This window comes from Glycine max, chromosome 11 (genome assembly GCF_000004515.6).
Source record: "Glycine max cultivar Williams 82 chromosome 11, Glycine_max_v4.0, whole genome shotgun sequence".
Classification (NCBI taxonomy): Eukaryota; Viridiplantae; Streptophyta; class Magnoliopsida; order Fabales; family Fabaceae; genus Glycine; species Glycine max.
The window spans coordinates 36,592,196-36,700,519 of record NC_038247.2 but is presented as its reverse complement, the minus strand read 5'-3'; the positions used below and the strand labels follow the sequence as shown (position 1 = coordinate 36,700,519).

At 31.5% G+C, this 108,324-nt stretch overlaps 12 protein-coding genes across 18 annotated transcripts; 3 read left to right on the top strand and 9 right to left on the bottom strand.

Moving 5' to 3' along the window:
* Positions 1 to 1,220: 1,220 nt before the first annotated feature.
* Positions 1,221 to 1,652, bottom strand: LOC102668516 (uncharacterized mitochondrial protein AtMg00810-like). Its single transcript, XM_006591729.1, has one exon. It carries the CDS (start codon positions 1,650 to 1,652, stop codon positions 1,221 to 1,223), a length of 432 nt encoding a protein of 143 aa, XP_006591792.1.
* Positions 1,653 to 11,896: 10,244 nt separating this feature from the next.
* On the bottom strand, positions 11,897 to 18,286 carry LOC100778841 (ultraviolet-B receptor UVR8). Of its 3 annotated transcripts, XM_003538381.5 has the most exons (11): positions 17,977 to 18,286; positions 16,749 to 16,822; positions 16,573 to 16,657; positions 16,207 to 16,338; positions 15,738 to 15,962; positions 15,329 to 15,568; positions 14,854 to 14,897; positions 13,810 to 13,992; positions 13,506 to 13,596; positions 12,700 to 12,743; positions 11,897 to 12,514 (listed from the first exon to the last, which is right to left on the bottom strand). In XM_003538381.5, exons 1-11 carry the CDS (start codon positions 18,176 to 18,178, stop codon positions 12,392 to 12,394), a joined length of 1,443 nt encoding a protein of 480 aa, XP_003538429.1. In that variant the 5' UTR covers positions 18,179 to 18,286; the 3' UTR covers positions 11,897 to 12,391. The 3 variants fall into 3 exon arrangements, with proteins under 3 accessions (XP_003538429.1, XP_014619710.1, XP_040862829.1); XM_014764224.3 differs by lacking the exon at positions 12,700 to 12,743; XM_041006895.1 differs by lacking the exons at positions 11,897 to 12,514; positions 12,700 to 12,743 and adding an exon at positions 12,754 to 13,351.
* A 4,221-nt stretch (positions 18,287 to 22,507) lies between these two features.
* Positions 22,508 to 28,016, bottom strand: LOC100778300 (BTB/POZ and MATH domain-containing protein 3). Of its 2 annotated transcripts, none has more exons than XM_006591293.4 (4): positions 27,219 to 28,016; positions 25,387 to 25,732; positions 24,550 to 24,826; positions 22,508 to 23,003 (listed from the first exon to the last, which is right to left on the bottom strand). In XM_006591293.4, exons 1-4 carry the CDS (start codon positions 27,626 to 27,628, stop codon positions 22,888 to 22,890), a joined length of 1,149 nt encoding a protein of 382 aa, XP_006591356.1. In that variant the 5' UTR covers positions 27,629 to 28,016; the 3' UTR covers positions 22,508 to 22,887. The 2 variants fall into 2 exon arrangements, with proteins under 2 accessions (XP_006591356.1, XP_003538428.1); XM_003538380.5 differs by having other exon boundaries at positions 22,508 to 22,978.
* A 10,258-nt stretch (positions 28,017 to 38,274) lies between these two features.
* On the top strand, positions 38,275 to 44,520 carry LOC100777765 (probable methyltransferase PMT11). The gene is made up of 9 exons (XM_003538379.5): positions 38,275 to 39,231; positions 39,818 to 39,967; positions 40,078 to 40,348; positions 40,543 to 40,653; positions 41,136 to 41,295; positions 42,330 to 42,587; positions 42,866 to 42,988; positions 43,151 to 43,228; positions 43,945 to 44,520. The coding sequence occupies exons 1-9, from the start codon at positions 38,578 to 38,580 to the stop codon at positions 44,150 to 44,152; spliced, it is 2,013 nt and encodes a 670-aa protein (XP_003538427.1). The 5' UTR covers positions 38,275 to 38,577; the 3' UTR covers positions 44,153 to 44,520.
* A 1,950-nt stretch (positions 44,521 to 46,470) lies between these two features.
* On the top strand, positions 46,471 to 52,937 carry LOC100791794 (protein HESO1). Of its 2 annotated transcripts, none has more exons than XM_006591291.4 (9): positions 46,471 to 46,633; positions 47,328 to 47,610; positions 48,341 to 48,505; positions 49,478 to 49,656; positions 49,735 to 49,830; positions 50,113 to 50,182; positions 51,452 to 51,582; positions 51,905 to 52,015; positions 52,211 to 52,937. In XM_006591291.4, exons 2-9 carry the CDS (start codon positions 47,472 to 47,474, stop codon positions 52,685 to 52,687), a joined length of 1,368 nt encoding a protein of 455 aa, XP_006591354.1. In that variant the 5' UTR covers positions 46,471 to 46,633; positions 47,328 to 47,471; the 3' UTR covers positions 52,688 to 52,937. The 2 variants fall into 2 exon arrangements, with proteins under 2 accessions (XP_006591354.1, XP_006591355.1); XM_006591292.4 differs by having other exon boundaries at positions 46,471 to 46,684.
* Positions 52,938 to 58,700: 5,763 nt separating this feature from the next.
* LOC100776356 (protein phosphatase 2C 37) lies at positions 58,701 to 60,823 on the bottom strand. Its single transcript, XM_003538377.5, has 4 exons — positions 60,153 to 60,823; positions 59,734 to 60,048; positions 59,555 to 59,660; positions 58,701 to 59,442 (listed from the first exon to the last, which is right to left on the bottom strand). Exons 1-4 carry the CDS (start codon positions 60,591 to 60,593, stop codon positions 59,099 to 59,101), a joined length of 1,206 nt encoding a protein of 401 aa, XP_003538425.1. The 5' UTR covers positions 60,594 to 60,823; the 3' UTR covers positions 58,701 to 59,098.
* Positions 60,824 to 70,282: 9,459 nt separating this feature from the next.
* On the bottom strand, positions 70,283 to 75,738 carry LOC100775806 (tropinone reductase homolog At5g06060). 2 transcript variants are annotated; one of them, XM_041006915.1, is made up of 5 exons: positions 75,439 to 75,722; positions 75,132 to 75,339; positions 74,493 to 74,709; positions 73,931 to 74,037; positions 70,283 to 70,583 (listed from the first exon to the last, which is right to left on the bottom strand). In XM_041006915.1, exons 1-5 carry the CDS (start codon positions 75,528 to 75,530, stop codon positions 70,539 to 70,541), a joined length of 669 nt encoding a protein of 222 aa, XP_040862849.1. In that variant the 5' UTR covers positions 75,531 to 75,722; the 3' UTR covers positions 70,283 to 70,538. The 2 variants fall into 2 exon arrangements, with proteins under 2 accessions (XP_040862849.1, XP_003538424.1); XM_003538376.5 differs by lacking the exon at positions 70,283 to 70,583 and adding an exon at positions 70,620 to 71,001 and having other exon boundaries at positions 75,439 to 75,738.
* Positions 75,739 to 76,355: 617 nt separating this feature from the next.
* LOC100791265 (tropinone reductase homolog At5g06060) lies at positions 76,356 to 82,717 on the bottom strand. Its single transcript, XM_003537420.5, has 5 exons — positions 82,268 to 82,717; positions 81,952 to 82,159; positions 77,724 to 77,940; positions 77,355 to 77,461; positions 76,356 to 76,700 (listed from the first exon to the last, which is right to left on the bottom strand). Exons 1-5 carry the CDS (start codon positions 82,372 to 82,374, stop codon positions 76,506 to 76,508), a joined length of 834 nt encoding a protein of 277 aa, XP_003537468.1. The 5' UTR covers positions 82,375 to 82,717; the 3' UTR covers positions 76,356 to 76,505.
* A 2,555-nt stretch (positions 82,718 to 85,272) lies between these two features.
* On the bottom strand, positions 85,273 to 88,781 carry LOC100527615 (tropinone reductase homolog At5g06060). Its single transcript, XM_003538375.4, has 5 exons — positions 88,581 to 88,781; positions 88,296 to 88,503; positions 86,913 to 87,129; positions 86,704 to 86,810; positions 85,273 to 85,643 (listed from the first exon to the last, which is right to left on the bottom strand). Exons 1-5 carry the CDS (start codon positions 88,664 to 88,666, stop codon positions 85,449 to 85,451), a joined length of 813 nt encoding a protein of 270 aa, XP_003538423.1. The 5' UTR covers positions 88,667 to 88,781; the 3' UTR covers positions 85,273 to 85,448.
* Positions 88,782 to 91,519: 2,738 nt separating this feature from the next.
* LOC100790736 (tropinone reductase homolog At5g06060) lies at positions 91,520 to 93,660 on the bottom strand. Its single transcript, XM_041006862.1, has 3 exons — positions 93,524 to 93,660; positions 93,132 to 93,435; positions 91,520 to 91,708 (listed from the first exon to the last, which is right to left on the bottom strand). The coding sequence occupies exons 1-3, from the start codon at positions 93,658 to 93,660 to the stop codon at positions 91,520 to 91,522; spliced, it is 630 nt and encodes a 209-aa protein (XP_040862796.1).
* On the top strand, positions 91,608 to 98,163 carry LOC100500352 (pentapeptide repeat-containing protein). 2 transcript variants are annotated; one of them, XM_041006384.1, is made up of 9 exons: positions 91,608 to 91,744; positions 94,689 to 94,909; positions 94,991 to 95,125; positions 95,236 to 95,331; positions 95,570 to 95,642; positions 95,756 to 95,817; positions 96,548 to 96,629; positions 97,742 to 97,802; positions 97,887 to 98,160. In XM_041006384.1, the coding sequence occupies exons 2-9, from the start codon at positions 94,796 to 94,798 to the stop codon at positions 97,936 to 97,938; spliced, it is 675 nt and encodes a 224-aa protein (XP_040862318.1). In that variant the 5' UTR covers positions 91,608 to 91,744; positions 94,689 to 94,795; the 3' UTR covers positions 97,939 to 98,160. The 2 variants fall into 2 exon arrangements, with proteins under 2 accessions (XP_040862318.1, NP_001236746.2); NM_001249817.2 differs by lacking the exon at positions 91,608 to 91,744 and having other exon boundaries at positions 94,741 to 94,909; positions 97,887 to 98,163.
* Positions 98,164 to 103,924: 5,761 nt separating this feature from the next.
* LOC100820179 (C2H2-type zinc finger protein AtSIZ1-like) lies at positions 103,925 to 108,085 on the bottom strand. The gene is made up of 2 exons (NM_001371111.1): positions 107,863 to 108,085; positions 103,925 to 105,439 (listed from the first exon to the last, which is right to left on the bottom strand). Exon 2 carries the CDS (start codon positions 105,365 to 105,367, stop codon positions 104,363 to 104,365), a length of 1,005 nt encoding a protein of 334 aa, NP_001358040.1. The 5' UTR covers positions 105,368 to 105,439; positions 107,863 to 108,085; the 3' UTR covers positions 103,925 to 104,362.
* Positions 108,086 to 108,324: the final 239 nt, after the last annotated feature.

Sequence of the window (108,324 nt, the reverse complement as noted above, 5' to 3'; positions counted from 1 at the left end):
GCTTCTATGTCAATGTTGAATTAAAAATAAAATCTTATAAATATTTTAATATTTTGTAATACTATAATAAAATATATATTTTAGGAAATCATATATTAATTTAATATGTTGTTATAAATATTTAATTTTAAATTTACAAAAATTTAATTATTATGAGATTAATTTCCATTTAAGAATCAATTAATTTTAGGGATAAAAAATAATAATTTTGAAGATTGACAATACTTAATAATGCAATACAATCAATTCTTAAGATTGATACGCTTAAAGATCAATATTAGCTATTCTATAAATAATTAAAATTAAAAAACTACAATTTAAATGATTTTTAGTCTAAAATTTGTCAAAATTTATGTCATTTGTTTTTTTTTTCTCACATGTCTTCCCCTTCCAAATAAATCATATTTATGGCATGGACAGATACTAAGTGTGAGCATACTTCTGATAGACCCAACCCATGCTTTGTTTGATTAACAATAAATTTAAAATTCGCTTATCAAATCAATAAATTTAAAAATGAACAATTTTATTGATATATATATATATATATTCAGATTGGTTTCTTTGGGTGAAAGCCATTGAATCTCCAAACCCAGTTAGAGTCGGCGATTCACAGGAAGATCCAGGTTAACAGAAAAGAACAAACATAATAAAATGAAATGATTGGAATAAATATTTGTATATTCAGCAAATCAATTATTACAACTTATATATGAAAGAATACAAAGAATGACCTAAAAGGATAAGATGGAATAACTAAAAGAGAAAGGGAGAGCATATTCTTGTACTATTTACCGCTCATATTCTTGTACTATTTACAGCTCATTGGTTCTAGAATGTATATCTTATACAATTGATAAAATAGAAAATAGAATTATGGTTAGTTACTGCATTATGCTATGCTTAGGCTAGAATCATGGTTTTCTTTTATTAGCCCCCCACAAGCTGGAGGTAGGTAGATATCAGCTAACTTTAGCTTGGATGAATTGACAGTGAAGAGGCGAGGTGGGAGGCCTTTTGTGAAAATGTCTGCCAATTGATTTGAAGAACGAATCGGAAGCAATTGCATAAGTCCTGCCTGAGATTTTTCTCTAACAAGGTGACAATCAATATCCAAGTGTTTCATCCGTTCATGAAAAACGGGGTTGGCAGCTATGTGTAAAGCGCTTTGATTATCACAATAGATAATAGATTGAATTGAGCGAGGAACCCGTAGGTCTCTAAGGAGATAAGTAAGCCATTGCAACGCAAGTGGTAGCTGCCAAAGCTCGATATTCGGCTTCAGAAGAGGATTGGGAGACGGTATTATGTTTCTTCGTTTTCCATGAAACAAGAAAATTACCAATGAAGAAGCAGTAGTCAGTTATAGAGCGTCTAGAATCCACACAAGTTGCCCAACCGGCATCACTAAAACCTCGAATTTGAGTGTTGCAATTTTTGCGAAAGACTAAGCCTTTTTTGGGACAACTTTTGAGATAACAGAGGACTTTTATTGCTGCATTGTGATGAGCTTTTGTGGGGTTGGACATGAATTGACTCAATTGTTGTGGGGCAAAAGCTATGTCAGGCCTAATGCTTGTAAGGTAAATTAAGCAACCAACCAGTCTTCGATATGGAAGTGGATCAGCATGAAGTCGAAGAGTACTATCCATGGGTGTAGAAGATGGTTTTCATACAAGCATGCCAAAATCCTTTAGAAGGTCAAGACAATACTTTCTTTGGCATAGAGAAATCCCTTGATTAGAATGTTTCACTTCAATTCCCAAAAAATATTTCAATGTCCCCAAATCCTTAATGTGAAAATTAGAGTGGAGGATCTATTTGACGCTACTGATTTCTCGGACAAAATTACCAGTTAAAACAATATCATCAACATAAATGATAAGAGCAGTAAATTCAACATAATTAGCCTTGATAAAAAGACTATGATCAGCATGGGCATGTCAATATCCATAGGTCAAGAGCAAATTAGACAATTTTTTATACCATTTGTGACTTGCATGTTTCAAACCGTAGAGAGATTTGTGAAGTTTGCAACTCTAAGAGGGACTGAATCCATGTAGTCCAGGAGGGATCACCATGTAAACATCTTCAGATAAGTCCCCACGGAGGAACGCATTGCTGACATCCAATTGTTGAAGAGTCCAACGATTGATGGAGGCAAGGGCAAGGACTACACGGATTGTTGACATTTTAACCACAGGGGAGAAGGTTTTGAAGTAGTCCACACCTTCAATTTGAGAAAATCCCTTTGCAACGAGACGGGCTTTGTACTGCTCAACATTATCATCGGGCAACCTCTTGATTTTGTAAACCCATTTGCACCCAATGGGACGAACATGAGGAGGAGTATGAACAACATCCCAGGTCCGGTCCATTATTAAAGCCTCAATTTCATGATTCATGGCTTCTCTCCAACAAGGGTGTTTGACGGTGTCGTCAAATCTGGTGGGTTCAGACTCAGAAGACAGAGACATAATGTAACGATGATGAAAGGGAGAAATTCAATCATATGTGAGGGAGGCTTGAATCGTATATGAGCAGGTAGAATATGATTGAACCGATTTGAGAGGAGGGAGATCACACTTGTACTCAGAAAGATAAGGTGGTGGTTGGCTAGGTCGACTTGATCGGTGAGGAGGAGGATTGATAGGTGGTGGCGAATTGGGTTGAGAAGATGAAGTCAAAGGAGAGGAAGGAGATGGATTTGAGAATTCTGGAGTTAAGGACAAAGGAGAGATATCGTTTGTTGGAGGTGGCATGGGAAGGTTAGTTTCAATGGATATGGTGGATCCGTCCAGGGGTTTAGAAGTAGTCTGGTCAAAAGATGTGGCTTGGCCTAAGGGTGGTGTAGGTAGGAAGTTTGTATCTGGGCCAATAGAGGTAGTGTGTGGGCTGGTTTTATCAAAGGGAAATTGCATTTCATGAAATAAGACATTTCTGGAAATAAAGATTTCTTTGTTGCTTGTATCAAGAATAACATACCCTTTTGTCCCATTTTCATAACCTAGAAAGGCCCCTTTCTGAGATCTAGCATCAAATTTGTGCTATGGGGTGTGTTTTGTAGCAAAGCATAAACAACCAAAAACTTCCAGCATTGAAAAATCAGGTTTTTGTTTGTATAAAAGCTCAAACGGGGTTTTATTTAAAATGATGGGAGAAGGAACACGATTAATTAAGAAAACAACATGCTTGATAGCATAAGACCAAAAATTGCTAGGAATTTTTGAATGAAACATTAGAGCCCTAGCAACATTAAGGATATGTTGATGTTTGCGTTCAACTCTCCCTTTTTGTTGTGGTGTGTAAACACAACTGGTTTGATGGATTATGCCCTTTGAAGAGAAAAAATCTTTTAACAAAAATTTGGGTCCATTATCGAAGCCGATACACTTTATGCTTGTTTCAAATTGATTTTTAACTAAAGAAAGAAAATTTTCTATATGTATTTTGACTTCAGCCTTAGACTTTAATAAAAACCACCCAAGTGTATCTACTATGATCATCCAAAATTGGTCAAGAAATATTTGTGACCATGGATAGAATTTTTAGAAAAAGGGCCCTAAATATCCATATGGATTAAGTCAAAGATTTTAGAACTTCGGTTAGTACTAAGAGAGTAAGGTAATTTTCTTTGTTTTGCTAGATGGCAAATATCACAAATTTCATTAAATTTGCTAGAAATAAAAGGGTACTCTTGATGTAAAGCATTGAGACGATTTCCAGATAAATGTCCTAGTCTAAAATGCCAAAGGGTAGAATCATTGGTATGGTTGATGCTTGCATTGATGATTGAAGGTAGTTGTGAGGATGATTCTCTCTCTTTAATTTCCAAGTGATATAATCCCTCCTTTAATTTAGTCGAACCAATCATCTTCAACGTGTTCATTTCCTAAATTCGACAAGAGTAATGAGAAAAGGTTATAAAATATTTAAGATTGGAAATTAACTTAGAAATGGACAGTAGATTGAATGTAAATTCAGGGAGATATAAGACATCATGGATGGCAAAAGTAGGTGAAAAATAAATTGTGTCGGAAATGTGAGCTTTAACAACATGTCCATTTGGTAAATTAATATTCACTGGTCTTATTTTAGAATGAGTGTGAAAATAATGTAAGAAACAAGTGATATTATCTGTGGCCCCTGAATCTATAATCCAGGGTGTGATGTATGATTTAGTTGTGCTAAGTGTGTGTGTGGTGTTGACATAAAAAATGAAAGAGGTACCAAACATATCAGAAAGAGCATTTGGGCTAGAGTGACTAAGGTTGGATCAAATGGGAATTTCACTTGTATTCGCACCACCAATTGAGGTCTTTTGGAGTAAAGCCATCAGTTGTTGAAATTAGGCCTGTGTAATGTTGGGATTGGGTGCTGGTACATACCCATCCTTGCGTTCTTCACCAAATAGATTTATGCTGCTTCCATCACTTGCAACGTTGTTGACAGTGCCACTGTTGTTACTGCTAAAATTCCCACTCTTGTTGGGAAGGCGAGGTCGACCCAAATATTTTGGGTGACCAAGTGGGTATCTGAATTTTGCGTAGCAGACATCCATCGTATGGCCAAAACATGTGCAATGCTCGCATTTAGGAACGACATTCCCTTGCTTCTGATAACAAATATCACTGGTGTGACCGAGGCAACCACAATGGTTACACTTTCGAGTTAAATAGGTTGATTTGCCAGAAACGACATTAGCAAATGGATTGGTGTCGAGGGAAGTCGAGGTGGTAACGGAATGTTGTCGTTCATGCTGAATAATCATCAAAAATATCCTATTTGCAGAAGGTAAGGGATTCAGGAGAAGGATCTATGAGCGTACCATGGTTGAAGCGCTCATTGAGGTGATAAATAATAAAGTAGTAAAAGAAAAATGATTAATTTTAAAAATTATGAGTAATTTGAAAGAATATTACAAATTATTGAAAAAATTAATAATATTATTTTAATTAATTAATTTTGTTAAAAGTGTGAATTAGAAGGAGAAAGTGCATGTCTTTTGAAAGACATATAATTTTATTTGAGTCCGATAATAAAGTTTCTCTTTTGTATATTTAATAAATTTATACAATTGGGACATTAAGTTGAATTGTGGATCAGTTTATTTGTGCACGAAATTTTTTTATAAGAGATTTGAAGTTTAAGTATATTTATAGTCTCTCAAATTTAAATTTAGTTTATTTTTAATTTCTTTAATTTAAAAGTGGTTATTTTTGTTTTTTATTTAAAAATAATTAACTTTTAGTCTTTATTTGAGACAAATTATTATAAATTAATAATCTTAAAGACTGAAAAATAGATTTTTTAGTCAAAATGAGTTTTTTTTTTAAATTAGGAAAATAATCAATTTATTAAAGAATAATTATTCAATCCAAGATCTTGTCAAATTTAATCCAAGAGGTTATAATAAAGGGAAGAGAGGATAAGATATTATTTTGTCAAATTGACTTTATAGGTATGTAAAATAATCTTTTTTTTCTATTATGCTATCAACTGTGTTTATCATTTACTAATACTGTTTCTTCAACTATTGTGATTAATTTGCACGGACTGTACAGTTATATTTTATTGGTGGGTTTAGATAAAATCTTTGTCAAAACAGTGCTCATCGTGTGTCATTTTAAGTTTGCTTTGTTGACTCATGTAAGTTGTTTTAGTTTATAATTGTATGAAATTTGTAATTTTTCTAAGAAACGCGTCGAATTCAAGCCTTACAAAAATGAATATATATATATATATATATATATATATATATATATATATATATATATATATATATATTAGAGTACATTCTAGTGTTAGAATTCTGATTGTTTAATAAAGAAACTGTAGTATGCCATATATTTTTTATATATAAGAAAATTTATTTTCTAATAATATAATTCTAAAAAATATATTAAATAAAATCTTTAAATTTATTTTTTTAACTTAGAGTTTTAGTTTATTGTAAAACAATAAAAACATAATAATTTCATATAATATATTTATGTTTTTAATAGTCTTTTCTAATGATAACATTATTTGTCTTCTTCGGCTAAAAAAGATTATTTGTCTTCAATTATTCGTTTCTCACTTTCTCTCTTTTAGATTAGTCTCTTCACTTTACTTTTTTCTTCAAAACTATTTTCTCCCTTTTCTTACATTTTTTATATGAAAAAATACATTATTTCTTTCTCTCTTTTTTCATCTTTGAATCTTCCTCTTCCCTTTTCCATTGTGGAGTCAAGAATGATAACAAAAAGGCAATATGGACAAGCATTTAATGACTATAAACTTAAATAATTATCTTAATTTAAATAATACTTCTGTTTAGTTTTTTTTTACTGCATTACTATTTGGTTAAACACTGAATCAATGAAAGACAGTGGAAGATAATAAAAAACTTTGAACAATTTGTGTGTGGTCGTGTGGACATAGAATGGTTGCATTACTTTATAAATGTTACCATATTATTTCTTCAACCATTGTTATTAATTGCCACAAACTGTACAAGCATATTTATTCGTGGTTCATTCTCAAAAACGGCTCAACATGTTATTTTAAAGTTTGTTTTGTTAGCGTAAGTTGTTTTAGTTTTGAATTTTTTTTATAACTTTTGAGGATTTTGTTATTATATATCATCTACATTTATTTTATATAATTTAAATAATTTCTTATCAAATAATATATAATTCTAAAAAAAATCAATAAATGAATTTCACAAATTACCTTATATCTTTAATTTTTTTTCTTTACTATAATAATTTGAGTAAGCTAATGATATTTTTTTTTGGGTAAGAAACTAATGATAATTAAGTTAACTTAATAAATTATTTATGAATCACTAATTAAAATATACAACATATTAAAACTGAATCAAACAGTCATTTTCGAACGTCAAATTGCTTCATTTGACAATTCAGCTCTTTACGGGGGAAAAAAAAATTATCTTTTCTAGATTATGTATAATATAATACTTTGGTTTGGTTTTGATTCTGAACCTGTCCATGTCTCGAACATGAGACACTAATATCGTGTTGCAATAAGCAAACTATTGAGGTTATGGATGTATTATATTATGATTTTAAAAGATTATTTTAATATAAAAAAGATTACGTAGGAATATTATGATTTATTATATTTATTTTAAATTTTTTTATGATAATTTGAATTTTAGTGAATTTATATCATAAAAATTTAAAAGATTTGAAATGATTCTGATAATTTTTGAAAATATATTTAAAATTATAAAAATTAATAAAATAATAATAAAAATGATAAAATTTAGATAAAAAAAAAGTAAAATCAATCTAATTTTTTTAATCTTTTAATAGTTAGATTGATTATAGTTTTATTTCTTCCTATATTAATCCTTCTTACAATAACATGTTTTCATTCTTACTTTTGGATTTGAACAATCAATTTAAAATTATGTTATTTTTCTATTTTTTTTTTAATTACTATAATTATTTCATGATAAAATTCAATGACATGTTTAAATGGGATGGAAGGAAGTGGAGAATATAAAAGATTTGTAGGATAATTACTCAGTTATGTGAATAATAAAATTAAGGGTGACAATCACGAAAATATTAAGTCGAGTGAATGATGAACCATGTGAGGAAAAATGGTTAGTCTTAACACATAAGACAAATATTAATTTAGAAAATAAACAGAAAAATGCAAATGAAACGATTATTTGACATTGTTTTATTTCAAAAGAATTGGAGAAACATATATGACATGCGCATCTTGAAGGATATTAAAAAGATAGGAAAGTATGTTTGATGGGAAAAAAAAATCTAGAAACCAATAGACAAAAAAAGAAAAAAAGTCCAGTAAAATCTCAAGTATTTGAATGAGATTGTTTGATAAATATTTTATACTGAAAAGTATTATGAAATTCATTGAAATTCTTCTTAAAAAAAATTCACCAAAATGTGTATATTTTTAAATTATAAAAAATCCTAATTAAATATTATAAAATTTTGTTGCTCTCACTAAATTTTTTTAAAAATCTTAATTAAATATCACAAGACTTATTTATATTATTTAAATTTTTTTATTGAATACCAATATATATATATATATATATATATATATATATATATATATATATATATATATATATATATATATTAAAACCCCTTTGAAATCTTTATCCAATACATACAATTGACGTAAGAATGAAGTATAGTGGCATTGCCGCAGAATTAGATACATTTAGTTATTTTTACTAGTAACATTTTAGGGATCAATATGGGATCGATATATTAAACCACTACTTTTTCTGAAATAATTTTCATATACAAATGTCTTGTTTCCCTTGAACACACCACCCGTTTTTCAAAATGAAAATGCTTCATAATCAGTTGCAATGAAGATCTGCCTACCTAAAATTGATTCTGTTGATTTTTTTTAAGCTCATTCTTTATTAGCTTGATGTTGACTTTGACTTTATGAATAAGAAAAGTCAACGTAAAAGTAATAGCTATAATCAGAAGAAAATAAAATACTTCAAACAGTTGCTCGAGAAGATGCAAAAAAATACCTAAAAAAAACTATTTAGAAATGTTAACATATTCATGTATGTTGTGACAAGATTAATAATAGAATAAAAATATATTTTCATGTAATAGTAATCTTCTAATATTAGGTTTCCTAATATTTCCTATAATTAATAAATAATTAAATGAATTTTTTATTGTTTTAAAAATATAAAAGAACTTTAATGGCTTTTAATCTAGTAAATAAGGGATTAGTAAAAAAGATACAGTAAATAAATAAAATATTAAATAACCGCGTTTAATATTTTCTTTATAAACTGTTATTTCAGTTTCTTTTTATCTATCACTTTTGGGAAAAACTGATTTTATGTATCTTATTTTAAAATTTCAAAATAACATTAATTATTATTTTCAAAAGTATACCCACATTAAAAAGTAGAGAGAGAAAATTCTGATATATAAAATTTGAAAATAATTAATAATAAAAATAAATGATATATTAAAAATACAAATAATGAAAATGTAAAAAAAAAGTTTAATTTGTTATAACCTTAAATAGTTTATGCAACAAAACGAAATGAATATTAAAAAATTAATGGAGAATAACATAATAAAATATCATTATTCTTTAAAATTATTCAAAGAGTTAATATACTAACACTGATCTTCCACCATCCATTGAGAGGAGAAAAAAATATGTAGAGTGCTTCTTGGTAAATTTTTACGTTAAGAAAAAAGATTTGAGTATTTGACAAAGAAATGTAAGGAGAGAAAAGGAAAGTACTTTGTACTTGGTAAATATCCTTAGAAAGATTTAAAATAATAATAATAATAAAGAAAAAGAAGTGATAAGCCTATACTATATGATACTATAATAATGTGAAAAATATTCTGATAAGAACGGCCCGCCAAGCATCTAGAACATTGGTTGACTAACCAATATAATAATGAACGTTAGAATCCAAATAATAATAATAAATAATGTTGAACACCCTTCCAACAACTAGTCATTAATTAGGGTTCTGAAAAGAAATTCAAAAAATCAAATCAAATAAGATTTTAAAAAACTAAATTATTTAAAATAATTTTTAAATTAAATTGATTTATTAAGTGTATTTGAATATAGTGTTCCATTTCTTTAACTGATTTTGGTGCATTAAAATAAACCAATCCATTTTATTCTTAAATTCTAAAACTAAAATTAGTATATAAAATTATTTTTAAATATAAATTATAAGAACAACAATTATCATACAATCAATTTTTAAAAAAATAGTAATTACTTAAAAAAATATTGGAAAGTTCTACACCTATTATTTTTCTATCTCTCTCTTTTTACTTAAAAACAATACATTTGCACGGAACCCATTCTTAGTTGAGAAATATTTCTTTGGAGTTATCATTAAAGAACGTTTGATAGAATGAAATGAAATTAAAATTTTGAATTAAAATTACAGTGTAAAAGTGTGAGTCTTGTCTCGTTATACTGTTCATTTTACCTTATTTTAGTTTTCTTTCACTGTAAACAGAGGAAAGGTTAGCCACTTCTTATACTCCAATGATTTTGGTGAAAGAATATACTAGAATGTGATATTATATTAATGATAGTATTACCCATAAAGATTGATCCCATTGATAAAAAATAAACTCATATATTAAAAGAATGTAAGTTTAATTCTCACTCTTAACATGAAGACCTTGTTAATAAATAATATAAAAATATATATGTAAGTATTTTTTGAACATTAAAGTTTGCTCGAATCCTAATAAACTCATGCAATTCAATTCATCTAAACTTTTTTTTCAAAAGACAAACATATTAATGATAGTGATTTGCTTCGTCAAGACTTTAGTACCTTAAAATAACACTTGCAAGTTTCTGCTTTATGGTGGAAGTCTAGCTTATTTTTTACTTTCTTTTTATTTGTAAATCAATGGATACTTGTAGGGGTGATCTCGTTCATATTCTTGGATCTTTGCAGAGTTAGGTGGATCAAGTAACATATATGATAAACTGTCTACTTAACTTCGTCCAATGATATTAGCTGGTTAAAAATTAAATTTGGAAAAATGATTTAAAGATTGGTTTTACAAGACAAAAAAAGTTTTGAAGCTCAAAATTGGTCTTTGAGCATCATGTATTAAAGAAGGACTATTTTAATTTTTTTTTAAATTTAAAGGATAAATCTGAACTTAAATAATATTGTCTCGTGCTACATCATCTAGTTCAATTTTCTCGATTGATGAATATCACACTTCTCTAATAACAATGATCATTTTTAATATTTTAAATAAGATAAAAGATCAAACTAATTTTTTAAAATAAGATATTAAACTGAATAAAATAAATAAGATAAATGATCAGAAGTAACATTTAATCATTTTTTTTATCTTTTTTTCTCTATCACATGTTACGTTTATATTTTTCTATTTTTCTCTCGTTAGATAGATGTCAAATAGATGACATGAAAGGTGTCCTTGAATAATTTTTTAATAGCTTATGATATTATGTTTTAAAAAATAAAATGAAAATTAAAAAACTCACCATATACATAGATTAACGAAGTCATGAATGAATCAATTATCCCAAAATAACGGTCATGAAAACTTTTTAAATGTCAATCTCCAAGAAAAATGCTTTCATAAAATTTTTAGCTGCGACCAAATTTAGTTTTTATACGTTTTTTAAAACAAAAAATAAAATGCAAAATAAAGCACCGTTCTTATAATTAAAAATTAATAGAGAAATGGCAAATAAAAAATTCATTTGAATAGTAGAGTCAGAAGTAAGAATAGAGACATCCTTGTTTTCACGTAAAGATAAAGTCTGAAAATATTTAAAAAATAAATCATAAAATTATAAATAAATTTTAAAAATTGATCTTATAAAAAAACTTGTATACATAGAAAAATGTTGTTAAACCTAGGCATGATTTGTGACAAGTTAGCTTTAAATTTATACCAAATCAATGCGGTCTACTATGTTAACACAATTAAACGAATAGTCCAACCCCCAAGTTTTGAGCCTTAATCATTAGAGTGGTCAAGAAAAAGATGTTTGTTTCTTCATATTCACGTGATAAGATCTTGCTTAATATGCTACTCCACCCTCCCTACGCTGTCACGAGAGAATATATATAACTTGGATGACAGCTATGGCCATGCCTAAAAACCGCGGAAAGCAGCTTCTGTTATTTGACTTTGAATTCATTGACAACGCAAGGGATTCCAGAAGAAATATATCTCTATCACGTCACATTTATATATAATCTGGAAAAAGCAACTGTTTCAAATCTGTGGGTAATTCATTTTCAAAGTTTGCGTCATACATGAACATTCCGATTTCCCAGAAATCATAATATTATGCGAAGCTTTTATTGTCGGTCGAAAACAGAATATTAGAATTGAGAAAAACTGGAGCTTGCATTTGAAAATAAAATTATCACTACCATACATATTTAAAATGGACCTCAAAGGCCAACTTGCATGGATATCTACTATAAACTAAAGCTAAAGAACCACCCCATAATACCCCCTACAACAACATGTCAGGGACAGTACCTAATAACTTCTAGGGTATCTATTACACTGGTTAGTTTATACAATTAAAAGAAAATATACACTATGAAGAATAATGTTACATAGATGAAAAGGACCCAATATTTTCCTTCCCATGCAAACCAGAAATCTCTATTGGATGTGTTGTTTAAATGCTAGAGCCAGTCATGACATGATGATTTGCAGCATGAAAGAATACAAGCATATATACATATGTCATATGTATACCACTACTGTATGTACATATACATATGCATATGGGCTTTCATATGATTTTTACCAAACAAAACAGCTAACTAACAAAATTGGGTCATGAGCCTCTCGAGAAAGGCCACATGACATCAAGTGGGTGGCTCGGCCAGAAGAAGAGTATGCCACCAGCCACATGCAACGTTTTTAGCTACACAACCTTCGATGGTAACTTCAGAAGGAATGTTACGGTCTATCACGTCCCCAAGGCCAAGCTGCCACATTCAGAAATTGAAATTTAGAATAGTATGATCAGTACCAAGAACGCCAACAATTCACAAAATGAGTATCACTTAAAATATGCATATGGTCAGATTGAAAATTCAGCAATATTGATCGTTTAAACTTTAAATGTGAAATTAAAAGGAGACACATGAAAATGGTAGTGCAATATAAGCACCTGTCCATACTTGTTCCATCCCCAGCAGAAGACTTTTCCATTATCTTGAAGAGGGAAAAAAAAGGAGAGCTAATAAGAATCTATTAATAATAGACATGCAAATTTCCATCTAATAAAAAATACAGCATCAATGTGCTCAACACAATGAGTAACTAGCCTCGTAAGTATCCAAGACGAATGCCAAAAAGATCTTTGTGACTTGTGAAAGAATAAAACAGTAATGCACAGTCTGAATTTGAAGTCCTGCTTTGCCATTTTATTCAGTTACATTATGGTAGAAATATTTTCATTCGGTGGGCTTGGTAAATAACATAGACTACATTTAACAATTTGCAGTCAATCCTCCCCAAAGATTATCCTGTTTCAATGTTACCACCTATGTCACTGGAATTCACAAGATTAAAGAATATTTCACCTATTAACACCATTTCACAGTAGCATCATCACCCATCATTTTTAAAGAGAAAAAATAAAACTACCTGTTCTTTTATTTTCTATCATTTCTATCAGTTGTACTGACATAAGATAATGCAACTAAAGGACAAGTAGCAGTCTCAAAACTTTGGTCAAAGATGCTAAAGAATAAATTTTGAAAGAAAAAGGTTAATGTTAAGTGCTCACTGTCTATTTGAACAACAGCACCTTCTAGATTCTGTTATAGAAAAGAGATGAAGTAGAGAAATCAAGCAGGCATTCAAGTCTAGCATTATTTAGATATGCATGAAAGTGACTTTTAGTCTTGGAAGGATAGCTTTGCCTACATGGTTATGGAAATGCCATAACCATTTCTGTGTGTTATAGTATACCTGTTATTAGAGCAGTGTGACGAGCCCCACAAGATATCCTTTTTACGTTCACATTTTCCAAGCTCGGACAATCCAAGAGCCTTGGTATAGTCTGTTTCAAAATTCAAGATAAAAATTAATATCACGGGACACAGAATGCTTCAATTCAACAAACTAAGAACATAACATGCATTATGGAGCTTTAGGTGACAGCAATAATGATATTGGTAGTCATAGTGCACTATAAATAATATAATCACATCATTTTGTTTCATTTAAGTTTTAATGACAAGAGAAGCAAATCTAAGGGATGGAAAGGGCATACCTCAGCTTGATCACCACCAGTTCCCAGCTGCCCAAACTGGTTTCCACCAAATGCATATACATCACCATCAGCAGATGTACACACAGTATGCCACAGTCCTGCAGCAACTCCCTCTATTCGAATACCCAATAAGGAAGATACGCAATTCGGGCTTAATTCATCATCTGTACTTCCTTGCCCACACTTTTCCAAAACAAGATGACATTAATATAGTATAAAAATTAACAAGCATTAGCATGCAGCAACAAAGAGAGTGAATAGAAAGATAAATATTGTAAAGTAACAGAACAGATTATCCCTTGTTAGAGTGAACTTCATCTTCAACATCTACATTGCTTTTGCTCATCATATTCTACTTTACCTACATGTTGATCCTAAAGAATGGTTAACAGTTGATGATATAGAAGATGAATATATTTCAACTGACCAAACTCTTAAGGCTTAAGTATAATTTAGTTAATTCTTATGCGATGAAGTTGCAAGCAATCTTACGCTGATCAGCTCACAGAGTCTTTGATCAGCTGCATTTTACTAATTCACAGTACCAGGGAAGTATTAGCTAGCAAAAATAAACATGTGGATAATCTGAAAAAATTAAGTGATAAAGCATACACCCAAAAGGAACTATCAAAGGGAAGGTCTAACTGCAGTGGATGATACATCTCATATCAAGAAAACACGTGTAGCCCATCTAAAAAAAATTTCATTTTATCTTTGTATCTTTTTTAGGCCCCCAGCAGCTGAACTTAATGGTCTCTCTCGAGACTGATTCAGCCAGAATATGCTTTCTAATATGAGGGCCCAAGCAAGCTAGCACAGATAAGAACACATAAGAGGAATTTATTTACAATTAATACTGATGAAATTTTCTGGGAAGGAAAAGCTCTACATGTGTAGCGTTGTTAACAGCATATGTAGTTAGGTAGCCGCAAAATAAAAGGGAATAAGCAGGTGGTAACGGGACAAAGTTTACATTGCCAAATAGGATATGCAATTTGAGTAGAGAAAAGGATCCAAAGATATCCCAATTTCACCTTAAATTACCTGTCCATAAAGTCCCCAACCAAACGTAAGCACAGCTCCAGCATCTGTCAGTTCAACAGGAAGATATTGGGATAACAGTATATATGAATTGTAAAATTCACCACAACTAGATGAGCAGAATTTTAGGAAATAATAAGCAATTATGGAAGTTGTTTCCAAATTTCTATAGTGTAAATTTTTTAACTACCTGACTCTTAATCTAGCATCTAAAAAGACACAGCACTCATTGATGTTTCTCATATTTATTAGGATATAGTTTCTCCCTTTCATCATCAAATCATGCAATTCCTGATCTAATTGTAACATATAATGTAGAACCATTTTCCCTCTTTATAAACACCAATACCAGTTAGGTAAATTGCATTACAAATGAACGTGGATATTCTCACTTTTGGTTCCCCAAAGAAACTAATGCAGACTGTCCAGAAATATATTAACTTGAGATACAGAATACAATAGACTGATACACATTTACCTGTGATTACTGCACTGTGTCGACCTCCGCAGGCAATTCCCTTTATATAACTTCCAGGAACTCTGAAATTTTGCCCATCTGAACTCATGCTTCCTCGAGCCAATGATGCTGATATATCTTTACCATAAGAAGAGGAATTAATACAAGGAACTAGATGAGGAGAGGACACCATTCGTATTCTAGAACCCAAACCAAGCTGCCCTTCACCACCATAGCCCCAACCCCACACCTGTCCTATATCTGAAACTTCCAGAAAATTACAATCAATGACATGTCTTCGAATGCATAACTGATCTTCCATAGCACAAAAAGTTATGCTTCAACCAAAAGATTATCATATTATATACGAAAATAGCATAGATAAAATTTTAGACCTAGGTTGACAAATAGCCCATAATAAAGTCAATACCTGACAATGCTAAGGTATGGCGACCACCAGCAGCTACACTTGCTATCCTTACACCTGGATTGAGTGTGACAAGACATGGCAATGCTGTCTGAGTATCATCACTAGATGATGAGGTTTCGGCTGTTTGCTTTGCTGAAGATACTCTTCTTCTCTTTGAACTTTCTTCTCCACTGGTACCAGAGGCAGTTCCTCCAGTAGATTTTGAGCCTTGAGAACGAGGGCTCACTGTTGCAAAACCACTCCACATCAGTTAGATAGATAAAGGCTAAGTATCTTTTTTTATCATCCATCATGAAGGGTAAAAAACTAAAAACTCCTTTTTTTTTCCTTTTAGGTTTTCAAACACACTATCCAATATCACAACAGTTCCTCTCTCACTCCTTTTAGTACACTTTGGCTACCTTAGATCACCTCCTGAGAGGGAGAGGTAGCTGTAGACAAATGGTCATTATAAAGAGGTCAAGCATACCTTGCTCAGTCAAGAATGAACTTTGCCTTCCTGGTACATCCTTTTCGGGGCTTACCCCAGTTAATGATTCACCAAACACCTTCCCAGAGGGTACACATTCCCTCCATCCCCATGTGTAAACTTCTCCACAATCTGCATAGGAACAACAAAACAGGTATGTAGGATGGCAGAAGTAAGAAAACACGATGGACATACAATCTCTTGAATCCATTTTGGATTAATTATTTGTGAAATTTAGCAAGTATTGGATAATTTATCCAGCAGAACAATACTGCCAATTCAATTTGATTTTATTATTTTATCCCTTCCCCTTTCAATCACACTATGTCCCTTCCTTTTCAAGCAAGATAAGTAAATGAACCTTACCTGTCACAGAAACACAATGTGCCCATCCAGCTGCAGCTTTTACAATAGTCACTTCAGTTGGAAGAGGGAAAGGCTCTGGAATTTCCTTTACAAATAAATTATAAAATGTTAGTTGAGTGAAAAAGAAATGAGAGAGAAAGCAGTACCCCTCTAAATGGTTATGCAATATGCATTACCCCATGTTTGCCAGATGTAACATAGCTTTGGCCTAAATCATCTGTTGAACCCCATGTTATGAGCTTTCCAGGCTCTGATCAAGGAAGAAAATATAAGTAATGACGATTCCTTTACGTTAGAAGAAAAGGGAAGAACAGAGAGATGTGCACTGGGATAACTCCCTTCAAAAGAAACTAAAATAAAAAGAACAAGGCTAACCTTAATTACTAATACAATATCATTTAATATAAAAAATTACACTCATACTGAAGACATTAAACAATAAACATAAATACCAGCATATTAGAAGAGCATACAATAAGAAGTTCCAACGAAGTGAGTGTGTAAAAGATTGATGAAAATAAATAAAACCACTTCCAAGAGTTATAAAGTTGACTTGGTGGTTGAAAGGAGTAGCCAAGTAGGGGAGAGGGAGAGTTCATGGGTTCAAATCTCTCTCACTAACATTCTAACAAAATACTAACAATTGACATCTGCCAATAAAAAAAAAGTAAACCACTTCAAAATAGTCATAATGAAAGCCTGACAAACTCCTAGCTACCTCTTCTTATATTTGACCAACTTAACAGATAAAAAGCATAAGAATAGCCTGTGGTGGAGCTGAGCATTTAACAACAAAAGCTCAAACGGAATAATTTAATCAAATAAAAAACTACGAGGCTATTAGGTAAAACACTAGAATCAATTTTTCCCACTGTAGCACAGGTTCCAAAGAAAAACCTACGGTTTAAATTGAATTGGACACATCTTATGGAGCAAAACAAAAATATTCATTTTTAAAAAGAAGTACAGCACCAGAACTTCCCAAGAGGTTATCAATCCTTATACAGTTATAGTACTCTCACCCAAACACACTTATTAGAAATTTATGAGGGGATTCGATTCAATGCATTATTGCTGATTCCGTTCAAAATCAACTTTAGCAGAACCAATCCCTAACTTCAAAATAAACGGGAAATTGTTTAGTCCCACAGAGAGACACACAGCTTCATCAAAAAAGGAAAAGGACTTTGTCCAAACAAAACCATACACACACACACACAAAGAACTATGCCGAGAACAACATCAGTATGCAGCTCCAGCTACTGAACTGAGTCCAGTGAGGTTAGATTCTTACTCCCAAGTTCTCATATCAAGCTTCTCATCAACATATAAAGAAGCAAAACAACACAAATTAAAAAGGAATAAGAAGAAATTTATTCCCTCAAATAAAAAAAAATTAGGTACCAGAGATAGCCATGGCGAATCCACAACCACCACCGCAAACATCCTTCCAAGAGTAACCAGAGGGCGGAACCCTAACGAGAACCGGCGTCAACAGTGGCGTCCTCTGCGGCAGAGCTCCGGGAAGGTAACCCCACATGTACACCAACCTCTCCTTCTCAATCTCCATCTCCACTTGCATTGCTTCACTCCCCTCGCCATTCATGGCGAGCGATTCCCACCAAAACCCAATGTAATAATAATAATAATAATAATAATAAAATCTCTTCTTAGTTCTTCCCTTATTTTCAGGTATTAAAAAATGCGGAAAGTGCCCCAATCTTTTTCACTGCTATAAAAAATAAAAAAAGGAGGGGCGTATCATTTTCGGCGTAGCGAGGGTGCCACGTCGGACGCTCACGTGGTTTTTCTGCCACGTGGCTCCTTTCTGGCCGCTATGTCTTGCGTCGATTTCTGGCCATTATTTTGGGCGGAACTTTCTGGAAGGTCTCTCAGCCTCTCTCCTAACGCCCCCGAGTCCCAGCTACCGTGTTCGCTCTCTCCGCGCGCCACGTGTTGCTCCCTCCTGTACCCTCCAATGATTGCGTATCGCCACGTTTCGTCCTCCCCTTCTGACACGTCATTAATGGGCCCCAGAAGAGAGTGATGTGATGGTGTCATTTCGATGCTCTTATATTTTCCGATTTCAGCCTATGGATTCCTCCTTTCTATTATTCTGAAAACTCTCTTTGGTATAAGATTTAATTAATAAAAGTATATGTGTTTGATTTTTATTCCATGTAAAAAAAATTAAATTAACAAGAATTATTTACCTCCAAACGGAATTAGTCTATGATTAAAAAATAAAAATGACTGAAGTTATTAGGTTTCTTTTGGGAGGCAGCAACAACTATGATGACTCTATGATCCCTCTAAATTATTAGTTATAATCTTTTTATGGCCAAGAAATCATGTGATGTTGGATTATGAACAATTAAAATTAATTTAATATAAATCTTGATCTAATTATACTAGAATAGTACATGAATGCTGTGTGTTTGTGCTAATCTAATCGATGTTGCTTGACCAAACGGAGAAAACAAGTGTGCTGATTTGATTGGTGTGTAGCTTACGTAGGTGAATACCACTCGTCCGACAAATTTGATTTTGAAAATTGGAGTTTACGTATCCGAATTTTGTTCAACGACTTCTTTATATTTTCTTGCTTTTCTACGTATATTTGTCAATAGCTAATAGTATTATATTTAATATTTAATATCCTTTATGATTATTGATAATATATATATATATATAGTATTGGTTTATGATTAAAGAAAAAATAAATAAAATTTGCCTCACTTTCATTTTACACAAAATATTTTCCTAAGAAAAACAGCAGACATACGTACTCTCTAAATCAAGCCAAATTTCTTTTTGTTCTTGGCGTTTTCCCCTTGTAAACGCATTGAGCTATTTTCAGCATATGTTTAGTTTTCTCACTTTCCCCCCTCTATTTTTTTTTTTTTTTTTGGTGCTCCACCAAGGCACTACGACCACTTACAACTTTAATGTGCATATAATTAAAATGCTGGTGAGTGGTGGGTCTGACTGTGATTTTCACTTTCGGGCTTCTACTGTGAGAGTTAACAATACCATAAAGAAAAGCATCATGTTTCGAAGGTTTTGGCAAAGATTTTCCAATGCCACATGGTATCAATTGTCAACGTACTGATGTGAATATGGCATAAAAATATTGGATGTATTTTATTAAACTTTTAAAAATATTTAAGAATTACATGAGCTTTTTTTTATGAAATAAATATTTTCTCTTTTACATGGGGTAATACTTACCCTGCTACAACTTGAGAGCTTATTAATAAATCTGACTCTAATTTCATTCGAATCAACATAACAATAATAAAATAATACAAAATTAAGTGATCACCATTTTCAAAACTTTTGGCCTATTCGTCCTCTGCGTGCAACGAAAATCCTAGACCCACCTGAGCATTACATTAACATCAACTTCAACAAACGTTTATTACTCACTTCCAAAGTCTAATAAAGTAGAATGACGAGAAGAAACACGTTCAGTGGAATTGGAAATTGTTAAAAGCAAAATACACAGAACCTCATAGGGGTGATGCTAGGCGGACCAGCTCTATTGTTTGTGCATCCAACATTTTTTGTTAATTTCAAAATTACCCTACATCGAAGGTACGCGAGTCCGTGGTTGATTCGTATGATTTGTACTGATGAACTTGATTTATAAGTATAATTTAAACACACGAATCAACTTGATCCGTATGACTCATATGGATCAACTTAAGTAAAGGACATTTTCGTTCATTCACTTAAAATGTTGAGTGCACCTAGTATCACCGACCTCATAGCCACAGGGTTTTTAATTGGATCCCTTTAGGCCCGGCCCAGTTAAAACGCATGAAGACACGTTGCCCCAAATCATCACACACTGCTCCTTCGCGCTAAATTATTTGTGGCACTGATAAGACCTCCCCTCACACTAATTTCAACACATGGGCGTTAACAAGCCACCTCGATGAGAAAATACCATGCCCAATAAAACTGTTTGTGAATTGGGCCCTCTTTTATGATGGGCCCACGATCGTGTGGCTACGAAGCCATCACCAATAACCATACGGACAGGGTTCTTAGGTTGAGAAATGTAATGTAATAATTGACTGTGGCTGGGCCCAGGGTAAGGTGGTGATGGGCAAGTGCTTCTTAATCGTCCATCAAGTTGTACAGACAAAAAGTTATATAGAAATAGAACCGTTGGATTTTTGTATGGACAAATAATGACAATCATTAGAGGTGTTTGATGTTGGTGTTATCTTATCATAGGTTGATAGTTAGTATCAATTATTTTGATTGTCCAAGTCTTTATCGTTACGAGGAAAATCGTGGCAGTCGAATTTGAGAGGGAACTCTCAACTGAGTAATTTATTTTTGTGCAGACTCTCAAGTGAGTAAAATAAAGAAGAACTCGACCTAAATATAATATACAAATTAGAACAATTGTTTTTAACGAAAGCATTGTTTAGGAACTATTTATCAAGATTTGGAATGTTGATATGCATGTAATTTAGCCGTGATATTTTCAAATTTGTGGTTTGAATTCTAAAATTGTGTGTCTATTTATATGCATGTAATTTAGCCATGATATTTTCAAACATGTTACTATTTATTTGCATTTGGAATTTAGTTTCCACACCCTATTACAATCAAAACATGCAATAAGAATTTTGTAGTGAGAGTAACATAACTGTTACATCTTTTCAATTTGTATTTTCTTATGTTAGATTTTTATACAATTTTATAATGTGAAAAATCTATATTTATCTCATTCTTAATAAATATTTACAAATTTTGATGAGGTTTGACTTATTATTATTAAGAAAAAATACAACATTTTCAAGAAGAAAGAAAAAAAAAAGGCAATAGAATAGACGGGTGGTGTAAAATAATTTTACATCTCCTAAAAAAAATTAGATTGTCATTCAATTCTAAATCAATGATAAATTTGTTAATTTTAACAAAGTTATCTTAAAATTCATATATATATGATTAGATAATCATTTACATCATCATCAATTAAATTTAATTTTAAAATGTAAAGATCCAACCTAATAAATGTATTCCAAACACTGTATTTTAATTTAATTGACTCCATAATAATGAATCAAAAAAAGACTATATGAATATAAAAAAAAAATGACTCCATAATATCATTTGTAAAAGAAATAAAGATTCTTGATAGCTTTTAATTGGTGTTCCTACTATACCAAGTTATCTTAATCATTGATTTTCTGGTGTATATTGAGTTTTCAAAGGTCCATTTCATTCAGCATTACAAAGTGGCTTCTAATTGGGTTTGGGACCTAAGATTAAAGGTTCATGTGGGAAAGTAGCCAACGAATAAAGAGCCATTATTTAACTTCAATTTCACGAAGGGTTTTTAGACTTTTAGTGTCGTGTGACAAACTGACAATCACAAAGCATCTTAGCGAAGAATGAGTGATGAAATATTTGTTATAATTTTTTAAATATTTTATGAAGAAAATATTATAAAAAAATAAAGTTAATATCTTACTGACACTTGTTTATTTAATAAGTATGAAGATTATTAAAATAGTGGTACTCTTAAAAATTTTGAAAAAAAATTAAAAGTTATCATAAACCAATTCAATTTAATAAAAAATTAAAAAATAATCCAAAAAACAAAAACTGAATAAATTGAAAACTAAAAAAAAAAAAAACTTAAAAGTTTATTAGATTTAATCGAGTATAAATTTGATTTTGAAAGTGCAGATAGACAAGGCTGTTTATCAGAAAATGACAAGATGGATTTGAAAGTTTTAGATATGGCGGGGAATACCAACAGATTGAATCATAAACCCAGTGGTTCAAGTTTGGAAATTGGAACCTTCATTGCAAATCCTGGCATTCGAGGATAAACCAAGTTCTATCATTCATCTATTTTTTTCACTTAAGAAAGTGTTTTCTTCCAAGACGACATTATAAAAAACAAATATATCAGGCTATTTACTTTTTTATTAACGTCATCAAACACGATATACCCTACATTAGAACTGTTCTAATGTCAAACTACCATTGAAAATGCTGTCCAAAGTAGCCCCTTGAGAAAAGGTGCGAAGGCCAGAAAACTTGACATAAAATCTCAGGGATCAGGTGGAAATGAAAATGGTGAATCACTTATATTAACAGGACTAGTGTGGGTTATCTATATCACACTTTCAACGGTTGCATATTCAGATTGTAAACTATGCTTATGTCCGCCTCCTTACTCGCCTGCCATTCGGATTAACTGATTCAGCAGCTGCCCCATCTGCTAAATCTTGACCATATATGCTACTGCCACTTCTCTTTCTGCTTAATGTCTGGCCTGAGTTATCATCCACTGATGCAAATGTCTCCAGCAATTCCAACAGCATTGAGGGGCAGCTCTCTTTCAAATGCACAAAAGCTTCCGACTGCATTACAGCTGCACAAGGTGTAATAATATATCACTGAAAAGTCAAAGGTTGAAATTTCAAGGACTGCAAAAGGCCCTAACAGTAAGGAAATAAATTCCCCAAGAGTATGATGTGAGCCAAATTTAAGCGACAAGTCACAAAAACCTGAAAAGTATTGAGCTTCTGAAAACAATACAATAAACATTTATTTCAAGTAGAGACCCACAGACATAAAGCCAGTGACTCACTGTTAAAATCTGGATAATTGACCCACCACCATTTCCTTTTATCCTAACATTAATTAACTAATAAAATAATTAATAGATAATAAAGAAGAAAAATGTAAGGGCATTTGATTAGTCATTGATAGTATACCATGTGAAAGAAAGTACAGCTAATAACAGTGGTTAAACAAATTACAAGTCAAGTGAATTAAAATTATGAACAAAACTACAATCAATTGAGTAAGTGACATGGTATAGAAATCATCCTTCTGTATGTAAGGGGGGGTACAAGTTTAAATTAAGTGTAAAAAGTAAATTGACAGAAGCTGCAAAAATTATAGGTACCAACAAATAAAAAAAATTACTTCCTCAAACTACAGAGTACAAGGGAGCACCAAAGGGTAAGAAATTTCTCTTGAACTTTGAATATATACACCCTACTAACTGAATAGGAGATGAAGAAACTTGTTATTTGAATGAGCAATGTAGTAATCTTGTTATGAGAAATACTCCGCTAATATCGTGTAACTAACACAGCACAGAAAATGGCTTCTTATGGCAATGTCATAAGCAGAACTAGATCTCTGGATGATTGTTATATGTCAAGTTACAAGTTTATGGCTTTATGCCACACTGGATGACAACATATATATATAATCCAAACACAGTTTTAGCTCAAGCAAGCTCAATGCATCAATAATGAGTGTTAGTTTATTCACAAAACTAGGCATAAAATTATTCATGCACGATACCTATAAATGTTGCATTTTATGTGCATGCACATGTGGGTGCGCACAGACACAGAGAACCACATCCTTCTCACAAAGTCATTATACTTAGGTTTACTTCTATTGTTCCCTTAAATCAATATCTGTCCATTTTCCCTCTTAAACAGAAATAACAAGGGAGCATGTGGGAAGAAACCTACTAAACAATGAACAGAAATAAAAATGAAATTTAAAACCAAGCTTACAGAAGGAAGGAATGGGGTTCAAAAGAATTTAAAGTTACAATTTATTTTGAATGCCATTGTATATATTATGAATAAGAAAGAAGAAAATTCACATTATACTACCAAAACACAGTAACAAACTCCTCGCATTATAATGAATTAGAAACACAACCTAAACCATAACCCACTCAAAAGTTCTAACAGATTACCGTCGCTCATAATGATATTTGGCCATATAGCATATCAAACATCTTACCCTCCTATCAACTTAAAGAGACTAAGAGAAACAAGAAAACATACTTAATAAGGAAAGTGTCAGGAAACATCAAGACTGTAATACATATTATGCTTATTTCCAAAAGAATCTTAAGTTGAAATGAAACAACCAAAAATTTTTACATTCATATTCTAAAACGATACGCACCTCCCAAGTTTGCAGGATTTGCAATAAATTTTAAACAGATTGCCTTAAGCTGTGGACAGTGGTGTTGCTCTGCCAGCGCAAGTGTTGTGGCCACATTGTCAGTATTGATTTCTTCACATAATTTTGATTCACAAAGCAGTTTGAGCCGATCAAGATTATAGAGATCAGCAGCAGCCAAGAGATGCTGCACCATGACAGTGTATGAGCACAGGGGCATCGAGTCCATAACCTCATATATGCCAGGAAGTTTGTCAGAGTAGATGAAGAGAAGCATTGCCTGGAAAAAACAGATGAAAGGATTTTCACTTAATCAATCTGATTACAAGATAATATGAAAGAATAATTACTTCAGTTGGAAATTGTCAGCAAGCATATAACATGATGAATACTACAGCTGCAGGAACTAACAATGTCTTAAAAAACCAACCACAATTCTCTAAGTATTGGAATGGAATGAGATTATAATTGACATAAACAGCTCTCATTAGTCATTACCCAACAAAATACTTATGCTTAGCCATTTTTTTCACATACAACATTCTCCAATCTAATTTGTTGCAATTTAACAAGGAAAACTGTTTATTAAACAACTTATTTTGTTCCATCACAAAAAACTATTTTGGCAAGATACACCTAGTTCCAACTGACTGCTTCAGAAACAAAAGCAAACACAAATAGGTCAGACTCTGAAACTAAGAATGCAGAGATAATTTAAAGTTTCACAGTTCATATATCACAAATGGAGTAATGACTATTTATCATGGTGTATTCATCATGATGAAAGAATGAGCTCAATTATTTCACTGTTCATGGGAGTTAATTGAAGTTGAAAGCTACCTTGAAGATAAAGGGCTCAATATCCTCTACCACTACTTCCTCTAAGGTAGGATCCCCAACAAGCCCAAAAAACTGCGCTCTAAACACAGGAGATCGGGCTGCAAGTATCAACTTATGAGCTTTGAAGCTTTCACTTTTGACCTTGAAAACTATGTCACAACCAACCTCAGATTCCAACAAGTCCTTAAAATCTCGGCCCATGTCTGACTGTGGCACGATAACACCCTGTTTAGATCCCTCAAAACGAGTTTTAACGACCCCAACAGTGCAATGCATGACAAGGCAATCATTTTTTAGATACAGTGAATTTTCCAGTAGTGATCTTCTGAAGAAGCGTTTGTAACCCCTGAAATGAGCAAAGAAAAGTTAATTGCAAGAAACACCCAAGACCAGAGACAACCACATTCTGTCCACCATCCCAAGAAAATTAAGTCAAATATAGATAAATAAAATTACAATCACTATTTTTAAATGCATTGCTCCTTTCTAACTTTATTCTCAATCAAACATATAGCACCCAATTCAAACCCCTAAATCCCATATAAGCCATTATTCCAAATTTACAAACACGTTAATGACAATAAAACAATAAGCAGAGAATGATGAAAAAATTTAAGGTACCACAAGCTGCCATTATACTTCAACACGTAAGGACCATTCTTAATTAGGTGATCAAAATGTTAATAACAAGAACCACCAAGACAAGAGATAAAAACCTTCTGCCCACCAGCCCAAAAAAAGCAACATACCAACCAAAATTGTAAAACTACATTTACGGGCAAATAACCTACTCAGTCCCTGGAATTACTATTCACCATTAATCTAGTCATGAATTTTGCTCATGTGAAAATCAGTCTTATTACTCGTACAATTTACTCCTTTTTAGGGATTAAAGTGAAACAAACAAAAAATGAGTCACACAATTCAAGCTCAAAAAATTCAGGAACACGCATAAACAAATTAAGAGACTAAGTTGCCCTGTCTCAGGATTTGACTCCTTCGAAGTGAGCAGCACACTTTAGATGATAAAGTACATCTATAACCATTGATTAAAAATTCAATAATTGAAAATTGAAATTACAATTAAAATCATGGTTCTAAATTGAGGTCAGCAACCGCAATTGAGGCCACAATGCAGCAGCCTGCAATTGCGGTGGGAATTTCAATCACACAAAATGCCACTATGCAGCCACAATGGAAGCAGAATGGAGCCAGAATGGAACTTCAACATCGTTTTACTCAATTTTTTTGTTAAAAAGACAAATACTCAAATTTCAATCTTCTACTCTCACTTCAAGGTGCCAATGGTCGAATGGGTGTGGCCGTATAGGATGTTGAGGGATACCAAATCTTAAAATGAATGAAAAGTTGTACTAACTTGAAAATAAAAGACATACCAATAATTGCTTTTACATTCAATGCACACATATACAATAATTTCATGCCGCGGCAATGGCCACAATGGTGGTAAAAGGAGAAGGGAGGGAGGGAAAGGTTGTGGGTTCGATTCCCCGCCAATAAAAAACTATCAATTAACAACTAACATTTGCCAATGAAAAAAATGTTTTTAAATTCAATGCAAATATTTCACGGGGGGCGGCGGCAATGACCACAATGACCGCAACCACAATTTAGAACTATGAATTAACTAAATATAATAATGCACATACATAACTAACAAATTATGAAGCTATTAAACTCTGATCACAAGTTGATATGCCATCACTCAATTCAAAAAAACCCTAAAGCCCAAAATTTCTCTATATCACCATTATTCCCCGCAGCCAACCCATTATTCCAAATTCAGAATTGAGGGAATCGATGGTACCAACCACATGCTGCCTTTATACTTCAAGGTATAAGGTCCACTCTCTAGAGGGCGATCGAAATGGCTATGAACTTTATCATTCCCCTTCTCACTCTGGTCCACCAGCGTCAACTTGAAGAGAGCCCTAACATCGGTTCCGTCGCTAGCGAGCGCAATAAAGACCGAAACGTACATGGAATTGTCCTCAGGGTTCTTCCCATCAGGGTAGAAGTAAATAGCCCAATCGTAACCACCAACGGTGAAAGTGTCGCTCATGATGTACTTTCCCGCGCCCATCCCTTTGGCCAAAGAGTAACCCTTTATTGTGAATTGGTGCGAGCCGTTCACGGTTTCGCTGATCGAACGCGAGCACGAAGAGCCCTCCGAGAAGGGCTTGAAATCCCCTCCCATCCGCTCCTCCTCCAATTCCGCCATCGAAGCAAACCCTAGCGACGATGGTGGTGGTGCATCGATGAATGAATGGGGCGAAACCCTAATTCCCCGAATTGGGGGTGAGGGGAATTGGAATTGGGTGCAGTGAGGGCAGAATTAGGGAACCGGAGAGAGGAGGGGAAGAAGGGAGAGACACGTTACGAAAGTTGTGTTGTGTTTTTGGTTTTGAGGTTTTAGAAAAAAGAAAGAAGAAACGAAGGAGTTGTTAAATTGCAGGTTAGAGAGAGGAAGGTAACAACATTATTTCATAACACAAAAACGCAACATAACGAAACGAAACCCCGTTGTTGTATTTATAGGATTCTACTACTGCCAGCCACCGTAAGGTAAGTTAACCTTGTAACACGCTACCTCACTTTCCTTTTCACACCTACACTGTGCTTGACTTGCCTTGGCTTGGCCTCGTGTTTAAAAACTGGTAAATAGTCAAACTGAGGAATAGAAACAACACCATTTTTTTTCTTTTATTAAGGATATCTTCCTATTAATAATAGTAAGAAGATACTCGATAATTTCTTTTGAGTTGTAGAGATTATCGAAATATATATTTCACCACTTCTAACAAAATATTTGTAATTTACATGGTTTACAATCAAATCTCGAATAACATGTTTAAGAAACTGTTATTTATTAAATATTGGACTTTGTTAGTGTAGGAACACACAATCTAATAAGAAGATACAAACTCTTTAGTAACACAAATTCACCTTATTAACTTTTAAAGTGTCTTTAGTTTCTTCCAAAGGAATTGACTCTAACTTTTGCTATTTTTAACGTTCAAATAGTGGATACAATGCATTATATAGAGCCTAAATAATAGAACTAGAGTGTATTTTGATTCTATGGTATTTGTTAACTTGATTTTCAAGGGGTGTGCTAGGACTCATCCCTTTTATGCTTTGGTGCTAGCAATTCATAATATTCTAGAGAAATATTCTTTGACGACTTTTGAAATCTGTCTGAATTATAGCTTATGAAAAAAATTAAAATATGCAAAATTCTGACAGCATGTTTATAAATATATGCAGTATATGTATAATAGTCCTCTTTTTGATTGTGTTACTTTGTTTGCATTCGTACTTGGTCATCAAAATTGATTTTTCTTGTTGTTTTTCAGCATGTCTCTTCAGATGTAGTAATTATGTTACTGTTGGAACAATGCAATTGTTTCTTTTTATGCATTCCTTAGAGTGTTTGGTTTGGTTGTTTTCTGTTTTCATTTTCACTAAAAAAAAATGATGATGAAAATGTATTTGGTTCGATTTTTGAAAACATTTTTAGTGAAAATGAAAACAGGAAACAAACAGAAAATGAAAACAATAAAATCTCGTTTTCAGTTTTTTCAGTTGAAAACAGGAACTTCATTTTGGGTAAAATAAAAACGCGGTGACAAGAAATGTAATTTTAAGCAAATTTACAAATACAAAAAAGACAAGAAATCAATAAATGATAAATTTTCAGTGTTTTTATTTCCTGAAAATAGAAAACAAGAAGTCAAACCAAGCATGTTTTCAAAATTCAAATCTTTTGAAAATGAAAACAGTTTTCAGAAAATGAAAACAGAAAATGAAAATGCAAACCAAACACACCCTTATTTTGTTTGCATCTTTTAATACAATTTCTAATTATAGGTAACTTATAATTTTTCTATCAATTGATTATATTTTGTTAATATTCTATCTTCTGATCATATTTATGTTCAATAGAAGTTCTGATGTCACTTCATTTTGATATTATGAAAGAATGTTAATTTTGAGATGTTTACCAAAGTTTGTCAATCTAATAATGTTATATGTAAATTTTGTCATTACATGCACTTACCAAAATCTAGAGCTAGGACAAGTTAAGGTGAACGTAACTAAAGTAGGTTCCTAAACTTCACACGTCGGCTTTGGAGATGACCTTTGTTGAAAGGAGAGAAGGGGGACCTGCAAAATAAATGATTCTAACACCCAAGTAAGTATATGAAGAGGAGAAATAAGCAAGTATAAGCGTATGAGAGCAAGTATGGGTAAGCTCGAGATGTGAGCAAATGTGTTGAGGGTTCGATGAAACCTGATATTTATAGGAGTGAAGCGTAATTGTGGATCCTTATATGTAAGGTCTGTTATAGTCTTTGCAGATGATTTCTGACTTATAGATAATAGCTAAGAGCTTGTAGATAATGTCTGAGATAAATCGTAGCTTATAGATAAAAGCTAGAAGAAGATAATTGTATCTTGTAAATAACGTGTGACTTTGTAGATAATTAACTATCTGTCAATAGATGGGGATTGAGTGTCCGTGCTCCTGTTATGGGATTGACATGGAGAGTTGACACGTGTCTCAGAGTGCCATGTAGAACACCACGTGTATTTTGTGGACTATGGACAGTACATAAATGATGACAACTTCTACCATGGGAGACTTTGTCGTTTCTTCCAACTTGGGAAACTTTTAGTAACCATTAAATGATTTTTTTTTAAATAGATGAATGAGATTTATTTACTTATTTATCTCTATAGTTTTTCATTTGTTGTAATTTTGGTACCGTCGTAGTATCAATGATGGTGGGTAATGCGGCTAGCAACAAACTTCAACGAGAAAAATAGAAGTGATAAATTTGGAAAACTGAGGAAAAAGAAAATAAAAAATTGAAAGAATATGAACCATTGATTTTAAAATAAACTGATCAAATGGCTAAAAAAAAGTTTCCCAAGTTGAAAGAAATGGCAAAGTCTCCCATGGTACAAGTTGTCATGTGAAAAATCTCAAGTTTATTTTATATTCTTGATGTTTTTTGTTGTAATGGTGTAATAACTCATTTTGAACACGGATTTTAAGTTTACAATTTACAAAATTTTAATTTTATATTATTATAATTTTTAATATATTTGCAATGTCTTAATGTCTTTTATTTTAAATGTATATTTATATATATGTCTTTATGTCTATGTGTGTGCATGAATGTGTGTATGTTTGCAAATATATTCATATAAATATATCCATTAAAAAAATTAAAACAAAAAATAAATTAAACTAAAAACAAACAAATTTGAAGGGTATTGTTATATTTAAACAAATACTTTTAAAACATATATTTATACTAAAAATAAATAATTTTAAATTTTTGTATTCATATTAAAATTATGTTAAAACAAATACTTTTATATTTTTGTATTCATATTTAAACAAATACTTTTAAAATGTATTGTTATATTTAAACAAATTCTTTTAAAACATATATTTATACTAAAAACATATTAAAATTTTTGTGTTAGTGTTTGTTTATTTTAAACCAAATAATTTGAGGGAAAATATATATTTTGGTCCCTCAACTATTAAGCATTTTTGTTTTTAGTCCCTCAAGTATTTGTTGATCGGTCTTGGTCCTCTAACAATATTTTTATTTTGTTTTTCATCCTCATACTTTGTGAACTCTGTTAAGTTACGAGTTGTTTGTCGAGTTGGCAAATTAGGTGATGCCAGGTGGCTATTCTAATTGATGTGGATTTTTCTCAACTTAAAAAAAGTATTTTTTTTTAAATATTTATATGTTTTTTTCTCTATAAGGGAATTCCATGTACACCAAGCTCACATTGGCGTGTGTGGGGAACGTGTCGTTTGATGGCATCTTAATGATGTGCTTCTTGTCGTCACACCCAGTGCTCTTCTCGACGATGTCGAGGGCGCCAAGGCAGTCCTTCACAATATTTCAATGTATGTGAAGTCACATGCCAATGGTTTTCGCTTGGATGATGTCTTTGGTGAAGAAAAAATAAGCCATATCTAGTCTCCCCTAAGGGTTGTACACAGTCAACAAGCGAATTTCAGTGAGGAAGAATCTATAATTGTGGTTGTAGGTGTGGGCGGTTTCCTCACCAAATTTCTTTGTGGTGGCATAGAGGCAAGAGAGTTGGCCAGTGCATCCGAGAAAGGGTTTTGGGTGTTAAGGTTGTAGATGAAGTTGGACGAAGCCCAAACCCTAGATGTTGTTGACGCCTTTCAAGGAAGGGTTGACTAGTAGTTGATTAAGACTTTAACTTGTCTTGGCCCAGGACATCATTGCAGTGTGTTTTTGAGAGCGACAAAACAATGAGTGCCAACAAAGCCAACGACGATAATGGTGAGGCCATTGGAAGCGACGTGAGGTGTTGGAGTGGCTTGCTTGCTTCTCCCAGGTGCTGAATGTAAAAGAGAGGAAGTGGGTGTGAACATGGCGGTGGGTAGTGTTGGCAAGAGGAGGGGAGTTGAAGGTGAAGAGGAAAATAAGGATGAGTGCGACAATAAAATAAATAAAAACTATTTATTATAAGACTCAACAAAAAACTATTTTTTTTTTCAAGTTGAGAAAAAACCACATCAATTAAAATGGCCACCAGGTAACCCCTAATTTTATTTTTAATTAAGACATGTAAATAAAATTACCCATGTGACACTACTTAATAGAGGAGATGGATGGTGAAGATAAAAATTGAAACGGACAAATTGTTAGAAGATTAAAACTGGTCAACAAATACTTAAGGGACTAAAAAAATAAGAGATAATTTAGTGACCAAAAATATATTTTATCCATAATTTTAATATAATAGTGATAAAAAACCATGTAATGTTTAAATTAATTATTATAATTAAAATCATTAATTTAAATATATTGACAATTACCCCTCTCCCTGCCACACTTTTAATTTAATTTTAAAAACCATGAATGAACCTTCCTCCTCACAATCTTTAAATCCCAATCCTAAAAATTCAAAACCTCCAAATCTCCATCAAACAACAAGCAAGAACAAATCCCCACCAAAGGATGGACACGGTTCTTCAAGTACTTAGGACCAAACGCAGATTTATCGCCACATGCGCCTTAACATGTCATCTTTATGTGCACATAGCATCGTAAGCCACAGGTGGTTCCATGCTTCGTGACCAACGACATGGTTTTTCAAACCCATGAGGTTACTATTTGTGACTATATTAACAACAAAAAATTATTTGTGACTAAATGCAAGTGTGCTTCAATTAATGTAGCTGAAACACAAGCGTAAGGAAGAGTGTATATAGTAGAGTCACCATTATTACAAGTAATATGAAAACTTTCTTTAAAGGTGCTTAAGTTGATGATGGTGAAAGCTTTTTCTCTCACACATTAATTTGATTAAAAAAGTGCAAAGCCTTCCTATATTCACACACAAAATACCCATAAATTAAACTTGTCAAGCATAATCTCGGTGAGTCATTTTGTCAAACAGCTTCCTTGCTTCGTCGAACTTGCCGTGGCAACCCAAAATTTTAATCATCACATTGCATTTGTGAAGTGCATCATCCGAAGACCTTGTTATCAAACTCAAAACATAAGCAAATACGCAAAACCAAACAACTTTATATATAATAAATTCCAAAAGCAAGACAAACATGAAGTACACATCTCTGTACTATAGATTTTAGCCTCTAAGCATTAGTTCTATGAAAGACCTAACCGAAACCACCGTCGACTGTAGATTTGAACCAGATTCATACAGATCCCGATCACAAAAAGTGTGACGAAGATAACAATAAAACTAGACATAATTTTTTTAGAAGAGAGCAATGGCAAAAACAAAAATGACAAAAAATAAATCATGTTTGAATTAAGAATTCTAGGTTTGTGTTTTTCAAAAATCTAATAAAAAATATTATAACCATTAAAAACTGTCATTATGTTAAAATTAATTATTTTAACGAGTACCTCATCATTTTTTCAACTTTGTTAAGGACACTCGACGAAAAAGACTATAATAACTCACTTCAAAGACATAATGACCATAACATAAATTTTAAAACATAAAGTACAAAAGAAAAAAAGGAAAATGCAAAAATGTAATGGATCAATGTTGTATTTTGATATGCTTATGGAAGTTTGTCCATCTAATAATACCAAAAAACAACTTTTCAAAACTTGTAACAAAAATGTTACATTTTGATGTTTATATTTTTGGAAATATTCTTTTAATCCGTGGAATACACATGTTCTAAAGTTTCATCACATGTTGAGCTTCTATTCAACTAAAGGTTACAAAATGAAACTAATTAGATCAACTCGCAAATAAGACTAAACCAAACCTTTAACTTGTAAGCTTAAAAAGAACTAAGCCAATTTGATTTGACTTGATGAGTTTGATAGGACTTATGAGATGGAGGTTTAAAATCTATATTTGATATTTTTTTGTAACATATATATATATATATATATATATATATATATACTAAGACATAAAAGAAAGTCACTATTGTCAAACCAAAATTTTTGTACCTCATAAAGAATTTTAGTCTAAAACTCAACTGACTTTTCACACCTCGATACGTTGAATGAGCCAGATATACAATTCTACCTCCTTTTTCTCAACACATATAACATTAATAATAATTTTTATCAATTGCTATTTGGTCGAGGCTAGATTGGGAAACTTATCATGTCTCCCACCATAGAAAACAACTTTAGCACCATTAGATTTACTTGATTTTAAATCAATGGTCCATATTTTTTTTTTCATCTTTCTTCTTTTTCTTCTTCTCCCAATATACCCCTACCCAATCTTGTCCAAGTAATATTTCCTTCGAGCTAGAAACATCATCGCAAGCCACCATACATGGCAAACTCCCCTTGCTCTCTTCTCCCATTTTCTCCAAATCTGCAGATTCCACAATTAATCCAAACCTAAGTTCGAAAAACACAACAACCTACACACCAAAACAGGTCAACAAAACTCAGTGGCAACATCTAGAGAACTATCACACAGTGATTTGGAGGAGTAAATCATTTTAGGGATGAAATGTGTTTACACATGCACAACTCTTGAACTCACTACCACACTTCTCCACCATGCATTTTGGGAATGAAATGCACGACAATGTCATTAATGAACATGCAGTGGTGGGGCTAAACAGGTTGGTATTCACATGATTGGTTGACGACACTGCTAAGATTTGGAAGCATATGGTGCAGGAGAAAGGGATGAAAGATTTCTTCTTGCAAACGCTGTTAAAGCAAGAATATGCAGTGACAAGCTGACATAGTTAGCACTTTTGTACACTAGGTCCTATGGCAGGTTGGTACAATTTTGGATGAGGGAGATGAACTTAGAGCATGAAGGGACTTTGGTTGTTCAACAACGACTAATGGAGGATAAGGGACAAAGAAAAATAAAGAGAAAGAAAGAAGGAGATCAAAGACAATTCAGAAAAGTTAGGGAGAAAAAGGGAAAAAAAATTTATACCACTAATTTAAAAGTGAATTAATCTAACAATGCCAAAGTTAGTTTGCATGATAGGAGGTAAGAATGTGTGACTGATTCAATGAAAAGGAAAACCAGGAAAGCTTATCCAAAAATTATAACTGAATAAACTGAAAACTTAACAGTTTCAAAATTTGAAAATTCAATTTTTTTTATTAGATTGAATCTGATTTTGGATTTGATTTGGAAAACTGAAATCCAAACCAAACTTGTACTTATGAATATATATATATATATATATATATATATATATATATATATTCATAATTTGATAATATCATATTTACATTTTTATTTTTAAAATTATTACATAACTTATATTTATTTATAATTTTATAATTAATTTTTTTACTAGTTAAGATGCATAAATATAATTATTAAGTTGTGTAAATTTATTTTTTATATAATATATATTTTTTACTATTATTATATAAATAAAATATTTGATATTTTAATTTTTTTAATATAAGAGAAAAAGGTTATATTTATTTTTTAATTATTTTAATCATAGGCAAATTCTAGGGTGGACACACTATTAGGTGGTGCATTGGTGGAGCAGCTTATAAAATATGATTTGTATTTTGAGTTAAATGGTTCACGTGCAGATGCCTTTTATTTGTAGTCGTTGGATATATTTTATTTTAATATTAATAGTGTGGATTCTTTACGAGTAAGTTGTACACGTTTTAGTATGAATTGATAATATAAAATAATAATGTGAAGCATTTTACATTTGTGTTCATTACGAGTAGGGTGGAAATGAGTCAAGTCAAACTTTATTAGGTTTGAGCTCGGTCTGAGTTGAATACGTAAGGCTTGAGCTAAGCTTATTACCTGTCATAGGCTTTATTTTAAGGCTCGACTCGGGTTATATAAAAGTCTGACTTAGTCCACGAGCCTATTTAAAAGTCTGTTTAAAGACGTCTTTGATTAATTAATTATTTTAAAACCTAGTGAAATACTAATTAAAAAAAGAAACTTATAAAATTTCGTATAAGTAATGTACAAATCCAAAAATAATTGATAAACAAAATCATATTGAATTCAAGTCGTTAAAGCACAAAGTATATCAAAAGAAAATAAAAAGAGCATAATATTAAAAAATGTATGGATTAGAGATGATTTGCAGAAAATGAATTTTATTCTACGTGAACAGCAGTGTGTATGAACAGTAATAAAAACTAGAATTCTAAAATCCTACCTCTCCGACAAAAAACTCCCTAAACTAAAACTTTGGTGCTGTTATATAGGTCCTCAGCCTCAAAGCTTAAAATTTGGATGAAATAAAATCTAGATAGAATAAAATTTAGATAGAATAAAATCGGGATAAGATAAGATTTGATAAAATAAAGTTATTATTATTATTATTATTATCAGTTAAACAAGTCGACTTGTCAAGCGTAACAAGCTTTTTTTATGGTTTGAGTTTCACCTTTTTATCTAAAAATACTTTTTAAAAAACTTGACTTTGACCTTTATAATAAACAAGCTGAGCCGAGCCTTAGATAGGCCGAGTCGAAGGTCTCGACAAACTGCTCGGCTCATTTCCACCCCTAATTACGAGTAGACTTTGCTCTCCCTGTAGGATGGAGCTATTGGGTTCGTTGGGTCATTTAAATGGGCATCAAGGTGCTTAACTGTAAACTTAATCAATCTTGTAAAATAACTCTTCTGTTTTCACCTGGGGCGAGTGAACATCCATCATCATATTCAGCTTCAAAACAATAATCTTCACCTAGGTGGAGTGAAAATCCATCATCACATTTAGCTTGAAAACAATCATCTTCATCAAATTCAATTTCAGTTCCTTCCATATCCTTTAACACGACAATTTTCAAGTCTTTAGCGCGGAAACAGAAATACTAAAAATATAAAGCAAATACAGATACACCAAAATTTGATGATGGAAAAATAACAGGTTGGAATCGAATTTAAATGTTACTTCCTCACTTGTCCAAAGGCTACTATAACCTCCATCACTTGTCTCTCTCCGTGTGTTCGTGCTACTACTGCAACATGCTTACCCTTTTGTTTCGAATTTCAATATTATTAAAATCAGCGCATAGAGAAAGAAAACATTTGGTGGAAGAGGAGAGGGAGGTAGCAGAGGAAGAAGAGGAGAGGAGACGGTGCACACCTTAGCATGGATTCCTCTCCGTCGTCTTCTCTCTCCTCTCTGGCTTCGTCCCCACGACACCAACACCCGCTCCTCCTACCATCTCGACGGCCTCCTCCGCCTCCCTCCGTCGCGCCTCTCCTTCCCCGTCGCTCCATTCCGTAATGACGCCGACAGTAAATGTGCCTCCTTCGTTTCCACCTCCGTCTGCGACCCCTCCCTCGTCCACGTGGCCATCACCCTTGACGTGGAGTACCTATGCGGCTCCATCGCCGCCGTCCACAATCCTCCAACACTCCCACTGCCCGAAGAACATCTTCCACTTCCTCGTCTGCGAAACCAACCTTGAGTCCCTCGTCAAATCCACCTTCCCGCAATTGAACTTCAAGGTCTATTACTTCGATCCAGAGATCGTCCGCAACCTGATCTCTACCTCCGTCAGACAAACCCTCGAACAACCCCTCAACTACGTCAGCAATTATCTCACTGACCTCCTCGAACCCTACGTCGAGAGGGTTATATACCTCGACTCCGATCTGGTTCTCGTCGACGACATTTCAAATTTCAAAATTTTAGAATTCTCACTCTATAGACAGAATTCAGAATTCCAAAATTTTAATTAATTAAGAATTATTTATTAAAATATTAAAATTTCAAATTTTCAATCAGCAGGATATCCAAACAAAAAATTTTAAACTTAGAAATTTTCAATCCTTTAAAAAATTACTTTTCTGTTTTGATCCTCCATCCAAACCGTTTACCTTTTTTCTGCAATATTTCATTCAATTTTTAATTATGAGGCCACCGTAGTCATTTTTAAAAATACGCGTATAGACATAGTTGTAATTTACGTTTACTCTATTCAAGATATAAAAAAAAGATAATATTAATTTAACGAAATGTCACTATATTATATAATATTTTAATATATTTGCACTTCCATTTGGTGGACCATTGGCCACCATGCCCACTGTAGAAGGCGCCTTTGATCATAACTTATCATTTAGCATAAATGTGTTAACTTATAAAATAATTATTTTAAAATAATTTATAATTAAAAAAACTGTTTTATGATACATAATTATTAAAATTTTTATTATATATCTTATCATTTACTTTAGTATTTTTAAAAATAAAATAAGATTAAAATAAAAAATTAATCAAATCAAAATCACTTAAATTAGATCAAATCAAAATCACTAAATTAGATAAATTTTTCTATTAAAATCGATCTAATTCAACCTTAGAACATCCCTACTACTAAAAAAAACCTTTAAAAGTTCTCCCACCTTAGTCTCATCCCATTCTATATATGTTAATTCTTGTCACATAAATAAATTGATTATCATCCATTATTAACTAAGAAATACCGTTTTCTGTGTGGTTGCCCCTACAAAAATAAAAAATTAGCTGCAGTCACATACACACAGTCACTGCACTTACTATTGTTCATCTCAGAAGTGGCAACATAGTGAAGAAGCACTTGCATCGAAAGGAGGCATTTTGACTCGCACCCATTATTCATTCTTGGATCCATGAATTTTGATTGAATCACGAAATTCCCAATGACCGGCGATTTTCTCCGGACACCCCTCACTTTGAAGATCGCCACTTTCTTCTTCATCGCCGTCACATTCTTCTACTTCGGCAAGCATTGGTCCGATGGCTACCAGCAACTCGTCTTCTTCACTCAGCGATCCGACTCGGATCCGAACTCCAACCCGGTCGTTTCCACGTCCCCGAATTACGCCAAACCATTCAACGTCTCCGCCCTAATTGAGAACAACTCCCAACCGGCGCCGCCGGAAAATGTTCCTCCGCCGCCGCCGGAGGAGGGGTCGATCGAGAAACTGGGGGTGGTGAACGAGAATGGCACGATGTCCGATGAGTTCGAGGTGGGGGATTTCGATCCGGGAATGGTGGAACAGTGGGTGAACGAGACTCAGGTTGATGAGAGCGAGGGTTCTTCTTCTTCTCCTTCTTCTACTTCTGATTCTGATGTGGGATTTGGGATCAAGAAGTTCGGGTTGTGCCCGCGCGAGATGAGCGAGTATATACCGTGTTTGGACAACGAGGACGCGATTCGGAAGCTTCCTTCGACGGAGAAAGGGGAGAGGTTCGAGCGGCATTGCCCTGAGCAAGGTCGAGGGTTGAATTGCTTGGTTCCTGCACCCAATGGGTACCGTACCCCTATTCCATGGCCTAGAAGCCGAGATGAGGTCCAAATGTTGCCTTTATTATTCTCTCTTCCAATTTACCCAAATGGGTGTTTTCGGTTTCAATTTGGAGGATTTTGAATTAGCTTCTTTTTTTTATTAGACAAAACTTAGATGCAGTTCATAGGTGCTCTGGTGCTGTTCTGCCAAGAGAAAGAGTTCTACCTCAGTAATACACGTAGGAGGAGTGCTAGCAACACACTCTTAACACACACACTTTATTATTGGTTGAAATTTATTGAAAGTTACAAAATAAGTTGAGACCCACATTTTATTTTATGATTTCCAAGAAATTTCAACCAATAACACAGAATGTGTTGAAAAGAATTTGTTGCTAACATTTCTCTATATGTAAATAAGGTTTCCATTAAATGTCAACATGGTTTACTGAGGTGAAACTCTAATTTGGATTAGAGAACAGTACTAAAACACCTACACAACTTCATTTTTCCTTTTTATTTTAAGGTTTTCACAAGTACAACTAACCTTACCCAATGACCTGGTGTGATCTATATAGCTGACTTTGGTGGGACAAGACTTTGTTGTTGTTATTTCATAAGCACAAGGTTTATTTTTGTTTCTTGTGTAGGTATGGTACAATAATGTTCCTCATACACGTCTTGTTGAAGATAAGGGAGGCCAAAACTGGATTTCTAGAGACAAGGATAAGTTTAAATTCCCGGGAGGTGGTACACAGTTTATACATGGGGCAAATGAATACTTGGACCATATTTCTAAGGTTGTTATGCTGTTTTTGTATACTTTGGTTTTGGTTTCACCTTTTTCTTAGGAGAATGTATGCAGGGGTGCACCTTATAGGAATCTGATGTTGGACTATTGCAATTGTAGATGATTCCTGATATTACATTTGGCAAGCATATAAGGGTGGTTCTTGATGTTGGCTGTGGCGTTGCAAGTTTTGGTGCGTACTTACTGTCACGGAATGTTGTCACCATGTCTGTTGCTCCCAAGGATGTTCATGAAAATCAGATTCAGTTTGCTCTTGAGCGTGGCGTACCAGCAATGGCAGCAGCATTTGCTACTAGACGCTTGTTATATCCAAGTCAAGCTTTTGACTTGGTACATTGTTCACGCTGTAGAATTAATTGGACTAGAGATGGTATGCTTTTCTCTCTTGTTTGATGTGCAATTGTTCTTAGTATCAATGAGGAGAAAAATTATATGGAGAGGTCTACAACAGCTAATCAACACTAGAAACTAGAGAATGCATGTTGGAAGTGCCGCTTTTGTTGCTAGTATGATTTGTATACACCATTATTTGTGTTATGATGCTTAAACTTACTTGTGATGAAGATGGGATACTGCTGCTTGAAGTCAATAGGATGCTAAGAGCAGGAGGGTACTTTGTCTGGGCTGCCCAGCCGGTTTATAAGCATGAAGAAGTTTTAGAAGAACAATGGGAAGGTGCAGTTAAATTTTTTGAAGCTTTTTTAGCTATTGAGTTAGTGTATTTAATGATAGCTCTATTTTCTACCTTTTTGTATTAATATTAGCATTGTATGAATTGCCATACACACCAAATTGATTCTTACAATGGTTTCCATCAGTGTCTCCAGATGACACAGAATTAACATGCAACCTGTTAATCATCAACCTTTGACATATACCTCTCTCAGCGATTTGTCTGTTATTCAAAGCATAAGTTTGATCTTTTCCACATTTCCTTCTAATGTTTCTTTTTATTTCATTTGTCAATTCTGTCTTATATGCTATGACTTAAATATATGCTCAAGGAAAAGCATCTTAATCTGTTTTCATTCTTAAGTCACTTCTGCGATTTTCATTGAACAGTCAATAAGTTATTATTATGGTTTGTCTAACTTGTTATTGCTAAGAATGCTGTCTAAACCTATGATGAATGTAACATTTGATTTTGTTATCTTCAGAGATGCTTAATCTTACCACTCGACTCTGCTGGAATTTTTTGAAAAAAGATGGGTACATTGCAGTATGGCAGAAACCTTCTGACAATAGTTGCTATCTAGACCGTGAGGAAGGAACTAAACCTCCAATGTGTGACCCAAGTGATGACCCAGACAATGTTTGGTATTGTGTTTAGGCCTTTCCTTATACATCGATGATTATTGCAAAAAAGTGAAGCTTAAAATTACTATCGTTCTTGTATGTGATAGACCTTTCCTGGATAAAATCAGGGAGTAGAAAACAGGTGGATTTTGCCAATGTGTAGATTTGTTCCTTCATATTGTTGAAATGTTAAACGATGTTTTCCATCAAACAGAAAGTGAAACATAATGTTTGTTAGGATAAATTTGATGAAACTTTAAGCTCAATTCTATACTAGGACTATAAAAATGACTATGGACTATCTCACACACAATCAATAGTTAGTAGCAGCCTTTATGTCATCAATTTCTAATTTTCAATCTAATAGTTTAGCTTTTTAGGTGTGTAAGAGTGTATAAGTAGTGTGTATGAGTAACTAACTCAGTTTAGTTTACTACTGTAGTTAGTTAACAGTTAGCTTTAGTTACTTTTCAGTTTCAACTGAATCTCAACAGTATAAGTACTGTTATTGTTAGAGATCTCAGAGCCTTTTGTAAATTCTACAATGAGATATACAAATTTCTTTTTCAACAGTATAAGCCTTGATTACTGAAGCATATGCCAAGTTACAAACAACTTAATCCTTCTCCACTCAACCCTCCTTGGGGAAAGATACAGAAACAAAAAAAATGAAAACAAAATTATATGGTGGTCCATAACAATGGAAAAATGGTTATTTCACTGTAGATATGGTTTTCCATTTGTTAAATATTATATTATATTACATTAATTCATAATAAAATGTGGAATTCTGTAAAGACTAAGGAAGCAAAAGAATTGGCAGTGCTGCCCCCAAGTTTTATGTGTCTATTTTGGATTTCTATCTGTAATGTTGTAGAATGCTTTTTCTGGTTACACAATTAAAACCTATACTGCTTATAAAAAAGAAAACTACAAGTGAGTTGTATAAATAAATTTGGGTGAAGCCTCATGATAGCTTTTCACACATCTCAGTGTTATTATTAAAATTTAATGGCTCATTATTGGTGATTTTGTTAATTACTTGATTAATCTAGGTATGCTGATCTAAAAGCATGCATCTCTGAATTGCCTAAGAACATGTATGGAGCAAATGTTACTGAATGGCCTGCACGTTTGCAAAGCCCCCCTGATAGGCTTCAAACCATAAAGCTTGATGCTTTCACATCCAGATCAGAGCTTTTTAGGGCAGAATCAAAATACTGGAATGAAATAATAGCAAGCAATGTTCGTGTTTTGCACTGGAAAAAAATCAGATTAAGAAATGTTATGGACATGCGAGCAGGTTTTGGAGGGTATTGTTTTTTTCTTATTTACTTTCTTGTTATAGAGGGCGAGCCCTGGTGCAGCGGTAAAGTTGTGCCTTGGTGACTTGTTGGTCATGGGTTCGAATCCGGAAACAGCCTCTTTGCATATGCAAGGGTAAGGCTGCGTACAATATCCCTCCCCCATACCTTCGCATAGCGAAGAGCCTCTGGGCAATGGGGTACGAAGTTTTTTTACTTTCTTGTTATAAATTTGCTTTTAGGAATTTTCCTATGAGAATCTTCAATATATTTGAGTGTTTTTGCAGATTTGCAGCAGCATTGATTGATCAGAATCTTGACAGCTGGGTTATGAATGTGGTTCCTGTTAGTGGTCCAAACACCTTGCCTGTTATATATGACCGTGGGTTAATTGGAGTTATGCATGACTGGTATTTCACTAAGCTTAGTTAAGATATATTAAATACAAGTGTTCTCAATTTTGTGCTGTGGTTTCTTAATTCCACATGCTGAACAATTCCCCTTTGTCCAAATCCTCTAAATTACTGTCAACTTGTCAGCACGAAGTAACAATTTCATGATTTGTAATATAGGTGTGAGGCATTTGACACCTACCCAAGAACCTATGATTTATTGCATGCTGCAAACCTACTTTCTGTTGAGAAAAAAAGGTGCTATTCTCCACTTATCAGCACTTTATCTCTTTCTTGCCAACTGTTTATCAGCACTATTTATTGACACAAATCTCCATATTTGTGCCAATAAAAATAAAAATAAGTATTGTATTGTGGTTTAGATATTAGCCTTTCATGTCTCTCAAGCAAAGTGATTTGTTTTTTAATATCCAATTTATTATCCTTCTTAGCCTTATATACTACTTTAAATAAGCTTATATTAATGTTTCTGAATTTAAGGCTGTCACTAACAAGCATATGCACTAGATCTCAATATTCATGCATAGTGAAACAACTAATATTTGCAATTTCATCGTTCCACAGCATGTATTATTACAAAATATTTTATTTCTCTAATAGATTTTGGATAATACAACACTGATTTATAGACAGAATTAGTCCCCAAAGAGGAAATCAAATCTGCTGCAATCAGGAAAAAAAACAAGGAAGCAATAAATAGCCTACCACCTATGATCTGATCATAATTCAGATTTTATTCAAATTTGATTTTGAACAGATTATTACAATATCAAATCAAGGCATTAATTAGGAATAATTGATACAAAAATTAAGGACAAACTTGCAACTGTCTTAATATCTCATTCATTCAGAGCATGTATTATGATTCCATCAGTTCATAATTGCTTATTGCAAATAAGAAACATGTTGTATGATGTCTATTCTTTACTATCTGTTGCATTTCTCTCTATCAGATGCAATGTCTCATCCATTATGCTTGAGATGGATCGGATACTAAGACCTGGCGGACGTGTGTACATTCGCGATTCTCTTGATATCATGGATGAACTTCAAGAGATTGCCAAGGCAATAGGCTGGCACGTGATGTTGCGAGACACAGAGGAGGGGCCTCATGCAAGTTATAGGGTATTGGTTTGTGATAAGCACTTGCTACTCTCTTAAAGCTAAATGGGGTATATTGCATGATATTTTCTACGACCCTGCAAGTGGAAGTCATCAACAGAACATGGCAAAATCTGTCATTTTAGAAGTGTAGGAAGATGCAAGTGCAAGTACTACTAGGCATTTGAGAAGTGCAGGAAGATGCAAGAACACATCCTTACAAACGTGTAGGAAGATGGTCAGCATTTATTCATCGATACCACTATTCATGAGATCCCTAAAGCTGGATAGATCAGGTGCATCATCTAACCTATTTGTAAAATTCAATTTATTTGTATATTCCAAAGCTCTCGTGGCTTAAATATTTGTGTTGTTCCCACGAATATAAGTACATTTTAAGTGTTGATCTTTAGAAATTTTTTGGGTCAGTTTGTATCTCTCTTTTCTTAGAAGCTCCTTTTGGAACCAAGCTAGCTGGATACAAATCAACCAGAACAAAAATATACTAGCTATAAGTAAGTGTGTGTATAGATATCCTTTGGAATCGATTCTGACAGCCAAAATTATGGTGTGACCGTGAAAAATCAGAAGCAACAAAGCGTTGTTTCAGTGTGACTGTGAAAAAAAAAATTGATTTTGCTTCACCGTGCCAAATTTATTTTTTTTGGGAAAACAAAATCTATTTTTTTGGTAAAAGTAAAGGTCTGTAATTTGCGTCAAAGGAAAATGTAAATGTGATAAGTGTTTTTTTAGGCAATGGAAAAATTATCTTTGGAGATCAAAATGCCCATGGTTTTGGAAAGAAAGAGATAATTTTTAAGAACCAAAATATTAATAATTTTATTGTCTAATGTGCATTATGTAGTACTTTATGTGCCACATCATAATTTTCATTAGTGATAAGTGATTGGAGTATTAGAGATTTTAGGAGCAATTTCATTCTTTACAATCAACACTCTTCAGTTACTAGTTAATATTTACTCTACACTATAACATTAACTCTTAAAAACAGATGCTAAGAAACATTTAATATATGCTCTATTAATTATTTTTAAAAACTATTGAACACTTTTTTTTTATATTTTTAGCATGATAAATGTTATTATATAAATTTATATTTTTTATTTTTCTTAATAAAAAATTCACGTTTTTATGTTGGCAAAATGAATAGAAAAAATTGACAATTGTGATTGACCCAAGAACCAGGCCATGTGACATCTCTAATGAAAATCACACTCACCTCTCCTTCCCTGCCCGCAGTGCACTGCACTACTCTGCCAGCCATTTTAAAACCCTAAAAAAAATTCCCTGCCCGCAGTGCACTGCACTACTCTGCCAGCCATTTTAAAACCCTAAAAAAAAATTAAGGGTGATTTATTTCAGTTGATTGAATATGATCGAATAGTATTATAAATTTCTTTGTATTACTGTCTTTGATTTTCACCAATAAAAAATAATTCAGAAAAAGCAATGGACCTGTTATCCTTTTTCCCGCATCCAATTGTCATCCTCAAAGGTTCTTCATATATAAAAAAGTTCAAAACATTAGTATTAGTAAATTTAAAATAAGTTTTATTGATTTTTTCTTCTTTCCTAACATATAAGATTATTGTTTGTTGAAATCAGTGTAAATTTGAATCAAAATCCATTACTTTATAGAGTATTTTACTTCTTATATAAAAATAAAAAAAATTAAGAAACAATCATCTACATTTTTTAAATAACAGTTATAAAAAGGGGATATTATTTTTTTTTTGAAAAATTTTGAAAATTTTCATCGAAAATATACGCGTCCAGTGTTTTAATTCTTGAGATTTAAAAGCCTCTTCTTTTGAAGTAAACAAAAAAAACCCCTCTTCCTTTATTTCTCCACTGCATTATATAAATATTTTTTTGTCTCTTTTTTTGGGAAAAAGTGTCCGTAAAAATAAAGTAAAAATATTAAATAAAGTGTAAATAGTACATCAAGTTACAATGTGAATTTTTTTATATCACCGATATATAAAAATCAGTCAACTCTAAGAACTCTTAAATAAATGGCTTTTTTTCTCGGGAGTTTAGAGTTCAATGAAATATTTTTATCTTGCAAAATAAAACGATTTAGAAATTGAAGGATTTATTCCGAAATTTACTCAATTACTTTTCATTAAAGCAAATATTCACTTGGTTTTTTGTCTTAATCAGGACCTGACTAATCCATACTTTATTTTGGCGAATACCTTACTAATCCATATAAAACACACATTAATCCAAATCTTCACTTGTTTTTTTTTTTCTTAACTTAAGCATGATAACCTTTTTTTTTGTCCCATCACTTGGTTGGTTTGGTTTCTATTAATAAATAAGAATACCGATAATAATGGAAACAATTTATTCCAAATTTATTAGTGGGACAAACATCACCCAATTAAAATTTCATTGTCTTAAAAAGGTTTCCCACATTTCAAAGTAGAAAACCCCTCTTCGTAAGTTTGCTCGGTGGCACTGCTACTTCAACTCACTCCCAAGTTTCCTCCTTTCTCACATATAAACAATGCCAACGTAAGTTTCAGCAATCACCCTTCATTTATTTCCGAATGGTTTCTCTTGATGGTGCGTTTTTTAATTCATCTTTGTCTCTTTCTACATTCCTCGCTCTTTTATTTCTATTTTTTATTATCTGGGTATTCATTTATTGCTTTTTACTATTGCTGTTTTTTATTGGGTAGTTCTTGAATTGGACAAGGGAAATATGTGAATGAAATTTGTGGAATTTATGTTCATGCTTTTCTGCTTGGGGTGTGGATTTGAGTTAGATGGAGCTTCTGTGGCGTTGTGTTGGATAAGTTAGGCATGGTTACCGTGTTTTTCAATTATTAATTTTTCTATGGATAGCTAATTGTGCTTGTTTCTGATAAATTTTGAATTGGTACTAAACAAGGCCAAAACAACTTATGAATTTGAATTGTTTGTCTCTTGAACATCCTATTTTGGATACCTTCTGGTGGTAGTATGGTGAGAGGAAACCAACAAGATTTGATTTTGAATGAAATTTATGAGCTATCAATTAAGAAAAATGATTTTAATTTCTCATTAATCTAATCATTAGCCTTTATAAGCTGAAGGCCTAGTATGTTACCTTGTTTACATTCTATGTAATTGTTGTCACACCTATGAGGCCTGGATAGTGCAAAAGATGAACAATTATTTCAGATCCGCATAATGCAATCTCTAACTTTATGAACAATTATTTCAGGTCAGGGATATTGCACCATGGCTTTCAATATGCTTGTAGATTGTGATCCTCTTGCCTTCATCTTTTCCATTTAGTGTTGCATACCATAATTGCAGCTGTCTTATTGATACATTGACTGCTACTGAGAGTTATTGAAGGGCAAAAATGAGTACACATAGTATGTTGGATATTGTTGTAAATGATATACTTCGAGTGGTCACACCATTACAAGAAGATTGGGAGATACGGTTTGCAATTATTAACGATTTTCGAAGCATTGTTGAATCTGTGGAAAGCCTGAGAGGTGAACTTTCTAGAAGTTTTGTTTCTGTTCTCTACCCCCTCCCCCTTTTATTACTAGTGTTGATAATGATTCTCCTTTATTTAATTACAATTTCTACGCATGATCATATTTGCTGGCTTGAAGTGGATATCACTTAACCTAATTTTGCTTGTTGTAGACCATGATTTCTGTATATAGCGAAGGAAGATCCAAGAAGGGGCTAATTACATTCTTCTAATTGTTTTTGTTAGCATTAGTTCTTCCTATACATATGATTGAATAGTTCTTTTTATGCTTATGATTGAATAATATACTAGATTCATTAACTACTTTACACTGCTATGAACCAGCATCAGAGTGGACATATGTCAGTATGTCGTAGGGAATGCTACATGGTTGTACTAAGTTGTTTTTTTCTCCTCATCCAAAGAAGGGAAAAGTAAAAGATGCCAACTTGTGGGGCAAACTTTCAAACTAACTTGATGGTTTCTCCAATAAAAAATGGAAATTAAAATGAATTTTATTATGGTTTACGCATGACAACTTTTCCAGCATTTAATTTTGTTGTTTACCTTGAGTACCACAGATGTAGAAACAGATGGATTCAAGTGACTTACCATGAAATTTTCTGCTCTATATGGAGTCATGTCATAAGACGATTTAGGCTCCTGTATCTTATAGATATAAGCAGATTTTAACTCATTAATTAAAAAATTTAAGTATTTAAAGTTGTACTTCACTTTTGGAACAGGAGCAACTGTTGAGCCATATGGATCATTTGTGTCTAATCTCTTCACGCGATGGGGTGACTTGGATATTTCAATTGAGCTATCAAATGGTTTGCATATTTCATCTGCAGGGAAAAAACAAAAACAGACTTTATTGGGGGAGGTTTTAAAAGCTTTGAGAATGAAAGGTAAAATTCTTATACTTGAAGCTTCTGTCACTTGGAAGTTAGTATAAAATCTGTGTATTTGTTAACCATGTAGCAGATTCATTTTTCTTCCAATTTTACAATTATTTTTTCTTTATCTTCAAACAGTTCAAGCAATAGGATGTAAAGCTTAGGTGTAACAAATATCCATGCAAGAAATTGTAACAAATATCCATTGAAGTAAAGTGCAATTAGGTGTAACAGATATCCATGCAAGAAATTGTAGTGTGGGGTACAAACCACTGTATATTTATCATATGATTATTAATGTGTACTCTTCTAAATTAACTAATACAACTAGGATAAGTACCAACTTGGTTACTGTAAATATATTATTTCGTTATTTTATGGAGCACTTATTAGTGGCTTGTACAGGGTACAACTTTTATTTTTTATGTCACTTGAAATTGTTATTTGCATGTAACTTTACAAATAAAACTGAAATTGGTTGGATAATGTAGTGACATGACTACTGTTGAAGATTAGGATAAGGGGAGATGACTTCCCTTCAAAATTTGACTGGGTTGATGTCCCAGATATGTCTTTTCTGTTGACTCGCTTTAAATCTGGACAAAAATTACGCTTCAGTAACTGGAGAAAAACAGGGTGAATGATCTTATATGGTTGAGTTGTTCTATAATTTAATATCCATTTTAAATTTAAGATTGAGTCAAGCTAGACAGCATGATTATTTCATCTACGCTATAAAATCATGTAATTACTTGTTGAACCAATCAATCCAATAATGATTTTTAATTTTTTATCACTCCATGTCAACTTTGGTACCGATTATCAGAGGTTTATTTTATTTGACTAAATTTTTCCTTTAGATTTAAGAGTTCCATTAGCAGTGGTTATTAAACTTTTCATAGCTTTCTTTGCCTATAAAACTTAAGAAATTTGTGAGTTTCTTTAGTATGTCCTAATACATTCTGTAATAACATTAATTTGCAGGTGGAGGGAGTAACTTGCAGTTCATCTCCAATGCTAGAGTGCCCATTTTAAAATTTAAAAGCTACCGGCAGGGTGTATCTTGTGACATTTCAATTAATAACCTTCCAGGCCAAATGAAATCCAAGATTTTGCTTTGGATCAACAAGATAGATGGCCGTTTTCGTCATATGGTTTTACTGGTACATTCTTGATTCTAAAGAAAGGTTGCTGTGCTTGGAATTGCTTCTGTTTGATTAATTTCTTTTTTGTTTGTATAGGTCAAGGAATGGGCCAAAGCACACAAAATCAATAACTCAAAAGCTGGAACTTTCAACTCCTATTCGCTAAGTTTGCTTGTGATATTTTATTTTCAGGTATTTCTCCTTTTTCATACACTTTTTTTTTCATGTAATTTCTTATATAAATATTTTAAAAGAGACACAGTGAAAGTAAGCCAGTAAGGTGACAATTTTATAATTATATTTTAAAACATTAAATAGAAACAAAAAATGTTCTCTCAAACTAAACAGGCCCTAAAATAGTGGGTGCCTCCAGCCATCCACTATAGTATGTTTTAACTATTAGTAGTCTTCTCTCTGAAAATAATAGATGGATCTTTGTCCTCTGATGCATCCAATGTTTCCCTTCTTTTTCAGACATGTATTCCTGCAATTTTCCCACCGCTTAAAGATATATACCCTGGCAACATGATTGATGATCTTATAGGTACATTTCATCCTTCCTTTTGAGCATGAAATGTCATTATTCTAGCATTCTGAACCTGTTCATAGAAAGCTAAAATATTCGCTCTTTTTATGTTCAGGTTGAGTGCATGCTTCAATTTTAAGAATTCTGTAAATGCCTATAATTTATTTCAATGCCTAGACTTCAAACATATTCACCTTGCTATTTCCTTTACTCCCTGCATTACTTTACACTTTCTGATACAAACTACTAAAATTGGATCTCAAATTTCAGCATCAATAATCAAAGAAATGAAACTAAAAAGGTAAAGAAATATCAAAATGGAAAAGATAGAAATGGAAATGACGCCACAAACAAAAATTGTTTGATAAGTCAAGGAAGATTCGTCACAAAGAAAGTGTTTCTTTGATAAAAATCAAAAGGTTTTAATCCAAGAACCAAGAGAGAACTCTCTCACGTGACACAAAGGCTAATATCAAATTTCATCAAAAGCTACGTTTACAAAAATGTTTAGAGTCATATTTATATCCATAACTAACAAGGCCCATTTTACACATGAGCCCAACAAGTTAAACATGCTAACTAATAAAACTAAAAAGTCAATTGCAAAAGCTCAATAACAAGAAATTACACTAAAATAATAGGCCCCTTGTAGCTTCCTAGTCCTCTATCACTTTCCTTTTGTAGTTTTCTTTTTTACATGTATTTGAAGAATTAATCCTCTTTGAAAGGCATGATCGGTATTCAGTATCTTAGTTTGATTGGATTGATTTTAGTTTTAAAGGCCTTCGGATAATATTTGCTAAAAGAATAGTGGCTAGTAGGTTTGGGGTTGACAAACAATCAACTCTTGATGACAGATTGGTGGGCTGCAGGCTCATGTATAGTGCTGTTTATTACTTTTTGTTCTATCTCTCCTTTTTTAAACTTTTAGGGCTTCAAAGAACAGGGTTGGGGGGGGGGGGGGGGGGGGATTTGACTATCCTTTTCCCTTGACTCTCCCTCGAGGCAATTCTAGTTGGTCTAAATACAGCTGAGGGATAAGTACAAAAATCTTGTTCAACATGATTTCCAGGCAGCAACCCTTTGCCAAATTTTCTTTGAATTTATGAGTTTGGAATGTTCAAAATGCTTGATGTGTCTCTTAAAATAGTGCCAAAATTAGAATTGTCAATCACTTGTATATATTAGAATTAGAATTGTCAATTTAATTGTATATATTAGAATTAGTATTGTCAATTTACTTGTATACAGGAGTTTGTAACCTTTATCTTGATGTAATGTATGCAGGTATTAGATCTGATGCAGAGAATCTTATTGCAGAAACTTGTGATGCTAACATAAACCGGTTCATATCAAACAGGGCAAGGTCAATTAACAGAAAATCTGTGGCGGAACTTTTTGTTGATTTCGTAGGGAAGGTAAATTGTTATTTTGTTGATTATACTTTCAATTGCTATTGGTAAAAGACATTTGTATGCCGTGTTTAATATCTGGAATTTTTCTGTGCACTTGATCATACAGTTCATAGCTGATCATTTTTAAAGCTATGTCCTTTTTCCCCTGGGTAATACCGGTGAAATGTCGTAATGACGGATGCCATGTATTTTTAATGAAAAGATAACATTTTATACGTATCTGTTCTTGAGGCTCTCTGGCAATGAATTTCCTCAATCTATAGTACTTCCCTCTAGGCATTATTTACATATAATAATGATTACAGCATGTTGTATGTTCCTGCAGTTTGCTAAGATGGATTCAATGGCCGTGGAGATGGGAATCTGCCCCTATACTGGAAAATGGGAACAGATAGAGGACAATATGATTTGGTTGCCCAAGACTTACGCAATATTTGTAACACCTTGCTTATGTTCTCTATTTTTTAGTGACATTATAGTTTTGTTTTGGGGATAGGTTATGCTTGGTTATTGCAAGAACAATGCTTGATTCCAATGCCGTAGTGTAGTGGCCAATAATACTAGATTCTATCATATACATATTTTCTCTTGCTCTGCTAATTATATTTGTATCTGACTTTTGATTGGTTAGGTTGAGGATCCTTTTGAGCAGCCACAAAATACTGCAAGATCCGTCAGTGCAGGACAACTGAAGAAGATAACAGAGACATTTGCAAGGACGCACGACTTGCTTACCTCAACAAATCAGAATCAAATTTCACTTTTGTCCAACTTAGCACCAGCACATGTAATAAGATGTATCACAAGGCCTTACGGTGGAGGTTACATTCACCCAACTCAGCCACAAGTGCAGAGGGGTGTTGCTTACTTTCACCCAACTCAGCCGCAAGTGTTCCGCCCAACTCAGCCACAGGTGCAGAGGGCCATACGCCCGCTGCAACCGCAGTCGCAACATCATTTTCAAAATGCCAGTCAAGGAACAAGCTCCAACAGTTCATTTTCAACTGGACAAATACAAGCGCGTAAAGGAGTGAGCTCCAACAGTTCATCTTCAAAAGGACATACGCCGGTGCATAGAGGCCAACAGATGTGGAGGCCAAAGAGTTAAAGGGGGTCTCTATTACTCTGAAAATGTCATCATGGTTTTAGCTTTGAACAGGTTTTGACTATTGTCTTTCAGTTTACTTGTTAACACAAGTGATTGAAAGAATGGGATTTTGGTTTTTTTTGTGCCCTTGTGGATCAAAAAGTGATTAACCGTGTATATTACATGAGGTTTTGGTGGGGGCATTATATTGACGTTTTTACAACTCTTATGTACTTGTGGTAATATTCGGAGCATGCAAGAGTTTGCAAAATGGAACTTTGTATATGAACCATAAATGGTTTTGCTTGTTTAGTTACCAAGTCGCATTATAGAGACTTAGAAATGACGTAACACACTTTTGATACATTTTTTATTAGGTGAAATAATGGGAGCTTCATTTAATGATCTGGGCACACTGCGACCTACGTGAAATTGATTTAGTAAGTGTTATGAGGAGTGTGCCAAGTGTTTTTAATATTCTTTTTTTAAAGATAAAATAAACTAATTGTACATAACTACATCTTGGATTGGATTGGTGATCAATTTCCCCACTAGCAATAGGATATTAAATATATTAATCTCTATTTTTCACTTGACAAGTAGTAAGCCTGAATTGAATGCCCTGTGGCCACAAGTTCATGACAGACTGGAAGCTCTCCAGTGACAAACTTACACTTTTGATATCTTTTTATAAATGTTAAATATATCAATTTAATCATTGAATTGAAAATTTTCATGAAATAGATGAAGAAAAAATTTATACATTTTAAAATTTAATTAATACTTTATCATTCCGTTTTATTTTAACATATAATGCTCTTTAAAATAAGCAATATTTCTGTTATTAGATTAGATTACTTAGAGTTAAGATCCTCTCCGGTGAATGTCACTGGATGATATCTTAGCCATTGAAATTATATAATTTATTTTATTAAAAATACTATAAAGTAAATTTTAAAAAACATGAATGAATGAGATGCATTCAATGGAGATAATCTCTGCCGATTACTTATCCATAAGTGTCTAAATTATTTAAAATTTTGTGTAGATAAAGTAAACATGTGGATTAATTGGTATAAAATTACTCTACTTGAAATCAATGATCATATCAAGTTCCTGGATATATTATTACGTTAAATATTCAGAAAAAGAATTTTATCGTTTATAAAAAAAAATACATAATCAATAGAAAAGTATCATGATATAATTATTGAATTGATAAAATTACATTTGAAAAAACAATTAAAATATAAATTTGCCACTTGCGTTAATTAATCCTATCTTTTTTATATGTAAAATAACATTAATAAATTTGAAAGATTCAATTTCTTTATATCTTTGTAGTTAGTGAAAGTAACTATAATTGAATCTTTAGAAAGGAGAAAGACAAATCGCTGTCTTGATTAGCGTTACGTACAACACTTGAACCAAAAAAACGTGTGATAGAATCAAACAATCACTAGAATTTGTCAGTGAAGCGATTGATCAGCAAGGGATAATAAGAACTGTCTCCACTTTGTCTTTGACATGCATCCTACCAGAATATGATACCTTCCATACTTTGTTTGTGACCAAATATGAATCGTCAAATGTTTTTTGTTTATTAATTATCTAAATTTGGATGGATGGATGTTTTTTCAAGCCTCTAGTGTTTTTCCTCACACGTGTAATGCTTATGACATTATTCCTTATGGATGTTATATTCAGGAAATCTCAAAAGTGGAGCATTCACATTTCACGGTCAACCTCAGCATATATATATATATATATATGTTTAGATTAGTGGTTGAATTTGTAACACCATGCTTCGGGGAATAAAAATTTATCCACAGATTCTGCCAAATTTATTTCTTTTGAATCTTAACAATTTATGAAGTCGTGTACATTTTTCTTCTAGTAAGAACATGTGGACGCTGCATTTTTTTATTAGGTATTTTTCTTACTAAATGGTATCAGATTCTTGTTAATTTTCCACACGCACGAATTATGTTACTTTTTTTTTTTTTTTTAATTTCCATTTTGATTGGGACACATTGCAGCAATAAACTGCTGAAGAAAGTTATAAAGCATTATGGTTGATTATATGCCAAAGTTCGGATATGATAACATTATTGTAGGTTACATCTTATCCGATTCTAGGCCAAATGCAAAATGGAAATGTTATGGTTTCTACATGCTCTATGCTTTCCCGTGTTCTCATTTTCTACCTTATCATATTAGGAGACATGGAACTAAAACTGCTACCTGAAACTAGCACAGAACTAAAACTGGTATGTAACAATAAATTATTACATGGGCTAGAACAATGTCATCTCAACCAATCTCTATTGGACATTTTTTTTTAAAATTAAAAAATATGATTAGATGTTATATGTTATATAGAGATTGGTCAAGATCACATAGTTTCATACCATGTCAAGTATTTTGGAAAATAGCTTGATCCAATCATTTCTCTTAACATTAAACACATGACAATACCAACCCTCCATGCTGTATATCAAATTAATTGTACCACTAACCGTATGTCGGAATTTACTTTAAAAGAAGTACTGTAATAATGACGTAAAAGTGACGAATAATGTACCTAATGAACTTCAGTGCCTTTATCATGTATCTGGTATTTTATGATACCAATCAATCGTTTAAACCAGATAATGACTTGTTATTGGCTTAATGAATAAAGGAAGAAGGGAAAAAGAGAAGAGAATTCATAACTTCAAATTCTCATACTAATTAAAAATAATAAATTAATAATTAATATTTATCGATAAAAAAATAACTTATAAAGTATCTTTGAACATTTAAAAATAGATAAATCATATTCATAACAAATTCAAAACAGTAATTACTTTTAAAAGAAAGTTAATGGAGCAATTTAAACCTTGGATACAGCTTCATGAGGTGTGTACATTATCTTTAATATTTTGCTTCTTAACTCTTCAACTAACGAAATTGAGCGTCAGAGTCAGTTATGACTAAGAGAAGTTCTACATCTTGAGTTCTATCATCAGAGTTTGTTGTGAAATAGATGATCACTCCTTCAAGGAGTTTGAAAAGAGAAAATCTCTAAACAAACATCTCATTAAAACATTTTGGGTGGCAACCTACTAAAACCTACTCTGATTTTGTTCTATCCTCGCCTCTAATTGTGCTTCAAACATTTTTATCTCTCGCACCCACATTATTTCTGAAGTAGTAGTTGCAGCCTCATAGTCATATGCACTATGTAGTAATTTGTCAAAATGCACATTATTGCAAATAGCCTTGACCATATCAAGAAGGTTTCATAACACTTAAGCTAATTTCCAAATTAGGTAAACTAATCGTTTTTAAAGAAGACTAATTACTATATATTAGTTTAAGATCAAATTCAATGGTTTTTTCCAGAAATAATTAGTGAAGAAGTAGAAAATTGATTCTTAGATGTAACTAGTATATGGGCCCAACTGATAGGGTTGAACGCAAGCAATCAGCATCAAATCCAAGCAAATCTCGTCCAGCTAAGAGATGGTGACACAAAAAAAGGATCAAATGCTACGTGTCCATCTTTGATTAATAATGTAAGTGAGCCCACATGTTTAGTTTATTTGTGAAATTTGCATAAAAAATGGTGTAATGTGCTAACAAGTAACAACCAAAACCCAAATATCTTTTTCCTTTCATTCTGTTTAAGAATTGTGTTTCCTCTTAAAAGAAAAATACTACCGATAACTACTAGATCATCATTAAAGTATTTAATTATAAAATGAGTAGATATAATTTCGTTCTCAGTGACAATTAATTTTAGTTTGATTCTTAAAATTGTTTGTATGTATAATCTAATCTCTAAATATATCGAATTAATGACAACTTAATACATAATTTAGTCTTCAAAATAATTACTTTCCAGACAATTTATTTTTTAAAAATTTTATTGACTTGATCATAAATTTAATTTTAAAATTTATTCAATTTCGGGTTAGAAGAAAACATATCACAAAATGTATAAAATTAGAAATTAAATTATATAAATTTTTAAAGAATACAATTAAAGCATGTTTTTTAAAATGATTTATGTTTTGATTTATTGATTTGTTTCTTTAATTGCCTAAGCCGTGTACGGAAAAAGAACTACATGAATATAACTATTTAGAGGAACAACATTTATCCATCCTCAAGTCGACAACTGGGGTCCCAAATAAAGGGCACTGTCATCAAATTACATCTATTGTCGAGTTTCTTATGTGACTCTTGTGTCGTGTAGAGGTTATTGCTACCCAGCACAGCTTCATCATCATAACATTTGATGGTATAATAATGATAACAATAATAATATCAATTTTTATAATAAATAATAACATTATCTTTCTTTTTATTACGTGTCCGTAATTTTTTTTACAAAATTTCGTATTGATCTATTTTGTAAAAGCTTAAGATGATTTTACTAATATCTTTATATTTTCATTTAATTTTAAAATATTCTATATATTTATCATAAATAAAAGATAAATGATAATGGAGGTTATATTAAAAAAAATTCAAAAATATGTATATTAATTATATTTCTTAATCTATGTTTTATCTATTAGACTAAACAAAGAAAAAGTAAGAATAGTATTTTTTTAAAAAACCGAAGAATGGTATGAAATCATATATAAAAATATGCATGAATTTAATTAAAATTTATTGATGAGATAAATATTTTTTACACTACCATTCAATTAAAAATTATTATATTATATATTATAATTTTATCAACTTTTATAATGGCTCTTTAAAATTCCACACTTAAGATGGTTTTTAATTAAAAAATATTTACACTAGCAGGGCTAGAAAATTAAACTAAAGAAACTTTGAAAAGCGCCTCATTTGTTGCTTCTAAATCAAACTCATTTTAGTGTTTAATGTAGGTATATAAAATACTTTGAGGGGATCTGGAGTTAAGTGGGGAGGTAAATAAAATCTAACAAAAAAAAAATTTTTATATCAAAAATTAAACTTAAATAATACTTAAATGTTTCAATTTTAATTCTATTATATTAACAACTTATATCTAATCACTTCATCTTTTTGAAAGTTCATTTTCCATTAATAGTTTCTATTCAATAGCAACATTAATTAAAAGTACTTCTAATTAATAATATTATTCAAATAAAATTCATTTTATTAACATAATTTTAAACAAAAATATATCAAAATATAAACTATACTTATAGTAAACTTATTCTTTTACTAAACTTGAGATTTATAATATACTTTTGACTCAAGCTATGTCCACAAATTTGAATCCAAACAAACATGTACAATATCTTTCTCTAAAAAAACATTTATCATCCAAAAGTATTTTTAGAATGATTATCCAAACATGAAAATTACCCATTATCTTTTTCATGATGCAAGAGTTCCGAGATCCGCATTTTAAACCAATTTAACTGGTTCTACAGATTCAAATTTTTATAATTTTTTCTGATGTCGCAACTTCCTCAGTACCTTGTTCAATCTAATTTCCTTCTCGATATTATTATTGTGATATCGAGTTAGTACACTTGGATAAAAAATAATTCGACGAACTCTTTAAATCATGACACTTACTTATTCAAGTTTCCTGACAAGTGACAAGGTACTAAAATGCATCTCTTTTAAAATTTCATCTAAATATCATTAGTAAAGATTAGTGTTAATAACTATAATTTGTTTAATATTCAAAAGTTTTTCTCTGATTTGAGACTTGAGAGTGGAGGAGGAAACTAAGTGCGATAATAGCTTTGGTTTAGATACACAAGAGTTGGGGAGGATAGGAGCAGAAAGGGCCATTGTCTGTCAAGTTATTCAACATCTAATCCAAGCAATTAGTGTTCAGAGGAATAAAAAAGAGGCAGTTTGGCTTTGAATTTTTAAGAATAGCAACGTTTTCCAGTGCTCGTCTTGTAAAACTGCAGATGAATAATGTCGTTCATCTCCAAATGTTGTACTGTAAGTAAAACTACAGAACAAAAAATATATAACTTATCGAACTGGTATAATCTTGGTAGAGTTGGACAATAGACACATTCAGTTTCAAAAAGTCCTAGTAAATTCAATAATGAACTTTGATCCAATATTTGCAAGAATAAACTTAAAATAGAAATTGGTAGAGAGACACGAATCAAAGCAAAATCCAATTTATAGATTCGATTATGGACAAAGAGAAAAGGGGCGTCGACCGGCCGATTGATTCCTTTGTCGACACAAATTTTCCCCATAGTAAAATTTTCCTATGTTTTTTTTTTTTTTCATTTTCCAAAGTTACAATTTCCTTGCTCCTTTGTTTTTTTAACCTAAAATCCCATTACATTACAATCAACATTTGATAAAGCAAAAGCCACAAGCCCCTCCTCCCTCTGATTTGGTCTTCCCGTTCTTAACGAAGTCCTGAAAACAAAGGGTTTTGGTTTTGTTTCTCGCCAACGTTAATTAATTGGAGTTTGATGATTGTCGTTGATCTCTCCTCAAATCAACCACCACCACGCTCACATTATCCGAACTATGCCTCGCCAACGCTAACTTGGTTAACAAAATCGACGCATCGGAGCAAGCCCGGTCGGAACCGTCCGCCGCCACGTCACTCCCCGGAGATCCCGGCGGCGACGGCGGCTTCTGCGCCTTGAGGCACATCCTCACCACACCACATGCGGTTTCATTCGACACCACATCCCACAACCCATCACTCGCCAGTATCAAACACTCGTCCTCCTCCGTCCGCTCCGTCACCGTCACCTCCGGTTCAGAAATCACGTACGGCTTCAGATAATTGTCACCTGACACAAACGGAAGTAACACACTGGCGTTAATCTTAACCGCCTTTGCTAAAATGCGCGAACGAAAACTAGAGCGCAAGCTGCTATCGTGCGCGTTGTTTCATTCACTTACCTATGGCTCGAGACATGGCTAACACACCAAGCACTCTGGGACCGTCCCAGTAAATCACGCGCCCTCCCTTGGATTGGACTCGGAGCAGTTCGTCGGGTCGATCCGGCTGCACAAAACGTTTACGTTAGGGAAACGGTTTTTTTTATTGGTTCTCGGGAAATGAAATGAAGGAAAATGACCTTGTGATCGGAGGAGAGAGGGATGGCTACGCCTTTCCGGCAGAGGACGGCGCGGGAGTCGCCGCAGTTGGAAACGACGAGTTTGTCCGGCGTGACGATGGCGACGACGGCGGTGGATCCGACGGCGTCGCAGTGGGGAGTCTGGAGCTCGCACCTGCAGGTGAAGGTCTGGTTGCTCTGGCTCCTGCGATTAACCTCGTCGTCCATGCGAGCGAATCCGTTCTCCATCGTCAGCTTCCACTCCAAATTCTCGCGCGCGCTGTCAATCTCTTCATTCACGATCTCGTGTAACCGCTCCTTGCACATAGTCGCGACCTGTGGAAACGAAAACGATACAACTTCTAAGAATCACAATTCACAACCACAACCACAACCAGATCCATTACTATTTAGCAGAGGAATAGTGAGAGAATACGAACATGAGAGCAACCGTGACCGTCGAAAACGCCAAAGTAGTGGAAGCCTTGGGTGAAGGAAGGCCGCACCGAAACGGAATCTTCCATGTCTCTTCTCCTGCCGCAAACTGACGTCACGCCGAACTTAGGAGAATCTTCAACTTCCGAAGCATCCGCAACAGTTACGTTTTTCGTTTCGGAAATATTGTCGTGGATTTCCACTTTGGCTTCTTTTTTCACCACCTTGTGTCCAGTGGATTCGTCGCAATTTTGAACTACGTTATCGCGGTCCCTGAGATCCAGCTTGGGACGTTTCCGTGAACCATCCGACGGCGGCACCGCCATGTCAGCGATGTATTTTAAGGGTAAGATGTCCAAACTCCGGCGCCTGGAGGGGCGAGTAGTTGGCTCGAGTGGAGCCGGAGTGTCACCTTCTCCGACAACACCACAGCAAATTCCAGCCATTCAGAACCTAAGTAAGAAGAATTCAAGTCTTTGAAGATTGAACACAGAGAGATGCAAGCAAAAGTAATAACAGATTGTAGAATTAGTTAAATAGAGGTAGAGAAGGAAAGAGGGGTGTTAATAGAAAGTGGGAGAGGGAGTGGAAAGGACCCATTGAAATGGGGTTGGGGAAAAAGGTTTTCTAGGCGGTGAGAGAGAGAGAGAGAGAGGAATTGTTCACCTGGGGGCCACACCGTCACCGTCAGAGGCACCGTATGCTATTTGCACCCTTGATCACATCGCTCTCTGCGTTGCCTTTCGAACACGTGGTGCATTCCCTTTTTTCAAAGGACTACGTGGCACCAATCATTTCCATCCACGCTAGGTCCAACACTTCTTCCTTTTCAGACACGCATGTGGTCCTCTCCTCTCTCTCTCTCTCTCTTACCACCTTCCATTCCATTTTTCTAAATTCCAATTTCAAACCTCTTTGTCTTCTCTCATTTGGTTTCCGTTTCACCCACAAATTATTATTATCTTTCCAAATAATTATTATTGCATAACCTCAACCCAAATCAATATGCTCTATTAATCTCATTAAATAAATAATATATTCTCATTTTACACATGTAGATCAACGATCAGTTAGGTTCACAATAGTCACATGCCATCCATAATGCTAACTTTGGAAAAAAAAAATGTAACTAAGTTAATTAAACATAACACGTAAATTATTGTGTATTTCTAACACTGTTTTTATTTTTAGGAATGAAAAATAAAAAATAAAGAAATTATTCATGTAAAAAAATTAAGAAATTATTAATTATTGAGTAATTGTAATATTTGATTATTAATTGATTGCGCATATGTAATTTTTTGGGCGGATGTAACTAACTTAATAGCATTCAATTTACTCCAGTATTTTTTTTCCTTCACTTTTTTCCTTTTTTTTTCTTTTGTATTCCACTTTTCGGTCTCCTATGACACTCGGCCGGGGGATGTCACCACGTGGCTTCATCGTAGAATACGAGATTTCTCTTTGATTCTGCTATTCACGGTCGCTCCCTCCATGTGCCCAACACGCGCCTTCGTTAAAGAAAATTCAATTCAAACGGAGTAAAAAGAAGTGAGATAAAAATAATTAGTCAAAATAATTGAAAAAAATAAAATTAAGACAAATTTCAATTATGTTTTAAAATTAAATTTTATTTGATTTTTAATTAAATAAAGAATAATATATTATTGTTTATATTTTCCCTCTTTTCTATATAAGTCATTGATCTATCAATTGATGTTTTCAACACTTTATATTTTTAGGTTTAAGTATACTTTTGTTCTTATTATTTTGTTTAATTGTTATTTTGACTAAATTTTTATTTTGTTTATGTTTTTTTTTTATTTTGATCCAATTGAATTCTAAAATAAGATATTTATTTAAGGTATTTTTAAGACATAATTTAATTAATGAAAATATAAAAATAAGAAAAATAAATGAGATAAAATTAAGTATTTATGGGTTTTCAAAATAGGAGATCAAATATTTTTATTTTAAAATAAAATAATTAAAATTATAAATTAAACAAAATAAAGAAACCAAAATCATATGTAAACTTTATTTTATCAAGTAAAAATATTTGGTCTCTCTCTTGTTTCTCTACTAACCATCTCTTTTGGTCGTGTTGTTCTCATGCTCTTAGGCTCCCAATGATCTTTGATGCAAATCAGGTCCAAGTCTCTCTAACAAATATAATATTTTCCAACTCAAATCTAGCCTATTTGGCATAGATTAACTCTCCCTGAGGCGTTTGAGTTTGAGTGTGATTTTTTTTTTTTTAATTTTAAAGTTGTGCAATGATTGTCTTAAAATAATGTCTCTGAGTTTGATTATCTGACCAATGGTTGTGAACAATGAATAGTTAGTTTCCTTCATTTTTTTTTTACTGATTATTGGCCTGTAAAATACCTTCTGATTGAAAAAAATAATAACTAAGCAATGTTGCTTGTACAAGTAACAGTACTGTATAAAAGAAACAATAATTTAAACAACAAATCTTATTCTAAGTAACTCACATATACAATGTTGAAAATGCCATTAGAGATAATCTAAGAGGCAATATGTTATTAAAACAATGCAACACATGTCAATACAATTTAAGCTTAAATAAAATTTTGGTATTTAAAAATGTGATAAATTTTTCTTAGTTCCTATTATTAAATAACAATATTAACTCATTACGTAAAAATAATATTAATAAATCATTAACCTGTTACAATAATATTAATAAGATAATTATGAGTATTTTTTTATAAGTTATGTTTTTAAATTTATCATCAACCATTGAACAAATGATCTTCACTAGCAATTAGTTTTTGTTTTCTTCTTTGAGTGTGATTTCCACTCCCAATTATTGAAAGTAAAAATGCTCAGCTTTAAACTTTTTTTTTATCTCCACATCATTTTCCATTTTAAAGTATTTTTAAACTGTAAAATAAAAATACTAATAAATAATTTTTATCAATATTAAAATTATTTCCTTTTATCTAATGTTATTTATACCATTTACTTATTTATTTAAATTATAATAAAGTAACAAAGAAAGTTTCTTTAACATTAAAAAAAAATGCGAATTTCTTCTTATCTAATTCTATTAAAATATCCTTTTCGTTTTATTTAAATTTATAATAAGCAAAGAATTTATAAAAAAAAAAAAAAAAAAAGGCCAGGGCTGATATAGATTAAAATACTAGTAGTTATTGGTAATTTGAAGATTAAAAAAAAAAAAAAAGATAAAAAGAGAGCGTGGAATAGACGGAGGTTGTTGGAGGTGGCGATTCCAGTTGTCGAATGAAAGCGATGTACGTAACAAGCGATATTTGGACACGTGTGGGACCGCATGTCAAAGGCGATTGACGCTTGCAGAATATCTGAGGTTCTCATTATTGAATGTGGGACGCGTGGCTACTTCTTATGTGAATCCTTCCCCAAAACTGCTATCAAACCCGACACAACCCCCCCCAAGTTTCCAATACCACTCACACTTCAAAACCACCAACCTACTACCTACATGCTTTTCACAAACGACACTTGTCAGTTCTCATCCCTCCTAGCTACTTACTTTTCCATTTTTCTTCTTCTTCTTCCATCTAATTCTAATGTATGTTAGATACATCCCAATTCAATCATACACATCTTTGATCTTTCTTTATGCATAATTTCATATGTTCGCCGCCTCCCGATATATATATATATATATATATTAAGTGAATTAGATTTTTGAAATTTATTAGAATCAAAATAAATATCAAGACTCAAAATATTTATATATATTCATTAACAAAATTCTTATATTTGTAGTGAGAATCGACCACATATCTTTTTAATATATAGTTTCTTTTCTTATAAACTAAATTAACTTTTATTGGCCTCATAATTTCATATGCTTAGTCTTAATAGGTTGCTTACCAATTATTCTTATCTTAATATCTTTTAGACGTGTAAACTCAATTCCATTGTACATCTACTACATACATGTGTTTTGCATGCATGGTTAGTCCTTCACGCCAGCGGAAATTCGTTTGTAATTTAATCAAATAAAAAACGTACCATTTCTTAAATACTAAAAATTTATAAGTCGGTTTTACGGAGATCAACTAAGTCTAAACTCAATTTTTAAGAACATGTTTGTTGTAAATGTAATCGCATGAATTTCAATGAATAAAATGCAGAAGTAACAAATTTGTTCCTTTTGCATTTTGTGCCTTAGAATGATACAAATTCCCTTTAAAAAAAAAACAACTACACAAATATGCACTAAAATGGTATCTAAACTTATTCTATTAGCTCTATTAGATTACTCACTATCGGCATGTTATTGGATCATATGTCTAATCCTACAAAACTTCATAATCAAAATGACTACCCCTCACGTTAATTAATGATATAAACAAAATACATAAGTTGATATTTTTATGTTATAAGTTGATTTTGTAGAATTGAAGAAGGTAAAACTCAAACTCAAATTATATATATATATATATATTCCTCCATTAATCTGGGTACACGTCAGTGTGAAAAAAAAGTATTATCCAATTTGAATGACTTCGCTTGATATTTTCCTTTTGACTGGTCTTGCTCTCTGTCTGCTTAGTTGCAGTAATCAAAGGCGAAATTATTTTTTATGTAGTAATTAATATTACTATTAGTTTGTTTTTTAGTTATTTATTATTGTATTGGTATTGTTTTCCTCGTCTTCAACTAGAACTACATAGCGTAACACGTTATAAGTCATTTGAGCATTAAACAGAGACACGCATGGGGATAGCACTAACAACGTGCAGAACACAACATGTGGAAGATGCAATGCAATCACACTTTGCTTGCAATGCGTACAATTGTTGTGGAAGGGGAAATTAAAATATGGCGTAACTGATATCGGGTATGACTACTACTACATTCGACTAAACAATCAGTTATGGAAGATGGATCACTGACGTAAAATAGTGGAACTTACACTACTTTATAAACAATATTGTAAAATAAACTAAGAATTAATAGATATGTATTGATATACTTTATGATAAATATAACTTTTAGATGGATGATAATAGAAAAAAAAATAATTAAATAGAACGTATCATAAATCTTCTGATATCATATTTAATTCTTAAAAAAAATGAGAGTAGAAAAAATCTTTACACTTGGTGCATGGAATTTATTTTCTCATAAATTAAAGCACATGCTTACCGTATTGAAATTACTTACACTACTGAATTTCATTGACAAAACTTTCAAGCTTTTAATGAACTAAGACTAACAAGTATCATTTTCTTCCCATCAAATGAATAACGCGTACAGTAATAATGAAAAAAAATCTACTCATATATAATCTAGGATTATTTAAATTAAACTGAAGCGATTTTTGTTTTGTTTCAATTCCTATATAATTAATCAATTTTTCTTTTGATTTTTCTGATCCTATGAACTATGCATTCAGGGGTGATAAGTTTGATTTTTAAATGTAGTAAAAATACATAAATAAAAAAAGATAATACGTGGAAAATGGAAGAGAAAAAGAAAAGAAGCTAGGTTGCTTCTAGAAAAATTGATTAATTTGTATTGAATGATGGTTGGGTTTGATGCTGTTGGCGGAAGGAGAAGAGATATACCCGTAGAGGGTAGGGAAGAGAGTGAATTATAGAGTGAGGGAAGGTGCAGATGAATGCAATGCACCAAACACTTGATTTACTTCTCAAACTCTGCAAGTGAGTACAGGTGACGTGACCAAAAACGGGCCACGTGATTAACATTGCCAGAGGCACAGAGAGGTTCAGTCATCTGCCACTCAGAATCCTGACCTTTTCAGTCTTTCACCAAAAAGCCACACTGATTCCTTATGTACTAATTTCAGTGAAGTTTTTCTTATTATCAATTTATCATCATGGTTGTTACGATCTATGTTTAATGCTTTGCTATCCTTGGGAATGCATTCTTTTCTTTTAAATGATCTTTTTCTTTAATTCTTCCAATGTGTAGATTAAATTTATGTTTAGAATGAGGGAAAGAGAATAAAGATGAAAGAGAAAATATGAAATTTGAATCATAAGGAAAGTGAAAGACAAATTAAAATTGATGTTTTTATTAGTAATTTTTTCTTTCTATTTTCTCAATTTTTAAAAAAGTTATTATTATTTGAGTTTTTTTCCCCTATTTTCTTTCCTTCCTACTAAACACTAAACATATCATATAATCCAATTTAAATATAACTAAAATATAATTTCCATCTCTAGTATAAATATTTTAATTTAATTTTTTTATCATAACATTAGTGTAAAATGTTATCAATTTTATTTATGATTAATCTTTGTTATCTTTAGTAAAAAAATTTCTTTCATTCATTTTTTTTTTCATCAAAAGATTCAAACTTAATATCTTTTTTAACAATATGTTTCACTCAGAACAATGACTTATTAATAATTATGATGAGTTTTCTAATATGTCTTTGGTGTGAAAAAAAAATAAAAGAAAAGAAAAATTATTCATTTGATTCTTATAGTTACACAAGTTTTACTTTTTAAAGCTCTATACTTAAAAATCATTCCTTTTGGTCCATATACAAATACTTTTATATATTTTTTAGTCCCTATTGTTACAAAATGACAAAGATTAAAAGGTAAATTTTGTGTAATAATAGCAACAAAAAGGATTAAAAAATGATAACGGGCCCAAAAGAGATGATGATTTTTAAGTATAAGAAGATAAAATTTGTACAATTACAAAGACCAAGTGATTTTTTTTCCTAAAATGCATGAGAATAGGAAGAGAAAAATAAAATGAATGAAAACATGAGAAAAATAAAATAAAACTAGAGCGGTTTAATTTAAGGAAAAAAATAAAGTAACTTTTATTGTCATTTTTTTGTTTCTTCTCTTCAAGTGTGACAAAGGGTGATCTTCTCAAGTAAATTTTTTCATTTGTCACATGCTACTTTAAAGAAAAATATTTCATGCATCATTCTCTACAATAATGTTAAAATTGATCTCTTTTATTTTTTTTTAATGGTGAACATAATGCAATGGGTAAGCATGTATGAAACAAAATCGATGATTACAGTTATCAATACCAGTGATTATGATTACGAATGACTGATATATAATATAAAAATATTATTTCATTTGTGAATTCTCTTGATCCATCTTTTAGTTTCGGCTATAAATATAACTATTAGAGATGACAAAAAATATGTACTAAGATTTATTATAGATTGAAAATAGATAGTTTAACGTGTATATGTGTCTAAGGGTAAAATAAATCAATTTTTACTCTACTTATTTATTTACTAGCCATGAGTAGGTAATAACTCAAACTCATGGGTATTTGTAATTTGAAATTATTTAAATAATTTTAAATATATATAAGTTAAGTTGCTCCAATATAATTTTAGTATAAATATAAAAATTAAAAATTATTTATTTTTAGTATAAATATATGTTTTAGTATAACAATATGCTTCAAATTTGTTTGTTTGTTTTTAATTTAATTTATTTTTTGTTTTAATCTTTTAACAGAAACCTATAAATATACTTGCACACATACATACACTCATGCACACGTACATATATATACACATGCACAAACACAAAAACATATATATATATATATATATATATATATATAAATTAAAAATATATTATAAATATATTAAAAATTATAATAATATAAGAATTTGTAAATTATAAACTTAAGACGGTGCCATTACACTAGTTGTTACAAAATGACAGATTAAAAGGTAAATTTTGTGCAATAGTAGTGACAAAAATATTCAGAAATGATTATAGAGGGACCAATAGAGATAATGATTTTTAAGTATAAGAACTAAAATATAAAATTTGTATAATTATAAAGACTAAATGAATAATTATTCCTAAAATGCATGAGAATAGAAAAAGAAAAATAAAGTAAATGAAAACATGAGAAAATAAAGTAAAAATACAGTTGTTTAATTTAAGAAAAAAAATAGTGGTGTATTAAAATATTGACAATAGTACTTGAGATTTAGCAAGAAAGAAAAAAAAAAAAACTCTAGAGTAACTCATTTATATATTTGGTTATCGTGCATAAGATATTATTAGTTTTGGTAAGAGTAAATAAAAAACATTAAATTTCATGAAAAGATAAAGTACAATGACTTGGCCATCGTCCAAGAAATAAAAAAGGGAAATTAGAGTGTATATGCACACCATTACTTTATCACAATTCAACACAAGTGTTTCATTAAACTACTTCAAATGTATAACATAAAAGATTAAACAAAGACAAAAATATGTGATGTGTCAATGTGCTCCAACATGGTGTTTGATACTTGATACTCACAGCAGCTATTGACAGACAGAGATTCTATTACACATGCATTAGCCAATTAATTAAAGGGGACATATGACCCGAGGAAGCCATGCCTTAGATGAATAAGGTTTACACCTTCAGCAAATGGCACCTCTCCCATGCTCTCATGTGAAACTACTCACACAGCAATTACCAAAAATCAGATTTCCTATGCCAAGAGTTTTAAGACAACATATGTTGTCTTTTCTAGTATCCATGATGTGTGTCATATGGTACACAAAGAAAGCAGCATAAGAAAATTGCCTGAAACCTCTGTGATATAATTTGACACGCATGACCTTGTCTTTTGTCCAACTTTAAAAGTATTAACTCAATATCATACTATCGGCTAAATGGTGTCATCTCTTGATTTAACAAATTAAGAAAGTTTGTGTTCCTACCTCAAGTATTTATTTATTATTTATTAAGCGTACCACTATCTTAAGTATTATTGGGATATGTGTTTTTTTTTTTCTTCTTAAGAATGGACTTTGATAGATTATAAATTAAAAAAAAAAGGTGTTCATAAATGACTTATTATCTCGACTCTCAAACGATGTGAAATTTTATATATCCAAAAAATTTACAAAAAGAAAAATACCCAACAAGTTTCCAAAGTGTGATTTTGATTGATATTAGGCCACTCAAGCAAGTTATTTAGGTTTACTTCGACCTTGAATGTATGTATGCTTAGTGAACTAACATATAGCGTGATGGTGTTAAAAGTAGGATGTTAATACAATTTCATATGCATGCCTCATATCACAAAGTAGACAGTTCACTCAACATCATTGTGAAATCACACTGTAACATATCAAAATAGTATATAATTTCTATTTAAGAATTATATATGGTCTTTTGAGTATAGAAATTCAACCTACATCTATTATAACTCGATGCTGTTGCACAAAATTATTTAAATATAAACTATAATTTGAATAAATAAAAAATATAATTTTTTTAACAAGTTTATATTTATTATAAAAATCATCGTTAAAATATTTTTTAAAATAATATGTTTTTTTTAATCAAAATTAACCATTTTAAAAGCCATTTTTTTATAAGGTTATGATTAAAAATATATTAAATATTATAATTTAACAAAATAATTTATTAATTTTTTATAGACTATATATCTCATATTTATAACATTTAAAAAAAATATTATCCTAAATCTTTGTTAAGTATGAGTATAATTTTAACCTAACTACAATAATAATTGAAAGTATGAGTATAATTTTATGGCATATGATCATAACAATATTGTGTCCATAGTATCAATGTAAAACAAACAAATGCATCATGCATGATAAAAAAATAATATTTTTTTAATTTTTTTCCAAATTGTTTTGATATAAAAATAATAAATTAAAGTAAATACTCAATAAATGAATAATAATTTTAAAATATTTTGTATAATAAATTTTTATATAGTTTGAAAATTAAAGTTAGATTACTTTGGTTATATATCATAATTAAATTCAATTAATATTATATAAAATTGAGAAGTAACAATATTAAACAATTATTTTTAACAATTTTATTTTAAAAAATTTAATAAATATACACTCTTAGCGTATAAGATTTCACCATGTCAACCAATTGTATATTATGATTGAATGATCCAATTGTATATTATGATTGAATGATGGTGTAAAAAATAACTTTATATTATTATTGCATATTCTTTTCTTATGGTAAAGAGTTATATATATATATAAAAAGATTGTATATTGTTATCCAATTAAAAATCATCTTAGATGTGACTTGTTAAGAGAACATGATAATTTGAGATGGAATGATAACATAAAAAAAAATTATACTGTGCACATCCTTTTTAAATTTATTCTATTGTATTACTTTCATCTCCCATGAGTACTTATGGAAAAATTTATTCAATGAGACGCATTATCCATTTCGGGCACAAGAGAACTAATATTGCAATCCCAAAGTAGCAGCATAAAATGCATACCGATTATACGTCCATAGCTTCGTGGAATATAAAAATTGTTTGAAAGAATGAGATCCTTTATTTCAAAGATGTGTTATTCCCAATTTCTCATGCTGGTTTGAAATTCGTTCATGGTTTATTCTCCAATCCCCATCAACAGAAATAACCTGTCCGTGATGTTCTAGGCAGCAGGCAGGCAAAGCAAAATCACCAAGGATGAAATTAAATCCAATGTCACATGAAATAAATTAAAGAAGAAAGGGTATCTCAGTTAGTTGAGATGTGTGACTTGTTATAAACCTCCTCACAATGTGCTCCAATATTACGGATAAAACAAGAATAAAGGATAGTGTTGTCATGTCATTCTCATGCTGATAGACAATAAACTGAGAAATATGTGAAAGTCATGTTATTCTCATGCTGGTTTGAAATCCATTAACTGATAATCCTCCATCAACAAGAACAACCTGTCCTGTGATGTAAGAGGCAGCTGGCAGACAAAGGTAAGCCACCAAGGCAGAAACTTCTTCAGGTTCTGCGATGCGCCCAAGAGGAGTTCGAGATAACATTTCTTCTACATACTTCTTGTTGCGAAGCAGCTTATCACAAAACATGAGTGCGAAACAATCAGAAAGAATTATTGCATATAAAAAAGAGTTTCTGTAGGAGATATAAGGTTGGTCTAGTGATGAAGGGAGAAAGAAAGGGAAGAGAGGTCATGGGTTCAAATTCCCTTGCTGACAAAAACTAACAATTAACATTTGCTGATAAAAAAAAGAGTTTCTATTTCAAAATTATTAAAAATGTACCAATCTAAACACAAAAGTTCTCAGCAAAAATTAGGAGAAATTATCACTAAAGGTATCCAGAAATCATGTCATATCTCTCAGCTTAACCAGACAATCCAAGAGCCATACAGCTGTAGACTCTAAATAAATTAAGATATCTAAGATTTTTAAGCTAACAAAAGATTTGAATACCATTACTTTTGCCATGTTTTGAAATGCAGACCTCCTATGAGCCTTTTGCATTTATAATTAGGTAATTTATTTAACAGAAAGTATGGTAGCCCTCAAAAGGAAGTCTTGAAGTTATATTAACTCAAATAATTGTCTGTTGGGATCCAATTGCAAGGTATAAGACTTAGTTCTATATTGGAATTGTGAAATATGAAATTCTAGTATGGGAGAGTGTCTTGGATTCTCCAACTACAATGACTAGCTTTTGAGGTCTGATTCTCCCAAGTTTTTTTTTATCAATATATAGTCAAATTCAGATGACATTGAAATTAAGTTTTCATCATTGTTACTTAGGGGAAAAGGCCATGTACTGCTTGTAGTAGTGTTATATACCCGAAACAGAAATGAAATTTCTGAAAAAGCAAAAATGGAAACACTGCTAGCCAAGGCATTAAAGAGAGGCTTGGTGACTCCCATCATTTCCCCACTCACTCCTTTCTCACACCTTTCTGTTGAAGAATCTCCCATAGAATTTTATGCTCCCTGCTGTCATGTGTACAGCGAATAATACATAAGGTTACACCTTTCACTCCAGGGATCAAATCCTAAGTTGCCTTCCCTTGTTTCTCTCCACAATACACCTTAACCTTAGGGTACTTAACATGGTAAGTGTATAGAACAAGAATACAATATGTACAATAAATATTAACTATTAATAATATAGCTACTATTCCAAATTTTCCACACATATATGTGTTATTAAAACAAACATAAATACATTTTAAGGAAGTCAAATTTATTAAATTATTCAAAAAATATACTGGAAGAAACATAAAGAGAGGAAGGCAAATAGCTCTTAGTACATTTATTTGACATGTTTTCCTTTAACAGGTAGAGCACAAGCTTGATGTCAAATACATTCTGTTAAATAAACCTGCCAATATTGGATCAACCTGTGGTATTATTAAATTTTTTTTATCCACAAAATATTTTGGAAGGTTGATTTTAGTTCCTATAAAAATTTAATACGTTTATAATCCTTACATTTACTAAAAGTGACGTGATTTTAGTACTTCATTAGCAGCTAAAAACATGAGTTTTTGGATACATGAAGAGACGTAAAACATGTTAATTTTTTTTATAGGAACTAAAATAACATTCCTAAATATTCTGAAGGACTAAAAAAAATACTTTATCCTTTTATATATAAATCTATCTCCATACCAATATATAATATTAAGGTTTTAAAATTACAAAAGAATACATATACTTCAATTTAAATAATTATTTACGTAATGCATCATTTTTAGTTTAATTTTATAGCAATATGTAATACTTTATTGATATATGTTATATTAATAAAAGTTTCTCTTCCAGAATATTTAACACTGTTGACATTAATTCCGTTTATTTATTACAAAAAAACAATATTTCTTTGGACTTTTAAAAAATTTATATTACTTAAATCCTTCAATAATTAAGATTTTCACTAATCAAAATTTTCAGTCATATAAATGTAATATTATTTTTATTTAATAAAATTATATTATTTTAAAGCCTAAGTCTTGTGATGTGTATCAAAAAGAAAATTTTAATATACTTTATTTTGAAGAAATATGTGATTAAAAAAATAGTTACACAAAAGTTAAGCTAATTCAAGATTGAAAATGTTTATAAATATAGAACACAAATACAGAGTAGTCGAAATGTTTATGATAAGTGAGGGAATGCAGGACAGATAAGTAAGTAATTTTACTTTGATGAATATAGTAGTATTTTTTGAAGGTGCGCATTGTTACCATTGTATATAGCTAGGTTCATGTACCAAGTCCAGATTCAATTCAAGCATAAGCATCAAATTCAAATGTGACAGCTATTAGTTTTTGGCCTTTTTTTCTCCTCTAACATAAGTTTATAATTGTAAGTTTTGGAGGATATGGTGTGTCACTAGTCACTAGTGACTAGAGGTGTTTTCCAAGTCCTATTGAGTGAACAAGATAGTTAGGACCTTGTTTGTTTCAGTTTTTGATTTTAAAAACTGATTTCTAAAACAGTTTTATGTTACTCATCAGTTCATTTTTCACTTAAACTTCATCAAGTTCTTAAAATTATTTTGAAAACAAGTGTTTTAAAAAGTAAAAAACAGAAAGAGGTATGAGATGTTTTTAGTTTTCAATTTTTTTTAAAACTTTAATGCAGCTGGAAAGTGCTACTGCATAAGAGCACAACAACTCTGAACGGTGTAAAGCTCTGAATGATGCAAACAAATTTCGTGAATTTTTGTGAATTGCATGATGACGTTGTGTTGAGCCACGTGTTTTGAGCTTGAGTCTTGATGAAGCATATAAAAAAAACAAATTGGCAGGAAATGAAATCTGCTGAAAAGAATTTTCAAATCAAACAATTTTTTTAATTTTTTAAGTTTTAGAAACTAAAAAATTCATTTTAAAAAGAGAAACAAACAGGCTCTTAATGCCTCATTCCAGTATTATTCTATCTTCAATACCTTCAGTCAAAAGGAAAGCAACTAGTTCCAATAAAAATAGGAAGCAATTAAGAAGAGCCTTACATGTTCAACAAGTGGTGTATTGGTAGTGGCAGGAACAACACAATTGCTCCTTATGTTGTCTTTAGCCCATTCACAAGCAAGATATTTCGTAAGCTGATTGGTTGCAGCTGAAAATAGCATTGGACAGGAAACATTCAGTGCCCTTAATCACACCAACATTTTATTAATCTCAAAAGCCAAATTAGTATGAACATGATGCCAATGAAGCATATGAGACGGACACAGACACTTTGACATAATTAATGTCTAAAATTTAGGACACAGACATATCACATACACACAAACAGAGAAACTCTAAATTGGTTCAATAAGAGTCATATTACAAAATATCTAAATTGATGGTATTTTCATCTTTTTAAACCATCCTTCGATATTTTTTAAATTTATGAGTTGTGTAAAGGTAACAACTTTAGTATTCAAGCCAACAAAAAATAATTTTTAAATTAGACACCTAATAAGAAGTGTCAGACAAGTATTGAACAAATATCGGTGTCGGAAACATGTCCGACATGAAGACACTCAAACAAGAAAGATGTGCATGTTTCATAGCACGGTGACTTACCTTTACATGCTGCATAGACAGATCCAGTACCTAAGCTGACCACTCCAGCAATAGATGAAATGAACACAATGCTTCCCATTCCAGATGCTTTCAGAAGAGGATATGCAAGTTGGCACAGATGGTAAGCAGAGTCTAAATTGACTGCCATAATTTGTGAATATACTTCAGCAGTGTACTCAATTGTGGGCTTCCTATAGTTTACTCCAACATTGTTCACCTATGTTAGGTTACAAGGAATATTAAAACAACCTTAGCCTCTCAGAAATGTAATTCCCTTTTGATTTTTTCAGTATTAGAAAAAGAGGGTTGACTTAGAGCTTGTTTGGTTCCTTGTTTGGAACACCAAATTTGAGTCTAGAGCTAGTCAAACTTGATTATGACTTTGACCTACATGTTTTTACACTTCAATGTTAACATGATTTAGTGGAACAAAACTTGAGTATGTGTTAATGCTATTTTGACTATCTTTTACCTTGGATAAAAAACTTTATACTGAATTTTACTTTTAACTTGATTCTATAATATATGCATTCAAACACAAATACAGCACTTTAAAATCAATTTTACAAAATCAATTTCATTCAAAATCAATTTCCTTCAAAATCAATTTTATCATCGCTCATCCAAACACCCACTTACATAGATGTTAAGCTTGCCATTGAAGATGGAAGTGACTTCCTGAATGAACTTCTCTCTGTGGGGTTGAGATGAGACATCACACACAGACCCAGAAACCAAAAAACCTTTGCTACGCCATTCTGTCAAACACTTATCCAATTCAGCTTGGTTTCTGGAACAAGTGTGGACAGTGGCACCAAACCCACATAAGTCCTCCACTATGGCATGCCTGAAATCAAACACAGTTTTTCATAGGTAGAGACCAAAAAGCATCAAACTTTTTTACAACCAAAATATTCCCTTTCCAATAATAAATAAAGGGACTGACCCAATTCCACGAGTTCCACCGGTCACAAGAGCAGTCATTCCGTTAAGGGACCATCTTGAGGCTCTGTAGGTACCCTTCGCTGCATCTGCCATTTCTTCAATCACCAATTCCTCTTCCTCAGAACTTAAAAACGCAACATTAATTCATGTCCTCCCATTTTATGCTTGCAATTTATTGAGTTATTTATGATAATTGATTCATCCAAAAACACAACCGTAAAATGATTTGAAAAGTGGATTGATATTGGAATGTTAATTGGTAAAGGTATTGGTAATTTGGATTGCAATTCATTGTTGAATTCGCTGGTTTAATCCTAGTTAAAGGATAATGATTAAATATATATTTCGGTATAATAATAATAATAATAATAATAATAATAATAATAATAATAATAATAATAATAATGTAAATATAAAATAATTAAATACAATTTTCAATAACAAAAACAATATTTTATAACTTATAAGATGAAAAAGAAATCTTTTACTTATAATATCAAAATATATATTTAAATATTGTTACAAATAAAGGGTGTAAAATTAAGTCATGTTATTGTAAAACTAAGACACAATTACTTCCTCTTAAAAAAATACACAATTACTTCATTATTTTTAGTGGTTGTAACTTATAATGTAATAAAAAAATCAAACAAGTATAAGCACTTCTTTTCATCATATGAATACGATACATTATACTTCTTTTCATAATTGTGATATCTATGCATTTGCATGCCTTTTATTAAAAAAAAAAAACATTTGCATGCCTATACAAAAACTATAAAAATTCATTGCATGCATTGTCACCAAAATACAAATGGAATTCTCTAATCCATGCTTTTTATACTTCATTACTAGAGCGGTATTGGGGATCATATCCAATCATGCAAATTATAAATATAATAAAAGGGTCACATATTATGAAAGAAAAAGATATTAAAGCTATTATTATACAATTTTTTCATGAGTTTAATAAGATCACTCATTCTCATAGACAAAGTACTCTAGAAGGAAGAAAAATTGAAATCCAATGAGAATCATTTGTTCCATAGAAAAGCAGCTAAAGTAATTTCAGGTAATTCTCATGCTGGGTTGAAATCCATTCACAGTTACTCCTCCATCAGCACAAATAACTTGTCCGGTGATGTAAGATGCAGCAGGCAAGCAAAGGAAAGCCACCAACGATGACACTTCTTCAGGTTCTGCAATGCGCTTAAGCGGGGTCCGAGACATAACATCTTCCACAAACGTTTGATTTTGGAGCAACTATAAAAAAAAGAAAGAAAGTTAGATCGAGCACATAGACTTCCAGTTCTATTCTGTTTTCAACATACACTAATGACTAAACGTCTAAACATATATCGAACTAGTCCTGATCTCTGCCAAATTCTACCTCCTATTCAAACTTCAATTGCCAAAACATTAAATAGAAAGATGTTCTTGATAATGCACAAGTTCATCATCCCAATATAATAGACATTGACTTCCAAATAGAAAAACTACAGAGTTCTGCTAGGTTTGGTTGGCTCTGTAATATTGACTTCAAAATCTACCGTATGGCATTCCTAGTAGTGCTTAATTTAAAGGTGAAAATTGTAAAGAATTTCAAAAGTAAAATGCAATGCCAAAGTGCTAACTTTATGCTAACACAACAGGAAATACTTGATAGTCAAAATATTCAAGCTAAAATTGAATTTTGGTTCCTTATTTATATTTTTTTTTCTAATTTACTCTTTTAAGTTTTAAAAATTTCATTTTAATATGTTAATGCATCTCTATTTAATAATCCATCAATACACATGCAGACCTATCAGGATTTGAATGGTTAGCTAATGTCTTGTATACTAAGTAACATATTTTTAGGCTTTCGTAGAAATGAAAACAGGTAAGAGAAGTAAAAATAGGGAACAAGAAAATTACATGTTCTATAAGTGGGGTTCTGGTTGTCCATGGTACAACACAGTTGCTCCTTATGTTGTCTTTTGCCCATTCACAAGCAAGGTTTTTTGTAAGCTGATTAATTGCAGCTGAAAATTCAATGGACAAGAAATATAATAGTCTTTCTTTGTAATTGTGATAACATTTTAGTAATTAATCAACTTATTATCCTCGTCATTTTTTCTTGAAATCTGACAGTTCTAGTGAGTAGTTAATCTTAATCATTAGATTTCAAAGAAATTAATAATTATAATAAAAAATAACTCTTTTAAAGTTATTCTTAGAATAAGTTAATCCCTCCTCATTTTTCATATGTATATGAAAGAAAAAGGTGGCAAGTATGGTACTAACCTTTGCTTGCTGCATAGACAGATCCAGTACCCATGCTGGTCACACCAGCAACAGATGAAAGGAACACAATGCTTCCCTTTCCAGATGCTTTGAGAAGAGGATATGCAAGTTGGCACAGATGGAATGCCGAGTTTAAATTAACTGTCATCATCTCTGAATATTCTTCAGCACTGTACTCAATGGTTGGCTTTCTGTAGTTTACTCCAACGTTGTTTACCTAAAACAAAGTCATGCACATGTATGATTATTCACAACTATATGAAATGGAAGCTTATGATCTCAAATTACAGAACCTATTATGTGGTCGTGATCCAGTCCCTACTAATCGTTGCACTACACATAAAGTGTTATTAATTCTTTTTTGTAAATTATAAAATTTAAATATATACTATGTAAATGTTAGTTGGAATTATGGGTTGGTGGTTGTCTAAGATGATCAAATAATTTATCCTCAAATTGGAAGTATTTGCACAGTGGGAGGACGGATATGAATATAAAACAACCAAAGTTTACGTTTTAGGCTCATCAATAAAAATATATTTATTATTAATGTTTATAAAAAAAAAAGTCTCATAAAAAAGTCACATGTTTTAGCAAAAAAATTTAACATATTTAAAGTAAATTTTCTTTTAGGTCTATCGTTCTTGTGTCCAGGTCTATTCAATGAAACAAATCTGGCCATGTAAACAATGTACTTGTTATAGTTGTTTAATTATTAACTAGCTTCCGCGAATAAATTCAATAAGCAATCTAAATTAACCGAGAAACAGTTTTTTTTTTTACACAAGAGAAACAGTTTTTTTTTTTTTTTTTTACACAAGAGAAACAGTTGTTGTTGACTTCAACTCTGAACATATATATTGATCAACGAAACCACGAAAGCCCAATATTTCTATTCAATTCCTTATTTCTAATAAATTCCTTAAAATCAGGTTCATAAAAAATGGTTAAATTAATTAAGAAAATAGATGTAGTAACGGTATTAACATTGAAGTTGTTATGAGAGGCCAAGTCTTGCCGTTGTAGTTGGTGTTTTTTTAAGTTGGCAAAATAATATATATTTAAATAGCTGGTACCCGTAGTACCTAAAATTCAGATTACATGAAAATAGGATATGGTTACCAAGCATTAACTTCCAATGATAAGTAAATACTAGGTAATCAAATCAGAGAGCATATCAGTTTTGAAATCAGTTACGTCAATCCCACCAAATATCACATTAAATACAATATATCCTCCAACATATAAAACTAACTCCCACAAATAAATGATTCACTGATTCCCTTCCCTCATAACACAAACAACATGATCAGAATTTTTCCCCAAAATGTTACGTTGCAAAAGATTATCCTTTGTTGGCAAGCGATTTCTTAAGTTTGCTAAACTATTTCCATTAACCCATAACCCATACATCTTTCCAAAACCTACACTTGTCTCCTCTTCCAATCTTCCACAGAATATTCTCATCAAACCATGGATTGTCCACCTCACTCCCACAAAGTTTCTTCAAATCCTTCCACCAAAGAGATTTCCAAGATAAAGCACTATTTCCCATTAGACCATGCCAACCCCCATACTTAGAAGTAAGAACTTGACCCCACAAACTATCCTTTTGATGAAATAAGTTCCATTTTCACTTGGTCAAGAGAACATCATTGAATAAATTCAATTTTTTCACTCCAAGCCCACCCTCCTCCTTACTTTTACAAATATTTTTCCATCTCACCATGCTATTTTTTTTATTCTCATCATCACCACTATTTTCCTCCACACTTCCTTTGGCATTTTGAAAAAAGAAAGATAAAATAAAGGAAGAGATGAAAAAACGGAGTTGATTAAGCAAATCCTTCCTCCAAAGGAGACATTTTTGTGTTTTCAAAGTGACAATTTCTTTGTGAATTTTTGAATGATGGGTTGCCATGTTTCCACCCTCCTATGATTAGCACCGATTAGTAAACCAAGATAAATGAAAGGCAAAGTGAGAACTTTACAATTCAACACATTAGCACACCTCTCAATGGCTCTCCACCCCAATAACTCCAAAGCAACTCTTAAAAAAATAACCTTCAATCCAGATGCTAATTCAAATAATCTCAAAATAGTCTTTATTTTAAAGACATTCTTCTCATTCACCTCCCAAAAAAAATAGTATCATCATCATATTGTAACATACCAATAATACAGTCTTTTTCTCCCACTTTATATCCCCCCAACTAAATTTTTATTCTTTGTCTCCTTCATAAGTCCACTCAAACTCATCTTCATGACAAGGAAAAGGAAAGGAGCCAAGGGATCTCCTTGTTGTAGTTCCTTATGACATTTGAATTCTTGTGTTGGACTCTCATTTACTAAAACCAACGGTCAATAAGATTGAAAGCATCCTTTAATCCATATTATCTAATTTTCGTGAAATCCTAATCTAACATATAGATAAGGAATTCCCAAGAAACGGAGTCATATGTTTTCTCAAAGTTTACTTTAAAAACAAATATTTTCTTTTTCTTCTCCTAGCATCATCCACCACTTCATTAGCCACTAACACACTATGAAACAATTATCTTCTTCCAATAAAAGCACTTTGGTTTTGATCTATGACATTATCAAACACCTTTCTCATCCTATTTGCTAACAACTTTGCCAAGATTTTATAAAGACAACCAATCAAAGAAATAGACCTATATTGTTCCGAGTTTTGAGGATTCTTACCTTTGGCTATCAAAGCAGTAAAAGAAGAGTTTGTACCACTCGGAAGTACTCCATGTCTATGAAACTCCTTCAAGAATATCATAATATTAAGTTTCATCATCTCCCAAAACTCCTTCACAAACAAGAAGTTAAATCCATCCGGTCTGGAGCTCTTTTGAACTCTCATAATCTCGAATTGCTTGCCTAACCTCATCTTCCTCAAACTCCTCCAAGAGCATGCCATTGTCTTCATTCAAGATTCTTTTGAAATTAACCCCGTCAAGTTTAGGTCTCTTATATTTGTCTTCCATGAATCTATTTTCAAAAAAATTCTTCACTTCCTCCTTCACCTTTATGGGCTCCTCTAGCCACATACCATCCATATACATACCCTTCAAAGAGTTTTTTCTTCTCCTCCAATTAATTATCGAGTGAAAGAACTTTGAGTTACAATTTCCCTTCTTAATCCACTTCACCCTTGATTTTTGTAGAAGCAAGGATTCATTGAATGTTGCTACTATCCAAGAGTCCTCTTGGAGTTGGAGCTTCAATTTGAATTGTGCTTCATTTAAATCCCCTTGTTCCTCCAAAACATCCAAATCATTAAAATCTTTAACAATTTGTTGTTGTTTAATATGCATCAATCCAAATCGCTCCACATTTCCATTTCTTCAATGCCTATGTCTCCCACCTAACAACATCTTGCTTCTTCCAAGCTTCCTTCACCACCTCAAAGAATCTTCTATCTTGAAACCAACCATTTAGAATCCTAAAAGGTTTAGAACCCCAACCATAAACTTTGTTTTTGACCACAATGGGGCAATGGTCTGAAACATCTCTTTGTAGAATAAATTGAGATCTCATGAGCATGAGTCCAAACCTATTATCAATATATTCATAGTTTCAATCACAAGTTAACTTTGAAAAAAATCATAATGTGTTACTTAAATAGCAAACATAAGACATGTTGCTGCTTAGATAGATTTACTTTTATTTGGAATTCCAAAGCGTACTTCCCTGTATGTTTGGATTTGATGAGGAAAAAAAAAGAATAATAATATTTTTTCTTTTATTTTGTTAAAGAAAAGGTGAAAAAAAAGGAAAAAAATTAACTTTTACAATTTTTTTCTTTGTAAATACATTTTCTTTCCACTCCAATCAAACACATATAGGATAATTATGAATATTATAGTTCCCTCTCACCCCTCGCTTGTTAGCATTTCTCAAACTAAGAAAATATAAAGTTAGTTGAATGGTTAAGAAAAAAGAAAAAGAAAAAAAGATGGCGGATTGAATTGGATTGAATTCCTCCTACTAACAATTATTAATTAACTAATTAACGATTAATATTTGTCCATAAAAAAAAAGCATTACTCAAACTAGCTATTTACAATGATATGGCAATAAATAATCTTGTAAAAAAATTTAACAAAGAAAATGAATTAAAAATGAAACTCTAGATCTAATACTACTCGTTCATAGATTTAAAAATACAATGTAACGCATAGCCTTAGCAATAGCCTTATGAGTAGAACATACTTACATAGATGTTAAGTTTTCCATTGAAGGTGGATGCTGCTTCCTGAATAAGCTTCTCTCTCTGCGGTGGTGAGGACACGTCACACACCGACCCTGTTACCTCGAAGCCTTGACTTTGCCATTCTTGTAAGCACTTATTGAGCTCTGTTTGGTTCCTGGAACAAGTGTGCACTGCAGCGCCAAACGCAGCCAAGTCATTTACTATGGCGTGCCTAAAACAAAACACAGTTTGGAATTAATGAAAGAAGAATCAGAAAAAAGAAGAAAAAATTAATAATGACATAAAATGGATTGAAAGAAGGAGAATGATGAAAAGTAACCCGATTCCACGGGTGCCGCCAGTGACAAGAGCCGTCATTCCATTGAGAGACCATCTTGCTCCTCTGTTAATGCTACTGCTACTGCTTTGTTGTGACTCTGCTACCATCTTGAACGAATTTTTTCACAGCTCAGAAAGCCACACACACACACACACACACATATATATATATATATATATATATATATATATGCACATACATTACATGCTTGGCTCTCTGACACGCAACGCACCTTCCAACTTAACTCTTGTTTATTAATTAATAAAGCTATATATTATATCAAAGTTTAGCTACCTATACACGTTGAGTTTACCAGAAAAGATCTAAATTTGATTCTAACCAAATGAATCTTTGGAAAGTGACAAGAAATTTTAAGTATGACTAAGATCAGAATAAAGAATTAGTTTCAGTACAAAAGATCAAAGTTTGTAAAAGTTTGTAGAGATATTTCAATGTTCCACCAAAGAATCAAATGTGTTAATTACATAGTTAAGAAAAACAATATATTAGTTGTTTGTTAACAAATGGACTTGAAGGTGCGTGGGCTAGCTTATTAAATTTTTTTCCTAAAAAGATTAGGTAAAAAGTAAGTGCAGTACTTTGGCTTATATTTCATTTCAGCATAAAAGTGATATTGCATTTAAGAAATACTATTTTCACTCAAAAATAATTAATGAAGGTATATGTACGTCTCTCTCATTTTTTTTTGTTATATATTATTGTTAATATTGGAAACAAAATAATTTGAGGAGGAGTGAGATAGAATCGTGCAGTTAAAAACTATTAGTAGGATGAGTGAAAAAAGATACTAGTTAATAACAAATCAAAACTATTTTTTTATATTTTTCTTGTTTTTTCTGGTAGGTCATCCCCCAACCTGCCTATAAATGAATTAGACTGCATTTTTTTAGTTCATATATTCAGAGCGAGTCATCCTACCCTAACTAGAATGTTTTACCATCCCTAACTAAAGCAAATATTTATAATAGCAAGTGCCAAAGTTTCTTAATTATTTTTAAAAGTTACATATATTAGAGGTGTTGGCGATATAATTTTTTTATCCGTAAGAATTAAATACGATATCTAAAGATTTATAACACTCACATATTTTATTTAATCAATTGAGTTAAATCTTCTTGATTATCTGATTTGTTGCACTAATCTAGTTTCACTCAAAATTAATTTTCACAAATTTAAATTTTTGAATAATTTAGACAAAATATATATTGAAAATGAGTTCAAATTATGTTTTAGGTTGTCTTAACTTGAACCAACGTCTAATATATTTTTAAAAAGTGTATTTTTTAAAATAATTATATATTATATATTAACAATAAAACTTCTTCACTTAATAAATAATATTTTGTACAATACAAAATTATATTCAATTAATATTATTTATCTTAAATATATATTATAAAATTTATTTTAATTACAATTTATAATATTTCTTTAATTTTATTCAATGTAGAAAAAATGCGCCAAATTAGCTGTATCGTTAAATTTGTAAGACCATTTTATCATTAAATTGTAATGTTTGAATACCAATTTGACAATAAATTGTATTTTTCAATGACCAATTTGATATTAAGGTGCAAAATTTAGGGACCAATGTGTCATTAAATTGTCTTCAAAATTAATTTGTCATACTTTTTATACAATTAAGAATTAAATTTCATAACCAATGATATGCATCTCACATTTTTAGATGAATTTGACTATTTACCTTTTTTTAATTTAAATTATTATGCTAATAGATTTCATCACTTAACTTTATTTTTAAAATTATAAAATAAATAGGAATACCTTTTTAAGAAATCTTATCTCAATATTATATTTGATCAAAATTTAATTATTATATGATTAGTTTTTATCTCCTACTTTTTTAAATTATAAAATTAATAGTAATTTTATCCTTTTTTAAGAAATTTTATCTAAATATTATATTTCATTAAATTTTAGTTATTATATAAAAAGATTTTTTTTTCTTTATTAATATCTAATTGTTAAACTCTATTTTATTTTTTACAATTGAAAGAGTTCTTGTGTTCAAATATCATATAAACAAGTGTAATTAGATTGATTGAATATTATTATAAATTTTAAATTATAAAAGCACATAATAACAATTGTTATAATCACGAGTTGCAACATGGTAAAATCAATCAAGGCTAAAGACATCGCGTTACACGAAAAAAAGATTTTTAATTTTTCATATTTTAATTTAATGTTTTAATAACAAAAAAATACTTCGTAATAAAATAAAAGATAAATTTTTTATTGAATACTTATTAATATATATCCAATAAAATTTATTGAAATTAGTAATTATTGATTATTTTTGCGGCATATAAGAAAGACCTTACATGTGCTTTTTTTGAGTAAGATGTTATGTGTTTTAATAGACTATTAACATAACCTATTGAAACATCCAATTATAAATATTTTGTATAAAAAATAATGATATACAGTTGTTAGATGTATTTATTCGGAAAAAGAATTATTGAATATATTTTATTTTTTGTTATGGGTCCCCATCCCTTCTCAGTCTGATTCGCCCGTGGACGGAAGTCATGTTTGTTTTTTGGGGGGGGTGAATAAACAATCAAATACTGCAACCCATAAATAAATACTGTAACATGTAGCACGCTACCCTTAATTAAATAATGCACGTGAAAAAACCTCAAGGCTTGAATTATGAATCAGATTATTTTAGCAGTTTAACTGAATATTTTTTTATTGCACAATTTAGAACCAAACTGGCCATATATTCACGGGCTTAATTCAGACAACTCCCTTTCAAAAAACGAGTTTGACTTTCTCACTCTTACTCGACTTTTTGGCACAATAAAGAGTTTAATATGCATGCACAATGCATTGCCAAGTGTAAAAGTTTTTATATGGTTAACTAATGAGAAATCATTTTGTATAAATTTTAAGATAATTTACAATAGCCATGTATTATTATTATTATTATTATAAAAGGAAAAAAGAAACATCAACGCTATTAAATAGGATGTTCCATTTATTATATAAGTTTTTCATATGGAATTAAATGAGGCCATTCATTTTCATATGCAACTAGAAGGCAGATAAAACGAAATTGCGCATCACTTGTCACAAACATGTTGAAATCAAATGAGAATCGCTTGTTCCACAAAGAGAAAGCAGTGAAGTAATTTCAGGTAATTCTCATGCTGGGTTGAAATCCATTCACAGTTAATCCTCCATCAACACAAATAACCTGTCCAGTGATGAATGAAGCAGCAGGCAAGCAAAGAAAATTCACCAACGATGACACTTCTTCTGGTTCTGCTATACGTTTAATTGGAGTCCGAGACATAATATCATCCACAAACTTTTGGTCTTTGAACAACTACCCAAAAAGAAGAAAAAATTTGGACCAAACACATTGGCATAATGTTAATAAGAGAAATACTAACAACACATTCTTTAAGGATAACACGCTCTTTTGAACACACTCTTGGTATTCTACCTCTCTTTTAGAAGAATAAAAAAGTAATAGTACTCTTTAACTGCTCTTCTAGTTTTATTCTATTTTCAAAATACACCAAACATATAATTGAACCAGTTCAAAATATCTGCCAAACTCTACCTCGAGTTCAAACTTCAATTGCCAAAACATTGAGAAAAAAGAAACATTTTCTTGATAATGCACAAGTCCATCCTCTCAATATAAAAACTTCGTACCCCATTGCCCAGAGGCTCTTCGCTATGCGAAGGTATGGGGGAGGGATGTTGTACGCAGCCTTACCCTTGCATATGCAAAGAGACTGTTTCCGGATTCGAACCCATGACCAACAAGTCACCAAGGCACAACTTTACCGCTGCACCAGTCTCAATATAATAGGCATATAATTTCCAAGCAGAAAAACTAAACAATTCTGCTAGGTTAGGTTGGGTCTGTAATATTGACATCAAAACCTACCTTATGGCATGCCTAGCAGTACTTAATTTAATGGTAAGTCAATAATTTCTAGAAACAACAAAATTAAACAAAAACAAATAAGTAAGTGTTATCTTTATGTTAGACACAACAAGAGATACTTGATAGCCAAAATAATTCAACAATCCACTAGCTGACCTTATAGATTCTAAAAGCTTCAATATGTTGGATTAGACAGTGGTTTACTATTATGCAGACTTATGTAAATTTGGTTCTGATATTGGGAGTTCATAGTATATGACATGCAATTATTTTTTGGTGAAATTTATCATGAATGCCAGTTACAATCTTTTTTTTTGTTAACAATGAAAGTGGTACAATTAGTTCAGTTCTTCTTAACAAACATTTTCCCAATCTTGCAGGACTTGGATGGTTCGCTAATGTATTGTCTACCAAGTAATATTGTTTTAAGGCTTTGGTAGAAAGGAAAAGAGCCAAGAAAAATAAAAGTAGGGAACAAGTAAATTACATGTTCTACAACCGGGGTTCTGGTTGCCCATGGTACAACACAGTTGCTCCGTATGTTGTCTTTGGCCCAGTCACAAGCCAGGTTTTTTGTAAGCTGATTAATTGCAGCTGAAAATTCAGTGGACAAAAATTAAAATTATGTTAGTTTGTGATAAAACTTTATTGATCACATGAACACGAAAGAAAAGACGGGATGACTATGGTACTAACCTTTACTTGCTGCAAAGACAGCTCCAGTACCTAAACTCACTACACCAGCAACAGATGAAATGAACACAATGCTTCCCTTTTCAGATGCTTTCAGAAGAGGATATGCAAGCTGGCACAGATGGAATGAGGAGTCTAAATTAACTGTCATAATCTGTGAATATTCTTCAGCAGTGTACTCAATGGTTGGCTTTCTAATGTTTATTCCAACATTGTTCACCTAAAACAAAAACAAAGTCAGTGATGGAAGCTTCTGATCTCAAATAGAAAGCATTTGCTCACACTGTTCAGGTCTACTAAATGAAACACATCTAGCTATAAACAACGTACTTGTTACATATATCATCAATGGTTTTGGAGGATGATTAACTAGCTCCCTCAAATAAATTCAATAAGCTATATATATATTTAACCGTGAAAAAGTTTGTTGTTTACTTCGACTCTAAACATTGATCAATGGATAAATTAAGAAAATAGATGTAGTAGTAGTATAACATTCAAGTTGTTTTGGGAGGACAAGTCTTGTATGTTAGTTTGCTTAAACAAATTCACTTTTATCTAGGATAAAACTTCGATAAATTTTCATAACAGTATGTTTGGATAGAAAATTTTAATTGAGAAAAATAATTTATCAAAAAATTTGAATTTTTGTAATCTAGAATTCATTGTTTGGATATTTTTTTGTGAAGAATTTAAAATTTTGAAAAGAAACATAATTGAGAACGTATATAAACACATACATATAATTAGTACATCAATCATATCTTTTTTTTTTCATTCATTTTTTTTCACTTATAATTTTAACTTTTTTTATTCAAATACAAAATTTTAAAAATAAAAGAATTTCAATTGAAGTATTTGAAATTCTTAGAATTTAAAATTTCTCAGAATTTTAAATTTCTCAATCCAAACAGACTCTGCTTTTTAGTACCGCTTTTCAATCAAAACGAGAGTTTCACCTCATTAATCTAGATTGACCTTCAATCGAAATCTTATCATGCAGACTATCAAAGTGAAACTCTAATTCTGACTGGAAAACAAAATAAAGTGCACCTATAATCTTTCTAATGATATGAATAAAGCTTTTAAGAAACGGTGGTGACCGTGATTTCGGCTGCAACATCAAGATTTTTTAATTATCAACAACCGCAACGTGACCCTATTGACCACATTTGTCCGCGATATCAACAAACACGATGAAACTGCAACACGACCGCAACCGATATTTAAAACCGTCATATGAATTACATGATCATGTGCAGAAGTTTTATAAAAAAAAAAAAAAGTGAATTGAAAATGAAACTCTAGATCTAATACTACGAGTACATAAATTTATAAATACAATCTAATGCAATGCATAGCCTTAGCATCATAAGTTGAACTTACGTAGATGTTAAGCTTGCCATTGAAGGTGGATGCAACTTCCTGAATGAGCTTCTCTCTCTGGGGTGGTGAGGACACGTCACAGAGCGACCCAGTTACCTGAAACCCCTGACTCTGCCACTCTTGTAAGCATTTGTTGAGCTCTGTTTGGGTCCTGGAACAGGTGTGCACTGCAGCGCCAAACGCAGCCAAGTCACTCACTATGGAGTGCCTGAAACAGAATTTGAAATGAGTAATAATCAGAAAAGAGAACGTGAGTTGAATTGAGAAGGAGAGAATGATGAAAACCCGATCCCACGAGTGCCGCCGGTGACAAGAGCAGTCATTCCATTGAGAGACCATCTTTCTCCTCTGTTAATGCTGCTTCCTGCCATTTTCCACTCTAAAACGCCTTTCCAACTTCACTAAGTCATCTATAATACTCCCATTATAATAAATTCTCCAATCATTTTAGTTTTTAATATAATATTAATTATTTTTTATTTATATTTCTTAAAATGAGTATTATATAATTAAACATTTAATGACTCTAGAATAGAATAGTGTCTTTTAAGTGCAGGCAAAGGGCATTGGCTGCTTCAACGACAATAAGTAAGCCGCCTAAGCCTCCATTGAAGCAACTTATTTTTTTTTTATATTTTAATTTAAATTATTTGATGGTAAAGTTTAGGTCAAATTAGTATTTTAGTTTTTTAATTTATTTTTTAGATTTAATTTAGTCTTTTAATTTTTTTTAAAATCTTTTAGTTTTTTTTTTAAATTTAATTTGATCATGTAATTTTTTACTTTAATTTGATTTGATTTTTCCGTCTCCTAACAAATGACACTTTATCGAAATTCAAAATTACTACTAAATTGATTTTAAACTACTATAAAATATACATTAAAAAAATGAATCGATTTTATAAATTAAAGGATCAAATTAAATATAGAAAAACTAAATCACCATATTGAATATGTTTTAAAAATTAGAGAATCAAATTAAAAAAAATAAAAGGCCAAATTAAATCTAAATAATAAATTAAAAGATAAAAAATTATTTTAATCTAAATTTTATTATAATATTTGCGGTTTTTATTTTTTAAATAAAACTATACAATTTAAAAATAAATTTAATTTCTATACATTATCAATAAAAAAATAGGAAATAGAACAGTGCCCTCCTCACCCACAACCGGCCAAAAAAGGGAAGGTAGAAAAATCATGATCGGGCTAGCGGACCCAAAGCCATGGAACTTGTGAGTATTCTATAGAAATAGAATAGTCTTACCTTACTGTTTTCTGTTTATTAAAAAAAAGATTGGACAGAGTAAATCTAGTATGTCCTAATCTTTTAATCCCCATTTTTTTTGTTTTACGCTTCCTCAACCAGGTTTGGACAAAATAGCAGAATAAGTAAAGTATTATTAGGTTTGGACAGAATAGCAGAGTAAGTAAAGTATTATTAGCATAGCAAAAATGCATTCCTCGTCATTAATATGTTTGCTAGTGGTAATTGTGGCTTTTCGGCAGAATTGATGAGTGTCTTTTAAGTGCAGAAAAGGGCATTGGCTGCTTCAACGACAATAAGTAAGCCGCCTAAGCCTTCATTGAAGCAACTTATTTTTTTTTTATATTTTAATTTAAATTATTTGATGGTAAAGTTTAGGCCAAATTAGTATTTTAGTTTTTTAATTTATTTTTTAGATTTAATTTAATCTTTTAGTTTTTTTAAAATTTAATTTGATCATGTAATTTTTTACATTAATTTGATTTGATTTTTCAGTCCCTAAGAAATGACACTTTATCGAAATTCAAAATTATTACTAAATTGGTTTTAAACTACTATAAAATATACATTAAAAAATAAATCGATTTTATAAATTAGAGGATCAAATTAAATATAAAAAAATTAAATCACCATATTGAATATGTTTTAAAAATTGGAGAATCAAATTAAAACAAATAAAAGGTCAAATTAAACCTAAATAATAAATTAAAAGATATAAAATTATTTTAACCTAAATTTTATTATAATATTTGCAGTTTTTATTTTTTAAATAAAACTATACAATTTAAAAATAAATTTAATTTCTATACATTATCAATAAAAAATAGGATATTATCGACTAATAGGAAATCTGGATATAAATTTTAAAATAATTATAAAATTAATAAACTTATTACATGTGATGATTTCTCATTTGATCACCGTGCAAAAAGCCAAAAACTCTACATTGCATGCACTATTTTCTCTTTGAAAACGTGCATATATGGTTGCATATTATTAATAAAATTTTATTACTCATTGAAAAAGCTATAAGAAAAATATTTACATTTACTTTGAGAAAAAAAAAAAAAAATATATATATATATATATATATATATATATATATATATATGATATGACGTATATATTTTAATGAAAATGATTGTAATGAAATCATACATTCAATTGAAGATTAACTCTTTCAATTCTTATAAAAAATAATTATTTTTAATTTGAATTATTTTGTATATATATATATATATATATATATATATATATATATATATATATATATATATATATATATATATATATGCCAAATCAATTTATTTGCTTTTATTAGAAAATATTAGTTGACTTGATCTTAACTTTAAGTTGTTTTTATGTTAGATATAAAAAATTATGTTGATTTTTACTACTAATTTAATATAAAAAAATGCAGTTAATTGAAGTATATTTGTTTGTGACTAATTGCAGTATATATGAGTGTTTCTGGTAATAATATCAGTTAAAGTTGTCAAAACAAAAAAAAAAACTTTAATTATATTTTATGTTCGATAGGAAAATTATATTGATTTTTACTACTGACTTCAATAGCAAAAATTTATTTGGTGATAATTATGCAGCTGAAGTATTGCTGTCTGTATTTATTTGTAATCTTTGTAATTATTGTCAAGATTAATTATAAGATTGACTAGAGTTTACATTATCTTGTATATATTTGTGTCCAAATAAATAAAAAAAAGTGAGGGATTTAGCCTCATGCAGTAATACCTCTATTTAAACTTTTTTTTTATAATAAAAAAAAATAAAATATAAATTACATCACTTAAAAATCAATTTTCTCATGATAAATCCACACGTACTATAACTCTTTCATGACTCTAATAAGTCCACCGATTCTCATAGACAAGTAGAAGGGAGAGAAAATGAAATCAAAATGAGAATTATTTGTTCCACAGAAAAGCAGTGAAGGAACTCAGGTAACTCTCATGCTGGGTTGAAATCCATTCACTGTTAATCCTCCATCAACACAAATAACTTGTCCAGTGATGTAAGAGGCAGCAGGCAAAGAAAGGAAAGTCACCAACGATGACACTTCTTCCGGTTCTGCAATGCCCTTAAGAGGGGTCCGAGACAAAATATCTTCCACAAGTTTAATCGAACACATGGACATTCATAATTCTAACAACAAACAATTAAGGTAACTTTTGGCACACACAAAATGAAATGAAATTGTTCTATTCTTCATATTATAGTCCTTTTAGTGGAACCAAAACGTATCACTTTCTAACTGCACGTCTAGTTCTGTTCTATTTTCCACATACACTAAACATATACTTCCTCCATTCTTGAATATAAGCAAAAGAAGATGTTTCACATTTACTAAGGAAATTAGATAGTTTCATTAAATTGTATCATTCCCAATTAAAATTTTTTTTTTCCTAAACTATCTCTCAAGTATAAAAAACTAAAAAGTCTTTAGTGTTATTAAATGAACGATATTTTGAGAATAGTCTCCTTAAATAAGGCTTCATAATAGAGGGAGTATTGATCTAGTTCAAAATATCTGCCAAACTTTACCTCTCATTCAAACTTCAATTGCCAAAACATTGAATAAATGGATTTTCTTGATAATGCAAAAGTTCATCATCCCAATATAATAGATATGTAATTTCCAAGTAGAAAACCTACAAAAATTCTGCTAGGTTAGGATGACTTCAGAATCTACCGTATTGCATTCTTAGCAATACTTAATTTAAAGGTGAAAATAGTCAAGAATTTCAAGAAACAACAAAATTAAATATGAAAGTGGTAACTTTATGTTAAACACAACAGGAAATTACTTGATAGCCAAAATAATTCAATAATTCATCCGTACACAAGTAAACCTTTTTTTTTATTATTTGATGACATGTTTGAACTAAAGCTTTGATGATTTGAGACGATATCAGCAAACCACAAAGCCAATGGAGCTATTGGCACACCAATAGACCTTATAGATTCTAAAAGCTTCAGTATGTCTGGTTAGACAGTGGTTTGGAATCTAAACTTTAGATTATGCAGACATATGTAAAATTGGTTTTGATATTGGGAGTTTATAATATATATGGCACGTAGTTATTCTGGTGAAGTTTATGATGAATGTCAATTAAAAATCTCTTTTTTTGTATAGTTATTGTTCTGAATGAACTTTGCAAGTTAGTGGGAATGTAGTAGATCTAGGATTGAAGAAAACAATGGTGGTAACTACATGTAGACATTTGGATGTCTAAAACTATGTTTGGATTACTATTGGAAATCTGATAGAAGGTGTCAAACATTCTTTTGGAGAACTATAATGTATCTTTTGCTCCCAAAGTATTTTTGAAAGGGTCTAGACTGTGCCCCAAACATGCACTAAGTAACATTCCAGCAGAGTAACCGTATCTGAGTGTGAGTGCTATAATCCATCAACATACTAAGATCCAAGGAGATATAAGGTTGGTCAAGTGGTTGAGGGTTCAAATCCTCCCAACTGACATTTCTAACAAAATTAACAAATTAAATTAGCATTTGTCGATCCAAAAAAAGACATTAAGATCCATTTAAAGGGTTGATCTCTCCCAACATATGTTAAGCTTATAAATGCAATGTAATGCACAGCATAGCCTTAGGCATAATGACTTAGGAGTAGTAGTTACATAGACGTTAAGCTCAGCGTTGAAGGTGGATGAGACTTCCTGAATGAGCTTCTCTCTCTGGGGTGGTGAGGACACATCACACACCGACCCAGTTACCTGAAAGCCTTGACCTTGCCATTCTTGTAAGCACTTGTTGAGCTCTGTTTGGTTCCTGGAACAAGTGTCAACTGTGGCGCCAAACGCAGCTAAGTCATTCACTATGGCGTGCCAAAATCAAAACACAGTTTGAAATTAAAGAAAGAAAGAGAATAAAGCAAAAGCAAAATGAATAATGATAAAAGAGAATGATGAAAAGTAACCCGATCCCACGATCTTGCTCTCCTCTGTTAATGCTACTGCTACTGCTTTCACTCAAACACGCATTTGGAATTTGGATTCCCTGCACTTGCTTTTTCAAATGGTTTTTAAATGCAGGGTATCTTGGTCCAAGAACCATGTTTAGACTTGATGCTGTGCAATGAAGGTGGCCTGCATATTTCTCTCTCACTTCAATATTCAAATGCACATGCACACTACCTACTCACCTTTTTTCCTCTGCTGTCTCGAAATTCTAATAAAGATCATTTGAATATATGATAAGATTTGGTCAATACGATTTATTAAATGTATCATAGTAGTATCATTTTAAAACACTTATCAGTTTCGAATAAGGAGTTGGTTTGATTGTAATGGACTCGGTGCCTTAAAAGTAATTTTTTTGGATTGGAGCCTCGATGAAAAAATATGATGTGAAAAATCTTATTAAAAGTGGTTAATCACAAAAATTAATCTTTAATAAAACTGATAAATCCTTTAGATAAATATCATGAATTAAAAAAAAAAAACACTTACCAGTTAGATTATAAAATAAAGACAGATCTTAAGGTGAATGTTTTTTTTCCACAAAGTATAATAAGTGGTCTATGGTGTACTATTTTTATATCAATTGTTAGATTTTAAAATCAATTCATATCTAATTGTACATCCTCTTTACTAAATACCTTAGTTAAATATAGATCATTTTGTTTAAAAATTAATTTTAACCACAATCAATTTTGCATAATCAATTTCATTCCAAATTAATTTTAAACCCACCTAAACTCACTTATATAATTTGTGTTGGATTTGCTTGTTGACTAGGGATACAATGAAGCAAGATAGACATATGTATTAACCTTTCCTCGCCCATCTTGTTAGATGAAAATTCATTTTATAACCAATATGTTAAGTCAATATTTACAATTTTTATAAATATGAATGAGTATTAATGAATAGTTGTTAAAATAAAAAAGTAAAAAAGCATAAAATAAAATAAAATAAATAATATTAAAATATATATTTTCAAAACAATCTTTAGTTTGTAAGACCACTTACTTTATATATAATATAGATATAAATATTGAAATAATTTAAATGGTGGATATGTGCATATATTTGCAATAACTTGAAAGTATTTCATGTATTATTTTCAACAAAAATAAAAAGGAGATGATATGATATGGTGATCCTTTGACCAAGCGGCATTATCCACATACACATGGTACCTATGACACTTTGTCGTGGTGAGTTGCATCTGCGTGTGACTGCAAGATATGGCTCTTGTTCTCAACGTCTCATTGTGTTCCACTTGTAAACCCCATCTTTCTCTCTCAACCTCCAATCCCAACAAAGCTTCTTCTACTTTTCCTCTTCCTCTTCCTCTTCTGGTTCGTATACTATACTTATACCCTTCTCTTAAACAATTCCCACTCTTTGTTCCCTCTGCTTCATTTCACTCATCTTCACAGGGACTCAACATAAAGAAAAGTCTCCAACCATCTCAGAAACTCACATTTTCATTGGGTGAATCCGTGTCTGGTGCCACCCTCGTTGCTCTCCTCTCTGCTTCTTTCATCTTTGTTGATCCCGCACTTGCATTCAAGGTAATCAATAAGTAACTCATCATTTTGTAGTTTATAGATGAGACTTTGAACCCCATTTTTTAAAGTTTAATTTATTGTGGGTTGATGAATGATGGGTACGGTGAATTCAGGGTGGAGGGCCATACGGGCAAGAAGTGACAAGGGGACAAGATCTCACTGGGAAGGACTTCAGTGGCAAGACTCTGATCAAACAAGACTTCAAAACGGTGTAACTTTATTTGTTATTTTTTAAACGAGTTTAATTTTGATACATTGTGATCCATGTGGCCATACTCACATTGTGGGATAAGACGTTGTTCTTATCATATATGACAATTCATAATTGGAAGACATTCAAATTAAATTATTTTTAAAATTAAGTTGATTTGGCATATGATGATGGGGTCAATCAAATTTGTGATTTTAATCTAAATTTAACTAGTTGATTAAGCTTGATTGTTGCAGTCCATACTGAGACAAGCCAATTTTAAAGGTGCAAAGTTAATAGGTGCTAGCTTCTTTGATGCTGATTTAACAGGTTTGGCCAACACTATATGTTATAATAATGGTTAATGAATGTAGTAATATGCACATTTGGAATACCGTTTACCACTTGCATTCATTCTCTTCCCATCTGTTTTTTTTTGTCAGGTGCTGACCTTTCGGATGCTGATCTTAGAAATGCAGATTTTTCCCTGGCAAATGTGACAAAGGTAATTGTTTTCCTGTATTAATATGGTAATATCTGATGTGTGTTCATTATGCTAGGATCTAATGGGAATTTAATTTCGAATCAATTGTCCAAGCCTTTGTTTGTTGTGTTGTGCATTGTATTCAAATCAACCCAAAATTTTGTATAATGGCAGTGACGAAACATAGGGCAATTGTATGAGTGGGGTTAAGAGAGGAGAGAGACTTAATGCACAAAATTTCTCAACCATCTGATCAACTGTTTCCTCTCCCTTTTTTATAAATTTTAAAGAAGAGATATTATAAATGCTTCATATAGATGAAGTGAAAAGTTACAAAGTGACATAATAGAGATACGAGGGATATCATATAACAGTGAAGGCAGATGAATCTGTTCTTAAAGAAATCACTACTAAAGAAAGTGGAATCTTCTGCCACCTCATTTTTCTAAAAATGCTTCATGGCATACAGTTTCCCTTTTTGAAGAATGCAGCTTCTATGATTATTGCACAGAAGTTGCAGTCAAAGTTACCATGAAATACTATGATGGACGATTAGCATAATTGTTAGCCATCTGCAGTTGAACCAGAATGGGAAAAAATTGCATATGGATATAATCAGATGGGAAAGGATCTGATAATTTGATCATAACGTCAAATTTTATTTTAGTCAATGTTGACAGTGTACCCCAGTCCACTGTAATTAACGAATTTCTTTTTGGTTGGCTTCTGCATGAATGATCACTTTCTGCAGGCAAATTTAAGCAATGCTAACTTGGAAGGTGCACTTGCAACAGGAAATACATCTTTTAAGGGATCAAATATTACAGGCGCTGGTATGTAGTAATATCACTTAAACCATAATGTGCTACTATTGGGCCTTCAAGGGAAATATGGTTGTAAAAGAGTGTATGTCTTTTATAATAGCTTTCAACTAATTAAAGGACAACATTAGTATTGGCTGGTGATTAATTAACTAATCTATAATTAATTAAAGACAAATGTTAACAAGTGCTCTAAGAGTACTGGTTAAGGAATTTAGAGTAAAAAGTTTTTTATTGGGAGTTGTAAAATTACAATTTTCATTAGTTTTTTTATGCTTTTTTATGATTTATTGGGAGACATAAAAAAAAATCTTTTAATTTCTTAATCAATGCCCGTAGACAAACCCTTAATATAAAGCATGTATATTATTGTCATAGGTGCAATTGGTCTTGGGTTTCAATCAACCTATTTAGGAAAACTATGGGAAAGGTTAATAAGAGGGAAAGAAGAGAGCATTTAAGAGAAGAAAAGCAAATAACCCACTAGGGCCAGCCTAGTGGAGGTAGGTTTGGATAATATGCATGACATCATAAATTTTATCCTTAGTGGGAACATTGTACACCAAAAAGAGGGAGAAGAAAAACAATGCTAAGAACATAACTACACTTGTTGGTCTGAATATATATCTATAAACTTTACAAAGAAAAAATCTACTCTCCTTGACCCGAAGATATAACTGAACCTGGATGAAATGTTAAGAACATAACTACACTTATTTACTACTATTACTAGTACTAGCTATAAGTAGCAACGTAAGTCTTATTAGAATGTGAGTTTAGATTTAACTCATTCCTAAAAGTTAACTCATAAGGTGAGAGTTATCCTCCACTTATATACTCTATCTTAACATTTTATATACTCTATCTTAACATTATCTCTAGTCAATGTGAGATTTAGATTTATTTCCAATACACACTCTCATGTTTAATACTTTTGGGTCTGATAAGTGGATAACATAATGGATAATCCTTTGAATGAATCTAGATAAACTTTGATATAATTTTATCAAAATGCCAAGATATGGCAGCATAAAAGTGAAGATTTCCACCTTCATTCAAGAAATTTAATACTAGCGAACTTGTTAATTTCAATGGTTTGTGCTTATTGTCTTGCTTGGAACCAGACTTCACGGATGTACCACTAAGAGAAGATCAACGTGAATACCTCTGCAAAGTTGCTGATGGGTATGATTATATCTCTATAAATTATTATGCTTGTTTTATTGTCTAAATATGCTTAATCTGTAACAAGTTGTTTTCTGGTGATAGAGTGAACCCAACAACTGGAAATGCTACGCGTGATACATTGTTCTGCAATTAGTATTCCATTGCTGAATACTCACTCCAAGACCTTCAAATGTTTGCATAGAATGGTTTCATAGCTAACAAAATACTCCCTTCATGTTGCTGGAATCTTGTATTTACATAGCACCACAATTTAGATTATTTCAAATTTCCATTCCCCATACACACACTTGACAATAACATTGTGATGTAATGCTCATAACCAGCCTACCTATGTTATATATTATTATTATTGTAATCATATAGCAAAAATCCTTTCATAAATGGTAGGTATAATAATCCACAATGAAGTGGATTGGGAAAGCCAAACATGAATAAGATCGCAAAATATAAAGTCTTTAGTAACCCGAGGTCTCACCCTAATCGGAAAAAAAAAAAAAAATTACCTATGACCACGAATCGAACCATATTTCTCTCCTTGGTAAAGATTACCGATGACTCATCGTAGCATAGTGAGCTAAGCTAAATCCACAGGCCACAGGTAATTAAGTGAAAATATTAATTTTTTATAATTATTAATAAATCTCAAACATAAATAATTAATTAAAAATAATATTTAATATAAACAATATTAATTAATCCACATCACAAATAATCTATTTTCACAAAGCCTAAATCAATAGAAATAAATTAAATATAATACAATCCATGAATGAAACAACACATAAAAACATGACATAAAACTCCATAAATATTGTATTTAAGTCATAATAAAATCCATAGAAATAATACTTAGGTCTACAATACTTGAAATACATTATTAATTCTATCCTATTTGATAGAATAATTTGGTGAGACATATTGAAGAAGACTTTGATGCAAATGTGAAAAAGTTTCACACCGTAAATTTTAAGTAAGTTTAAGAGAGTTCTAAATTTTCATGAGACATATTAAAGAAGACTTTTCTGCAAATGTGAGAGAATTCTATGCGCGAATTTTATGCAAATGCAAAGGAATTTTATGTTAGACACTTAGACCTGTTGTGATGAATATCAAAATATATTTATTATTTTGTCATTAGTTCTTGATACAGAATAAAATATACTCTTAGACATAAAATTAATTAAAGAGCATACAGCAGAAGTAAACTCCCATTTTCAATCATTATTATTACAAGCAAAGGAAACAACAACTTTTTCTATTTTCAATATTAAAATTATTAAAAATTAAACCTAGTTTCAGTTTTGAGTGTTGAGTTTCACTTTTGAAATTTTAGAAATTGTTGTAAGTTAGAAATAGATAAAATAAGTTCATCATTCCATTTTATCGTGTTCCATTATAAAATTATGCAATATAAAAAATAATTAAAAAATATTAAAAAAATGATGTGTTCCTTGTGTGTTTTAAGTGTTGCAAGACTATAGCTATGTTTCTGGAGTTTTTATTTAAATTTTAATATATATATATTCATGCTTTGTTTTAAATAGGATCATATGGAGAGGTATACCATGTCAACTGGAATGGCACAAGGAGTTTTTTAATTCCTTTTCATACTTGTTGGGAAGATAATTGTTGTAGATTGAATTGAAAATTTTTATGTTTTCATTATAAGCAATGGCAATATCGGCTTAGAAAGTTTTTTAGAATCCTTATTTTTATAAAAAAAAACAAAAAAAGACATTCTAAGACGATTTTTATGTAAACCGATATAAAAATCGAGTTTCTAAGATCGAGTTTTTAAGATGGTTTAAAAATCATCATGTAAAGTGTTGAATTTTCATGATGACGATTTCGAAGACGGTTGAAAACCGTCATGAAAAGTGTCAAATAACCGATGCAAAAAGTCTTTTTTGTAGTAGTGAAAACAAGTAAAGGTAAAATTACCTTTCTTTTCGAGTCATTTCTTGTATTTGAGACAATCATTTTTCTTATGTCCCACCTATTTACAGAAAAAGCAATCAATCTTTGTTTCATTCCGCTTCATTTGGACAGTCTTGTGGACTCCAAGAACACCATTGTCTCTTCTCCCATTTCCTTTATTATGAGTCACCATATGAGCACTTTCAGGTGCCCCATGCTTCAATCTCTCTTTCTCTTGAATACGCATGGTTAGTAATTCGTTAATAGACCATTTGTCTTTATGTATATTGTAAAAAAATTTAAAAGGACCATATTGAGGAGAAAGTGAGTTAAGAATGAAATGGACAAGAAATGGTTCAGAAATCTCAAGTACACCCTTGATATTATCACAATTAATGCTGGAAAGCTTTTTCATTAGGGTGATGGCCACAAACTTATCAGAGCTAAGAAACTGCTCCTCAATAACATTCATATAAGTCTTAACCTTATTGATTTTAGGAATATATCTCCTCGTGCTTTTGCTTGTATGAGACTTTATGAGCATCAAACTTAAGTGATTAAATCGCTCCCACCGCTCATAATTTTCCTTATTTACTTGAGCAGTTTCTACCGTGGGAATGAATGATTCATCCACACGTAATGTCAAGTCCAGTTCCATGCACCCTAAGGTTAAAAGAATTTGATCCTTCCAATCAGCAAAATTATCACTAATCAACAATGGGATTCCTGACTCTAGCAAATTTTTAGGAATAACTAAAATATAAGAAATACATACATTAAAAATTAAACAAAAAAACTCAAACTTCTTATGGTCAGAGGTGCAAAAACATGCATAGAATTTACAAACTTTATGTACAAACACCACAATAAAATCATGCATATGGGTATAGAAATATCATGATATTTGATCTTTACTAATTATTATTTCCCTATGGGACAAAATATTAATTCATGTATTACATTGCTTAAGATGCTATGGTCACTCCTGAACACGTAAACTTATAACTTTAAGCATATAATAATTAAAAACCTTTTTTTTATCCAAATCGAACCATAACAACCATGCAAATACACAAGCCCCAAGAGTCACAAAGATGTGCAAACTTAGATAACCTTTTATTAAGTTAATTTTAAACCAATTTGGTCACATATCATAATCAAAAGATAAAGTTAAGTGCAAGTTCTGTATCCACAAACCAAAAGTATTCAAAAACTAAATCATGTGCAAGCTTTATATCATATTTAAGTTTGACTCATTAAAAAACACCCACAAGCTACACATATAATGTCAACTAATGATTATTATAATCATAGCATTAAAGATGGAAATTAAAAAATAGCATGACATAAATTTCATCCTAATTTGCCATTTAAATAAATGATTTCATGAAATTAAAAAAAAATCCATTCATTTTCATATCTTGTTTAAAAACAAATTAATATCAATTACTTGAAATTTCATTCAAATTATATTAATGACACATGTGAATGATTACTTCAATTGAAATATGGCTACCAAAATAATAATAATTAATAACAATTGAATCATATCAATTATAAAGCAACAAAACAACCAATTAATTATCCTTTAGAAATATCATGTCCATTATATGATAAGACAAAAAGATATTACCACTATATACATTATTCGTTTCGGAAAAAAGACTTGATAATAATACCATTCACATAATAAAACCTTATATGTCATGATATGTATATAATGTCCATTACAAATATGTGGTGATATATGCTAAAATTCAAACAACATGTATCAACAGTGTTTAATCATCACAAACCAAATAATCGCATTTAATTAGACATAGTAGCATACACCGAAACATTATATTTATATATATATATATATATATATATATATATATATATATATATATATATATATATATATATATATATATCCTCTTATGGTGAATATCAAAATATATTCATTACTTTGTCATTGATCCTTGATATAGATAAGACTAAAATACACTCTTAGACATAAAATTAATTAAAGAGTATAAAATGAAAGCATACCCCCATTTAGTCATTGTTATTACAAGCAAATGAAATAAGAACTTAAGATTCTCAATACACTCACAACACAGAGAAAGAAAGTAGAGGAATTTTCTATAGGCAAGATAAGAATCTCTTCTTAAAATCCAAAATGTAGCTATTGTTTTATTATTTGGCTCTTTCATCAAAAGCCAATACTACAAAATAAACACATAATAGTTATATATGCTAACATTTTATGCAAATGCGAGAGAGTTCTACGTAAATGTAAAGGAGTTTTATGCAAACAAGGAAAAGTCCTATGTCAATGAGACATTGATGCACAATTTTTTTAAATAAAATAAAATAAAGCTGTCACTATTAAGACATAGACCTTACAGTGCCATTAATCAAGAAAATCACGGTCATCGAAAAATTCATCCGCCTCAGACAATCTCTTCAACAATTTCCATAAGATCAGATCTTCAACAATTGCAATCCAAACTGCTTTGACTTGTTTACTGGCTCAATTAAGGATCTAGGTGGAGGAGAGCACACAAGAACAAGCTTGAAGGAATAAAATATAATGGTTGGATGAAGAAGAGAGTGAAATTTAGCTTCATGTGGAGTTGTGGACAACTGAGCAGCACCTCAATAAGGGGGATAATTTAGTAAAATTATAATAATGTATTTTACCCTCTTAATAAAAAAAGATCTTTTTTTATTTTCATATCAACTAATATTTTTTTATTGGTAGTAATTGGGGGATTTTACAAATAATTCAGAGATTCTACTCAATCAACTCAACTAGAAGTGGTATTAGGCCAAGGAAAGGAAGGACTTGGTGGTTTGATTACAACTACTTTTATTTTCTGAGAAAAAACTGCAGAGGGGGATCATGATCACGACTTTATGTAGACTTACATGCCGTGTGCTTTCAAGTAAATTGCTATTCAAAAAGACATAAAAGTCATCACCAGATTTTGCTGTGAAAATTTCCCCTTCTTTTCCTTTTTAAGAAAAAAAAACTAGGCTTTTATTAGACAACTAGATTTATTTACAATATTATATGCTGCTTTTGATTCCTAGATATATTAATTTCTTGTTTCTTTTTAATAACCAATTTTTCTCTTGCTTCTGCTGCCAGTTTTTGTTTCGAATATTTTGGTTATACAAGAATTTGAAAGTAAGAAAAAAAAAAACTAATCTTATATTTACAACATGCCTGGACGAACAATCAAGTCAAGAAGGCGTCTCTGTTAAACAAGACTTTTCCTTTTATCTATTAGGCATGTGTGGATGTTAGCTTAATAAATAAAATAAAATAAACATATGGTGAAGTGTATTTTTTACAGCATTTATAACAAATGTTTTTTCTTACACAAACACGTTATTTTATAAGTGTTTATAATGCTATTTATGTAATTTTGTAATTAAAAAATACTTATATAATTGATATACCCAAACAGCCTAAAAATCACTTTTAATTATTTTTTTTTATAATTATAACCAAACACAAAACCTCTATCATTTTTTTATAAAAGTCACATATAAATAAATCACTTTTTTTTATAATCACTTATTTTAAGTCTAAACAAACTCACCCAATAATAACCTTTGCAATCAAGCAATCACTTTTATATTACAATTACAATCAACACCACAACTTATATAGAAACATTATTCCCAATTTATTATTATGCAAGAATTAATTTCGAACATGTTTTGAGCTTTTATATTTTTTTTTCTTAATCATTTAGTTGATCAGATAAAAAAAAGGATCGAGCTTGAGTACTATTAAAAAAAATCAATCTTAATTTTAACATATTATTCAATTTGTGTTTAATCACTTAATTTAAACTTTTACATTTACACTTGATAATTTTTCATTAACTTTAATTTTTATAAAAATACGAAATTAACTAATTCAGCACTTGATAACTTTTTATAAAATACGAATTTAAATTATTCAATTATTAAATCATTAATAATTGAATTAGATATTATCTTTGTAATTATGCATATCAAACTTTACATAAATTGGACATTTACGTATATTTTAAATAATATATTATCTATAAAAAATGATAAAATACCAATCAACTATTTTCGTATGAAAAATTGTAAACTTAAATCTATTTTATAAAAAAAAATCGTTTCAATGGTTAAATTGGTTTCGTACAAGTTACAAAGCACAGTAAGTACAAAAATTTGGCACTTAATATCTCCCTCGTATACCCAAAACACATTCAACATAAATCTCTTTTATAATTTAGAAGGAAAAAACACAAACTCAAATTCTCTTCAGATACTCTAGCAATGCAGCCATTGAACAGCACAATCTTCTTCCAGCTCAAACTTATAGGCCAGGTTCAACATCACACCTCACATACTATGTTTTTCTCTTCTTTTTTTACCTTAAATTTAGCAAGAAGCAAGATGAGCTAATAAAGAAAAGAACTGGCACAACAGTAGATTTTATTTCAAGCTCAATCGTTCAGAATTCTTGGGAAAGATGGCAGAAATATCAAATATACTGATAAACAATTAATAACCGACATGTATTCATGAGCATCTGGAAAGGTAGAAGGGTGAGAAAGAAGAGCGAGCCAGGATCAATGATAATTCAAATTTGACCCATCTGTAAATCATGGTGGAGGTGTCCGCCGCCTCCGGACACGGCGAGGTCTACTATCAGAGCCTCCATCTGAAGATTCATTTGCATCATCAGATCCAGATTGTCCGTCATAATTTTCCCCCCAAAGTGTAGTAGTGGGTCTCCTTATTCGCATTTGGAGTGTCGTACCCCTGGACATGGAAGCAGGCTGAAGAATGAGGAAAAACACAGCCAGCAGACCACCATCATCTATGGGATCATCAACCCCAAATGAAGTTTGAAGTGTGCTAAGGAGGTCGCCAAGATCCCTCTGGCGCTCCAACCTCCTCCAGCTACGCTGACGCTCTGGGTCTACTGCAGATGGGCGCTCAAGAGGATGTTCAAGTCTTGCATGCTTCCTAAGATCTGGGTATGTGCCACTGAAGTTGCAAGTCTCACAAGAACAGCTCCTTGATTTTTCATTCATGAAATGACGAGCCGCCTCCACTACTTTCCACTCTTTTATTTGCCCTCTGCATAGAGGGCATACTAACTTTGATTTTGCATCATTCTCACAGGATAAGGTTTGCATTGTAACCAAATCCTCACTTCTGTCTTCCGGCACATCAATTCTACTTTGGACAGTCCCCTCATTTCTGTCTTCCGGCACATCAATTCTACTTCGGACAGTCCCCTCATTTCTGTCTTCTGGCACATCAATTCTACTTTCAACCGTGTCTGAAATTTGACTTTCTACTTGAGGAATGGTTGATGAGGTGTCTGCAAATGACTTGCAGAACTGATCAAGACAATTTGAGTGGCGATAACTAGTGTTGCACATGTAAGGGCGGCATCCCTTCTCATGGGATGAACATATGAGGAGAACTGCATTGTGAGGGTGTTCCATGCACACTGGACACCTAGCTTCTTCCCATTCTTTAACATTCTCCTCTGACTCTTTAAGAGCAGATCTTCCAACACGACTAGAGCTACTTGGGTAAGGTGATGCTCTGCTACTTTCATGTGACAAAGATCTATCCCTTCTCTCCTTTGGCATTTCGAATTGTCAATATTTTAAAAATATAACAAGTCTCCACCACCCAGAGGAACAATTGAAGCAACTAGAAACCTACGTACAGATAGCATCAACATGAAACTTAATTGGACATCAATACAAGTAACGGCAAAACTCATGTCAAACACATCAGACATCCATGCAAAAAAATAAAAACATCAATGAGACATCCATGTGTAAAACAACAGAACCTAAACGAGATTTATCAGGCCATGCATTCTTATTCCACACAGACAAATTTCATTTCCAAAACTTGATGTAAATCTCGTAAGTAGGAATAATTATCATTAAGATAACTCCATGAGAGAAATTAGTTTATGAAAATATAAGTTAAGCACACAAGACCTTCAAAATATGCACCAAGGTAAGCTGTTGCTTGAATGCTAATGAATGATTCCATATCTAACAATATCCTTCCTTCATATTTCTCCATTATTATCACAGTCTAAATCTGTCCATGCATGACTAGCCAAGATTAGAGACATCTTCGTAATTCCAAAGCTTATCATTTCCTCCCAATTTACAAGTCACTTTTTCAAAACTTGATAATAACCTTCATGAATAATGACTTTTTGAAACAGAATCATAAATGTCAAAGTTTATAGCAATTCAAAGCAAAAGGGTTAACAAAACTACTATCAACTTTATAAATAAAATTGGAATAATACAACATTCTTCACATCCCTAATAGAAGAGGGAGTCTACTTAGACTCAGTGAGGACACCCCAAAGTACACATACATACATGTAAACTGTAAACATTCAAACAATTATCCATTTTCATATCATTTTCTCATAACACTCATTATTTTCATAATTTTTTCCAAGTAAAATAGTTATGTTCTCACTTCTCATTATAATTTGATAAAATCCAAAGCATCAATAACACCATTGCACAAAATAGTTTTACATACCATAATGAATAAGTAAATAAGTCCAAGCTAGAGGATCCATTTGCCCAATTAAACACTAATGGATTTGTTCACCCAGTGGCTTGAATAAATATACTATATGCACATGGGCTATTTATTTCCTTCACTACGGTAAAGCAGATTATGCCAGTTTTATTCTCTTTGTTTCAGCCAAAGCGGGTGTTCTAACATAGAACCCATAAAAAAAATTGCATTCAAACAAATCCCAGACAATAACAAGTCATGTATTCAGTATATCACATTCCAACAATTTCATATCATATTTCTTCACATTGTTACTAGAACACAAAACTTTGCAAGTACACTATTCTCAATACAAATTGAATAAAGAACTGATATTTTTATATATCATAGACTACAGCATGCAAGTTTTAAATATCATAAGAATCAACACATCCAAATACATGTAAATTTCAAATTGTAGCATTAAAATTGAAAACCTTACTAAACTACTCCAGTTTTATCCATAAATGGGATTGACTTACAATGAAATAATTTCTGATATTTTACCACAAGAAGCTAGATTTTCTAAGCTTTCCAACAAGCTCAGGATCACACAAATTGGAGTTTCTTTACCCAATTTATGATCCTTCAAAGTACACTGATTTACATCAGAATTCAGAACGACTATGGTCTGCATTTTTATGCACCAGGAGCAATCCTTGTGCCTGGGGTTAGAGAATTCTGGAACTTTAATAGACTAAAACAAGAACTTATTATCTTTCAAACCCCACTGGTTCAGTCAAAAACAATTTTTCCTGGCTCAAATTATGAGCATTCAAATTGGACTTAGCTGCAACAAAATGCAGAACACAATAGTCAATTTCACGAAATTAAAGTTGGCAGGGAATTTTATAGTTATCAAGACATTCTGAAAATTTCCAGAATCAACTATGTAAGCTTTCCAACAAAATTGGTTCCACTTCAAGATCATATTATGAATCAAGTTATTCTCTCTTAAAGTAGGCCAACCCATCGAAACTTAAAACAGAAAACCATGTTCTCAAATTTATTCTGAATTTCTTACCCAAGATTGAATCTTGAAAATTTCCAGTTAGATACTTAAAAAAAAAAGGTTCAAACAAATATTGTTTCACTAAAAACCAATTTTTGCAACTCAAATTCTACTCATTTTACAGAAGCTATAGCAGAATTTATTTTTTGCAAAAGCTAGTCCATTTCCGACTTCTAATCAATGCATAGATCGATAAGGTTTTAAAACTTGCAGTGTCTACTATCATAATCCACACTTAAAACACAATTTATCTAATGATTTAAGGGCTGAACCCATGTCAAACACTTCGTGTCTGAAATTCTTTAACTTTCTCAAGTTTTCAAATTTCTTCAATCCTCTTATTGCAAAACTAAATAACTCAATCCAATAGCTTATTTACCACAGAAACACAAGATTTCTCCGTGAGAAACACGATTCCCTTTCAAAACCCTAGTTTACCAAAACCAAACTCACAGAAGCAATTCAGCTAATCGAAGTGCACGGATTAAGAAAAAAAGCAGGAAATTGAAGTTTGAACTGTAAATCCCTCACCTCTTCGATCTTCTTCCAACTCAAATCCGGAAGAAAAAATATGGAAGTACTGAAAACCCTGAAAATTCTGAGACCGTTGAGTTACTCTAGTTCTGCTTTTTAATTTCTTCAACTGAGACAAACGCGAGGGAGATCTCGATCGATCTTCCTCTATTTTTCTTGCGTTTTTCCCTTTTTCTTCTTCTTCTTCTTCTTCTGCACTTCCACGTTGGAAACCCTGTGATAGCTCGTATTTTATAACTTTCATTATTTACTCTGTAGGGTCTTCACTTGTCCGAATTTCACATGACTTCTTTTTTATTTTTTTCTTCCACAGTTGCATGCTTCCTTTTTTACCAAAACAAAAAAAAAATTATAATCTTTTATAGTCAATTTTAAATAATTATTTATTTATAGTAGAATGTTCAATATTTTTCTGTGTTTTCAAAACATTAAATCTTATTTAATATTTTCTTTATAAGA

Bases quoted from the DNA above. Each gene is read 5' to 3' on its own strand.
- LOC102668516 (XM_006591729.1), bottom strand. From the start codon at position 1,652: ATGGATAGTACTCTTCGACTTCATGCTGATCCACTTCCATATCGAAGA.
- LOC100778841 (XM_003538381.5), bottom strand. From the start codon at position 18,178: ATGAATGGCGAGGGGAGTGAAGCAATGCAAGTGGAGATGGAGATTGAG. The intron at 16,339-16,572 runs GTAAGGTTCATT...GTTCCTATGCAG, and splicing joins ACATTGTGTTTCTGTGACAG to ATTGTGGAGAAGTTTACACA. The intron at 15,569-15,737 runs GTATTGACTTTA...TGGAAGTTTCAG, and splicing joins CCATACCTTAGCATTGTCAG to ATATAGGACAGGTGTGGGGT.
- LOC100778300 (XM_003538380.5), bottom strand. From the start codon at position 27,628: ATGGCGGAATTGGAGGAGGAGCGGATGGGAGGGGATTTCAAGCCCTTC. The intron at 25,733-27,218 runs GTTGGTACCATC...TGCTCATTTCAG, and splicing joins AAGTATAAAGGCAGCATGTG to GGGTTACAAACGCTTCTTCA. The intron at 24,827-25,386 runs GTAGCTTTCAAC...TGTTTTTTCCAG, and splicing joins TTGAGCCCTTTATCTTCAAG to GCAATGCTTCTCTTCATCTA.
- LOC100777765 (XM_003538379.5), top strand. From the start codon at position 38,578: ATGACCGGCGATTTTCTCCGGACACCCCTCACTTTGAAGATCGCCACT. The intron at 39,968-40,077 runs GTTGTTATGCTG...TTGCAATTGTAG, and splicing joins ACTTGGACCATATTTCTAAG to ATGATTCCTGATATTACATT. The intron at 43,229-43,944 runs GTGCTATTCTCC...TCTCTCTATCAG, and splicing joins CTTTCTGTTGAGAAAAAAAG to ATGCAATGTCTCATCCATTA.
- LOC100791794 (XM_006591291.4), top strand. From the start codon at position 47,472: ATGAGTACACATAGTATGTTGGATATTGTTGTAAATGATATACTTCGA. The intron at 49,657-49,734 runs GTACATTCTTGA...TTGTTTGTATAG, and splicing joins TTCGTCATATGGTTTTACTG to GTCAAGGAATGGGCCAAAGC. The intron at 51,583-51,904 runs GTAAATTGTTAT...ATGTTCCTGCAG, and splicing joins TTGTTGATTTCGTAGGGAAG to TTTGCTAAGATGGATTCAAT.
- LOC100776356 (XM_003538377.5), bottom strand. From the start codon at position 60,593: ATGGCTGGAATTTGCTGTGGTGTTGTCGGAGAAGGTGACACTCCGGCT. The intron at 59,661-59,733 runs GTCATTTTCCTT...CGTTTTGTGCAG, and splicing joins CTCTCTCCTCCGATCACAAG to CCGGATCGACCCGACGAACT. The intron at 59,443-59,554 runs GTAAGTGAATGA...CGTTTGTGTCAG, and splicing joins AGCCATGTCTCGAGCCATAG to GTGACAATTATCTGAAGCCG.
- LOC100775806 (XM_003538376.5), bottom strand. From the start codon at position 75,530: ATGGCAGATGCAGCGAAGGGTACCTACAGAGCCTCAAGATGGTCCCTT. The intron at 75,340-75,438 runs GTCAGTCCCTTT...GTTTGATTTCAG, and splicing joins GGTGGAACTCGTGGAATTGG to GCATGCCATAGTGGAGGACT. The intron at 71,002-73,930 runs GTAAGGCTCTTC...TTTTGTGATAAG, and splicing joins ATACACCACTTGTTGAACAT to CTGCTTCGCAACAAGAAGTA.
- LOC100791265 (XM_003537420.5), bottom strand. From the start codon at position 82,374: ATGGTAGCAGAGTCACAACAAAGCAGTAGCAGTAGCATTAACAGAGGA. The intron at 82,160-82,267 runs GTTACTTTTCAT...GTTTTGTTTTAG, and splicing joins GGCGGCACCCGTGGAATCGG to GCACGCCATAGTAAATGACT. The intron at 76,701-77,354 runs GTAATTTTCTTG...TTTTTTTTATAG, and splicing joins GAACCCCACTTATAGAACAT to TTGCTCCAAAATCAAACGTT.
- LOC100527615 (XM_003538375.4), bottom strand. From the start codon at position 88,666: ATGGCAGGAAGCAGCATTAACAGAGGAGAAAGATGGTCTCTCAATGGA. The intron at 87,130-88,295 runs GTAAGTTCAACT...TTTTTGTTTTAG, and splicing joins ATGGCAAGCTTAACATCTAC to GTGAACAATGTTGGAATAAA. The intron at 85,644-86,703 runs GTAATTTACTTG...CTTTTTGGGTAG, and splicing joins GAACCCCGGTTGTAGAACAT to TTGTTCAAAGACCAAAAGTT.
- LOC100790736 (XM_041006862.1), bottom strand. From the start codon at position 93,660: ATGGTTCTTGGACCAAGATACCCTGCATTTAAAAACCATTTGAAAAAG. The intron at 93,436-93,523 runs GTTACTTTTCAT...TGTGTTTTGATT, and splicing joins GAGCAAGATCGTGGGATCGG to TTGGCACGCCATAGTGAATG. The intron at 91,709-93,131 runs TAAATGGATCTT...TGAATGTCCATG, and splicing joins GTTGGGAGAGATCAACCCTT to TGTTCGATTAAACTTGTGGA.
- LOC100500352 (NM_001249817.2), top strand. From the start codon at position 94,796: ATGGCTCTTGTTCTCAACGTCTCATTGTGTTCCACTTGTAAACCCCAT. The intron at 95,332-95,569 runs GTGTAACTTTAT...TGATTGTTGCAG, and splicing joins TCAAACAAGACTTCAAAACG to TCCATACTGAGACAAGCCAA. The intron at 97,803-97,886 runs GTATGATTATAT...TTCTGGTGATAG, and splicing joins CTCTGCAAAGTTGCTGATGG to AGTGAACCCAACAACTGGAA.
- LOC100820179 (NM_001371111.1), bottom strand. From the start codon at position 105,367: ATGCCAAAGGAGAGAAGGGATAGATCTTTGTCACATGAAAGTAGCAGA.